The 141,575-nt window shown below is 49.6% G+C and overlaps 2 protein-coding genes across 5 annotated transcripts; one reads left to right on the forward strand and one right to left on the reverse strand.

Annotated features, from left to right (window-relative positions):
* The first annotated feature begins 10,566 nt into the window (after positions 1–10,566).
* Positions 10,567–64,359, forward strand: Adcy7 (adenylate cyclase 7). 3 transcript variants are annotated; one of them, XM_076839613.2, is made up of 26 exons: positions 10,567–10,603; positions 38,277–38,678; positions 40,763–40,966; positions 41,865–42,026; positions 42,672–42,821; positions 43,124–43,272; positions 44,193–44,304; positions 47,080–47,207; positions 48,481–48,639; positions 48,844–48,976; positions 51,669–51,860; positions 52,218–52,252; positions 52,723–52,806; positions 52,989–53,061; positions 54,101–54,198; positions 54,955–55,039; positions 55,306–55,431; positions 56,189–56,290; positions 57,389–57,582; positions 58,362–58,452; positions 58,705–58,860; positions 59,526–59,672; positions 60,475–60,579; positions 60,828–60,942; positions 61,499–61,623; positions 61,843–64,359. In XM_076839613.2, exons 2-26 carry the CDS (start codon positions 38,508–38,510, stop codon positions 61,987–61,989), a joined length of 3,243 nt encoding a protein of 1,080 aa, XP_076695728.2. In that variant the 5' UTR covers positions 10,567–10,603; positions 38,277–38,507; the 3' UTR covers positions 61,990–64,359. The 3 variants fall into 3 exon arrangements, with proteins under 3 accessions (XP_076695728.2, XP_076695727.2, XP_076695726.2); XM_076839612.2 differs by lacking the exon at positions 10,567–10,603 and adding an exon at positions 24,453–24,540; XM_076839611.2 differs by lacking the exon at positions 10,567–10,603 and adding an exon at positions 29,277–29,439.
* On the reverse strand, positions 64,277–103,323 carry Brd7 (bromodomain containing 7). 2 transcript variants are annotated; one of them, XM_076839614.1, is made up of 17 exons: positions 103,056–103,323; positions 102,434–102,642; positions 89,728–89,857; positions 89,374–89,431; positions 85,457–85,601; positions 82,155–82,265; positions 77,179–77,363; positions 76,069–76,192; positions 75,368–75,443; positions 73,218–73,325; positions 72,547–72,682; positions 70,627–70,738; positions 69,180–69,236; positions 66,895–67,009; positions 66,452–66,595; positions 66,093–66,236; positions 64,277–65,712 (listed from the first exon to the last, which is right to left on the reverse strand). In XM_076839614.1, exons 1-17 carry the CDS (start codon positions 103,102–103,104, stop codon positions 65,651–65,653), a joined length of 1,965 nt encoding a protein of 654 aa, XP_076695729.1. In that variant the 5' UTR covers positions 103,105–103,323; the 3' UTR covers positions 64,277–65,650. The 2 variants fall into 2 exon arrangements, with proteins under 2 accessions (XP_076695729.1, XP_076695730.1); XM_076839615.1 differs by having other exon boundaries at positions 66,895–67,006; positions 103,056–103,322.
* Between the last annotated feature and the right edge of the window lie 38,252 nt (positions 103,324–141,575).

Genomic DNA, 141,575 nt, shown 5'->3' on the forward strand with positions numbered 1-141,575 from the left:
TTGTGTATGCAGTTCCTTGGAAGTTTTCATCTTGCCTTTTCTAAACCATGAGACTAGCTGCCTGCTATTTTGTCAAAACATTTATGGGTGGATTAAATGGTAAAGAGCACATTTAATATGCTCCTTGATCCTTCGCATAGTTCAGAAAAAAGCCAGATTTCACTGTGGAATTTTTTCGTCTGGCTTGAGAACTTGACATACCCCAACGCTTTTTTTCTTGACCCTCTCATGGGCTGTCTTGACCCCTCACATTAAGCAACTTGGTTTTTTGTTTAGCGTGGATCAAAAATAATTGAGCTAAATATATGTACAAATTGTTGACAAAATTATTAGCCAGAAAAATTGCTTTAGAAGCCTGCTGAGCTATAGTATTCGGGATTAAATATTTAAGGACAGTCTTGTTAACAAATAGTAGTTAACACTGTTTTACTGTATCTTGGGGGTGAGGGGATTGCTGTTGTATTTAAATGTGTGCTTGGTCTTGACATTTTCTACTTAGTGTTTAACCTAACCCATGGTCTGCCAGCCTGAGAGATAACACTTAGCAGACAGATGGAGGTAGTGCATCCGCTTTAGTTATTTTAAGTTGGAGACGTCTCCTGGGTTTCCTGAGCAGACATGTTGACCTTATCAGTAAGGACAGGCGATAACATGGACATCAGATATTCACTCAGCTGGGTGTCTTGGTGGAAGTTTGTATTCGTATTTGCACATCATGTTTATTTTTACATTTTAGCTTGAACCTTTGGAGTTTGGGGACCCTTACCTGCCTTTCCCTGCCTAGACTTCTGTGAAGTTTGATAACGGGGACGGTCTCTGCTAAGGACACAGTCTGGAGGATTTTTTTTTTTTTCTTAGCGACTTTGTTTTATCTTAAAGATGGTATGGAAACAAAACACAAATAGTACCACTGAGAGGTGATGGAGTAAACCAAACTGGTCTTGACCTGAGCGTTGGGACCGGCGGGTGAGGTCCAAGAGGACTTGAGGAAGCAGTCTCTCAAGCCAGTACTGGTGAAGGGTACTTGCCTCCCAGGGTTTAGTCACCCATCTCCTTGAAGGAGAGCGGGATGATGGCTTGTCAGCCACATTCTTTGAGTTTAAATTCATCTTCACCTTTCAATTTGGGATCCGTCCTATTCATAGTTGTTCCATAGGTCATTTCATTGGTACCTTTTATGTGTAATTATAGTTTATCATAATATTGTCTATCCCTAAACTTAATTTTGAGATCCTGATTTTTATATATTGAAATTTGCAGAAGCTAATTTTTCTTTTAAAGCCCTGCTGTTGTACAGATGTTCATACCTTACGGACTAGCAAACAGCACTGTCTTAAACCTATGCATTAAAGGTGAAAAGGGAGGTAGCTGCTGTAGTTTCTGGACATAAAGTGAGAAGGGCTATCGGCATAAACATTTTTTTAGTGGTACATACAATAGATAAGTGTATATAGAAAGTTTGGTGAAGTCAGTGTTTTTAATAACCTTTTATTTATTTCCTTCCTTGATTAGCATTGCCTTCTGTGTTAAGAAATTCGGATTCCTGTGAGGTGCTGGAGGTTTGAATCATCTCGAAACCTTTCCAGTCTTGTCCAGTTACCGCTGCAGAGGCACTAAGGAGTTTACCAGAGAGAGATTTGATACAAATGATTTATGAAATCTCGACATTTCCTGAGGTCATATCACTGGGCACCAGTTCTGAAAACTATGAATGAATTGCACACCTGGAAGCTTTTCTGTATAAGCTAACTACAGTGTCTTCAAAGATGTCAATTGTTTGCCTTGAAATTTTTATAAATTGCATTTCTATGCACATCTGACCCCCACCCCCATGCTTACCATTGGGTTTATTATTCATAATCTGCAATTTAATAAAGGCTTTGTGCTTTCATTTTTCTTCAGAACCTCTCGTATGAGCCTTTATATAAAACCCAAATGGCTTTTTTCTTTTTTCTTTTTTTTTTTTGTAATTCAGCCCTTTCAGAAGTAGAGGTTTTCTTGAGTATATAGTATTTCTGTGGGTCCCCTAATGATCTCAAGCCTGGTTTTCATCCTCAGGAAGTGAAGAGCTACTTCAGAATGCTGTTTTCCTGCTGCCTTGTCCTAGACTGAAACCAGTTTGGTCTCCTCACAGCCATAGATGCTGACCCCACAGAATTTGGTTATTTGCAAATGCCAACCCATATATATATATGTTGTCGATGGACCTTTATTATTTATATGCGGTGCTGAGGATCGAACCCAGTGCCTCACACACGCTAGGCAAGCCCTCAGCCACTGAGCCACGACCCAGCCCAGCAGCCCAGTTTATCCTTGCTTTCATGCAAGGCTCTGTGCCTGCTGCATCAGGAAACTGATCCCTTTAACCTGGGGTGATGGAGCAACAAGCTGCCCAGACTGCATAGCATAATAAAGACGGTTCTTTGCCACAAGAGAAGCGGGGTCAAGAACAAGGGTAGGCCACTGAAAGCATGTTTTCAGAATACCAAAGGGAGAAGAATCAGTAGTCCTCTGCCTGGGACTGTGGTGCCCTGCCTGGGACTCCTCAGAGTGGTGGAATACTGAATGGTTAGCCTCCAGGTTGTCCATTTAGGAGGAAGTAGCTCAGTAGCACACAGAACTGCCCACTCCAGGTCTGGTTTTCCTCTCTCTCGAACATCAAACTGGAAGTGCTCCCAGAATCCCTGAAGTCATGCGCTCCTTTTCAGTAGCATCCCAGAAGTTCCTTGCATAGTAGGTGACAGGGACAGTTTTGTCCATCTGGTTAGATTTAGTGGATGTATGTTCCACTGAGAAGAAACGTAAATAATAGGTAAATGTCTAAAAAGAATTCAGTTGCCTTAAACTTCCCCATTCTACTTAAGGCCCCAGAGTCGGGCATTTGTATATTTTGCAATGTATCCTAACCTTTTTTTGTGCACATATAAGTTTTTGGGGTAGGGGTGCATTTTCTCCTCTGTCATGCAGTAGTAATCTGCAAATCCCAGACCACAGAGTCTTTGGATGTTAGTACACCACCCATCTGTTTCCTTTCTGTTACGATGACTTTTGTTTCCAGGTTGCTTTGGGAAATTTATATGTCAGATCCCCAAGATGAATAAACTAATGAACTTCTATGAAATGGCCAGTAGTTGTCGGTATACCTTAGAGTGGGATTTTATAAAACATGGCCATAGGATGGAATTTTCTTCTGAATCAAGTTTACTAAGAAAAAAATTCCCCCTAGTTTTACATTCTTTTAGGTGAATATCATGAGTTGCTTTGAGAAGTGTTTCCTCTTTTAATTTTATTTGGTAGAAGTTCAGTGTTGCAATGTGCTCATCTGAGACAGTGCCCTGTTTTTCTATATTTCCACTTTTTAGAAAACTTTGCCCTTGGCAAAACTGATGAAAAAATATCCATTACTTTGACCGCTTTCCAGCACCCACCCATTAAAAACTCAATCTTTTTTATTTTAAGACCCTCCGGTAACTGCAGCAGCAACCTTTAAAACTCCTAAAACTAAGTTATCTGTCTTTAAGTGGAAGGGACCACATGGTGAGTAGAGAGAGCTGGGGCCGTGAGGGGAAGGTCAGTTGCTTAGGGTAGAGAAGGCAGAAAAGGGCCTCCGGTTTTGTTGGGGAAATCTGATGGAAAAAGTTGTTAAGAGGATGAAAGCTGGCTGTGGGGAATCCAGACAGCCATCTCTCCAAGCCTTAGCACAGCAGTGTTTTTTAAAGATGTTTTTCTTGGAATAACTTTGTTAGGTTCTCGTGTGATTATAGAATTTCTGCTGTAATTGGCATTTAGAAGTCTATTATGAAATGTTCTAGAGTTACCACTTTAGCTTAGGAATGCAACTTCTTTGACTTTTTTTTCTTTTCTTTTTTGCAATATTGGGAATGGAACTCAGGGGTTCCGTACCACTGAGCTACATCCCCAGCCCTTTTTATTTTGAGACAGGGTCTTGCTACATTGCCGGGGCTGACCTTGCACTTGTGATCCTCCTGCCCCAGTCTCCCAAGTAACGGGGATTACAGGCATGGCCACTGTGCCAGGCTTCTTTGACTTGAAGTTGGGAACATTTCACCTTTTTACATAAAACACTTAATATTTCTTTCTTGTCTAGGAAGACCATTTGAAGTCTAAATAAACTAGCAATCTGAAATAATCCATTTGGGATGAAGCAAAAGTGGGCGGGGGGGTTGGAAGTTTGATTCAAAATATTTTTATTGTAAGTTGACTAATTGTATGTGTGTGGCTTTTTGTTTGTTTGTTTTGTGGCACCGGGGATTGAAGTGGGGCCTGCACAGGTGAGGCGAGCATTCTACCCCTGAGCTACACCCTCAGCTCCTTTTAGTTTTCATTTTATGTATTATTTATTGTTCTGGGGACTGAACCCAGGGCTTGCACTCGCGTGCTCTGCTACTGAGCTGCCTCCCCAGGCCACTGCTGCCTTTCATTCACCTTCCAATTTTTGAAGCAGGGCCCTGTCAGATTGCTGAGGCTGACCTCTAACTTGCAATCCCCCTGTGCTGGGTCCCTGGGATTACAAGCACATGCCCCTGCATCTTGCTTGTGTGTGTGTGTGTGTGTGTGTGTGTGTGTGTGTGTGTGTTTAAGGCAAGTAACCAACTCCTGTTTTTGAAAATGTGGAATTAAAATTTTTCTCAATAGGATCCATCCAAAGCATACATACATGAATAGAGAGAAAGCTGTTCATGTTTAAAGTCAACACTGAAACGAAGGGAGAGGCTTATTGAAAGTATAAATTGGACTGTTTACATGTCAGTTTTTTTAAAGAGTTATCGCTCAATTTAGGTTGCAAACCATTTTGCACTTACATCACTCAGTGAGTAGCTTCATGCATATGGCTTTGCATGAGCATACTCAAAACAGTCTTAAGGTGCATAATATCATGAGACCTTATTTTTCAAAACTTAATTCAAGCCTGGCATGGTGACTCACACCTGTAATCCCAAAGACTCAGGAGGCAGAGGCAGGAGAATCACCAGTTTGAAGACAGCCTTAGTAATTTAGCAAGACCCTGTCTCCAAAGATTAAAAAAAAAAAAAAAGGGAAGGGGATACAATTCAGTGGTAAAGCCCTCCTGGGGTTCAATGCCCAGTACCACCAGAATGGTGGCAAACACCTGTAATCCCAGCTACTTGGGACACTGAGGCTCCCGAGGGTTGCAAGTTAGAGGCCAGCCTCAACAATTTAGCAAGACCCCGTCTCAGAAAGGTCTGGGAATGTGGTTTAGAGTGCCCTTGGTTCAATCCTCAGTACTACAAAAAGAAGGAAAAAAAAATTTTTTTCCCAAGAAAAATGTGCTGTCACAGACCAAGTTTACATACTCAAGCTATCTCCCCCCCGGAGGTGGGCAGAGATGAAAGGTGACATGGGACAAAGCCCGCCAGCCACAGCGGGTGTGTTGCAGACACAAGCAGGTAGAGGTGGGCCTGGAGTTGGGCTGGGCCCAGCCAAGAGAGTGAAAAGCAGGGTGAGTTTTCAGTTTTGTCCTAATTTAAAGCCAAATGGTTCTAAAAGCTTCCCCCCAAACCCCAGGCCCTTTCCGCACACTCTCCTCTTGAGACAGCCACTTTGATCTTTTGGTGGGATTTTTGTTTGGACGGTGTGTGTGTGTGGAGGGGGGGAGTGTTTACCTCCATGTTTCTAAATAACATACCTTTATTGCACCTTTTGATTTTTAGTTCTGGAAATTACATGTTGACTTCCCATCACCTCTGAACTCCTCCTTATCCCAGCCTCCCAACAGTTATTCTGAATTTTGTTTAGTACAAAATCCAGTGTTGACATTGTCATGGCTGTGTGAATATCATTTTTGTCAAATAAACTGTATGATAAAATTATTTTCTTTATTTTTGGCAGTGGTGAGTGAACCTGAGGCTTGATGCTTACAAAGCACATGATTTACCACTGTGCCACACCCCCAGCCTGATTTTTTTTTTTTTTCTGAACAGGTTTTTTTGTTTTTCTTGGAGTTTGTGTTTGTTTTTGTTTTTCATGCAGTTTACTAATTCATCCCAAACTTTGCCAGTGTTTTAAGCCCTGCAAGTTCTCATCTGCCTCAGGTATTTGAGCACATTCATCTTGCCAGAGGTGTCTGTCCTATAGCTTCTGACCAGCTGTGCTTGGTGTGCCAGCATCATCCTGACCCCTCTCCACCTTCGCCAGGGGGCCTCCTTCATCCATCCATGTTGTGGCTCTTCTTCTCTGTGTCCTGTGTTTCCCTCTTTCTTGATAAACTCTCTCCTCTCACTGGTGCATGTCCCCTAGTAGCTTCTTGGAGAAGCCCAGGCTATAAACATCTGAAAATGTGTTCTTCATTTGGGCTCAAGGATAGTTTAGCTGGATATAGAATTCTGGGTTGGAAAACATTTTTCCTTCAGAATTTTAAAGTATGGCTTCATCCCTCCCAGGGCTGTTGGCAGAAGTCTAAAGCTGTCTTGACCTTTCTTCCCTCTCTTAAACCTTTTATGATCTTCTCTTTGTTCCCAGTGTTCTGAAATGTTGTGGAAATCAGGTTTTCATTTATTATACTGGGTACTTGATGATATGGGTGCATTTGATCCTGTGACACATTCTTCAGTAACTGAGACACCTTGAACTCCTATTTACTTCTCTCCCTTCTGTTTTCTAAGGAACTCCACAGTTATTCAGACATTGGGTCTCTTGGACAGAATCTCTAGTTTTCTTATCTTTCCTATTTTTCACCTCTGACTTTCCGTTCAACTTTCCAACCCTCCTGTGAATTTTGCAGTTCTGCTATTTTGTTCTTCCTTTCCAAGTTTTCCACCCCCAGATGTCCCTCGTTTAAAAAAAAAAAAAAAAAATCCAGTGGCTTGTGCCTGTAATCCTAGCAACGTGGGAGGCTGAGGCAGGAGGATCACAAATCTGAGGCCAACCTCAGCAACTCAGTGAGACCCTGTCTCAAAAAATAAAAAGGGTTGGAGATGTAGTTCAGTGGTGAAACACCTCTAGGTTCAATTCCAGGAACCAAAAACCAAAAATATGGTTTCAGTATATTTTTGGAGTCTCTGAGGATGTGAATGATACCATTTTGTTATCAGAAGTCTTGTCTGCCTGCTGTCAGCTCTTTCATTGTTTTGAACTCTTTGGGGTTAGAGGCTTTCCTTGGATTTCTGGTTGCCTTTATTAAGAACCAGGGCAAGCTTTGTGAGGCAATGTGGCCCTTCATAGGGGTGAGCAGGTTGTGGGGGTCCCCTGAGAATCTGTCCAGCCTGGGGGGCTTGGCTGCCAACATCCTGGGAGAAGGACTGCATTGGAGATGGGGTCTCAGGTTTCCATACAGAACTAGCTTTCCAGTGTCCCTGTTCTCAGTTGGGTAGCCCTGCCTGAAGCTAGGCTTGGTTTTCCTCCATTCAGAGATTCTTTATTTTACCTTTTCCCAGAGAAAACCTCTCCAGCCTTCTGCCAGGCGTGGGAGACACTGGTGCCCCTGCGTTTTAGATGTCCCCCGTGACCATCGTTCCAGCTCCTCCCTACCCCCACTCCCCCCCCCCCCACCGCCTGCCAGCTCCTGGTTCTGAGGATTTGGAGCTTGCCCAGGACAACCCAGTTGGATTCTTGTCCCAGCCACCAGCGTGGGTAGGACTGTTTGCTGAGGCACTGAGTCAGTAGCCCCAAACCACCTGCCTCCCCTTCCAAAGCTGTGCCTTCCTCTGATCTCTCCATTCTTTGGGCCTTGAAAAAAAAACCCTCTTATTGCCATCTGACTGGGTTTGGGGGGCAGCAAGAATAGATCAGGGCTCAGTCTGCCATCTTCCTGGCCAGTTTCCCAACTAAGTATGGATTGGCCGGAGAGAAGAGTGGGACCGAGCATCTCCCAACCTTTAGAATCAGCGTCTCGGGGAGCGGCACAAAGGAGGGGTGGGCGGACTGTTTGCTTTCTACGGCGGAGCACAGAACCCCCTTCTGGTTGACCACGTGAGCCGTATCGCCTGTGCTCAGGTCCCCGTGAGCCTCGATGATCACCAGGCGAGCATCCTGGGGGGGGGGGGAAGAGGAGACCCCTTCCTCCTCACAGGTGGGCAGCAAGGGCCACTTGGCTGGGAAGGCCATCCCCAGGCCCCCCGAGTGACAAGAGACCAAGTGGAAGGATCCGACAGGACGCCAGGCTGTGGTGTTCACGTGCTGTCCACCTGGTTGTGATTTCCGTTGCCTGGTAAAGGGTAGGATCGAGTTGACTGAAATAAGTGGTTTGCAGCTCCCACTGTGATTGGGTGGTGGATGCATGGGCTTAAAACCCTCTCCCCGCACTGTGAGGCCAGGCCCCCAAACTGCTGCAAACCCCAGACACTGACCTGAGCATTCTGAGGTCTCTCTCCAAGCAAATGTGTCCAGGAGTTCTTCGACATAGCGATGATTAGAATCAGCAGTGTGGCCCTCTGGAGAAGCCCCCACCTGGGCAGAGCCAGCCGGCTCTAACCTGGAGCCCCTCAGCGAGGATCCAACGTTCTCCTCCACTCCAAATTTACCAAATTATTTTCTTGGTTTTGTTTTCAAACACAAAGATCTTTAACTTTTTTTTCCCCTTCTTTTTAAAGCATGGGTATGAGGTGGTATCCGACAGTTTTTCCTCAGATGGTGGCCAACTCTCAACAGAAACCAGCCCTGGTTTGTCCTTCCGGGTTGAAGTACCATCCCTAACTGAACTCACCTGGGTTTTTGAAATAATGCATATTCCCTGGGAGCAGACTCTGGCAGTAGGATCCCAGCCCTGCGGGGAGACCGGAGCTTCAGAGCCTGGCTCCCCCATCTCTGAACCGAGGCCCCCAAGTGGCCTCATGGGGGCAGAAGGCTTGCTCTCCCATCCCACATCTGCTGAATCGGAAGTGGGGCCAGGCAGTGGGTTGCCATTAAACGTCTGGGAGATGCTGGTGGCCAGTTGGAGCTGCTGATAGAGGACTGAGTGTCCCACCAGGCAACTGTCACTGGGGAGTCCCAGCAGAGGCAGGAGGGGGATGTCTTACAGCCGACCGGGGGCTACCTCACTTTCTCCAGCTCTTTTTAACTAACTGTCTGCTGTCAGAGGAGTTGGTCATGGGTTTGTGGGAAGATGACACAGAGGGCAGGGACGGAAGTCACAGCACTGCTCCTGGACAAGGGCCAGGAGCACCTTGAGCTCTGCTTGGAAAGCCCAAGGACAAAGGCACTTGCTGTTCTGGAGGCCTTGGGCCAAACAGGTGGGCTCCCTGCTGCCTGGGTGCTGTTGGAGAGGGCTGTGGGTGCAGGACGGGCTGGTCAGAAGCTGCCCTGGTGAGGGTCACCATCTGCCTGCTGCCAGGATTCCCTCTCCTGGGAGGCCTAGCTGCTCAGGAGAGTTCTTGGGAATGTTCTGGTGGCCTGGCCAGGGCTGTCGGTGGTGGGGTTGACAGTGGGGCGGCTTGAGCCCAGACAGCCAAATGTCTTACCTTGCCTGGCGCTCAGTGGAGGCCAGAGGAGGTGCCGTGGGGGAGCTGGGAGGATCTGCTAAGGACGGGGGTGTAAACCTCAGGTAGGACATCTGGAGTGGGGGCTAGATCTTCGCTTTCCTGCACTCCACCATCTGATTCCCCAGGGTGGTTTCAAAGTGAGTGTCGCTGGGCTGGGTTCCAGGCCCCCTGTGATAACTTAGGGTGTTTGGCCTGTAGGGAGAGCGCGGTGCCTGGTCCCAGTGTTCCACCAGAGAGTTCCAAGTAGTCCAGGCTTCCTTCAACCTGGGTGTCACCAGATGGTCTGGCACTAGTTAGGCTCTCCTGAGCAGCTAGGCCTCCAATTCCAAGGAATGCCCTGGGATCCACCCGCAGTGAGGTCCTCACTCAGGAATCGGGAGCTCTGGACAAGTTGGGCGGGAGGGACCTGGGGAGTCTCCGGTTAAACCCACCCCTTAGGTCGATTCCCCTTCCTTCATCTCCGCCCTCCCAGCCTGACTCAGGGGTGCCCTCCCGCCTGGGTGCCTCGGAGGAAACCCAACAGATTTTTTTTTTCTTTTCTGCCATTCCTGGGCCCCACCCTGGGTTACAGGGCTGGGTTACAGGGGTCACTGGGCGGTTGCACACCACTTTCTCAGGCAGCCTTTGTCCTCCTGGGATCTGCGAAGGCCAGGTCTATAAAGCCGGTCCTCACAGGGCGGCCAGCGGGCGGCTCCCACCCCTGGACCTTCCCGGGAGGTCAGGGCCTGAGTCAGTTTGGGCCAAAGCTTCCTCACCTTGGCCGGAGCGCACCCCCCGGAGCGGCTTCCAGAACGCGGCCCCACTGGAGGGCGGCCAGACCCGGAGCGAGGGCTCCTGGGGACCGGGCAGGGGACGGGCGGGGGCGCCAGGAGCCCTGGGCCAGAGCGCGAGTTACTCGGAGAAACGGTTCCGAGGCCGCAGTCCTGGGGGCCAGCGCGGGTGGGCGGCGGCGCGGAGCGGGATGGCGGGCGCCCTCCACCTTTCCCGGGACGCGGAGCGGGGCAGGGCGGCCAGCGGGGGGCGCCCGCGGCCTCTCCGCCCCCGCCCGGAGCGCCGGGCCCGCCCGCGGCCACTCGGGCGGCCACTCGGGCGGCCACTCGGGCGGCCACTCGGGCGGAGGCGGCGGCGCGGAGCCGCGGCTGCAGGTGAGCGCGGGCGCGGAGCGAGGTGGCCGCGGGCGGGGGCTCGGGCCAGGCCCCGTGGGAGCGGCGGGACCCGGGGACGCCCGAGTCGCGGTGGGAGGAGGCCCGGCGGGCCGCTCCCGGGTGTCCTTCCCCAGCCTTGGGGTGCCCGGCCACGGAGGCTTGGGGCCCTCAGGTGGCTCAGGGCGTCTCTGTCACCCCCTCCCTCTCCGACGGTGCCCAGCGGCAGGGACTGGGGACGCTCCACCTGAGGATGACGAGACAGAGACCTGAGGGACAGCCGGGACTGCGCTCGGACCGTCCCTCAGACAGAGAGTGGAGGACCTTGGGTGGCACCCAGGGGCCGGAGACAGGGGCTCGGATGCAAGAGCTGCTGTCGGATGTGGGCCGGTGGCCCACGGGGACGAGCTTGTCCACCTTGGACCTTGGCTGAGCTGGGGTGTGGGGTCGGATCCCGGGTCCGTGAGAAGGTCCCGCAGGAGACGGGCGGAGCGTGGGGAATCGGCCCCATGTAGCCTCTAGCCCTAAAAGGTGTGCGGCCACCCTCAGGCAGTAGATCCACGCCTGGACATTTGAGGGTGGGCGCCCCTGGGCCTGTCATGGAGGACCTGAGCGGTGGGACCTGCTTGCAGATTTTGCGCATCCTTTGATCATAAGTTAGGAAGCGGGTGGGGGTGAGATCCTGGGCTCAGTCCCCAGTACTGGACAGAGAAAAAATGTCGGGACTGGAAGCCCTGTTTATGGGCGGAAACCGGTCTCATAGCAAGTTAGTCCCTCGTGCAGTTTGACTCGAGTACTCACTAGTGAGCCCAGCTCGCAGACCTGAAGGCTGAGTCCCAGATGGGCCTGTTAATTACCCACCAAGGGGAGACGTGCATTGCTTCTGCCGGTCCACCTCTCCCTTCTTCCTGTTCCTACCCATGACCTGGTGGCAGTTCGGACCTTTGCTTCAGATCCCCACCTCTTGGATCCTCTTCCTCTGCAGCTGAGCAGACAGAACTGCTGATCCTTACGTCAGACCCTGGCTGAATGCAGCCGGGGGTCTCAAGTGGGCTGCGCCAGGTGGGGCCTGCCCTCCCAAGGCCACTGGCCTGTGGGGAAGACAGAGTGGGTGACCTTGACCACCCACAGCTGCAGGCCAGTCTGTCTACTGTGAACCAGAGGAGAACAGGGAAGGGTTTGTACAGGGGTATCATTGGGGGGGTTGTTGACAGATCTTCTTATTCATGCTTTTTGTATTTTCACCACATCAACAATAAGGAAGAAAAGCAATTATTCCTCTTGTGTTTGTTTTAGTAAGTTCTCAAAAGCCTCCTGTAGTGGCTACTTGGACTTGGGTTTGCAGGTGAGGTCTGGGGGCTGACGCCAGCTTCTGGTGGATTCCCAAGGCTGTGAGGTGTTTCCTTACAAATTATCCTGAAACCTAGCAGAGGGGCCTGGGACTCGGCAGCCCCCGTTGGTCAGTTGCAGAGCTTCTCATTGCAGGGTCACCTCCTCTCCTCCGCTGTGTGTCTGCTGTTAGGGCTGGAGAGCTTTTTGATGGACACGGCCTGGAGACTGGCTAGATGGGGAGCGAGCGATGGCAGGCCCTCTCCTGGGGGGCACCAGGCCAGGGGCAGTGACACTGAGGTCATTGACAGCTCCAAGATCTGGGAGCCAGTGCTGCCCAGCCTGGAATTGTGGGGTGGGAGCGCTGGTCCCCAGGGGATGGACGATTTCACCTCCCGTGGCCTGGGCTTGGGTCAAGGACCTGTGCTGAGGAGGCTGATCCACCTGCAGGCCTCTCCCCAGGTGCTGCGGCTGTGTGTGACCCGTCCTCTCGCCCCTCCCTCCAGCGCAACCCTTTCTCGTGCCATGGCGGACCTCAGTGGGCCCTGTCAGCCTGGGTGGTCTGTGGTGAGGGGCAGGACCTGGGGACTCTTAGGGCTCAGGGCTTCAAGCTCCGGGGCGTTTACCACCTCTGCCTTTGGGACATTTGGACCCGGACTGTGACTTTAAGAGAGAAACAGGGCGGCTCTGCCCTTCCCTCTCTGTCCCCCAGTTTGCTAGAGGCAGGTGGCTCCTCCGCACCTGAGCACACTATTTGGGAATGGTTAAATGGGGCCCACGGGGTCGAGCGGTGGCATCCAGCCAGGGCCAGGTGCAGGGAGCCAGCAGCGGGAGGCCCTGTCATTGTGTGCGGGAGGGCCCTCTTTCAACAGTGACCACCTGTTGCATGAGGTGGCTTCCACGTGTCCTCCGTGAGCAGAAGGGGCCCCTGTTTTCGGTTATGAACACAAAGGCTGCTATCTGCCAGCTCCGGGGCCTGGGGATGAGAGCGCAGGCTGGGGAGGGAGTCCCCAGGCTCCACACTTCCTAGCTGTGTGACATCGGGCAAGCGCTTCCACCTCTTTGTAAAATGGGAATGCTGAGGACGCCTCTCACAAAGGCCTAGGATCAGTTCCAGATGAAAGGAGGCCAGAAGTCATGGCAGTGAGGTGCAGAATGTGAACTGCAGCTGAAGAAGACCCTAGAAAGCTCTTGTCGACACTGACGTTGAGAGGCCTGCACGTGGACCACAAAGCACGGACGTCAGTGCTCTCATCACTGTTCATGCGAATCCATGTTCTTAGGAAATATGTGCAAACATATTTAGGGGTAAATGGACACAGCCCAAGTCATCTATGCTCAAATGTTAAAAAGAAGCCCGTAAGTAGCCATAAAATAAAGAAAATGAGGCAAAATAACATGAAGAGACAAATCTGGGTAGAATTCAGGAGCGTTCTTTGTACTTAACTTTTCTGAAGTTTTTAAAATATTTCGAATTCAGGGCTGGGCTGGTGGCTCAGTGGTAGAGTGCTGGCCTAGCATATGTGAGACACTGGGTTGGATTCTCACCGCCGCATAAAAACAAATGAATAAAGATCCATCAACAGCTAAACCAGGGCTGGGGATCTAGCTCAGTTGGTAGTGTGCTGGCCTCCCTGGGTTCAATTCCCAGCACCACAAAAAGAAAAACAACAACAACAACAAAAAAAAACCCTACTATTGTGTATGATTGTGTATAATATTTCAAGTTCAAAGTTGTGATCCCAGCAACTCAAGAGGCTGAGGCAGGAGGATCATAAGTTCCAACCTCAGAACAGGACTTAACAACAATTCTTGTTACTTAGAAAGGTGCTCAGCCCTCTGTGAAAGTCAACTTGTTATTGTTGCTTTGTTACCATTAGCCTTGGCAGTTTGACTTGTCTCATTGTCACAATAAACCAGAGGCAGGTTTTGGTTTTCCCCCTTACAGATCACACTACTGAAATCCAGAGAGGTTAAGTGGTTTGCTCAGGGCCACACAGCACTAACAGAAGTTCAGGCACTAACAGAAGGACTGCAGAAGTACAGTGTATTTTGGATAAATGGCCAACATGTGAAAACCACAAGATTTTGCATGAAAACCCAGATTTCTAGTTTCCTTTGCCAAACTCAGAAGGCCAGCACCTCCAACCACGTGGCTGTGTGGCAGTTGCTGGCTGATGCTCAGTGACTTCTCCTCCTCACACAGGACCTGGGACTTTAGTTTGCTCCGGTCCTTACCTGGCCTGGGCATCCTTGGGCCTTCCTGGAGGGTGGCAGGGTCCTCTCTGCGTGTGAGGCTGGGATGGTGGCTTCCCTCAGTGCTGGGCTCCGACACAGCGACTCCCACCAGCGCGGGTGAGGGTGAGCAAAGGCTGGACGTGGGCACCCCTGGGCGTGGGGTGGGCAGCGGCTGGGTGGCGTTGTCGGGGTGCCCTTGCAGATGTGCCCTGCGGTCCCCATCTCACAGAGGCATCTCAGGCTCAGTGCAGGTGGCAGGAGGAGTGCAGTTTGGTGACAGGTGGGGACACTGAGGTCAGAGGCCACGTGACCCTCACAGCTCTCCCAGCCAGGCAGCCTGGTGCTGGGGCGGAAGCTGAGCTCTGCCCCTGGCCATGGCTCTGAGCGCCCCTGTTGGGAGGAGGAGAAACGGTTCGTTTCTTATTTCTAGATGACTTTAGTATATTTACAGAAATAATTCACATTTGGTTCTTGAAAAATCAGAAAATACAGCAGGTGGGGGGAACCTTAGAATCTTGGCTGTTTGAAATAACCCATTACATATTGACATATGTCCCCGCAAATGACTTTTTTTCTCAAACATATGATAAGAAAAAAAATGTTGAGCCTCACAACCCGCCTTATAGTCCTCTGAGGAGGGTTTTGTGGGGGTTGGGCTGGAGAAACAAGGTTCTCAGACAGACTTCAGGGTCAGCTCAGCACTCCACCCGGGAGGAGCCCCAGATGATTTCCTCTGTCCCCTATTGCTGGACATGTAGGTTGTTTCCAGTGTTTGTGCAGCGAGCCTGATGCACGCGGCAGCCGGTAACTACAGTCTCCGTCCACTGGGGATTCTTAGGGTGAATAAAAGCAGGTCCATTTCCCAACTGTGGCGCCTGCAGACTGGATGCAGGTTGGCGGTAGGCCGTGTCTGGCGGCCTGTCTGTCCCAGGCGTTGAGCGGGGAGCTTCCAGCTCCTGGGTAAGCTCTTCTGTGGTCAGAGGGTGAGCTGGGGAGGGGCTCCCAGGAGACAGCGCCACCAGGAGAGGTTTACGATGCCGCCCAGGCAGCTGCTCTGCCTCTAAGCCCCTGTGCGTGAGGTGGGAGGCCCTGGGGAGAGGAAGGTGGCTGGCAGGTGGCCCGGAGGCTTCCAGGAGGCAGTGGGGAGGGCCTGTGTCTGTGTGTCTGTCTCTCTCTCCCCGACTTCTTCCTCCCTCCAGCTGGGGGCAGGGCTGAGGGGGTTCTGTGCTGCTGGCTTGGAGTCCCAGGGTGAGTCACTTCCCTCCCAGGACCACACATTCCCCATCTGTAGAAAGGGGCCAGAAATGACCTCTTCCCTGTCTGCCACTCGGATGAGACAACAGACGGGAGAGCTCTGGTGCTGGAGGGTTCCCACATTTCCTGATGGGAAAATTAGACCTACAGAGAGGGAGGGGGCAATGTGCTGACCCCACAGACCCCCCCGGCCTCAGGGTCTCCAACTGCTGACTCTGGCCAGCCAAGAGGCATCTCCGTGCTCAGACTTCCCCTCCAGTATCACTGCATCTGTGAAAATTGGCCCAACGTTATGAACAGATAAGGACGCTTAAAAGAAATACAAAACTTGTGACCACCAAAAAACTGTTAGAACTGATAAACGAATACAGTAAAGTTGCGTGATACACAATCAGCACACAAAATTCAGTAGAGTTTCAATACACTGAAAATAAAATATCCCAAAGAGGAAAATGAAAAGACCCTATTTATAGTAGCGTCAAAACCTATAAAAGTCGGGGGGGGGAGGCTGAGGCAGGAGGATCACGAGTTCAAAGCTGGCCTCAGCAATTTAGCAGGGCTCCAAGCAACTCAGCAAGACCCTGTCTCTAAATAAAATATTTTAAAAAAAGGCGGGATGGGGGTGGCTGGGGTGGTGGCTCAGTGGCAGAGCGCTTGCCCAGCATGTGTGAGGCACTGGGTTCGATCCTCAGCACCCCATAGAAGTAAATAAAATAAAGGTCCATTGGCAACTAAAAATATATTAAAAAAAAAAAAAAAAAGGCTGGGGATGTAATCCCAAAGACTCAGGAGGCCGAGGAAGGCGGATTACAAGTTCAAGCTCAACCCAGGCAATTTATCAAGACCCTGTTTCAAAATAAAAAGGGCTGGGGATGTAACTCAGTGGTGGAGCCCCGGGGTTCACTCCCCAGCATGGGGAAGCGGGTGGGGAGGAAGCCAACAGACTCGTGACAAACGCTGAGCATCGCTGTTCATCAGGGAAATGCACATTAAAAGCACGAGGGGACGTCACCTCACAACTGTCAGAATGCTGTTAACAAAAAATGAAAGACACAGCTGGCGAGGATGTGGAGAGAAGGAGACCCTCGCGGGCTGCTGCAAGGTGCCGGTGGGAATGTGAGTTGGCCTGGCCATTACCAACCAGCGGAGGGGCAGGGGCGGGCGCGTTTCCACTGAGTGGTCGCCTGACCCTGGCCTTGATCTCTAGCACTGCAAAAAAGAAAAAAAAGTATGAATTACTCAAAAAATAAAAAATAGAACAACTATGTGATCCAGCTGTACCCTCTCTGGAGACCTCCCCAAATGATTTGAAATCAGTATGTTGAGACGTGGGTGCTTCCGCGCTCACACTAGCCAAGCCGTAGAATCAACCCAGTGTCCGTCTAATAAAAGGTGGTGTGTGTTCACGGTGGAATACTATTTAGCCTTTAAAAAGAGAGAGACTCTGTGATTCACACCAATGTGGATGAACCTGAAGGGCATTTTGCTAAGTGACATGAGGTGAGCCCAGAAGGACAAATGCAGCATGAGCTCCCGTACATGTCCTCTGAAAAGATCAAGCCCAGAAGCAGAGGTATGATGTAGTGACCAGAGGCAGGCAGAAGCCAGAGGGGTGCTTGTGACAGAATGCAGTTTCAGTTGGACAAGGAGGAATTAGGTTCAAGAGCACCATGGCAGCTGGGCGCAGGGGCTCACGCCCATAATCCCAGTGGCTCGGGAGGTTGAGGCAGGAGGATCATGAGTTCAAATCTAGCCTCAGCAACAGCCAAGCCCTAAGCAATTCAGTGAGACCCTGTCTCTAAATAAAATACAAAATAGGGCTGGGGATGGGGCTCAGTGGCTGAGCACCCCTGGGTTCAATTCCTGGTACCATTAAAAAAAAAAAAAAAGTGTCAGAGCACAGCCCACAATGTATACTTCCAAATCTTAAATGTCCTCACCACAAAAATATGGTCAACATCTGAAGTGAGGGATATGTTAATTAGCTTGATTTAGTCATTCCACATTGTATAGAGAGAACTTTGTATTCCATAAACACAGTCAATTTGCAATAAAAATGTAACATTGCATCCAAAAATTAGCAATAGTTTATAAGATCATAATGAGTCAGGGTTCCAATTGTTTCATGAATCTCAAAAAATGTACTTTTTTAGTTTTTTTTTTTTTTAAATAAAATCAGGATCCAAATCCTAATGCGCCTAATGAGGTGGTTCTCCATTCTGTCGTTGGTGGAGTTGGTACTCATCTGTCCCCTGTCTCCGTGGAGGTTTGGTGGAACCAGGTGCCTTTACTGCAGCAGAGCTTCCTCTCTGCATGGTCCTGCCTCCTGCATCCTGTAACGGGTTGTGGCCACAGCTCCGTCTAACTTGCAGATGGCATTACACACTTCTGGAAGGTGGGCTTGTCTTGTGGAAGTTTGTGCCACTTGTGCCACTGATATTTGATGGCTTTAACATAATCTATTTATTTATTTTGGTTAAAAAAAAAAAATAACCTCCAGATTTTGCCTGACCTTGGAGGGATGCTGAGCTTGGTGCTGGCTGGGGGACTCCTGATCTCGGTGCATTCTTTTCCCTTATTCCTGCTCTTTCTTCCTTGTCGTTGCTTTCCTCCTGTTATCTTTTAACTGGTTGGTGTAGTTTTATTAGAGAAAAATTTAAAAACAGACAAGCAAAGAGTGATGTGAGCCGGGCACGGTGGTGCACACCTGTAATCCCTGTGGCTCAGGAGGCTGAGGCAGGAGGATGGAGAGTTTAGAGCCAGCCTCAGCAGCCAGCCTCAGCAGCGGCGAGGCTCTAGGGAACTCAGTGAGACCCCATCTCTAATCTCTAAATAAAATACAAGATAGAGCCAGGGATGTGGCTCAGAGGTCGACAGCTCCTGAGTTCAATGCTTGGTACCAAAAAAAAAAAAAAAAAAAAAGATGGAATTTAAACAAAAACCCTTCTAAATTCTATCATTTAGTAATAATTCCCAAGATTTGGAATATGTTTTTTTTGGGGGGTGGGGGCGTGGGGCCCGTGCCCTGGCCCCGAGCTGCACCCCTAGCCCTATGTGCCGGGCCTGAGCCACTTTCTTCCCTTGGCAGCATCTGTCACCCCTTTCCCAGGACCTTCTGGGAGGACGCCACCTTCCTCCTGCTCTTCTGAGGGTCACACGGGGCTGGTGCAGGGAAGGACAGGCGTCTGCCCAGCTGCAAAGTTTTCAAAGGACATGGGCCTCCTGGTTGGCAGAGCGTCGCTCTCACATCTGTTCTTTGCGGATTCTCTGTTACTCAACCCGCCGTGACCCCGGCTGCCCTGGCCCTTCACAGTCCTGTCTCCCACGCCTGGCAGACCCCGGGGCCCTGGGCTGTGGGGCCAGCCCCCGCTCCCCCTGGCCGCACCACCCACAGGGTGTGGGCTGCATCTTCCTTCTCCTGCTGGGCCGGAGCCAGGCCGTGGCCATTCAGAATCCCACCTGGAGGGAGGCTTCCAGGAGCTCATTCTGATAGCAAAGGTGCGGGGCTCCCCAAGGACGGGGCCCCTGCTCATCCCTGAGCCCTCGTGGGAAGGGACAGACGAGGACAGCGGTCCCAGAGGACGTGGGCGGATGCCCTGGAATGCCACCCAACCCCCGGGTGCAAAATCGATCTGAAAGGACACTGAGTGACCGCGAGGCTGGGCCTGTCCAGCGAGGTGCCTCTGCCCTTCCTGGCCTGAGTGTGGCGGAGCTGGGGACCCGAGGCCAGGACTGAGCCTGCTCTGTCCTCGGGGACCTCTTGCTCCTGGCCGCAGAGCGGGCTCCGTGTTCTCACTGGAGAACCTGGGTACACAGGGCAGTCTGGCAGGAAGGTCCCCAGGGCTTCCTGAGCTCCGGGTGCTGGGGAGCTGTCCTCACCCTCTGCACGCGGGTCAGGTGGGAGGAGAGAGCGGGATGAGTCCAGTTTCTTTGAGCGGGAAGAGCCAAAACCCTCCTCTGGCCCAAGGGCAGTGGGGGCAGGGGTGAAAGGGGCCCTCGTGGCCGCTGGAAGCGCAGGTCTTGGGGAGCTGGTGTAAGTGACCTGGGGCTCCCCCTCTCTGTGCTTCACTTTAAGGTGCCCATTGTCCACTGCTGCGTGACATTCCGCAGTTATCCACAACCTCCGTGGGTCAGGAACAAGGCTCAGCTGGGTGGACGCCGTGGCTTGGGTCCCTGCTGAGGTTGGCATCTGAAGGCTTGGCATGGGGCTTCCCGGGGGCTCAGTCTTGGGGGGCAGAGGCCTTGGCTCCTCCAGCACCACTCTTGCCACAGGCCTGCTGAGCAGCCTCCTGCCCTGGCGCCTGGCTTCCTCTAGAGGGGACCATCTAAGACTAAGGTGCAAGCCATGGTGACGCCTTTCAGGACCTCAGAAGCCACACGTGGGACGGGTCACAGGTAATGTGGGGACTAAGACAGGAGGCTGCCCGCCAAGAGGGGCCCGGGGCTCCCAGCTTCCATCCCAGCCGCCCGGTGAAAGGGGAGTGGCTTCTGCATGGAGTTCCGTCAAGATTAGGCCGCCGTGGCCACCCTGAGTCCCACACCCGTCCCTCGGGTACCCTGGTCAGGAGCCCACCCTGGAGGGCTGAGAGCTACTTCCTGTAGGAATAGGAGCTGCTGACAGGAGTCAAAATGGCCACTACAGAAAGGGCGACCATGAGTGTCCTCCACAGGGGGCCCCGGGGGAGCTCTGTGGGACTGTGACCCGGTGATGGTGACAACAGGACCTTGGGGGACGCTTCCTGGAAGAGGTGACATTCCTGCCTGTCCTGGCAGGGTAGATGGCCTTGACCCTTTCAGGAGGTAGAAAGGCCTGAGAAAGGCCCAAGGAGAGTCGGGCGGCTGGACAGTGGGTCACGGGACACTGGGTGGCAAGGCGAGTTGGGCTGGGTCTGGGGGCCTGAGGGGCCAGGACCTGACTCAGGAGGCATGGGCAGGCCGTGGAGACAGGCAGGAAGTGGAGCCAGAGTCTAGAGAAGAGGTTTTGGCGGGCCTCCGTGGCCTGCTGCTGTTAACTGAGCACTTACTCTGTCCCCCACCATGTGCTTCTCACTTGGCCCTTGAGCCCCCCTGGAGCTGGACTGTGAGGTCCTGACTTCACAGATGGGCTCCTGGGGTCCTGTGCCTTAGCGGAGGTCACCCACGGAGGCTCCGACTCCAGGGTGCTCTTCACCGCCCCTGGGCCAGGGGCCGGGGTGGTGGCCAGTGGCCAGCCTGATTGCTCAGACCCCTGCCAGGGCTCTGCTGGGGTGTGGGGAACCTGCTCCCCGCCTGGTGGCGGGAGAGAGGTGACTGGTGGGGACCCTTGTTTCCCTCCCACACCCCTGCCCTGCAGAAGCGTGCCCAGAGTGTGCAAGGCGCTGGGGGGCGATGGGCTTCCTCCCGCGGGGGAGGGGCTGGACATCTGGGTTTGTGGAAGGCGCCAAGCTGTTTGCTCAACGCTCAGCCTCATTTGTCCCTTGGCCGACTGACAACTCTGTCCGCCTTGTTTTTGCTGCAGTTTTATTCCTCCTGCCCACTATTTCGCGGCCTGGTCTTGGGCCCCCCCAGACCTCCCCCTGGCGGCTGAGACCTCTCTCCTGTGTGTCGGACCCCATCACTTGCCTTCAGAGCTGCCTCTCTGCCCTCTCCGGGCCGTGCCTTGGTGAGACCCTCCTCTCAGGCTGGGAACTTGCATGACAGGGTCTGTGCCCAAGTCACTTCTGTGTCCCTAGCACCAGGAGCAGGGCAGGGGGCGAGGAGAGGGCTGGGCTGTGCCGTAGGCTCTGGCCCCTTGAGCACACAGAACCTGACGCTTCCTGATGCTGTAAGGGCCGGAAGCATTCCTCCTTGGGGGAGCTGGAGGAGAGGGGGGCTGCTCTGTAGGCTTGGGGTCACCGCCTGTCAGGGCTTGGTGACCTTGTTGGAGGCACTTAGTCCCCAAGGAAGCCTTTCCTTTCTCCTGGGAGGGTCAGCGATGAGAGTCTGAGAGCTCAGGCTGTGGAGGGGATGGGGTGAGACTGAGTCCCGACTGGGCTTCTCTCTGGGCACTTTGGCAAGTGGCCCCTCTGAGCCAGGAGCAGGAGCGATGGTAGCAGGTCCCTCTTCGTGGGGTTGATGAGGGATTATGTGGGCCCATGTGTGTGAAGTCTTGGCGTGCCGCTGCTGACCAAGGGGCCCTGGCCTCTGCACACAGGAGGACCTCATGGTGGACACAAGGTGTGGTCTGTCAGGTGCAATCGGGGTCACTTGCTCCCCACCTGGCCATTCCCTGGAGAATCCCCAGCCCCCAGGACTTTGCCTGCCTTGGAGAGGGACAGCTCACCCCTGCTGACCCCCAGCCTCCCTGCTCGCTGCTGCCCCTGGACAGCTTCCACACACCCTGCCCCCCACCCCCAGCCTCTGGGCACGAGTCTCACCCTGGCTCTGGCTCTGCACCTGGCTCTGGCCAGACTCGAGTCAGGCCCGTGTTCCCGCAGCCTACAGCGAGCCCCACAGCCTCCAAAATAAACAAAGGGACCAGGGATCAGTCAATGCTGTTAAAGAGTGTGATTTACACGCAGTCAGGAGTGCACACTGAGCGGCCGGAGCCGTGACTTTTCCTTCTCACACACCCACGTTCCCAGCACCAGCTTGAGACTGAGAACATCGTCAGCCCCCAGAAGGTCCCCTGAGTCCCTTCCCAGTCAGCATCCTCCTGGGGTGAGCCTGTCCTGCTCTGTCACATAGATGTTAGTGGAAACAGGTAGGAATGAGCCGGGTCCTCTGGCTCTGCTCGCTGCGGTGCCACTCGCCCATGGCGTTGGGGGTGACAACCTGCTCCTATCTGTGGCTGAGTGATTTTCCACTGTATACATCTGTGAAACGTGTTTCTCCGTTACCCGTCTCAGGGCATTGGATTGTTTCCAGTTTACTATTATGATGGAGCTGAACCTTGGGGGGCAGGTCTTTTGTGGGCACATGTACCCACTTCTTTCAGGTAAATATCTGAGCTGGATTGCTGAGTCACTAGGGAAGCCTACGGTTAGCTGAGTCCACACTGCAGGAGGATTTTCCAGTGTGAAGGCACCGTTCTGCATTCTTACCAGCGGTACGTGGGATTTGGAGTTGCTCCACATTCTTGTCTACAATTGTCTACAATTCTTGTCTAAAATTTCCTTTTAATTTTAGTTATTCTAGTGGTGTAATGCATCCTTAGGCAGGGTCCCCCTGCCCTGGTCCTGGGAATCAAACCCAGGGACACTCTACCACCGAGCTACATCATTCCCAGCTCTTTTTATTTCATTTTTAAAGATTTTGAGGCAGGATCTTGCTAAGTTGCTGAGGCTGGCCTTCAATTTGCAATCCTCCTGCTTCAGCCTCCCAAATCATTGGGATTACAGGTGTGTGCTACCATGCCCGGCATGGTGCCTCCTCCTCTTCCTCTTCCTCCTCCTCTTCCTTCTTCTTCTTCTTTTTTAAATATTTTTTTTAGTTGTAGATGGTCACGATAACTTTATTTTATTTGTTTATTTTTTTATGTGTTGCCAGGGATCAAACCCAGGGCCTCCCACATGCTAGGCAAGCGCTCTACCCCTGAGCCACAACCCCAGCCCTCTTCTTCTTTTTTTAAAATATTTTTTTCGTTGTAGATGGACACAATATCTTTTATTTATTTACTTTTATGGGGTGTGAGGATCGAGCCCAGTGCCTCATGCATGCTAGGCAAGCGCTCTACCACTGAGCCACGTCCCCAGCCCTCAACCTTTTTCTTGATTTGTGGATGATCTTTATATATTCTGGAGAGGAATCTTTGGTCAGACATATCGACTGTGAATCCCTTCTCCGGGTCCATGGCTGGTCTTTCCCCTCTAGTGATGTCCATTCCTTTTCTGTTTTGGAATGTCCAGGCCTGGGAGATGGGTGTTAAAAGAAGGGAAAGCAATGGCCAGGCTCCCTGTGAGGTCCTTCACCCCCTCCTTTGGCTTCTAGAATAATCCAGAGCCCTGTGCGGATCCAGTGCCTGTCAAGGTGACAGACCCTTAGGTCACCTGCTATCCCTCAACCCAGGGTCTGGCACTGAAAGAGCCTGGAGTGTGCAGTCCCACTCTGTGTCCGACTAGCGCTGGGTGCTGGGGACAGAGGTGCTGGTGGTATAGCCACCTTCTGGGGGACAGAGCAACAGAGACGCTGTGGTGGGAGCAGGCGGGGGCGGAGGCCCAGGAGTGTCTGACAGCAGAGGTGGGATGTGGGGAGACCCAGGCACATCTCAGCAGGGGTCCCTGAGGACCAGCCGGAGCCCCCCAGCCCCTCTGTCTCGGAGGTCCCTGGTCCCTGCTCTCTGGTCCTTCCTGGTGTCTCACCACTGGGCTCCCCCGTGACCCCAGCGGGGAAGCGGGAGCCCAGCAGGATGGAAGGGGAGCCTCATGGTGCCCGTCTGCGGGGTTCCCTGGGCTCCACTGTTGGGAATGGAAACTCCAAGGCTGAGCTTGGCCTTCCCCACCCTGGACGCTGCAGCCAGGCCGATGTGAAGAGGGGGGGCAGCAGGCTGTCCTGGAAGACTGTGACCTCGCAGGCCATCTCCTGAGCACCCACTGTGGGTGGGAAACTGAGCCCAGGAAACGGAGGGCGAGAGCGGCCAGAGGCCAGGCGCAGGCCCAGCCCAGCTGTCTGCCTCGGCCGAGGAGGGTCCGCTTCCTGCTTAGAGCAGGCGTCCTGGGGCTCCTAAGGGAGGTCTTGGTCCTTTTGGTCCCTGTGGTGCCGGGGATTGAACCCGGCCTCGCTCACCAGGCAGGCGCCTACCCGGGCTGCAGCTCCAGCCTCTTGGTTTTTGTTTTATTATTATTATTTTTTTTTTTCAAAATTGTTCCAGCTTCGAGCTTCAAATTTCCGTGAAGTCACTGGAGCCTGGCCTGGGCTGGCAGCTGCCCCGCTCCCGTCGAGGGCTGGCTGGCCAGGCGGGGAGAGGGGCCCACACACCCCACAGCGCAGGGCGCAGAGCAGCCTTCCTGGGGCGCCGCCAGAGCAGGAAGTGGCGGGTCGATGTGACTCACTCCCATTAGGTAGCGGTGGAGGGCCTCCACATGGTGACCCGGGAGCCCTCTGAGGACGTCCCTGCAGGCACAGAGCCGGGCCTGACCCCTGAGGGGCACCCGGAGAACCAGGTAAAGCCGGGCGCGGGTGTGGGGACAGCGCGCCGTCTGCCCTGCGGTCTGGCCAGGGGGATGGGCGGGACAGGCCCTGTGCCCTGGCGGGTGGCAGGAGCTGAGCGCAGTGGGCCTGGCTTGGATGGCTGGCGGGGGAGGGGGCTTCCCCGGGCTGGCCGGTGGCTCCTTGTCAACAGAGGACCAGGGACAGCCATCAGGCTCTGACCGCGGTGCTGCGCCTTGGGCCCCCGCCTCCCGGGTGCTGGGAACCTGGGTGCCCAGATGTTTGTTTTCAGGATGGAGATTCCACGTTTTTGAGCACACTTCACTCTTTTCAAAGAAAGTCAAACCTGGCAAAGGAACCGACTCAATAAAACAAAGCAAAAAAACCCTCGGAGAGTGGAGGCGGGGTGTAGCTTGCTAGCCCTCGGGGACCGGTTCCATCTCCAACTCGGCAAATAAGAGAAGGAAACAGCTTTTAAACCCTGAGCGTGGCACACACCCAAGACAGAGGCGGCTGCAGCTGCCTCGGGAAAGAGGACAGCTCTCCTCTGTCCCTCCCAGCCCAGGCCCCTGGAACTGAGGTAGACGTCAGGACCAAAAGGGGTCCGTCTTCCAGACCTTTCCATGCACTCATCAAAGCACACGATGTGGACACACGGGGAGCAGGTACCCCCTCTCCTGTCGTCTCACTGGGCTTAGGGGTCAGCACAGCTTGGCTAGGGTCTGCTCCCTGGCCAACCCTTGGGGCAGCAAAGAGCCTGAGGTGGGGAGGGTCCCTGCTCCAGGGCCTGGACTGGAGGCCAGAGTGGGCTGGCTGCTCGGAAGGACTGTCACTCAGCTCTCGGGCAGAGGTGGCCAGGCGGACGGTGCCGGGGCGGGGGTCTTTGCTGTGTGTGGACGGCACATTGAAAGCTTCAGGGTTTGCATTGGTGCTTGTTAGGGGGAAAGGTCTGTGAAGAGGACACGGGTCTGCGACATGGTGAAAGTGCTCCTGTCTTGGACCAAGCTAAAGGGGCACTGAACGGCAAGCCGCGGGCTGAAGAGGAGGCGCGGGCGCCTGAACCTCTCGCTCTGCTGGGGGGTGTCCTTCCGTCTCCGAGAACCTGGGTGTTCTGGAGCTTTGTGTGGGAACAGGGGTGAGTGTGGACAGGTGCGATGGGGCAGGAGTGATGGACCACAGGAAGACCAAGGTCCACCGTGGTGTCGCCTGAGGGGCGGGCACCACCCTTTGCCATCTGTAGCTGTTAGTCTGGCCCATTCCCCACCTCCTGCCCGCGTGGTGGGTACCAGTCACCCTGCCCCAGGCACAGAGGTGGACGCAGAGACTCGGGGTACCGTCCTCTCTCGGATCACCCCGTGAGCTGGTCTCTGACAGGCTCCCCGTGTTCGAGGTCTGGAGTGGGGTCAGGATGCCACCCCTCGTCTTTGGCGAAGCTGGGACAGGGGCTCTGGTGGGTGCTGAGGAGTTAGTGGAGGGGTGGTCTCCCCGGCCAGGTGAGAAATCAGCTTCCTCTAAGAGAGTCCCCTGGGGCTGGCCCAGCGTCACTTCAGGGCAACTGGGATCACACAGGGCCTCTCAGGTGGCTGGGCCAAGTGAGGGCCCTCATGCCCCCGCTGGGCACTGCCTTCCTGGACATGAGGCCAGCTCCCACACATCAGGGAGGGGGTGATGCGGACCTGGGGTTGTCTGTCCCTGCTGGTCCACCTCTGCTCAGGGTCATCCCGAGTGGCGGGTGGCCTGACCCTTGTGCTGCCTTCCTCTTCCACATTCCCTGAGGAAGAGGAGGTGGGGCCCACTCACACTGAGGTGGTGGCCACCTACCCTCTCCTCTTGCCCAGGCAGAGGGCTGTCCCTAACCTGGCTTGAGAAAGTTCCAGGGCCTCCAAGGGAGCAGGCAGAGGGGTCAGTGTCTCCAGCCCCTCCTTCCCGTGGCCCACACTTAAACAGAGCCGCGGAGCCAAGAGCTGGGGTCAGTCTGGACCAGTGAGTGGGGCGGTGCATGACCACCAGCCGGAGAGCCAGGGGTCTTGTGGAGGCCACCAGCCCAGCCCCCACCTCCCGAGACAGCCAGACGCACCCTGATCTGATTCAAGTGCCACTCTGCCCACGGCCAGCAGCGTGTGACGGAGCTTGTCTCGCATCTGTGACATGGGGCTGCTGGTGGTCCCCAAGGCCTCAGAGGGCCGAGGGATTCAATGGGGTTTGTGTACTGCCCTGGCAAGAAAGAACTGGCACCTCGTGGAAGAGCTGTCACTCATTGTCATGGGGCTGTCCTCTGCCTTGGCTGGAGACTGGGGGACTCTGGGGGACCTAGGAGGTGGGGAGGGGGGGCAGGACCTCCCCGAGAGCCTGGATTTCTTGGGTCAATCGCTGTGTCTCTCTGTTCCTCGTTCATCTGTAAAATGGGACTGATGTAGCGTCCAGGTGGGTTCATGGAGAGTCAGATGCAGGAAAAACGCTTCCCCGTCCCCGAGAGGGGCCAGAGCCCCCGGAGCCTGGGTGTGGGGAGTTCCACCAGCCTCCTCCGTCCAGTGGCCCTGGCTCCACTACGGAGGGTGGCACAGCACCCTGGCTAGCCATAGGCATCTGGCCCGACCTGCCACTGCCTACGGCTGTCACCTCCCTGACCTGGCCCACCTCTCTCTCAGCTCTGTCCCTGTCCCTTCTCATCCACTCTGGGCCAGTCCCCCCTCAACTTGCTCCTCAGACCACCTGGCTGTCCCCTGGCCTCCCTACCCTGGAACGTGTCCCCTTTCGGGGGGCTTGAGCAGGGGAGAAGGGACACCCCCACGCCCGCAGCCGCCCCTGGCCGTGACTGGTGCCGGGTGCTGGGGGGCCTCCTCTCCGCTCCTCCCTGTGCCTCTGTCCCTCTGTCCCCTCTGCCATGCTGATGGTCGGAAGGGACTCCCCCTGAGGGAAAGGGGCGCAGTGACATCCTCAGCTCTCAGCTTCCCCTGAGGCCCACCTCCGCCCCTGGGCGTGGCACCTGGTGGTGAGGACAGGTCAGGAGTGGCCACAGTCTTTGGATGGGGTTTGGGGACCGTGAGGTCCCTGGTAGACTCTTGTGGGTAGTGTCACTGCTTGCCTCCGAGGGCCCAGAGCCCCCATGGTCCCGGGGACCCACCGTGACCTGCTTGGGATCTTTTTGTTTTTCGGGGTCCAGGCCCCTCTGGCCCCCCTCTGGTTCTGTCCTGCCCCAGGTCTGGCCAGCCGGCCCTGCGGTGGGCTCTGGGGCTCAGCCTCGGCCTCAGCGGTGCTGACTGGCCGTGGAGGAGAGCAGACAGGAAAGGGAGGACCAGGCGCTCCTCAGGCGCCAGCCCAGGGTGAGTCCTGCTGGCTGGAGCTGAGTTGGGGGCGCTGGGCCCTCGGCCCCCTGCCCGGTTCCCCCCCGGGTCTCGCTCAGGAGGAGGTGAACTTGTGGCTGGTCACCTGGGCTCCTCCTGCCCTGCTCCATCCCCCGGAGCCATCGCTCCTCAGTGTCCACCTCTGCAGTGGGCAGGCTGGTTCTGCATCCTGGGAATCTCCTGACAGTGTGGGCGGGGGCTGGCCACTGGGACGAGCTCTGCCTGCTGTTGGCCCAGCCCTGCCGCCTCCCACACCTGTCTCCCATGGCCCTGGCCCTCGGCTGGAGGAGGAGCCCTTTGAAGTCACGGAGGCTGCTCTGATAGGGGCCTGGGCAGTGGGAGGTGGCCTCCTTTGAAACACCCAGACTCCCTGGAGCCACCACTCTGTCCCTGAGGAGGGGGTGCGGTGGTGCCAGGCAGGGCCTGGGCCAGGGCCAGCACTTGAGCAGGCCCAGTCCCTGAGGGAAGAGAAGAGTTACTTGGGGGGGCTGCCTGGAAGTGGAAGGGAGACCCCTGGGACTTGAAGTGTGTTCATGGTGCCTGTTTCCCAGGCCGCCAATCCCTGGTGTCTGGAGCCGGCTGACATAATGCCGTGTGTTGGCACTCACTGTGTACCTTCCCCTGGGAGCTAGGAGCCATTACCCGTGCATTCTTTTGGTGAGAAAGCTCAGGACCAGAGAGGTTAATGAACATGTCCAGAGCCACACAGCTCCTCCCAGGTGGATCCTCTGTTCCCACCCACTAGACTCTGCGGACCCGGGCTTCATCCCTGCCCCCCTGGGCATTTGCCTTTCCTCACTCAGCTCATCTGTGGTGTGCCTCCCGCCCCCAGCGTGGATGGCACAGGGACCATATCTGTCTGTCTTATCGTGGCTTCAGCTGCTCCCCTGTGCCCCGTGAGCCCTTGGTGGGCGGGGCCTGGAGGCCCTAGGCGACTCCCTGTGGCGGGTGGGCCCCTTCCCCTGTGCGGTGTTTCTGGATTTATGAGGAGGTTTACAGCCAGGAGGGGATTTCACTGCCAGAACAGGGCGTGGCGGGAGGGCAGGGTTCGTCTCCATCACTCAGGCGCGAGCTTGGGTCCTCAGAGTTAAGCGACCTGCCAGAGCTCAGGCAGACAGGACGGGGCCCGGGGTTGGAGCCTGGCCCTGAGCCGTGTGTGGCCGCGGGGTCTGATTGTCCACCTGGTACCGTGGGAGGCTCGGAGCTGGGTTGGGTGCCAGACTGGGGAGGGGCCGGCCGCCTTCCTGGAGGAGGTGGCCGCGGGGGCTGGCTGTGACAGGCAGCAGGAGTCCTCCCAGCCGGGGAGGTGGGAGGCGGCAGGAGGAGACCGAAGGGTGGGGCTTATTTGGGGAAGCGAAATCAGTCAAATCACACACCCACCCAGGAGGCCTGGGAGGCTCTGGAGGAGTCCTGTGGCCAGGGGCTGAGCAGGCACTGGGTGGTTGTTCCTGGGGCTCTGGACGGGTGTGGGGAGCCCTGGTGGGCCGCCTCCTGGGTCGGGTACCCGGGCTGCTGTGGCCTGAGGCTCCATCAGTGCCCTGCCTGCCCGGCCTGGAGGCCACCCTGGAGGTAAGAACCTGAGGGAAAGATGGCATCAGGAGCAGGGCTAGGCCCCGACTCTGTGGTGGGGCCTCCCAAGCCCCCCTGTGGCTGCAGGTCCGGAAGCCGGGGCTGTGGTTTGGTGGGGAGGCCGGGTGGGGCTCCTTCCCCTGCACAAGGCTCTTCCGGCCCTCAGCCTGGCCTCCCAGGGCAGCCCCTGTCCCCCACATGGCTGTCGTGAGGGAGGTCTCAGGAAGCCCCGGCAAGTGGGCTGGGAGCTTGGGCAGGTGGTGGCTTCAGGTCTCTGTGGGGACGGGGAGCCCGGCCAGGCAGTGACGTCTCAGTGGGCTCGGGTGGGCTGCGTGCTGGGGGGCGGGTGCCTCTGCCACCCACGGGCTGGCTTCTCTGCTGTCTGAGAGGGAAGGGCCTTAGAGGGCGGAGGAGCAGCCTGGACAGGGTGAGCAGCTGCCCAGGTCACACAGCTTGGGGAGGCAGAGCGGGGACAGGACCTCGGGTCTCCTGGTGTTCAGCCCAGGGCTCTGTCCCCTGCACCGTCCTGCATGGGGCCCACGGGGAAACCGAGGCAGGTGGCCATCTCCCTGCGTGGCACGGCAAGTCAGGAAATGTGACAGGAGCGCTTAACTGGTTGGCATTTAGAGTCCTTTTCCGGCCGGCTGTCCCCAGGGGCAGGTCACTTCCCACCTGAAGACTGCCTGAGGGGCCTGAGGGGGAGGCCTGGGAGGGAGGCCTGGGAGGGAGGCCTGAGAGGGAGGCCTGGGAGGGAGGCCTGGGAGGGAGGCCTGGGAGGGAGGCCGAGCCCACTTGAGCTGGAGAGCCCTGGAGTGCTTCCCAGGCCCTCTTCCCCAGTGCCCCCTCGCCCTCACCCAGGGAGGCCACAGTCAGGACTGGTCCCCTGGCCCACAAGCAGGCGCATGGGCCTGTCCCCCTCCCTACCACGCAGCCTTCTAGCACAGCCCAGGGTCAGGTGGAGGTGGGATAACGGGCCCCAGCCTGAGGGAGCTCCCCAGCCTGTCAGAAAGGGAGAGGATAGTGGCCGAGTCACCACGGGAGCTCCAAGTGAGCATGTCCCCAAAGGAAGTCCACTAGATATTCATTGCAAGAAATGAGTCCCGCGAACAGGGGGATTGAACAGGTGATTGATTCAGGGGGGTTCTTTCCTGCAGGACTTGTCAGAGCCTTCGATTTGCTAATGTGTGCAGGGGATTCCCCCACCCCCCCAGTGCTGGGGGGTCAACCCGAGGGCACTGTGCCAAGGGCCATATGCTCCACCCTTGATTACTTTTTTATTTTGAGACAGGGTCTCCCTCAGTTGCTGAGCCAGGCTGGCCTCAGACTGGTGACCCTCCTGCCTCGGCCTCCCAGGTGCGCACCACTGCGCTGGCGGCACGGGGACCTTTAAATGGGAGAGAGGAAGGAGTGCGCCCAGCACTTCCTGTGACTGGGGACTGCCTGGAGGTGTGTGCTCAGTGGTGTCACTTTCCCTGCTGTGGGGCAGAGGGTGGCACAGGACCCGGTGGAGAGTCAGAGGCCCTGAGCCTGGACTTGGAGCAGGGCAGGCCTGGGTGCCTGTCCCAGCAGGAGGCTGTGTAGCTGGCAGGTCTGGACCAGCGGGTTGGGTGGGGGAGATGGGGGAGAGCCCTGGGGCCTGGCCCCGCCCACTGCCCACTCGGGGAGGTGAAGAGGGCCAGCTGGGGGTTCTGCTGTCCAGTTTCTCCCCCTGCAGGGCACGCCTCGAGGGCCCGTGTTGTGGCTCCTGTCTTGCTGTGGCCTGGAGCTTGGGGAAGGCTCTGTGTCCCCTGGGATGCCACCGGGGCGCCCCCTGGCTGGGGCCAGCATCCTCACCTCCCCCGCCCTGGGTGGGCTTCAGGGCTGCTCCCTGGCCCAGCTAGTGTCACCAACCGGTGGGGCCACTCATGGCACCAAAGGCCATCCCAGATGGTGACCCCTGCTCTCTCCCTGGGGCAGAGGGGAGCTGGGCCTGTCCCACCCCTGCAGTGCCACAGGGCAGAGCAGGCTGCCGGTGACGGGGGGGGGGGGGGGGGGGGGGGGGGGAGGGGGGGGAGGGCTGCGTCTGGACCACTCCCTTCCACGGCCCTTTCTGCCACCCGACAACAGGTGCCACCCAGACGTGGGCATTCTGTGGCAGATGCAGGCTCAGCACCCTCCCTGCAGGACCCCACGGAATCCTCTCAGGCCCTGTGTGTTCAGACTGGTATTCTCTCCCCGGTATTTCAAAAGTGGAAACTGAGGCACAGGGTCACGCAGCTTAGAAAGGATAGACCTGGGATTCTTTTTAAAAAATATATATTAAGAATTTTTTTTTTTCTACACTTGCACAAGCAACACAACAATAGGAATGGAAACTGAAAATGAGAAGTGCAATCTGGCCTCTCTGCCAAAGCAAGTTTTGGTTTTCTGTGTTCCTTCCTCTGTTCCTTCCTCTGCGTCTGCTCCGTGCTTTGACTAGGAGAGGTTTCCACAGGATCTCAAGCTGCATAGTATTCCACTGTAGGGATGTAGAGTACCATGATTCATGTCGCCAGTTCCTGACAGGTAGACACCTTGTCTCAACCATTCACTGTTATGAAGAATGCCATCATGAGTCACCTTGCACGTATGTCATTCACACAGGTGACAGTGTCTGTAGGATGAATTACTTGAAGTAGATTTGCTACGTCAAAAGGTATGTGCATACAGTGGTGCCTTTGTTAGGAATCCCCAACCTGCCTTCCCAGGGTTGCGCTGACTCAGTCGTGCCCAGGAGGGGATGTAAGTAACCTGTTTCAAACACACATTTACGGCCGGGCACGGTGGCGCATGCCTGTAATCCCAGCGGCTTGGGAGGTGAAGGCAGGAGGATCACAAGTTCAAAGCCAGTCTCAGGAATGGCGAGGCCCTGTGCAACTCAGTGAGACCCTGTCTCCAAATAAAATACAAAATAGGGCTGGGGGTGTGGCTGAGTGGTTGAATGTCTTTGAGTTTAATCCTTGGTACCAAAAAAAAAAAAGAAAACAAAAACAAAAACCCCATTTAAGAAATGCAGTCATCTTTGCCAATTGACGGTTTTTCATGGTAGTTTTGTGTTTATTAATATGGGGGAAAGTCATGTCTTTTCCAAATGTTTAAAAGCCATTTTAATCGCCTTTTCTGTGAGCTTCCTGATCATATGTTCTCCTACTGGGTTATGGTCTTTATTTAATTGCAGGAGCTCTTTATATATGAGGGAGATTAGCTTCTTGTGTATGAGTCACAAATTTGCTTCCCTTATCTGTCCCCTGTCTTGATTATGCTTTTGTCAGTGTTTTTTTTAACCATGTAGTAAATTGTTTACTTAAACAACTGGATTTATCTGTCTTTTCTCTAGAGATTTTGGGTTTTGTATCAGGTTAGAAACAGCTTACAGACAACAGCATTATAGGAGTCTTCTCGAGGTCTCTTTGGAATTCCTCCTGTTTAGGTTGTTCCGCTGTCTGTCTGTCTGTCTCCTGGACTGTCATTTTCCAACAGGCTGCTTCAGTAGGAGTTGAGACTCAAATGTGCGTCCTTCCTGCCCTCCAGGCCCCTGGTGCCTGTCTTTCCCCACGTCCCAGCCCCCTTCATGCCTCCTGGCTGCGTCCTGGGCAGGCTGGGGCCCGTGAGCTCCTGAGAGGCCCTCTGGACTTCCCCTTCTGTTCTTCCTTATCAAAGGAAGAGGGGTCAGGGATCTGCTCACTGTGGCTGAGAAGGTGTTTGCAGTCTACAGAAGTGAACCCTCAGTGGTGGAGTTGGGCTGGGGGTGGGGTAAATGCAGCAGGGGAGCCTGCTCAATGGGCCGGTGGCTGAGGAGCGCTGTTGCCCGGGCACCCGCCACCCACAGTGTGCGGAGTCCTGGCTGATGGGGTGGCAGCAGGGGCCAGGTCTCTGCCTTCGGGAGCTGGTGCCTGCACAGCTAGATGGCTGCCTGGGGGTCCCTGGCCTGGCGCCCAGCACATAGTAGGTGCTCATGCACATCTGCTGAAGGAAAATGAAGAGGGGAGAATGGATGGCCGACCGCTGCCTGAGCAGGCTTTGTTCACGGGAACTGGCAGAGAGGGCTGAGCTGGACTCATCATGTTTGCATTTTAAAGGAGAGAGGACTTCAGGTCCTGCTTAACCCAGGGAACGACCCCAGGGAGCATCAGCTATAAACAACAGCTCCCCGCCCCTCTACCCATAGAATTTGTCCTCCTTCTTCGGTCCACTCCCGTCCAGTACCTGGTTCTCCACGGAGCCAGTCGGCCTCCCCCAGCCCAGTCTGACCCAAGTGCCCCTTAGCAGGAAGGTGAATGGAGGCCAGGTCGGGCCAGGGGCTTGCTGGGGACCACAGAGCAGGTTGGTGATGGTCCTCAGGTCCAGAGCCTGGGGGCTGAGGCGGAGCCCGCTGGGGGTCCTGCAGGGTCTGGAGGAAGCAGTGCTGGCCCGGCTCACTCACAGCTTTGTCCCTGCAGCCTGGGCCGGACACGTGCAGACCACTGGGTCATCCGTATGGAGGGAGCAGGGCCCAGGTCAGTGGCGGCAGAGCCGGGCCGGGGTCTGGGCTCCTCCCTCGGGTGCTGGCCTCCCTGGGAGAGGTCGCCGGCAGGTGCTCCCGTTCCTCTGCCCCCGGCCCGCCCTCCCCGCGCCCGGCTCGCCCACCCACGGCCGCTCCTTCCCCCCTCTGCCTCCTGGCCCTCACTCTGCTGGCTCACCCCCAGCAAGGGCCAGGGATGTGCAGCCCCTCCTGGGGGCAGCTGTGGGGGTGTGTGGAGGAAGGGCAGGGGGCAGAGGTGCAGAGGCCTGAGGCCAGGGCTCTGGGGACAGGGAGTGCGGACACGGAGCGAGGAATCCCTCCGTCCCTGTCGAGGTTTCCAGCTGCCCCTTGCTAGGCCTGGTGCTGGGCAAAGCCGCTTCACGGAGTTCAAGGTCTCTGAGGCGGGTGACTCCCTCTTGCGACCAGAAATCTGCCCTTAGTCCCCAAGGGGGCCAAGGGCCCAGCCAGCCTGGAGGCCAGGCTGCTGTGGTTTGGTCACTGGTGTGATTGCTGGCGGGATGTGGGCCCCAGGGCCTGAGCAGAGCCTCCCGCTGCAGGCCCGCCTGCCCTCACGCCTCCAGGCCCCCACTTCCCTTTCCTGAGGCCCCCAGGGCCCCAGGCCCTGCGCAGCCCGGGGCCTACTGAGCGTGGCCAGGGGAAGCAGCGGGGTTCCTGCCGGCACGTTGGGGTGAGGAAGTGAGGCCGGTCTGCATCTGGGACAGCTGGGGTGACAGAGCACAGCACCCACAGCGGTGGGCTGAGGGAGCTGCCAGATCAGCCAGGTCCTCTGCAGAAGGGCTCGGGAGCACCGGGGGACCCAGCCCAGGGTGTCCCAGCCTCCTGTTTCCAGTCCTTCTTCCAACTGGGAAAACTGGCCGTCAGTCAGCATTTGACGGATCCCGTGTCCCCGCTGCAGGTAAGGGAGGAGCGAGGGGTACTCGGGCTTCCTGGAGCGGGAGGCCTTCCGGGATCTCACTGCCCACCTCGCTCCTGCAAGGCAGAAGGGACGGTCTGGTGTCTGCTTAGCTCCCCCCCAACACCCTTTGGCCATAGTTCTATCATCTTCAGATGTTGCGGCTTTGTGGGTATCAGCCCCAGAGGGGGACCCGCAGGTCAAGGGGTGGACCTTGGGTGGCCGGTGTTCAAGTCCTACCTCTTTTACCGTCTGGGTGAACACGGGCAGCAACTGAACCTGCCTCAGTTCCCTGTCTGTGAAATGGGAGCAGGCGTCATGCCTACGGGGCGGGGTGCAAGTTGACGGGTAGAAAGAGATGTCGGTATCCAACAGGAAGACGCTGTTCAGGACCTGGGCTGCAGGGGGCTGAGGGCCACCAAGGTGGCCTGGCAGTATTCCTTTAGGCCTAAGTTCTCCCCGGGAAAAGCCTCTCTGGAGGCCCCTGGAGAGGACCGGAGAGCTCCTGCCTGCCCCGGCCTCCCGCAGCCCTGGGTCTCCTGCTTGTCTGCTGCCTCAGGTCTTCTGTAGCCTGGCTGAGCCGAGACTGTGGAGCGTGGGGGCATGGTGACAGGGCCTGAGCTGGGGCTGTGGGGGTGGCCTGGGGCATGGTGACAGGGCCTGAGCTGGGGCTGTGGGGGAGGCCCAGCTCCCTTCCAGAGCAGGACTAAGCCAGAGTGGGCTGCTTCTGCAGGTCACTCCCACTGTGTGCTAAGTGGTCCCTTGGTTCTGGACACGGAAGGGCCGCAAGTGCTTCTGGGACAGAATAGACCGGGTCAGGGAGCCGGACGTGAGGCCTGGGGCTTAGTTGCAGTGACGGAAACTCACACTGGCTCAAGCTGAAAGGGACCTCGATTGCCAGTGTTGGAGGGGCCCTCTGGGGCTTGACCTTCAGGCCCTGGGGGGTCAGGCCCCTGGATCCCCAGTTCTCCGTTTGGTGTCATTTCCAAGGGGACTTTCTCCTCGTGGGGGCTTGGGGACCTGCTAGCAGCTTCATCCCTGGGGTAGCAAATGTCCCGAAGAGGATTCTCACTGGAATGGCCTCGGTGACTGGGGCTTGGGCGGGCCTGTGCTGATGGGCCACACCTCATCAGGTGATGCTGGAAGCAGGGGTCCAGGGGCTGCCGGCCGGAGCAAGAAACAGAAACGCCACGGCAGCGTCCCCTCCTCCATCAGGTGGGGCCACTCTGCCCATAGGGTGGTCAGGAGGTATGATGGCAGTAGGGGTCTCTGGGACCATCGGCCCTCCAGGTGAAGGGGCCCCAGCTCAGCAGGTGGCTTTGGAGTTTGGACAGGACCGTGGGGTGGGGGTGGGGAGCAGCAGGGAGACAGGGCTTGGCTCCGCCTGAGGTTGGGCGGCTGCCTGTCAGGAGTGCGCAGGCCGAGGCTGCAGGGCCGCTGGTGGCAGATGGTAAGTCGGGGACTGGTAGGAGAGCTGCTGATGCACAGCGGGCTGGAGACCCTCCCTGGCGGGGGCCTCTGGGTCTGGCGTTGGGGGCAGTGCGTAGAGGAGCTGGCTGTGGAGACGCCCTCGGGGGTGGCCCGGGTCTTCTCTCCTGGACGGCCCCCTGCCTGCTCCTCCCAGCCCCCAGCCCTGCGCGCACTGCCCGGCTTGTGGGGGAGCTGGATGAGGTCCCTGGATGGGCTGATCCTGTGCCCAGGGCTGCCCATTGTCCACCTCCTTCCCACCCACCGTTGTCCAGGAAGTGGCCTAGTTAGAGCCCGAGAGGAGGGCTGGCTGGCCTGGGTTCCCACGGCCCTGGGGACCTTGCTGCTGTCTCTGTGCCCGGCTCTGTGGGCCTGGAAGGGCAGGTCAGTGTCTGGACACTAGGTGACCCAGGGTGAGGGGAAGAGCAGGTGGGCGGGGATGTGCACGTGTGCTCTCTCACGTCTGCGTGCACACACCCTCGCACCCTCGGCCACGGCTCTGTCTGGGAACTCTCTGGAGGATGGGCAGCCGTAGAGGGTCCCAGCCCCCTGGCGTCTGGCTTTCTCAGCCTGGTGACCCCAGTGCGGTGGTGTTGGGAGCCAGGCCCCCAGGGCAGGCAGTGTTGCTGTTCATGTTTTGTGGCATCTGGTTTGGTCCCCTGGGATGTTGGTGGGGAAGCTTGGGCGGAGGATCTGTGACGGGGAGCTGGTAGACCTGGGTCTGACTCACAGCCCCTCCCCCAACCAGCGCCCGCGGTGTGTCCTGAGCAAGCCCCTGGGCCTCTCTGGGCTCAGTTCTGCATCTGTAAATCGGCTGGCCTCCGCAGGTTATAAAGATGAGCGTGTGGGCAGGGGCCTGGTGTGACAGGGCTGCTGCCGTGGTTACTGCAAAGAGCTGTTTTAGGGGAGCCTTGGATTGGGAGGGGCCACATCTCATTTGGCGAGCCCCACAGGACGTATGGCCGGGGTGTCTGGTAAAAGCTCCGGAGACGCCTCCCGTGGAATAAAGACTGATTACATTTAGAGGTGCATTTTGGGGGTTGACGTTTTTTTCCCTTTGGACCCTGGGAGTCCTGGAGAGAGTCCACCAGCCACATACGACCCATCAATCAGAGGTGTCATTAAAAGCCTTTTGGGAACGAATGGATGCTCTGATGAGTGGACGGTGCTGGGTCTACTCTGCTTCCTTTGACTGGGGCTTGCAAACCATTTAAATTTATCCGTGGGTTCTTTTAAGAGAAGCGGACTCCAGACTTCCTGTGAAAGCTTAATGTCTCTCAGATGCAGGGTGATTCCCTGGGTGAAGCAAGTGTGGGGTCTGAGCCCCTGCCCCTCAGCCTCCCAGTCCCCTCTGGGCCCTGAGTCAGTCCCCAAATCCCAGGGCTGCCAGGATCACGGTTGGGACCCCCTGGACCTAGAGACCCTAGACTCACTAAAAAGCCCCAGGACCCCAGGGAGTGTGGTGCTTGCACAAGGACCCAGGGGGCAGGACAGAGCCTGGACACAGCCCCGGCCCGTGCTCCTGATTTATGTCAGAGGTAGCTCTGCCGAAATTCAGTGACCAAGGATTTGCACCTGACCCCGTGTACAGAATTCATCGAGGTGGGTCACAGTCCGACATGGGGACAGTAGCAGACCTCCGGAGCAGCAGCGGGCTGCCTGCCTGCCGGGTCCCCTCCGCGGTAGGAGGGCTGTGTCCACGCCACCAGCTGCAGGGGCTGCCAGCCGCGTGTGGCTTGGCTGTGGGACCTTTGAAAAGTGGCTTGTGCAACCAGAATTTTAGTTTTATTTTTAATTACTTTAAATTCATTTTCAAATAGCCACACGAGGCCAGCGGCTATTGCACGGGACAGTGCTGTCCTAGAAAGGCCTAGCCTGAGCCCCAGGCTCCCCTGATGCCAGCCCGCATCCAACCCCGGGTCTGCTTTGTCTCCGCAGAGCTGAGGACGTGGGGTGTGCCTCCAGCCCGTCCTGGACACCGGGGAGGAGGCTGGAGCATTGCAGGCCTGCGTCACCCATGGAGCTGCAGGCTCAGGGGACCTCTGGCCGGCCCGGATCGCCAGCTGGGGAGAGGCCCTGGGCCTAGACCTGTGAGGAGGCCACTGCAGATGCCCACGGGCTGCGGGGGCTCCCGAGTGGGCGGCAGGACCACGGCTCCAGAGGAGGACGATGCCGGCCAAGGGGCGCTACTTCCTCAACGAGGGCGAGGAGGGCCCCGACCAGGCTGCGCTCTACGAGAAGTACCGCCTCACCAGCCAGCACGGGCCGCTGCTGCTCATGCTTCTCGCCGTGGCCGGGGCCGCCTGCGTGGCGCTGGTGGCCATCACTTTCAGCCACGGGGTGAGTCCAGGGGTGGCACGGTCTCTGGGCTTCAGATCTGAGCTGGGACGCGACTCGTGAGGCCTGGGGCCAGTTGTCATCTTCTGGAAGCCTCGGTCCTGCTCTGTGAAGTGCTGACCGTGGCGGTCAGGCTGCTGGGAGACGGGCTAAGCAGGATTGCATCTGGAAGCCTGAGTTGGTTTTAGATACCACATTAACGGGGCCAAAAAACTGCCCTCGCTTTTCTCCACCGTGACACTGGGTTCTGCTGGGGACCTGATCGGGGACGGCCTCTGAACCACGTCCCCAGCCACGGCAGGCGGCTCCCGCCATCCCCCGGCCGGGCTCTGGTCTCGCTGTTCTCTGCCTCCTCCTTTTTGTCCTTTGGTACTTGGGACGGAACCAGGAGCAGTCTACCTCTGGGCCACCTCCCCAGCCCTCCTGTTGTCCATTCTGAGACAGGGTCTTGCTGCCTTGTCGAGGCTGGCCTTGGACTGGGTGACCGCTCTGCCTCAGCCTCCGCGGTAGCTGGGAACTAACTCAGAGAGCCTGGCTCAGGGTCCTCCGCAGCGCGGCTCCCCGGGCACACAGCACCGACGCCCTCTCTGAGCCGTGTGTGGCTGGTGAGCCCCTGCAACGTGGCTCGGGGGACTCAGGAGCTGCAGCTTTCATTTTCTTTTTAATGAATAAGATTTAATTAGAAATTTCTAGAAGAAAGCATCAGAGACTACAGGGTGTCGATCTGTGCAAGGTGGCTGGAACCCTTCAGGCCTTCTGTTAGCCTGGCCCTCTGTGTCTCTGACTGCAGGGCACTTGCTTCCTGTCACTCCCCAGACAGCTAGCTTTTTTTTTTTTTTTTTTTTTAAGAGAGAGAGAGAGAGAGAGAGAGAGAGAGAGAGAGAGAGAGAGAGAGAATTTTAATATTTTATTTTTTAGTTTTCGGCAGACACAACATCTTTGTTTGTGTGTGGTGCTGAGGATCGAACCCAGGCCGCACGCGTGCCAGGCGAGCGTGTTACCGCTTGAGCCACATCCCCAGCCCCCAGACAGCTAGTTTTTGAGGGCTGACTGCATGGCAGTAGGCCTCTGCCCTCATGGACCTTAGGATCTGTTCGGGGACCTCTTGGTATAGTGCCAGCTATGCAACTTTCTTCCCAGGACCCTCCTGTTACCCTCTGCCTTTGCTCCAGCACCTTCCCTATGCAGGATGCCTGCTTTCCTCACCCAGAAACCACTGTGCACTAAGTCAGGCTCCATTTCCCTTCTTCCAGGCGCTTTCCAAGTGTGTTAGTCAGGTTTCCATGGCTATGACAAAATACCTGAGAAAAACAACTTAGAGGAGGAAAGATTTATGTTGCTCGTGGTTTCAGTCCAAGATTGGCTGGCTCCATTGCCTTGGCCTGGGGTGGAGCAGAGCATCATAGTAGAAGAGTGTGGTGGAGCGGAGCTGTCACCTCCTAGTGGCTGGGAAGCAGAGACAAGGACCAAGAAGGGGGCTGGAGACAGGATGCACTCTTTCGGGGCGCGCCCCCATAATCTTCCAACCAGACCCTAATTCCTACAGTCTCTGCTGCCTCCCAAAAATGCCGTCCCTTTATTAATGCGTCAGTGGGTCAACCTGCTAATGAGGTCGGAGCCTCCTGATCCAGTCACTTCCCGGAGCCCCACCTCTGAACCCTGCTCATTGGGAACTAGTCCTTCAAACATGAGCCTTTGGGGGACAATCTAAATCCAAACCATGACACCAAGGCTTTGCCTGGGGAAGAGCCCTGCCCTGGGCTCCTGGGCTCCCACCTGTCTTCCTCAGGTACGCACAGGGTGCCATGGAACTGGAGGACGTAGAGGCTGCCTCGTGGGGAGGTTGGGTGGAGAGTCCTCACGGGGCCTGGGAAAGGAGGGCGCTTAGGACCCCAAGGTAACGGGAAAGGAAGTCCTAGTGGAGGTGACGACTCAAATACAGGCCTGAGGGGTAGGAAGAACCAGGTGTCAGGGCACTGCCATCCCCGACATGGGGCCCTCAGAAGTGAGGCTGGGTGGGCTTCCTGGAGGAGGTGGCCCTCCGCTGGAGAGAGCCAAAGCACTTACACGCCTCTTGCTCTGTCCAGGACCCCTCCAGACACCAGGCTGTCCTGGGCACGGCCTCCTTGACCTTCGCTGTGTCTGTGGCTCTCTATGTGCTGGTGTATATTGAGTGCCTCGTCCGGAGGTGGCTCAGGGCCCTGGCGCTGCTCGCCTGGGCCTGCCTGGTGACGCTGGGCTACGTGCTGGTTTTGGACTCTTGGAGGAAGGCAGCCTGTGCGTGGGAGCAGGTAACAGGGCAGGGACCGTGTCTCTGGGGTTGATGCTCCCTGCCACCTGTGCGCCCTGCAGCCCTCACCCGGCAGCGGGTCCCTTCTGGAGAACGCGCCTGCGTGGACATTTCCCTTTCACGGGCTGTGACTCGGAGACCTGGGGTGGGCCCAGCCCCCTGCAGAGGGAGGGGGCTGAGGTGTGAGGCGTGTCCACCTGATGTCCGGCTCTGGCAGTGCAGGTGGCCCCTGTGTGGTCAGAGATAACCGCCCTCCAGCTCAAGAGGCAGGGGGCACCCCGGCTCTCAGGTCAGGAAGGGCTGGGTCAGGCCTGGGCCCAGCAGGATGGCCCGACCTGACTGTCTCCACTCAGATGGCCGCAGCAGCCCCCGGGCTGCTCACCCATCCATGGGCCACCCCAGCTCAAAGAGCCCTTTCTCCGCTGGCTCGCGTCCCAGACTTGGGTCTGGGCCTGGCCTGGGTGGCCTCTGTTGCCAAGGGGTGGCACGCTGTGACCAGTGCAGCCAGACCGGGACCCCTCCTGTGGCTGCGGGGTGAGGCCCAGGGAGACCATAAAGACTGAAGGCTCCTGGGGGGGGGGGCGCTCTACTCCCAGCAGGGGTCAGGGCGGGGCTGGAGGGAGGGCCAGCGTCTTCACTGCCCTTCCTGGGGGAGGGTCCGTGGCAGGGGAGCCAGGCCGGGGGTCCCAGGTCATAGGGGTGAGGAGCCTCCCTCCTGGGGGGGTCAGCAGGCGGGAGGCCAGCAGGCGGGAGGCCAGCAGGGCAGGCCACACCTTGCTCCGCTGTCTGTGGCTGAGTCACCATGGAGAGCCGCGGGGCCATCAGAGGACCCAGGGATGAGGCTGCAGCCCCCCCCCCCCAGCCGTGCCCAGGCCTAGCCCCCCGCTGCTTGTCCCCAGGTGCCCTTCTTCCTGTTCGTGGTCTTCGTGGTGTACACGCTGCTGCCCTTCAGCACGCGGGGGGCCGTCGCCGTGGGGGTGGTGTCCACCGTCTCTCACCTGCTGGTGTGTGCTGCTCTGATGGGGGCCTTCACCACCCCCAGCGTCTGGATGGGGCTGCAGGTGAGGGGCGGGGGGGCGGGGGAGGGGAGGGTGGGGGGAGGGGGGGAGGGTGGCAGCCAAGGCCCCGTGGGGATGAGCTGCACCCCAAGGCCTTGGGGCCATGGCGACGGATGGGCTCTGTCCTGCTGGCCTTACTCTGCTGGCCTAGAGTGTCCCTGTGGCCTCAGGCTGACCTGCTGGGTTAGGCGCTGCTTGAGTGACATCTTGCTCTATGATCATTGGGGACCTGGAGATGTGGTCTCCTCCTTCCTGGCCTGGGCGTCCGCCCGGGGTAGAGGCCAGAGCCCCCGGAGAGCCAGCAGGGTGCTCTGCTCCTGCCTTCTGCCACCGCCTTGGGGCTGCCCTCGGGCCTGGGCTCTGTGAGCCGTGAGCCCGCTGCCTCCGTCGCTCGGGCACCCAGGCACTAGGCAGAGCAGGGCCCGGACCCCGGTCCCGCGATCCCAGCTACTCGTTAGGAAAGTCCCGGCCTCCCTGTCCCGGCCTCCTGTCCCGGCCTCCCTGTCCCGGCCTGCCCAGGGAAGAGTGCTCCTCTGACTGCATTGGGGGTCAGGGATGTGAAAGGGGGTCATCATCACCTGCCCAGGGGCCTGGGCAGGGTGAGGTGGACAAGCCAGCCAATACCGAGCCCTGCCCTGGCCCTCCCAGCTGCTGGCCAACGCCACCATCTTCCTGTGTGGGAACTTCGCGGGCGCCTTCCACAAGCACCAGATGCAGGACGCGTCCCGGGACCTCTTCACCTACACCGTCAAGTGCATCCAGATCCGCCGGAAGCTACGCATTGAAAAGCGCCAGCAAGTGAGGACCCCTGTCCTCTGTAGCTGACCCCTGACTTCTCCCGGCTGCCCCCCAACCCCAGAACACCCCAGTTCTCCTGCTTTCTCTGTTGGGCTGCGGACACTTGGGCGGCTGTGCTCCTGGGGTGCACACCAGACCCACTCAGGTGTCACACAGGGAGCTGCTGGGGACGTGGGAGGGCAGGTGCCTGGCTGGGTTGGTGCTGGACGTCAGTCTGCCAAGAATGAGGGAGGGGCGGGTGGGCCAGGCCTGGCGCCTGATGCCACCCTGCCTGTCCCCACTGTCCCCCCCACCGTGCCTAGGAGAACCTGCTGCTGTCGGTGCTGCCCGCCCACATCTCCATGGGCATGAAGCTGGCCATCATCGAGCGGCTCAAGGAGCACGGGGACCGCCGCTACATGCCCGACAACAACTTCCACAGCCTCTACGTCAAGCGGCACCAGAACGTCAGGTGGGCCGCGGGCCAGGGCTGCATTCCGAGCGGGGGCTTCCTGCCCTGCCAGGACACTCGGAGCCCAGCCCACCCGGGGATGGGAGGGGGCCTCCCCCTGGGTCTCACTCTTCCCTTGTCTCCCCAGGAGTAGGATCAGGTCGGGGTTCTTGAACAGGAGGCTGGGCTGGTGCTGGGGGAGACACTCGAAGCCCCGAGTGAGCAAATGTGGCCTTGGGAGGGAAGGGTCCTTCCAGGTGGCTTTCCCCAGGACACAGCCCCAAAGGAGGTGAAGCCCCCAGGGCTCAGTGACCAGGAGCCCCCCAGTCCCAGCGCCTGTGCTTGGCTGATTCTAAGGGGCCACAGAATCTTCCCGGGAGTTGGGAGTCGGTGTGGCGCCTGCCCAGGGCTCAGCGCTGGGTGCCAGCACCCACCCCACTGCCGTCCGTCTGGGCTGAGGGTCGGTCAGGAGATCACAGAGTTTGGCACAGGGACATGAGGGGGAAAGCACAGCTGTCCCTCCTGAGCCTCAGTTTGCTGATCTGTGGGATGGGAACCCCGCGAGGGCTGGGTGAGGACGAGGTCTGGTGAGGAGCTGGGCGTGGAGGTGGCTGGGCCAGCGGGAGCTGCATCCAACCAGGGTGTGTGTCAGGGGGTGTGCCAGGGGGTGTGTTCCTGCCGTCTTGCTCAGGGCCGATCCAGATTCAGGGAGGGGGCGTGCCCTTGGCATTGCAGGGGTCCTGCAGCTGTGGCTTCTGCTCCGTTTTGCTGTAATCCGGAGCCTCTGGAGTCTTCGGGGTCTGTGGCTGGGAGGGTCTCCTGTCCCTGAGAGAATGAGGAGTGGCAGAGGCACACGGTGGGCTCCTGGAGACCCCGATGCGTCCTGTTTGTCTGCTGCCTGCCTCGCGGGGCTGAGCCCTCACGCCCTGCCTGTCCCCCAGCATCCTGTACGCGGACATCGTGGGCTTCACGCGGCTGGCCAGCGACTGCTCCCCCAAGGAGCTGGTGGTGGTGCTGAATGAGCTCTTCGGCAAGTTTGACCAGATCGCCAAGGTGAGCCTGCCCGGCTGCCCCACTGCCTTGGCAGGGAGCCGTGCACTCAGCGCTGTGCTGGGCACAGGGGCAGGGGGACCTGCTGAAGTCGAGCATCCTCTGGTAGTGGTGGGGTCCAGTGGTGGCCGCAGCAGCCAGAATCCTGTGGCCCCAGAGTGCGAGGCCGTGGGGAGGCCAGCAGTGTGTCCCTGGGGATGGGTGGGGCTCAGGAGCTCAGGTGGGACTCCGGGCGGCTGCCTGGAGGAGACGGCTTCATCCTTCTGCACATAGCCACAGCTTCAGCCTCACCTGGGAGGCCGGGAGGACTGCGGAATGCCTGGCCTCCCCTGGGTCTGCTTTGACAAGATCCCTGGTGAGTCGCCTACATGTGAAAGTTCAGAAACCTAAAAAAGAGACCTGAGAAAGAAAGGGAGCAGAGTCCCAGGCAGGGGGACAGCTGGGGGAGAAGCCTGGAGGGAGTGACCGCTCTTTGTGCCCATGGAATGAATGTGGCCGTGTGCATGGAACAGGGGACAGTCACCAGGATGCAAGGACCTAATGGCTGAGTGAGGAGTGTGACCTGTTCCCAGGATGCTAAGGAGCATGACCAGTGCCCGGGGAGAACCCGGCCCAGCCTCAGGTGGTCAGGGCCAGGTTCCTGGAAGTGGTGGCTGCTGAGTAGAGAGGGAAGGGGACATGTAAGGGGGTGGCTGTCTGTCCTGGCTGCACATTGGAACCGCCTGGAAAATCAAACCTGCCAGTGCCCACGTCCTTCAGGGCTTTGAAGAGCCTCTTAGATCAGTGTTAGGGCGTGATCCAGATACGGGGAGGGAGCGTGCCCTTGGCATTGCAGGGTGGCCCCACAGTCTTTTGTAGCCAGATGCTCAGTCCTGGGAGCTGCCTGCCTGGGCTCCCCAGTGCAGGGGGCAAGCTCCCCACTGCAGACGGTAACCAGCTGCTGGGGGCCTGCGCTGGCCAGGGGAGCTCTGGTGGCTGTCGCATTATAGACTGAGGACTCCGAGGGTCTGTGTGACCTGGGGCCTTCCTGCAGGAGCTGACCAGCTCTGAACCAGCAGGTGGGGCACCTGGGTGGCACCACACGTGAGGTTGCACCCCAGGGGCCAGGGTCTGGGGCACAGCTGCCTTCCCCTGACAAGCCCAAGGACCTGCCTGTCCCCTTTGACACAGCCTTCCCTTTCCTAGCGGGCCCCAAGCTGCCCTCATTCATATGGGACGGAGGCCCTGGCAGGTGCAGGCCTCCCAGCCGAGTGTCCAGTGTCTACGCAGACACAGGCAGGGTGGCCCCAGCCTCTCCTCCTGTGAGTGAGCAGAGTCCAGAACTGTTCCCTCCTCCCAAGAGCCGGGCCCTTGGGACCCTGCCCCCAGCTTCCTAGTGTCAGCCACATGCAGGAGCAGCTGGGGACCTGTGGCGTCTCCTGAATCCTGACAGCGGGGGCTGGGTCCAGGGCAGTACCTGGCCCTGAGACTGTGCTCTCCCGACACCTGCCCTCTAGCAAAGCCACTGTCCTTGTGCTTCTCTGGCCACCCAGTCAGGGCCCCGCAGGAAGTGTGGGGCACACACTCCAGTAGGGTCACTGGAGGAGGCTTGGTAAAGGGCTGCTCTCAGGGCTGGACAGGTGCTGGGAAAGGTTGAGGGACGGCTGGGCCATACCTGGGCGCTAGGGTCAGTGACGCTGGGCAGTCACCCCCAGGTCTGATGGGTGGGGGAGGGAGGCTGGGCCCAGCGCAGGGGCCAGACCTGGCGACAGTGTGTTGCAGCAACAGGCTGGTGCTGGCCAGCCTGCGGGAGGGACTTGGGGTGTCCGTACACCAGACCCTCGGCTCCTCCCTACCTGAGCACCCAAGCAGGAGGGCAGAGGGCAGGGTGCAGGTGAGATTGCAAGTGAAGCTCGAGTCTGTCTGAGGCTTCTTCTCAGATCCCCCCAAACCCCACCCACAAGGCTGGGGTACCTGTGGCTGCTCTTGCTGAGGGCCTAGGGGGTCTGTGGCTGAAGCATGACCTCAGGTGGGCCCAAGACAGCTCTCCATGAGCATTTTCCTATGAGGACTCAGCCTCACTGTCTTCTGGCCTCCCTCCCAGCCTGCCTTTCCTCTCTGCTCTGGCCCCACTCCCCAGAGCCTGGCAGCAGGGCCATCTCTTGGCTTAACCCACTGACCCTTGACTTGAGGTCCCTGCAATCTCTTCTCCTTCCTGACTCCCTCTGCTTTAGCCACGCTGGCTGCCTGGTTGTGCCTCAGATAACTTCCTGGCCTCAGGGCCTTTGCATGTGCCGGCCTGGCTCACTCTATCCCTCCGGGTCTTTCTCATGTTCTCTTCTCAAGAAGTCTCTAGCTTCCTGGGCACTTCCTCTCCTTCCCGGGCCTCCCTTTCCCCATAGCTCTTGTCACCTTTGGGCATCCTACAGATGGATCTGTCTGTGTCCAGGGCTCTCAGATGCCACAGCTATAGGCATCTACTCTGTCTCCTTCACTGCTGTGTCCTATCATCTGACCCAGGGCCAAGTATACAGTGGATGCTCAAACATTGCATGGACAAATGAAACAAAGGCCGCCCCTCCCTAGAGGCCCTTACTAACATTTGCTTCCACTCCCCGGGCTGGGTTGGGGTTCCTCCTGGTGGGTTCCCATGTCCCCAGTCCTTTGGCTGCTTTGGAGGCAACCCCTGGTGGCTGGTACCCTGCGAGCAGCCCTGGGCAGAAAGGCCTCTGGCTCCCCCGGGAGGGAAGAGGGGGCTGCGCATGGCTCCCACCAACCAGGCCTCTCCTCGCCCCGCAGGCCAACGAGTGCATGCGGATCAAGATCCTGGGCGACTGCTACTACTGCGTGTCCGGCTTGCCCGTGTCCCTGCCCACCCACGCCCGGAACTGCGTGAAGATGGGGCTGGACATATGTGAGGCCATTAAGTAGGTGCAGGCCGGGCACTGATTCCGCCTCCCAGGGCAGGACCATGCTGTTTTACAGATGAGGAAACCGAGGCCCGGTGGGGGGTGGCTTCCTGGACAGGCCACAGCAGAGCGTTCAGTCCTGGTCCTCTGGCCTCTCTCCCCTTGGCCCCCTGGTGGCTCTGAGTCTCAGATCGCAGAAGCTCAGAGCCTGGTGATATGAGAAGGAGGCAGCTGGGCCCCGTCTCTCCAAGGACTGAGTCTTAGCAACAGCATGAAGGTCTAGGGAGACAGTGGAGGACCTTCCAGAGTTAGAGTTAGGACCCCAAGGCTCCATCTGCCTCCTGCCCCCTGGAGTTGGGGGACCCACCCTCAGGCTGTAGGGAGACTCGAGCCCCCCGGGCTCCTGCCTGCACCATGCAGCTCCCCATGAGGCTCTCTGGGAAGCACTTGCTCGGGGGTCAAGCAGTGGAGGCCAGGTGGAGGCCAGGTGGAGGCCAGGTGGGCTGGGTGAACTGCCCAGTGTCGGGTGGGGCCAGCTGCCTGTGGCTCCCAGGTGTCACACCAGTGGACTCACCTTCCTGAAATCCCACCCAGAATGACTGTTGCTACAAGGACAGTCGCTGGACAGAATCAGCCTGTTGCATCTGTACCTGGGGCTGTACCCCCACTGTGTGCCCTTGGGCAGGACCTGCCCGTACCATGTGCGGGTCCCCCATTGCTCCCTGTGCTTATGACCGTGGTGGGCTGGGCCCACCTCTAGTCCTGTGGTGGACACATGGTACCAGCTGTTCCCTGTCCCTCACCCACTTGTCAAAGGGCTGCAGAGGCCCTGCTCTTGTTTGGGGGTGTCACATGAGCTCGATGCTCCTTGTACCAAGTGGTTCCAGGGCTGCTATTTCCCGGATGCTGGGGGATAGGGCAGGCCCCTAAGGGCTGACCCCCCACGTCCTTTGTCTGTGCTGGGTGGTGGGTGGTACCTGGGCCCCCTCTGTCCACTCTGGCAGCCTTTTCAGACTCAGAAGGGCTGCAGGCAGGGGACACCCAGGGTGGAATGGATGGACACCCAGGCCCATCAGAATGAGCCATGGTGACCAGAACATTGGAGTTTCCACTCCTACCCTGCCCTCAGGGATGGCCATATCTGCTTGTGCCCTACCAGGGACGGGTGACAGCTGTGTCAGGCTGTCCTGTTCCTCCAGCCCTCCCTGTTCTAGGACCTCCAGCCTCTGAGGGCTCAGGATGCACCCTGCAACCCCTGCAAAGGTGGGGTAACTGGGCCACTCTGCCCCAGGCAGGTTCGGGAGGCCACCGGTGTGGACATCAGCATGCGTGTGGGCATACATTCTGGGAACGTGCTGTGCGGGGTCATCGGGCTACGCAAGTGGCAGTACGATGTGTGGTCCCATGACGTGTCCCTGGCCAACAGGATGGAGGCGGCTGGAGTCCCTGGGTGAGGCTCACTGGGGCAGGGACAGAGACCAGGGGCTGATTCTGGATTCTGGGCTGAGGGGGGTCAGGGTGGGGTCAGGTGTGGGGTAAGGGGGGAGTCAACGTCTTTGCAGTGGGGCAGCTGGTCTGGGGCCCTGTCCTGCCTGCTGTGCATCTCAGGTGGGGGCCAGCCCTCTCTGGGTCATCTGACTTGGGTCTCCCCCAGCCGGGTGCACATCACAGAGGCCACGTTGAATCACCTGGACAAGGCGTATGAGGTGGAGGATGGACAGGGGCAGCAGCGAGACCCTTACCTGAAAGAGATGAACATCCGCACCTACCTTGTCATCGACCCGCGGGTATGAGGGCCCTGGGCCTCAGGATGAGGAGCTGGGGGAGGCTGGGCTGGATGGTCCACGCTGGGGAGATGCCCACAGAGGGAGAGTTCTTTACAAGGCTGCGGCCAGATGGGAAAGGGACCAGCCTGGGCTGGGGGTGAGCTCCCTGTCCCCAGGCCTCAGTGCTCTTTGCTGTGAAATGGGAATAATGCCAAGGCCTCCCTCCCTAGGGGAGGGGCTAAGCCAAGGGAGGCCTTCCCCGCTGTCATGGCACATCCTGAACCTTTGTACGTAGTACTGCCCGTAGCTCATTTTCCTGAGGTTACATGCTCCTCAGTTTCCAAAAGACACCTTTTCAAAAGCGTGCTTTGGCCAAGACTCGGGAAAGCAGACACCCTGAGGGTCCTGGGCTCTCAGCTGTGCCTGGCCCTGTGCTGGCCACCCTTCTCCTGGGGCCCAGCCTGCCCCAGGCTGCTGTCCATGGTGGGGCAGTAGGGTCAGCAGATGGGCCTCCTTGGCCTGTTAGCTGCCTGCCCCCAACCCAGGTCCTGCTTTTCTGCTGGAGGGAGGATGAATCATCCCTGGGGCCTGCTCAGGAATGCCAGCCATCGTGGGCTCTTACTCTCTGCTCTTGGCTTTGCCTGGGGACAGCCCAGGGGGCACCCAGCATCTGCCGCCTGACTTGGCTGCTCCCAGGGTCCCCTCTGGCTTCACCCTGCTGAAGTGCCCTGGCCCCTGCCACATCCCATTCACGTGGAGTTAGCCTCTCAGATCCCTCCTGGTCCTCCTCACTCCTCTGCCCCGGAGGCTCCTGGAAGGAAGCTGTCCTTCCCCATGTGTCCTCCTCTTGAGTGCCTATGGGCAGGTCCCCTCTCCAGCCCTGCAGCCCTGCACCCAGACAGTGCTCAGCACAGAGCAGGGGCTTACGTGGCTTCAGAATGAACAAAGCCTCGCCCCCACCCCAAGGGCAGCTGTGGCCAAAGCTCCAAAACCGCCCCCTGCAGGGCTGCCACATTGAGCAAGTAAAACCGTGGGCCGCCTGCTCAGACCCGGCTTCAGGTGAACAGTGATGGCGTTTAGTGTGTCTTGTGCAGTGCGTCTGCGTGATCGGCCACCCCACCTTCTTCCCATCTTTAATTCTATTCATTCACATAGTTGAAAATTTAAAAGGCATCCCTGGAATCCCAAGGACTTCAGAGGCTGAGGCAGGAGGATCACAGATTTGAGGCCTGGACAATGAGTAAAACCCTGTCTCAAAATAAATGGAAAGGGCCGGGGTGTGGCTCATGGTAGAGCGCTTTCCCAACAGGCATGAGGCCCTGGGTCAGTTCCCAGCACCCACACTATGCTCCATCCCTTGTCCGGATGCAGCTCCCCCGGGTGGACAGAGGCTGTTTGCCAGATCTGGCATCTGAGGCCTCGGGGGTGTGGTGGTCCAGTGGTGGCCTTGCTGGGCCGCCCACAGGTGCCTTCTGTGGGTCTTGAACAATTCCCACAGGGTTCTGAACAGACACTTTTTGACTTGGGTCTTTAGTATACACTTACTTTTTAAATTCTTACGCTGTCAGTGACCTTGAACTTGAACTTGAGTGGCTGGGTGCTGTGTAGGCAGAGTTGCCAACAGTGGAGGGGGTGACAGAAATGTCCCCACCCTAGACCAGTGCGTTCCTGCTTACTGTAGGGCTTGGTGCCTCCTCAGACCCTGGAACCCTCGCTGAGGTCCACCTTGCACCTGTTCCTTGAGGGCGGGCAGACAGCTGGCCAAAGGGCTTGAGTGTTTCATCCCTAAAGGAGGCTAGAAGTTTCCAGGAAAGTTGCCACTTGTGGCTTAGCAAGTGTTTGTGGCTGTAGGTGCTCCTTCCTGTGGGTATTGGCAGGGGCCCAGGGCACAGGGCTCCTAGAGGGCGAGACAATGTTAGGAATGTTGGGGTGGGGTGAGGGGACTCTCAGAAGGCCTTAAGGTGGCCGGTTGGCTCCAGTGACCTTGGGGGATCTCTCTCTTTCTCGCTTTCCTCATTTCCAGCCCCACCTGGCCACCTGATTGGAGGAGGTCCCAGTGGGTTGTTTTTATAGGGGGAGGGGCTGGCCCAGTGGCACCAGAGGAGAGGCAGCACTGGCCCCTCATTCAGGGCCTGGCTCAGCACTGGGTCCCTGGCATGGTGCCAGCCCTAGCAGGCACGTGGCAGGTGATGGCCCCATGCTGTGGCCGGGGGCCGTGCCAGGGGACTCCCTTGGAAGGCTGCACTGAGGAGGCTGGCACCTCGGTTGGCCGAGTCTCCGGGTGCTGGCTCTTGCTCCTGCTGCGCCCCTCAGGAAGGAAGGAACTCGCGCTGAGCACACAGGGTGGGCATGGCAGGAGGCCCGCTGCCTGCTGCTCCTCCCCGGGTCCTCCCTGGAAGGGGCTCTGGGAGTTCAGGCCCAAGAGTGGCACGTGGCCTTAGGATGAGGACCTTAGCCCTTTCTTTCCCTGCGGCGGGGAGCAGGGGCTGGGCACGGGGTGTGTGAACACCAGCCTTTTCCTGGCCTGGGACAGGAGTGGAGCCGGGGTCCCCACAGCCTGGCCTGACTCTCAGGGCAGCGCCAGGGGAGGGACTGTTTGGTCACTTCCCCTTTTGACAGATCAGCCAGTGCTCCAAGCAGGGTCACACTCTGGAGAGCTGGAGGGTGGGCTGGGGGAGCAGGTGGGACAGGCCTCCTCTGTGTCTGCCTGCAGAGCCAGCAGCCGCCCCCTCCCAGCCCACACTTGCCCAAGCCCCGGGGGGACGCGGCCTTGAAGATGCGGGCTTCCGTGCGCATGACCCGCTACCTGGAGTCCTGGGGGGCTGCGCGGCCCTTTGCACATCTCAGCCACCGCGAGAGTGTGAGCAGCAGTGAGACCCCTGTCCCCAATGGGCGGAGACCTAAGGTAGGTCCCTCCTATCCAGAGAGCTGGGTTCAGGGCCCCGATAAGGGCCTGGGGGAGCAGAGGCAGACGGGCCCCTCTCTCCAAGCCTCACTTCTCCAGCCGTAAAATGGCTTTGGTCTCTGCCCTGCCTCCTCCTCCGGGTCTGCTGGGGAAGTGCTGGCGTTTACAGCCTACTGGGGGGGGCGGCAACGTGCCTGTCCTTCCGATTGCCCAGTCTGAATGCCTGCAGCTTGGACATCGCCCCCACCTCCACCCCTGTGACCCCTGTCCCTAGCTGGCAGTGGTGAACCCAGCCCGTGATGGACCGCAGGCCCAGGTGCTGGGAATAACTGTCCCCGCTTCTCCCTTCCCTTTCAGGCCATTCCTCTGCGGCGCCACCGGATCCCTGACAGGTACGGGGGCTGCCCCCACCTTGCCGCAGTCACCTCCTCCAGGCAGGTGGCCCTTACCAGGAAGGCAGCTCCTCAAAGCCCAGCCCAGGACCTCTGTGGAGGCCAAGTCAAAGTATTCTAGCGCTTCCGGGTCCCCGGCTCTTCTGAAGAGCCATGATCGAGCGCCTGTTGTGCGCCCACCCTGTGGTGGGTCAGTGTGAGGTGCCTGGGAGGGAAGGACGGACCCAGTGCTGGCCTGTGAGGAGCAGCCCTGGGGGCTCTCTCCTCCGCTTCTTGCTGGGTGGTGCTGGACCTTCACTTGCCCTCTGGGGCCTTAGTGGGACTCATCTGTCCCTTGGCCCTCCCACACGAAGCTGGGGACCCCTGTTGGACACCTGGTGATCCCGGGGTGCCTCAGCTCATCCACACTCCTGCCTCTGGGCCAGTGGGTGTGGCTCCCAGGGATGACGCAGTTGGGTGTCTGATTCCAGGAGCGCATCCCCCAAGCGGCGGTCAGAAGATGACTCCTATGACGATGAGATGCTCTCAGCCATCGAGGGGCTCAGCTCCACGAGGTGAAGCCCAAGACCTGTGCCTCCCCTTCCCCCTCTCCCATTGCATGGGGTCCCCCTGTGGGTAGGCCCACCTCATGCCCTGAGGTGGGTGGCCTAGCCCCAGCTCTGGGCCCCATAGCTCCTTCCCTGTCCTGGTAAGGCCTCCACTCATCCAGGCCTCCATTTCATGCTGCCACCCCCAGGCCCTGCTGCTCAAAGTCTGACGACTTCTACACCTTTGGGTCCATCTTCCTGGAGAAGAGCTTTGAGCATGAGGTGAGGGCCCTGGGCAGCCACCACTCCAGAGGAACAGGGTTGTCCAGGCCTGGGGTGGGAGCCCAAGCCATAGGGCAGCCAACAAGGTTATGGGGAGTGTCCACAGCTGGCTGCTGGGGGTTGGTGGGGGCCCAGGACAGCCCCAGCTTGGGGGCTGCCTCTCTTTCCTATCGGCCTCACTCCTTGACCTGGGATCCCCCACTAGGGATTTGCCTCAGGGTCTGGAAAACTTCTGCTCCACCCGAGGCCAGAACTTAGCTGCCAGAACTTAGCTGCCATGGGCCAGGGAGGCCTCAGGGATGGCATGGGCCTCCCCATGAGAGAAACCACCCCGGATTCAGCCTGGGGGGGACCTGCAGGGTCTGCGTTCTGTCCAGTGGTGACTGTGCTCCTGGGGTGCTCTGGTTCTGGCAGGTCCTGGGCACACGTGTCATTATGTAATTTAACTCTTGCCCACATGGGGGCCGCTCCCCATTTCATAGACAGTCTCAGAGGTTCCAGAGCCTGTCCTTAGCCTTGGGTGTGGCTGTAGGAGGGGGAGTCCCACCCTCGGGGACCTGGATTGAAAGGGAGGGCCCTACTCTTCCCTGGGGCTCCCCAAGGGAGGTTACCAGGAAAAGGGCCCTGAAGGTGGAGGCTGGCTAGGGACCCTGCCCTCTGAGCCTCGCTTTCCTTACCAGCCCCTGGTGGAGCTGTGACCATGCAGTGGTACCTGTATAGAGGGCTAGCACTGGGGTCCGTCACCTGCCAGCTCAGGGACTCAGGCCCAGCCCGCTCCTTTGGTGTAGGGTAACTTACTGACCAGGTTTCTGTCCGCGGGGACATGAGTTCTAAGTCAGAGGCCTGGGTGGGTGGGGGAGGGAGGCAGGGCTCCCCTCTCCACCTACAAAGAAACTGAAATGCCAATGGGCAAAAGTCATCAAATGTCACGTCCCTTGGAGCTCAAGGAGGGGTGTGAGGTAGTTCTTAAGGTGTCAGCCTGGACTGGGAGGCACTGGGCCCCACAGGCCGCCGCCCCTCACAGTCCTGTCACTCTCAGTACCGCCTGGCCCCCATCCCCCGGGCCCGCCATGACTTTGCCTGCGCCAGCCTCGTCTTCGTCTGCATCTTGCTGGTCCACGTCCTAGTGATGCCCAGGTCAGTCTGAGTGGGGGCAGATGGCCAAGCCCACTGGGGTCCTGCTGGAGGGTGGTGATCTGGGCAGGACCCAGCAGGGACCCTCCAGGAGCCTCAGGATGGGGCTGGAAGCACCTGCTGTTCAGAACCCACAGACCCTGGAGTCCCCACAGCTGAGCCCAGGGATGTGGCCCTGCTCTGGCATTGCTTTCTAGTCCCCTGTCATCTGTGAAACCTGAAGGCATTTTAGGGTTTGGAGTCCTTGAGGGGCGGATTTGGAAAACATAGGTAATGCCACCTCCCTCTCAGAGGTGGGAGGGGGCCTAGAGGGTTCATGACATCCAGCCAGGAGCAGGAGTCCTGAGACTCTGGCTGCTAGCTCTGGGCCCTGCTGGTGGGGGACAAGAATGAGGGGACAAGCCACTGGTGGTTTCTAAAAGGGCAGTTAGGCCAAAGGATGGACTGAAATTGAGGTTTGGGATGCATAAAGACAAAACGGGGAATGCTTTTCTATAATCTTTGTGGGCCAGGGTCCCCAGTGTCACTCGTTTCTTGCATACTTGGCCCAAAAGGCACGTGACGTTGACCTGGATGTCGTGACTCGGCCAGGCCTTGAGTTTTATTAGCGGGGCAGTCGGACACAGGTTTCAGAGCTCCCCTTGCTGGGTGTGCAGTGGCAGTTGGGGAGGAGCAGGTGACTGTGGGCTGGAGGATTGGGGCCCTGGGACAGGTCCTGGGCACATGACCCCCTGGCACAGGTTTTTTCCTCCCATCTAGGATGGCAGCTCTGGGTGTGTCCTTCGGGCTGGTGGCCTGCCTGCTGGGGCTGGTGCTGGGCCTGTGCTTTGCCTCTGAGTTCCTGGTGAGTGGCCGAGGCCCCTGTGCTGCGGTCTGTGATCACTGGGTCCCCGTGGCCCTTCCTTCCCTCCCTGCCTGGGACCCTCCCAGAAGCCCACCCTGGTGAGCTTGTTGTCTGGGCCCCTTGCTGTGTCCAGGGGCTGGGGGGCTGCTTCTGCCTCAAGGACAACCTCCCCCGCCTGCTAGTGACTCTCCATGGCTCCCCTCAGGTGGCCTGTCCCTCCTGTCCCGGCTGCTAGCTCTGGATGACTTGACCCCTTGTGTCCACAGAGGTGCTGCCCAGCCCGGGGGACGCTCCAGGCCATCTCTGAGCGGGTGGAGACCCAGCCCCTGCTGAGGCTGTCCCTGGCTGTGCTGACCATTGGCAGCCTGCTCACCGTCGCCATCGTCAACTTGGTCAGCTTGGGGTGGGGGAGGGAGGCCCTGGCAGGGACCTGGGGGAGGCTTCCTGGGTGGAGGAGCCGTCTTTGACCCTGGGACCTGTGGATTCTCGAGTCCTCTGGCAGGTTGCCTTAATGGTGCATCTGTTTAGCTCCTCAGGAGCTCAGTGGGGGCCCTGTGAGGTCCTGGACTCAGCGCTCCTCATCTGGTCCAACAAGGACTCGGGACACCCGGGGTACTTTTGTGGCTGGCTACACAAGGACATGGGGCCTGAGCCACAACAGTGTCTGATGTTCCTTCCTCCTCCTGTCAGAGGACAGCCTGCCTCACTGTCTCTGGGACTTGGTGTCCTGGGCTCTGCAGGCTGCTGCGGGGATTATGGCCAGCTCCCTCCTCAGAGCCCAGGCCCCTCCGCCCTGTGCCTGACCCTCTAGAGCGTGGTGTGAGGAGTGTGCTCCGTGGTCTCCCTCAGGGTCCCTGCAGAAGGGAGCTCCTGGGAAGTGCTGACTCTCCTCTCTGCCTCTGATGCACCAATGATTTTTTCCGATGCCCTTCTCTCCCCAGCCCTCTCTGTACCGTGACGGGGTGGGGGTTGCTGTGGAGGGCGGGGGAGCCGCTCACAGGAGCTTAGAGCTGAGTCTGTCACACAGCTTCAGGCTGCCTGGGGTGCCCGTGGTGCCTGTGGTTGTCTTGGGCCGGCTTCTCTTGGCTCTGGCAGGTCCCAAGGTCCATCCTTTAGATGTCCCCTAATGAGGACCTGTCTCCTCTGTAGCCACTGATGCCTTTCCCAGCTCCGGTGCTGCCTGGTGGCAATGAGACGAGCCTGTGGGCCACAAGCAGCAGCAGAAACAGAACCGTGTGTGAGCTCCTGCCGGTGAGTGTCATCCTGGCTCCAAGTGGAGCCCAGACCCCAGGCCAGCCCTTTGGGCACTGTATCCTCCCTGGGATGCTCCTGGCAAGGGATGCAGTCTTGGCATTAAGAGCGCTGGTTCTGAGTCCACATGATCATGGGGTATGGAGGAGGGGGTCCAGTGTCTCCTCAGAGAGGCGGAGGAGACGGCTCAAGCAGGTGGTGCTGGGCTAGGCCTGGCGACAGGGAGGGTCTGGGTCCTGGCTGCTTGCTCTTAGCTGTGAGGGCTGGGCAGGGAGGGAGGGGTGAGCGTCAGCTGTGCTGGTGGGTGTATCCCAGGTCCCTTCCCTGCCCAGGCCATTTTATCAGAGGTCGAAGGATGAGGTGCACAGGGCCCAGGCAGGTCACTACCACACCAAGGTCTGTGTGGCAGGGCTAAGACCACCTGAGTGAGACCGTGGGACTGAGGTGTGGGAGTGCCATGAGTTTTGAGCAGGTCTCCAAAAGGCAGACAGATTCTTGATGGGAGAAGGGAGGGGACAATGTGAGAACTGGGTGCCTTGGTAGGGTTTCAGGGGATTTGTACCCTGGGTGGGGAGAGTTGGAAGACACAGCTGGAGGGGTAGGTTTGGTCTAGGTTGGCGGGGGGCAGGAATGCCAGGGAGAAGAGCGTGGTCTTTCTTCTGGGGCCAGTGGGGAGCCACAGCGTGATCTTGAGCAGGAGAGTCCTGTGGACAGAGACGCCCTTGGGACAGGTGAGCTCCAGCAGGACTTGACAGGGAAGCTGACCAGGTGTGCACACCCTGCCCCTACCCTGGTCTGGAGTTTTACTTACCAGTTTTTCTCCTTAAGACAAGCTCACTTGCCACAGTGGCAAAACCACAGAGCAGTGTCCTGCCACAGACTCTCCGATGTGCGGCCGCTTTTTGTTGAGAGGTGGTCAGGATGAGTCATGCTGCAGACACCTGGCTCTGTGAGCCCACAGGTGGAAGGGACCGGGCAGCTGGGGTGTGTGTTGTTATCCTTTTTCCATTTGGTGACTGCTCTGGAGGTGAGCTTCCTGGTGATGGGACATGGTGGGGTGACTTCTGCCACCCTGAGTAATGCCTCCCATCTCCCCAGTATTACACCTGCAGCTGTATCCTGGGTTTTATTTCCTGCTCTGTCTTCTTGCGCATGAACCTGGAGCTGAAGGTCGTGTTATTGACAGTGGCGCTGGTGGCCTACCTGGTGCTGTTCAATCTCTCCCTCTGTTGGAAGGGTGACTGCTGTGGCCACGGTCTGGGCAACCTCACCAAGACCAACAGCACCTTCAGGTAGGGCCAGATGCAGCCTGCTATAAGGCATGGGGTACTGCTGCCTGTGTCCCCCGTGGCCCGTTGTGGCACACTGGGTTGACTTGGTGCGTGGTCAAGCTGGGGCATGTCTGCATTCATGGTCCATTTGGGCTGGACATTTTTGAGAGATGGCAGGGTTTCTGTTTTATTGAAGGGACAGTCATGGCACAGGCCACAGGTCTCCTGTACTCAGAACTGAGAATGTGACTCACTGGGGGATTCTCTGGGGGAAGTGCTAGTCCAGCAGAAGCCACAGGGGCCATCTATTCTGGGCCAGCTTAGGGGTGAGGGGAGGCTTGAGCCAGGTCGCCCGTCTTTGATGCATGTCCTGGATTACCTGTTTCAGCAAGAACAGATGCTTTTGGTCCCTTCTTGGACAGGTGCTGATGGGGAAGCTGGGGAAAGCTGCGGTGGGGGCTCCCTTGCACTAAGAGGCCGGGAGCTTGGAGACACAGAGAGAGATCTATCTGCCCTGGCCCTGCTGGGTCCTTATACCAATCTGCAGGTTCCTGCCCTGACTGTCCCCTCCCTCCCACAAGAGAACTCTTGGCTGCCTTCATATCCCCACCACAGCTGCCTCTGGTCCTTCAGGGACGAGCTTCAATGTCCCCTGAGGGCCCCACCCCTTCCCCCATTCCCTGTGCGGCTGCAGCTACCTGCTCACCTCTGCCTGCCCCCCACTTGGCATGTGCAGGGCCACGCACACTCATACTTGGGGCCAAGGCCGATGCTGACTCCTACCCTCCTGCACCCAACAGTACCACTGGCTGTTCTCTGAGTGACCTGAAGACCATGATCAACTTCTACCTGGTCCTGTTCTACGCCACCTTCGTCATGCTCTCCAGACAGGTGCGCATGGGCCCTAGCCTCCTGTAATGGGCAGGCAGACAAGGCCTTTGGGGGAGGGGCCTCAAGCATGAAGACAGCAGAATCCTGTCGTAGAAGCTCTGGTCCCCAGTCCTGGCCTCCCCAGGTCACAGTGGGATGGGCTGAGCTGGGTTCAGGCTGGGCAGCACTGTGGGCTGGGTAAGGTCAGAGCTGTGCCCACCAGCTCCTTAGGTGGATGTTGTCCTATGGATGAACACTGTTTCCCATTTGCAGATTGACTATTATTGTCGCCTGGACTGTTTGTGGAAGAAAAAGTTCAAGAAGGAACATGAAGAATTTGAAACTATGGAGAACGTGAACCGCCTTCTCCTGGAGAATGTGCTGCCGGCCCATGTGGCTGCCCACTTCATCGGCGACAAGCTGAATGAGGTGCAGTGGGAGGAAGGGGCTCAGCATGTGGTTAGGAGACAGAAGGTGCAGACACAGAGCCTGGGTGCAGGTGCAGAGCTGCTGAGTGCTGATTTGCATTCCTGGGTCTTGGCCTCCGCCCCCCGTGCCCAGGAGCCAGCCTGTGCTGGCAGTTACAAAAGCACGGGCTCCGAGTCAGGGGCCAGACGCCTTACTTCCCTGGGTCTTCGTGTGAAAAGTGGGCTGACTGTCCTGGATTGCTGTGAAGTCCAATATGTGTTCCAGTGTTAGTGATCCGCATGTTCCATACTGATGAAAACATCTGTACTCCCTCTAGCTCTGTGTGCAGAATTTTCTAGATAAGGAAACTGAGGTCCCATGACTTGCTCAGTATAAACCCATCTCGTAATCTAGGGGCCTCAGCCCCAGCTGTACATAAACACCCAGGGTGCTCACAAGGGCATCACATCAGCTTGATCCTCCTGCTCCTCAACCGACCAGTTCAGAATCACCCCGGGTTCTAACAATCCTGGCAATCCTGGCATACTACCTGCGCGACCAGGGCCGGGAACCATGCTCCGTCTCCCTTTCTGGAAGCCCAGGGGCAGTTTAGTATTGTCTGCATCGCTGTCCCCTTCAGATGCCATGTAGCCATCAGGGCCTGTTTCTTCCCTACCCTGTGCCAGGACTGGTACCATCAGTCCTACGACTGTGTGTGTGTCATGTTTGCATCTGTGCCGGATTTCAAAGTGTTCTACACAGAGTGCGATGTCAATAAAGAAGGGCTGGAGTGTCTGCGCCTGTTAAATGAGATCATCGCTGACTTTGATGAGGTACGCGTTCGGCCTAGTCCTGGGGCTCTGGGCCTTCCTGCCTGCACGAAGAGCAGGGTTGAGGCTCAGGCATTCTGAACTCAATTTAAACATGTGATGTCACAGGCTCCAGGCATAGCTCTGTTGGCAATGTGTACCTAGCATGCATGAGGCCCTGGGTTCCATCCCAGCACCAAACAACACAACATGAGGCGGCTTCCCTGGGGAGGGGAAACAAAGGAACACATTTTCCGGGTAGATGGCAAATGCCTGTAATCCCAATGACAGGAGGCTGAGGCCTCTGGAAGATCACAAGTTGGAGGCCAGCCTGGGCAACTCAGTGATGCCCTGTCTCAAAATAAAAAGGGCTGAGGATGTAGCTCTGTGGTAGGATGCCACTAGATTCAGAACTCAGTAATGCGAACACATTTGTCTTTCTTGTTTTACTTGGCAAATGCTTTGCCAAGATATTAATCTCTGCGACAGGCAGCTTGCTAAGATTAGATTCAGGTTCTTACTGAACAGGCTGATTTCTAGTTGTGCCCAATGCTATCGGCTGTTTCAGAGGACTGTTTGGGTCCAACTCTGCTGGAGACAACTAATCCACCTTCCTAAAGCAGCTGTGTGTTCGATGCTTTAAAGGGTTGAAGAGAGCTGACGGGAACGGAAGGGGTGAGGGAGGCAAGGGGAGGCCATGTATAAGACTACACTTAGTTCAGAGCCTCAGAGACATGGCCACCTAAGTGGGGAGGGAGGAGGGTCACATGTTCTTTCTTAGCACCTGGGTGCCTGGGGCTGCAGTGTGCCTCCCCTTTGTCTGCAGCTGCTGTTAAAGCCCAAGTTCAGTGGTGTGGAGAAGATCAAGACCATTGGCAGCACCTACATGGCAGCTGCGGGGCTCAGCGTCCCCTCAGGGCATGAAAACCAGGTACTCAAGCCCCAGGAGGGAATGCCATCTTACTACTTAAAGGAGATGCCTTCCTAACACTCCTGTTCTGTGAGGGATGGGCAAAGGAACTTCCATGGCTCAGCATGGAGATCTTGACTGTGGGACGACCCTCTGCCCATAGTGGCCACTGTTGGAATTCACACTGATGCCGGGTACACAAGCCTGATGGTCGAGGGATTTGTGGAAGGAATGGTGGGGAAGGACTTTGCATGCTCTGTGCCCTGCAGGACCTGGAGCGACAGCATACCCACATAGGTGTCATGGTAGAATTCAGCACTGCCCTGATGAGCAAGCTGGATGGCATCAACAGGCACTCCTTCAATTCCTTCCGCCTCCGAGTTGGTGAGCGTCCGGGTGGGCTGGCAGGCTGGCCGGCCGGGATTGGGAGGAAGATGGTGTAGCTCCTGCTTAACAAGCCCTCTCTTAGTCTGCATGGCCAAGCTGCACTGGCCATCACATTATTAAGTTCCTGAAATCCCTCTGATCTGATGAGCCTGGCAGTTGCATTATTATCCTGACCTTTGCATATTGCATGTATAGTTACCTCTGGAAGTTTTCACAGCTGTAAAGAGGTGGCCTTAAAATATACTAAGAACAAAGCAAAGTTATTAAAGCTAACTGGTGACTGCTAGCTCAGGATTGGCCTATTTACTTGTTGTTAAAAGGGAGACCGGCAGGTACTAGAAAAGTGTTAGCAACAAACCCAGACTTCCTGTCTTGGAGAATCTGAACAAGAACAGGCCAGGGCTTGCCTTTCTTACATTCCAAGGGCCATATCACATTGCAGACTGTTTTGTTAACCCTTTCTGTGGTTGGGGGACAACTCTGTGGCTTCCCCTAAGGGCAGAGGCCTGAAGCTTTGCCTCTGTGATCAGCCAATTGTAAACATTACTGGCAGGCATAAACCATGGGCCTGTGATTGCTGGAGTAATTGGGGCACGAAAACCTCAATATGACATCTGGGGAAACACGGTCAACGTTGCCAGCCGCATGGAGAGCACCGGAGAGCTTGGGAAAATCCAGGTAAGAACCCACTGGGGAGCAGATGACAGAGGGGGAAGACTCTCCCCAGAGCTGAGGTGTCCTGAGCCTAAAGCCTAAGTCTACCACCACTTAACTGTGACTCTTAGCCATCATCTTCTTGAGAGAAAGCAGACATGCATGCTGCTTGGTGGTCAACTTCTATTTGTCCCCATCACCATCTCCCTATTTCTGAGGACCGGGCTTTCTTTTCCTTTTCAGGTTACTGAAGAGACATGCACCATCCTCAAGGGACTAGGTTACTCTTGTGAGTGCCGGGGACTGATCAATGTCAAAGGCAAAGGCGAGCTGCGGACTTACTTTGTGTGTACAGACACTGCCAAGTTCCAAGGGCTGGGGCTGAACTGAGGGCTTCTGGTGCAGCCAGAACGCACTGGGAAGCCAGTTTCCTGCCCTGAGTCAGCCAAGGAGAGACTTGGCCCCATGCCAGTGGCAAAGGCACTCAAACAAGTTGTAGCCGTTGCCACCTCCTGGCCGATGGCTTTGTGTGGCTTCTCTGGGCTTGCACTAAAGGGTCACTTAGACATACACCAGATCCTGCCTGAGTGACTGCTGGGCTGTGACCTGGGGCAGCAGGTGGGGCCTCTGTGCTGTCAGTCTGTAACAGTGTCTAGGTAGATGGAAGAGGATCACTGGGAGGTTGTGCTTGTGACTTTGAGAACTTTGTTCCCAGGGTGCTATGGAGGTGCTCAGAGGATGACTAAGGCAGATATCCACTTTGGTGACCTGTAAGCATGTGCAAGGAAACTCACTTTTTCTAGGTACTTAGCCAAGCCGCCTGGCATGGGCTGGAGCCGCCCTTCTCCCTAGCAGGGCTGGCTCTGGGCTTGTTTTTCACATAAGCATTCTGGTAAATGGAGTTGACATGTGTGAAATCGTTATGCTGACATGAAACAAACGGTAGAGAAAACCTGTAAATGACACTTGCTACTTCTTGTCATCTTTGGCATGTGTTTGCTTTAAATGGATACATTATTGGGGTTTCATCCTTACTAATGACTTCTCAGACCCTAGACAAAACTCTCCTCCTTCTAGTGAATTTTTTAGTCAATGACTCATGTATGCAAGACTACTGTCCAGTGTCAGTGTGTGGATAAGCTTGGCTATAGGGACAGAGTTCCAAGGAAAGCAGCTCACAGAAAGCAGCAGTGGCACAGGCTTGTCTCTGAACCAGGCAACCTTGCTGCAAGCCTACTGATCAGGTTCAGTAAGCTGAAAGCCTAGAACGGGGGTACAGTCACGTGCTCCTCCCTGACCACTCATGCATTTTTACCTCTGCCCTGCAGTCTTCACCCGTATCTTGCTTTTCTTAGTATAGAGAGAACCTGGACAACCTGCAGCTCGTGTCTCCCTTTCTTTAGTCTGCATAGCTAACTATGAAGAGCTTTAAAACCAGAGGATCTACTTTTCATGAGATGTGTCGAGGTTCCTATTCCTGGAAGCTGGCCCCTTATAAATGCTGAGATGTTCTTGCTCTAAACCAAATGAGTCTTGACGCCAGCTTTGTGAAATGGCATCTTATGGTGCTTCAACTCCACAGGGAGCCAAAGAAGTCTACCTGTTTCAAGGTGAGAAATAACCAAACTGCCTGCTCCTGCTCGGAAATGACTTCACTGCTACCTTACAGCCAGAGCCTCCCTAGGATCCAACACCACTGAGTTTCACTACATTGTAAGAGATCCGTAACTAAAAGTCATCCACAACCCCCCGCCCCCGAAGTTATTCATAAAATCTTACTGGAGCCTTCAAAAGATTATACAGGGTTGCAGCAGTGACTAACCAGCTAGGTTTACCCGTGACTGGAGATCCTGGATGCTGCTGCCACCCTTATTGCAGAGCAGTGTATAGCCAAGTGGTGTTGGAGGGGATCAAAATGTAACCTGTCTGCTGTGTTATCTTGTGGGGGTTTATCTGCCTGAGGAAGGTGGGGGGCTGATCTAATTTGTAAAAGGTGCTGGGGTGGGCTTGTGGCAGTCTGATGTATTGCTTACAATCGGAATCAGTATGCATTTGTTATAAGAATTTGCTTTCTGAAGGAATTTTTTGACAAAAATGATGGTAAGGGAAAAAAGCCTTATTTGACCTTGACATTTCAAGTAACAGCTGATTTCAGGTGAATACTATACTGAAATCTGTGTTCTCAAAACCTAGCAGTGTCTAGAGCTCCCCTGAAGAATTCACAAGGTTTATATTGCTGATGAAAGGTAGACATGTCAGCACATTGGCCTCAAATTTCTACTTTCAATATTCAAGTTACTTTTTTTCCTTCAGTAACAGAATCCCCAGATAGGAGTTTTCAATTAAAGTGTTGTGCTCAGATAAGAATACTTTAATGTTCAGGTTGTGACCATAAAAATCACTTGCAGTTTTTTTTTTAAAATCTCATAGGAATAAATATCTCTTCTATGGGTCGAGCACTTGCTTAAAAATTTCTACTAAGGCAGCGTCACTGCTACCGAAAATTAACACTGACATCTTCTGATTTACTTACTAAGGAAATTTCCCAACAAAACAGATGATCATTACCCACTGTATACTTTGTGTATATAATAGGTCATTGTACAGAAATTTGCTCACAGTGAATGCAAATAACAAGGATTTGTTCTGTATATTGAATATTTGTAGATCTATAATATTTGCTTTAAATCTTTTATTTTTGTAAACTGCCAGTGATAGGCTGCTTTTCATACATTAAATTAGCAATGTGGAAAACTTGAATGTCTCAAGGTGTTCTGATTTAAAATATCCTTTTGATCTTTAGGAACTTACTTAAGCCAAGTAGATCTAAGTTAAGGATGGTCCAAAATTATATTTTAGAAATAAAACACCTGATTAAAAAAAAAAAAGTTCAAATAGGTTTTTTTTTAACTTTAACATAAACTAGGTCATGTTTTAACTTCCTCAAGAGAATCAATTTTCCTTTACAAAATGGATTTTCTGAGTTTTTACAGAACTCTGTATTGAACTTTATGCTATGTTTCTTTTTTTTTTTATTTCATTTTTACAGTGCTGGGGATCAAACCAAGGGCCTTGACCATGCCAGGCAAATGCTCTCCCATTGAACTCCACCCCAGCCCTAATTGCCTTTTAGTTTAGACAGGTTACATTCAGAAAAATCACCATTCATCTCAGCCTAGTGGCTGGTGATAGAGGGGTGTGTTTCATGGTCTCTGCTTGGTATGTGACCTTTGTATTTTTGATAAAAATGATTATTAGTTTAGGGGCACTGCTGAGGCACAGGTGATCTTTGAGAAACAGGAAATAAATTTCCTTTTAAGTTTGGTAATTCCCTGATCTATTCTGGGATGATTTAGTATCTTATTTGGTTTATCCTTTAGCAATTCCCAATTACTGAAAAATGAAAAACAAGAAAATCAGTGTTATAAATCTCATCTGCTTATTCTAAGGGGTGTGGGGTACCTAATTACCACACAAGTCCATCATTCCCATCAGGTATGCAGGGAGCACAGCACATCCTAAAATTATTTTAAGGATTTGTTTTCATGGTATAATGATGGAAAATCTTCACTGGATGGGGCTACTGAAAAAAGTATCAGCACTATTTTGAAAGAATGCTGCCTAGGTATGCAATAGCCCAAAGCCATATTGCTTCTTCTGAAGGCCACTTTAATCGAGATGGAATCTGATAGGTTAGGAACTATTGGTCTTGATTTCTTTAGTTGGGAATTAATTATGGAAAATGTGAAACATGAGGGATTTCGATTATTTTGAGGACTTTCTTTTTAAGGGATGACCATGAAAAAGGCTATGTTCCAAGGTTTCCTATCACATCCTCAGATATACTCTGGGAAAAGGCCAAGAGGTAACTTAGCTGATATGCACAGTATTCTTCTCAGGTTCAGCTTTATTACCTAATAGAAGTTCAATCCCTGGAACATTAAAATTAATTGTTCCAAAGTTTAATTAAAAACACAATTTACAAATAGTTAATATCTTCTCAAATGCATTTTCAAGTTCAGAATGAAAAAAATATATACATAATATATAATCAAATACCAGTGGCTTCAGGTCCACACTCAGCAACATCAGTCTTTTTAGGTTCTTCAAAATCTGAAAGACAATACCACATCACTAAGTTTTTTTCCTTTTAATTAGAAGTGGGAAGTGAAGACGAAGCTAGCATTGAGTAGACTGTTGATAGCCCTCTGTACCATACTCAAGGTTAGAGAATAAGTGGCATTATTAGGTCATCATTGTAAAGTAAAAGTAGATTTATACATTAAAATCAGACAGACAAGGTACTAGTTTAACTTAGTATAGGGTACTTGCCTAGCATGTGTGAGGCCCTGGGTTCTATCTTTAACGACAAAAACCCTCGACATATTCAAAAAAAATCCCAGAGAAACCTTTCCAATGCTATCTCAAGGGAATGGACTGAGATGTTCCTTTTACTTGCACCTCCCACACTCACAGGGAAACAGGGTACGTACCTTCTGTTAAATCTACGAAGTTGTTCTCTATGATGGGGGAAGGAATGGAAATCCCCATTGCTTTTCGAACTCCATACATGCTTACAATGTCACCTGGAGTTACTTGTTGGGCAAGTTCTTTAAGATTATTGGTCACCTGTTCAGCTAGAAATAAAAATAAAAATAGTTTCAGGCATTGAAAAGCAATTTTTTCAGATAATTAAAAAAATAAATAAATACAACAGAACATGAATGCATTAATGCAAAAAACACACTTTCCATGGTATTCATTCCAGAGTCACTTTATAGTGATGTCATTACTTGGAAGTATTTTCCTTTAAGCAACCCCCAACTCTCCTCTTACTGGAGGTGCTACATACCGAGGTGCATTTCTCTGTATGATGGACCCAAAAGACAGATCATATTGGGAGGGGGTCTGGTGCTCAGCCGCTCATTCTGAGCTTCCTGAAGCTCCCTGAGCAATCTCGTGGTATCATCGAGTTTCCTCTGGAATACTTCAGCCTCTGTGAGGTAAGAACACAACACACTCAGGAAAACCTAGGCATACTTGTGTTTGATCTTATGTGATAAAATGAGTCCAGTGCTTCAAGGCTTAGCTATTTATTGGTTAGACTTCTCTCCTCAAAGAAGTAATGTCCCTCCAATGAAACCAGTACCACAGCCATGTTTTACTCTTTGTTTAACTTGGCTGTGCAAAATCTTGCTGTGGCGAGTGGCTTGGTTAATTTGTACCAATGTGGCATTGGTCTTGACTGCCTGTGGTGCACAGTATTTCCAGCAACCTATGGTCTGCGACCCTCACCTTCAGAGTCAAAGACTTCAATTGGAGCGCCAAAGTTTGTTACTGCTTTGAGTGCTGTGAGCCTGTCGTGAGTGCCAGAGTCCAATCGCCCCGTGGGCTCTACTTCTGTAATCTGCTTCAAAAGAAAAAAGGAAGTTATTTGAACTTGCTAAGCCATGAGAGTGCTAAGTAAAAATTAGTAAGATGGCTATGTTTATAGGCAGTTATTTTACTTCGTTATGTCGGAGTTATCATTTTGATGACTACTAAAAATGTCTCCCCAGCATACCATTTTAAAATGCTATTCCCAAATTTCGGCAAAATAAGAGTCCACAAATCCACGCTTTTCTGTAATGTAATGAGATTTCATATGGTTTGCAGCATTTGCTTCATATGGCAACCATTCCACAGATAAAGTAATGAGAAATTACCTAAATTATGAAGTACTTTTATCTGATGTTTCTGAGACTCAAAGTCCAATATTTCGGCCCACCCAGTCCATACATTTGCATCTCTATAGTACATCTTTAATATAAGATGCTTCCTGGGTCTTGTCCAGGATCCAAAGCTAGGCTATTGGGATTGCATGGAAAAAACAAAATCTTATGCAGGGTGGAGTTTTATTTTTGGATCCTAAGACTCAGAGTTTCCATAACCTCAACACTACTTTTGAGGAGTACATCAATCCAGATAATAAGTAACCAAAAGCTGGTGATTCCATTTATGTTTGGTATTGTAGTCCAAATGCAATTTAAAAACCTGACTTCTCTACCTTCATATATACGGGCAGAAAGTGTACAGTGGAGAAAAACTCTAACTACAACCTGGCATTGGTATTATGGTTTGCCATTTCAGCTGGATAATCTTTTTTATTTCTTAACCAACTTCCTTTCCCAGTCTTCAAAGATTTTTCACTCTTGTTCCCTAAGCACACGATCTTTCTTGGCTCCTTCCCTGAAAACAACATGGCTGTGTAAATAACAGCTTTATCTCTATTATTCTCTCAGAGAACTCAAGTCTGTACAATTTTTTTTTTTTTTTTTGGTGGTGCTGGGGATTGAACCCAGGGCCTTGTGAATGTGAAGCAAGCACTCTACCAACTGAGCTATATCCCCAGCCCCTGCACAATCTTAAATCTCCATTTAACCCAATTTTCTTCCACTTACTTAATTCACCAAAGTCTACTTTTGGCCTCTACCATTGTACTGAGATTGCTCTGATCAAGATTACAAATACACTTGTGGGCCTCCTGTTCTTGGGTTTCCATGGCATTTGATATTGCAAACTCTCTCCCTGCTTAGCATTCTTCCATGGTTTTCCTTCCTGACTCAACTACTGGTCTTCTCTAAGGTTCTGTCCTTCAACCTTTTTCCACGTCCTCCCTGTAGTCTCTAATGACTGAAATAAATTCCACCTTTACACCAACAACTTCCAGATCCAAACAACAGCCCAGATTTTCAAGTGCCAGGCCCAGACCTCTGGCAATGTCCTCATCACACTTGTCACATCTGAAACCAAATATGATTTCTTTCCCTGTCAAAGTTGTGCTCCTTTTCCTGCACGTCCTATGATTTAATAATACTATCACCAATATCAGGAACTAGGTAATTTTAATTTTCATCCCACTGCATTTCCCAAATCTTATTCTTTATTTTTTTAAAAATATTTTTTAGTTGTCAATGGAGCTTTATTTATTTGTATGTGGTGCTCAGAATCGAACCCAGTGCCTCACACATGCTAGGCAAGTGCTCTACCACTGCCACAACCACCCCCCTCCTTATTCTGTTCCTTTATATTGGTATGCTAGTCTAAGTCACTATATGCCATTTCTAGGATAAGATTTCAGCTTCTCAGCACATAGAGAAGACTTCACATGGGGTCCTCACCTACACAGGCTTACTACCTGTCCTCCCCAGGGACTGCTGGTCATATTTTCTGAGCTTGCTGTGCACATGCCCTCCTCTCTCAGATTCATCTGTCACATTCACTGTCAGATACCTGCTCCAGATATCTGACCCCACTGCTGGGAGACACCTTTGCATCCTGCTAGCCCTGTTCAGAGCTACCTGACTAGTGAGCTCCTCCACCCTGGGTGTCCACACCCCATGCACTCACTCCATGTAAACTGATTTTGATTCCATTGTTTACATGCCCGAATACCTTACAAGTACTGCTAAGCTCTACAGGCCAAGATAAGCTTTTCTACCATAGGTAATACTGAATATTTTTACTTTAAAATACATCACTTAGGTCTTTTAGTTTATTCTTCATTTAAACATTTCTTGAAAAGAATAAAACATAATCACCTCCATTTCTTTTGCTGTGTCAAGTGTCCTAGCCTGGCCTTCATCTTCAGGCAATGACTGTAAGAATAAAGAAAAACAACATTTTAAGAAAAAAAGTATGGATTGACAAATAGAGAAATGAGAAAACAAAGTTTTGTGGCAAGAGAAAAGAAATTAGAGTGTCTATTATTAGAATATAACTTTTTAAATAAAAACGAATTAAATGTAATTAGCATTTTGAGAGTACTCTGTGAGTTGTTGTACTTTTATTGGTGATGCTGAGCTCCATGCCTGATCAAAAACCTATCCATATATTTAAGAAGGTGTTTGGTAAATAGCTTATAACTAAATAAATGGAATCTGTTTTTAACAATAGGTTAAGTCTCTTACAAGAAAGGAACTCTAGGGACTACTGGGTAGCAATCAAGCAATATTTTCAGACAGTAGAAAATTATTTAAAATATGCAAATGTTAACAGAGAATATAGTTAATTCTATATTAACTATATTAATCTTAACAAGTAGGATTATAGATCCTACTTGTTAAGAGATTATGCACACGTAAACCATGGAAGTATGCATCATGGACATCAATTAAAAATTTACCTTTCTTTGAAAGGTTGTATTGTGATATAACTAATTTCCAATTTCTAAAAATCATAAACAATGTATCCTCATATAAATCTCTTATTTTCTAGGATAAATTATGAAAAGAGGAACAGCTGGATCAAAGGGCAGAAAAATTACATTTTGAAATATATTGCCAAAATCATCAAAGGAAAGTTCAAGGATCACAAGTGCCAGGCCCTAAGCAATTTAGTGAGACCCTGTCTTAAAATAAAAAGGACTAGGGAGGTAGTGTGTGTGTGTAAAGCACTCCTGGATTCAATCCCCAGTACTTAAAAAAAAAAAAAAAAAAAAAAAAGAGAGAGAGAGCAATGATTTCCAAGACGTGTAGGGTCCTCTAATTATAATGACAAGAACATTCTGAAAATACACTCTCCTATACATCAGTAGGGACATCTTCTGGTTCTAATTTTTGAGCTAAGATTGAATTACTCCATTATGAACTGAGACAGATTATAAGTGTTAACAAGCTATTAACTGTATAGTAAGGAAAAGGGCATTTCCTATTGTTTTAGTGAACCTAGTTTCAAGCCAGTGAGAAGACTTTCCCCTTTTTGTTAGGGTACACAGTACCCACTGACTTCTGAGATGTAAACCCCAGTTTTGAATCCCACATTCCCAAGATCAGGAGATATTAGCATGTTCTGCCCTTCCCAGGTCCTGGTAGCTGGTGACTCCTTTCCGCTCATTGTCTTCCACCATGGCCTCCACCCAGGCTGGGTTGTCTGGGAGGGCCATGGAGTTCAGCTGTCATACTAGCTAATCCTTGGTTTCATAACACTGAATGACTAATGTTTCTGAGCCAGTAATAAATTGCCCTGTTTCTTTAGCAGCGTTCTTACCGTCTCCAACTCCTGTAGGGTCCTGGAATGCCCTCCTTTTGTTAAAACATCCAGTAAACTATCTGCCATAACATATGGATAATCTTGGCATGTGGCCAAAAACTCATGGATGCTGAAAAAGAGAGAGTTGAGAAAGTCACTCCCGCATAAATCATCTCCATTGTTAATCCTTCTGTCATAACCAACTGTTTCCATTAGATGTCCTTGGTTTATACATCATGATATAAAACTTTCTCTCTAGAAGCAAGACTATACTTACATATTTACCAGTAATAAATTCATTGTCACCAGAGAACTAAACAATATCAAGATCACAGTGAAAATGAAATTATTCTGAAGGCTCTCCAAGGAAAAATAAGACCTCAGAGATAGCTCAGTCCTTGGGGCTTCGTGTACTTCCCTTTCACACCCTGTCCCCTTACAGATATCGTGCACCTCAGAATTTTCATGTGTACTAAACTGTCCAAGTCACACCTGGGTTTGAATGTCTCACCAGCATCTCAAGCTCATGCACTGAAAGCCGAAATGCTGAAACCCAAGCAGTGCTCTAAGGCCTTCCCCTTCTCAGCATGTTTCTTCAGTGAATGGCAACTACATCTTTTAAACTAAGTCTGAAAATGCTGGACTCATGCTGTCCTCTCTCTCTCATACCCCACTTCAACCAGCTGAGAAATCCTACTAATTACTGATCCTTTCTTAACACCTCAATGGCTACTTCCCTGGCCCATTTCTCATCTGGTTTATGACAGCAGTCTCCCAACTTGTGCCTAGTGGGTGGAATCTATTCTACACAGAAGCCAGAGGAACCCTTTTAGAATTATAAGCTCACAATCTACCAGTGGACTCTCATCTTATTTAAAACTCCAAGTCCTTGTGACAATCTATTCTCACCTATTACCTCTCTGACCGCTTTCCCCTTCACCCTAGCATTCTATCTTCCTTTTTCTTTCTCCAAAGCAATGTCACCATCTGACAGGAGGGCACAGGACTCTGACACTATTCTTTCCCCGTGGAATTCCCAGCATCTAGAAGAATGCTCACCACATAGTGGGCATGCACTGCCTATTTGTAGAATGTACAGATGAATAATAAAAAAAAAAATCTGTTTAAGCTGCTGAAGTCTAAGTATATAGATGGCTTGATCTGAAACAGCCAATCTCTAACTTAGGGACCTACCTATAAAAACAGCAAAACCACACATTTCTGTACAAGTAAACAAACTTTCCCTTTGTCAGAAAACCAGGGAACTGGTTAATCTTTAGTGTCAAGTTCTTTTACATAATAACAGTTTACAAGGTACCAGTGCACTAAGCCACAGTCCTGGTAAATCAGCATCGTATCTCATTATGTTAATGGGATATAAAGCGTTCAGTATCCTAAACAGGATCACAGAAGTTACTGTCCCACAGAAAAATGCTACAAGGGATGGATGAATGTAACTGCAATGGTCTGTCTGGTAGACCACTGGTAGGTGCATGGTAGGCAAACAAGCTTGTATTGGGTTGCCTTAGGAATCAAGTCATCGTGTCCTATGCCTCAGAGCTTGGGGAAAACGTGCCTTGGGTTTCCAAACTGATCAACTGTGGAACATAACTCACTGACACACAAAATGTCACAGCAGAGCAACATGAAACACATCAACATTCTGAGGTAACAAGCTCCTAAACTTTTGTTATTAATCAAGGTACACAGCATCTGATTTCTGTAAGAAACACATAAGAAGGACATATGTTCTCTTTAAAATATTTTGTTTCCATCAAAGAAAGGCAATTATGGGTCTATTATTGTCAACTTAAAAAAACTACTGAGTACATTTTCTACCTTTTGGATAACTTTTTAAGTCTATCCACAAATCACATATTGTATATTAATATTTTAGAGAAATGTTGTGTTCTGAACATTGATTAACTAGTGACTCACCTGAAATCACTTGGAAGGTCAGAGTCTTCTCCATAGGTTGAGTAGATTAAATCAGAATCATCCTTGCTGATATTTGCAAATGTGGAGTCATAATGTGGGGCATAAGAACTGTAGGGTCCATAATTCAAGTATAACACTGTTGAAAAAATTAAACACATTATTATAATACTATTTTTTAGTTTATATGACAATCTAATTTCTTACTTTAATAAAAGTTTATTCTCTTCTAACTTTTACTACTTCACTGACTTGTATACAAATCTAAGATACAGATGGTAAAATGGTTGTTATATATTATTATATTATTTAGAGATAATAAGAAAAAAGGCTCACAGCACAGACATAATTTTTTTTCTGAATATTTTTGATCTGTATTTGGTTGAATCCATGGATATGGCATCCACAAACACAGAGGGATGACCCTACCTGTGAAGTTGCAATTCAAGTGAATTATTTTCCACAAAGGGAGAGGAAAAATTGAAAGAACAAAACTTATTTTGAATACTAATACCTAGTTTTCTAGTTTCTTTTGAAGTTAATGAAATATCTAATTCATATTGCAAAAATACCACCAAGAGAGCTGGTGAATAAAGCAATGAATAGTGAATAAAGCAATGAACTCCCTGAAGCAAGAGTAGAGAAAAAACTTGGTAACTATGTAGAAGCCTCACCTGGGGTTACTTTGTTCCTTTTATCCTCTTTGAACCCCTGCAAGGTATTCACTCCAGACTGAAGTCTTCCAGTTGTCATTCCCAGTCTTACAGGGCAGTAGCCTGGTTCTGAGACATAAAACCAAGTACAATGAAGGAGGCATACATGGGAAAAATCCATAGGGTATTCTGCTGAGTGCTTTCATGTACTTCATCTTGTCTACACGACTGTGAAGGAGCTGGGTAGCTCTTACTATATTCACTTTTAAGACAAGTAAATTTCAATTCAGAAAGGCAGGATTGTGGACCTGGAACCAAAAATCCGGACCTTTTCATCATACTCCACTGCTTCCAAGAATTCTTTACAATTTTGTTATACTTCATCTTTAAAGATAAGATTTTGCTGGGGAGGGGGAGGGTAATGGGGACTGAACCCAGGTGCACTTTACCACCCAGCTAAATCCCCCCTTTGTGTATATGCGTGTGAATACATATTACATATATATGTATGTGTGTGTGTGTGTGTGTGTGTGTATATATATATATATTTTTTTTTAATTTTGAGATAGGTTCTCACTAAGTTCTGGCCTCAAACTTCCAATCTTCCTGCTTCAGTCTCGCAAGTCGCTAATTATAGGCATGCAGATTTAACAGATTTAAAAGCTGGGTCTTTTAATGTTAAGAAGATGGAGGGAAAAGAATAGGAAGGTTAGAAAAGTCTAAGTAAAGGGAAAATACCTGGATTAAAAATAAGAGCTCATAATGCATTAAGGATAAATTAATGTCTATAACAGGTATACTTTTACTGTAATGACACATAGCCTTTAAAAAATGTGATCTTGGTAAATCAGGAATGAATTCCTGTACTGGAACTGGGAATATATGATATAAGCAGAGATCATGAGGAGGGCACCTAGCAGGATGATTTCAGGAGAAAAGTGGTCCCCAATAATTTCCAATAGAAAGAGTGATTTCTCTCCTAAAGCTGGTTTGAGGTTATTGCCACAAGTGATCAGTGGGATGAACGCACCTGTAAAAAACTTCAAACACTGACATCAGAACCCTATCTTCTTGGTGAATCATATGTAATATGTCTTCCTAATATGTACTGGCACCTCCACCGGGAGGGTAAAGCTAAGATAATGAGCAGGGCTGTCTTCCACCTTAAACCAGCCAAGTGGCCTCTTGAGAGAGTGGTTGGCTGTGTGTGTGACTCAAGTTAGCTTTGGCTACATCTGATTATGCCCACAGGAGCAGAAAACCAGACTGAGAGCAAAGACCAGACAAAGAAACGGGTACATCTCAGGGAGTCACTTAAATCCAGTTAGCTGCATTTTCCCTTACCAGATTTTCACCACAGCTACACTACAAAGAGCAATGTTTTCAATGCTGTGGTATCTTTTGTGGCCAAAACCCATAAAACTCTACTATGAAAAGTTCACATGAAAGGAAAACATGAGTCTTGTTAAGAAAATGCATTCTGGCTCCTTTTCTTCTAGTGATGTTTAGGGAGCATTAATATTAACAGACTTGCCCACTTAGTCTTCAGCTGCATTAAGCTCTTCCCTGCTTCACCTGTGGTTCTGATAGTCCCTTACCTGTTCCTTTGTCCCTTACTTGCTTAAATATCATCTCCTAAGTAAGTCCTCCGGGACCCCCAAACACTTGGGAGGAACTTTCTCTTATATACAATCATGGCTGATCTATTACTCTCCAGTACTTTGTTCATGACAGACAAGTGTGTAGTATTTACTACAGACATCTCCTTATATAATTAGTTTGCATACTCTCCTTCCCCCACCCACAGAATCTAAGGGGAAGGGACCCGTCTCTTCTGTTTTGCTCCCCACTACACTCCCAGCTCCACCTATAGTTCCTAAGACAGTGCTTTGCCACAGTAAAGACTATTAGAGACTATTTCCTAAAGTGTAGGAATTGTGTCATTATCAATTTCTGTATTCCCTATTATCTTTCTTATAACATTATAAAAATGGGTATTTGCTATATAAATTAACACTAAGTGAAGGCAAGCCATTATCATGAAATGCATGATGTCTAATTCTTTGTAGATAACGATATGGTTAAATTTAGGTTTGCAACTTTAAGATGTTAACCCAGATTACTTTTGCCAAATAGCATAAAGTTCATGTGCAGTCTTGCTGTGATCCTACCTCCTACAATGGGATCCACAGGATGGAGAAGTCCTAATGTTGTTGTTCCATCTGGTTTTCTTCTTTCAAATTCGCACTGCAATGACCCAAAATATTCAAATGGAATAAAGTTTTATCTATTTCCCACATAAAAGAAGCACACTAGAAAGTCTTGCTTTAATCAAAGTAACATTATAGGTGTCTATTAAACTCAAATATTGACTTTCACACCTGTCTTCCATGTATATAGGTGTTAACAGGCTTGACAGTTCGAAGGTAAGGACATCTCAGAATTTTAAAGGACTGTGTAGATTATAGAAGGCCACCTCCTGGTTCTCCCCAACTCTCAACAAAGGAGAATACTGTAGACTGGAGAAGGGGAGTGACTTGCTCACTCAGGTCTGAGTCCACTTGGTGCTTGACAATGTGCTCAACAGTATGATTTTAAAGGGCCAGGATAAAAATGTTTTCTTGTAAGTTTAAAGTATGTGCTTCACTTTCTAATTTTGGAGCACATGAAATTCACTGGAAAACACAAACAATAAAACAACATCCTAGCAAAAGAGGACACAGTAATCATAAACTTTACAAACATATTCTTTTTCTTCTGAGTGTTCCAGTGATGAAGAACTCTATGGCAGCATGAATTAAAAACACAGAAGAAATTTAAAAGCTAACAGTTTTAGAGGCTCCAAGTTGGTGGGGGAAGAAGAGTCCCTTACCTGACTGTTGGCTGGCCGCCGGGTCAGCTTCCCACCAGACTCCTGGACAGCCCGGTCAATCTGCTCCTGTTCCCTTTCCAAGTTGCTGCTTCTCCACTTATCTTCAAACACATCTTTGTCTTTCCTAAAACACACATTAAGTTAAAAAATATAAGTAAGACAAAACATCAAAATGAATTCCAAATATGAATATAGTAAGTGGAGACATCTGCACCACTGTCACTATTTAAGCTTTGCTCTCTAATGACGTGATAAGTTCCTTAATGATGCACAAACAGAAAGACAGACCTAATATAGTGATTACTTCCCTCCACAATTTTTGTCCAGTGTTACTTGTCTGAAATGTTTTTCTGGGTACATTAACAAAAATGAATTGTACTTCAGATATTACTTTGAAAGAGAGGGAATATACAGTTGTTTAAATTCAATTTTTAAAAATTTAAATAGAAAACAAGACATTTGAAATGGGTAAACCTTAGAAACAACAAAGAAACTTGTCACATATTTACTTTCTTTTTATTCTGATAGGAGAAATCCCAAAGTGCTAATGTGGGCCCTCCCTGAAGTTCACAGTGCGGTGCTGGGCAGTCAGGGCTGTAAGCAGGTGGATATGCCTGCTGTTCAGCCATGCTGGACAGTGCCAGGAGGACCAGAGGCTTTACTGCTCCCACTAGCTGACGTTTAGTGGAAAACATGCACACATCTCAGTGACAGACCATCTGTCTAGGAAGGCACTCTAAGTGTGCTTATGCTGAACTCCTTTCTCATTAGGAATGAGGTTATTAATACACATTTTTTTTCCCTGAAATAAATAGTTCTATTTAAATAAATTCCCTGACAGTATGAGTTCCTAAAGATTATTTATTGGCTTTAAAAATAATTTAGTAAGAATGTATATTCAGAACTGTTTACTGAACTGTCTGGACAAGTCCATACAGTGCTCTCTATGAGAAGGAGGTAACATCAGATGATCCAAATGGCATTCATACAAAGCAACAGCCACCGATAGACTGGGATTATTTTCCCAAGTTAGGCTCGAATCAGTATTCCCTCCCCCCTTTCACTAGCTTGAAAATGACTGTTTAACCTTAATATTCCAAAATTCTTTACTTTTTATTGTCTTTATTGGGGCTTTTAAAGGCTTGTGTTTCAGCATCTCCAGAGTCTTCCCGCTCTCGTAACCAGCAGCCGCTGTCTTCCCCACTCTGAGAGGCCTCTGTTCTATCTTTCTGCTTTCGACTTTTCTGCAAGTCTGCCATGAAGTCTATGCTCTGTTTCAGGCTCTGGATTCTTTCCTAAAAATATTCAAAAATACTTATTGTATGGCTGTCACTGACTTTAAAAGTAATACATTGTTTTTCCCAAAGAGTTTGCACTCATCCTATCATTAAATAGGGAAGAAAAATAATTAAATGTAATTACACCATAAGAGTATTCTATTTAGGAACCAGGACAATGAAGTCTATTCCTTTAATTCAGATCAACTTTACTGTACCATTAGAAAGTTAACAGAAGAGTATGAATTAAGACTAAATGTTCTTTGTATTAATGAAATTAAAAAGTAAATTTTAGCTTAATAGTATATTAAAAAGAGGAAAGTAAAAAAGTATATTTAAAGTTTATATTTAATAGAATGGCCTGTCTTTTGAAACTTAAGAATGATTAAGTATTTAAAACATGGAGCATGTGAAGGAGTTTTATAATCTGGTATCCTATAGGGATCACTGATGACTTTGCCATTTTGCTTTGGGTGAAAATGACATGCCTCCGGGAGAACAAATGGTTGCTAGCATAATTCCTTTCTTAGAGTGCATAATGTTCTTACCTATCAACAAACCTTGTTTCTACTCTGTGAAACATGCTTAATTTTCCACTGCAATAATGTGCTGTGAAATTTTCATTGTGGTTAAGGAGTTGAGGTTTCTGGGTAAACTTTAAAGAGGCAAACTTGTTCCTATTGACTGTTCTGCCTTTTAACTCTGAGAGTTGTCACTGGATAAACTGCAACAGTAGAGAAAACTTTCAGAGAATAATGAAAACTGGAAAGAACTAGAGGTCAAACAAGAAATGCAGCACCGAAGCTCTAAATGATTCACCAAAGGTTACAGAACCAGTGACTAGCATCACACCTCTTGTCACTCATGGGGGCCTCTTCTCATCATGCTATGCTCTACCAGTAACGCAGATGGTGAAGTTCCCCCAAGAACATGCATCCTGACATTTTTACCGGACTCTTAAAATAATCTTAAAACTATTGAAAAAAAACATATTTTACATAGACAAGTAACGATATGAGTAGAGAAAATAAAACCTTGTTAACTGATCATCTACAAGGAACAGTGTAACAGGTCTGTCATCCCAATACTATTCTAAGCTATGATAAATTTTTAGCAAATTAGAATTATACTAAATATCTGGAAAAAATATTTGTTTTAGTTAATAAGTTACAATCAGTTCCCCATAATATCTCATTAAATATTTTAAAAAATGTTTTTTAATAGCTATAAAGTATTTAGTCCTATGTAACTATAATGATTTAATAAACCCTATAACTGGACATTAAGATATCCAAATTTCCACTACAAGTAAAAGTCCCATAAATATTATAAATAAATCTCTATAGGAATTTTTTTCTCTTTGGGATAAGTTCCTAAAAGCAGAGGTCAAAGGGAATGAGTATTTTTAAGACTTTTGATACTTACTGCCTTCCAGAAAAGTTTTATCAGTTTATACTAGTTATAAAGTTTCTTGGATTCCTTGCCAAATTGAATAGTATCATTTAAAAAACTCTGAAAGACCTCAAAAATCCCCTACCCAATTTTACTACATGTCTAATTTTACTACACACTTAAAAAAAATACCTAGTACCTAAAATAGGCTGGCGTCAGGTATGGTGGCACACACCTATAATCTAAGCAACTCAGGAAGCTAAGGCAGGATCATGAGTTCACAGCCATCCTTAGCAACTTAGCAAGGCCCTATGCAATTGAGCAAGATCCTGTCTCAAAATAAGGGCTGGGGATATGCTCAGTGGTAAAGCACCTCTGCATTAAATCCCCAGTACCAAAAGAGCAAAAATGGATTGGCACATAGTAGCTACTAATAAATCATTAAACAACTAAGCTCAGATCACAAAGTTCTAAATAACCTTTTTATTTCCACTTTATATTTTATGAAGCAAAAACTACAGTAAGAATATTTCTGCTGGGAGCCATCAGCCAAGTAGGTATGACAATCTCCTTGCCAGCTTACTCCCATGCTGTCTAGTGGAAGGACTTCTGAAAGGTGACCTTGCTCAAGGACCAGGGCAGTTTAGCATAATAGGAGATTAGGGTGTTCCCCCTTTAGAATAGGGCAGTTTAGCATAATAGGAGATTAGGGTGTTCCCCCTTTAGAATAGGGCGTATCCTGCTGCTGAGTTCCTCTTGAGTTCTTAGGGTCAGATAGTATATTTTGGGAGACAGAAGCCCATGTGGAGTGGATTTGGGCAGAGTGTGGATTTGGGCAGAGAACGTGGATTCCCCCAGAACGTGTTTGTAGACGGCCGGTGTGAGTTCAGGAATAAAGAATTGCTGTTTGAATCTACAAGCTGTGTGGAGACTCGTGATTTGTGCCCAGCCAGAGACTGCGGCATATTTCTGAACTTTAAAAAACACAACATACACAAAATAAATTCAATTAGAGAAAATTTTCTAAATTTACAAACAAGTCATAGGGAAAAGTACAATAATTTTACTTTGCAAGCATGTCTTTTTCTCCAAATTAGGCATACTGTTTTTTTTTAAACACAGAAGAGTTTATTTGTCAGAGCTGACAAATAAAGGCTATCTCACAGAGAAAGGCCAAGCATATTGTTTTGATCCCCAATTTCACAATATTAAATGAAGGAGTCTTTGTCATGAATATAGCTTTTATTGAGTGCTTCTCCCAGACATAATTCTATGAGGTAAGTGATATTACTTCCTTAGAGGAAAAAGGCCTAAGGCATACCACTTGTAAATGGTGAGGCTGGGACTTGAACTTTGACCTGTCTGATTCCAAAGTCACTATGTTAAGAATAGTACTGTTTGTACTATCATTTAGAACTCTACTCAAGTTATTTATTCAGGAAATCAAAAGAATTATTCATCTGTACATTCTTTATAAAAATAACACAACTACTAATAGTCACTATCTGGGTGTAACTGAAAAAAGAAAAAGACAATGACTCTGCTACAATCTTTTCAATGGACATTCAAAAAACGTTCTCTCTGATAAGACCATTCACAGAAGGATGTGATGGGCTCTCTTGGGCTACTTTTATTAGTATAGTTAACTCTAACAGTTAAGTCTAAATTTAAACATTTTAAAATCACTGCTGTAAGGATCCCTCCCATTTAGGGTGGAGAGAAGAGTCAACAGGAAACTATAACACAGGATGGGTAGGGCTCCTGCACAGGAAGACATCTGGAAAAAAGGGAAGACAACTAAAGGGGGAGAGGGGGGTGGAGAAGAAATGGGGGAGAGAAAGAAAAGGAGGAGAAGGAGGTGGGAGGGAGAAAGGGAAGAAGTTTACTTTCTGTGCTTCCTACCATCTCAACCCTAGTCAAGTTCAAGAGATATCAGAATCTTTTGCAGGTTATATTAACTTCATTAAAGAAAAAAAAATGGTAAATCAGAGTTGTTAACAAAAAAATTAGACTTTCCCACCAAAATTCAATATTCGTAATTTAGAAGGAATAACTGGCTGAATGCACTTTTTTACTTTGAATACAATGACAACAAGCAAGCACTGTCAGGGTTTGAAACTTGGAATGTGACTAAGATTCTGAGCATCTTCCTGTAAAAAGTGGAACAAACATTTTATAGTATTCTTTTCTGTGCAAATTTTGTCAAAGATGTATCACTGGCTCACATCACAGTTTCCCAAGTCTTTAGGAAAGGGAGGGAAATGATGTTTAAATATTAGGAGTGCAAATATAATCATCAATCCAAATGTTTTTCTTTCCTTAGTTTAAGCAGATCCAAGAATCTCTCAGAGAAGCACACAGACACTCAGACATCAGCACACCAAGGCATATTTTTAAAATATAAAACTGTTATACCAGCACCATAAAAATCAGAAAACCATATGCAAAACACATGGTTCATTTTTGCCATTCCTTAATTCTCCAGGGCCTGCGCTCAAGCTTTTAATTCAGATTCCTTTCTCCCGTATTGTACCTTGCCCACTCACTTCTTTGCAATATCCTTCCTGTAGCTGGCTGTTATCTTTCAGTCTTCCCCTATTCTAGTTCTCACCTGGAATAAGAACATTTATGCTAAGCATCATCTTGGAAATCACAATTAAAACTTTCTTTATGTATGGTGCCAGGGTGGACCCTCAATTTCCTTGAAGTAGCTTCTAAATAGTAGGTTCATCCTACTCAGAGCTGTGAGAAAACCTCAAAGATGAGACTTATCTTGTGAGCTTTTCTCTTCTCCTAGCAGATGCAAAGTGATCAACTTGGCTTATTTGCCAAGGGCTTTCACGTAACTTTTTGTTATTATCTGAAGTATCTTATATTTAAGCTCTCTTATGTAGCTTGACAGTGATGGGTCTGTGCTTTTGCAAACCTTCCTCCCACGGTTCTATGCACTAATTTGTGTCCTTCGAGGTATGCAGAAGCACAGACAATTCAAGTTGTGTGGCTGTGAGACAATTCTGAATTACTTCTCATTTGTTTATTTTGTTTCTTTCCACTAGAAGGGAATTAGAAACAGGACTGAACGCAACATTAGATTCCATCACTATAAAGGGAAACAGCTTTCCTCTGGAAAGGTCTCACACTTTATCCAATCTTATCCTGGAATCCAGTTTGATGTTTCTCCCACAGCAAATAAATCTGTCTGAAGAGTAATAATTCAGGAACCTCTTAATTATAAGTGAATGATAATATTTATGTATATCAACTCCAAATGAGAACCTTACTACTTTAAATTTCTTTATTGAAATTTTGTTTCAATTTTTCCTACTTTAACATGATCTGTCAACAAGACAAATCTGTATCCTCATAAAACAAAGGGATATAGACTAATAATTATTTATGACAAAAAGTTTCCTTTACCTGGCTAAGAATTTTCATTCCTGAGTGCAAAAGCTTCTTTGCAGCTTTATAGTAAATGGTCTCTGGCTTGTTATAAATCATGGCATTAGTACACATTAGTTTGAAGTTATCCTACAGAGAGAATATTAAGAGGGAAAACACATTAGAACAAAACAATTCCTGGTCTGAAATTACCCAGACCCTGCAAGAATTTTAAAAACAACATTCTTTTCTGTCAGTGTTTCTTAAAAATATACTCATAGCAAGTTATTAAGTTTTAAGACTCTCCAACAAAGCAAATACTGCTAAATTTGTTTCCAAATCTTAAGCATTTTATAGTACCTCTGTATAAACTTTAGATACGGATGAAAAGTTTAAATAGGTTTTCAGTATAATCTAATGTACACAAAAAGAATGTGAAGAAAACACTTCTATCTCATATTTAATAATATTAGCTGAATAGTTTCACATAGTTAAAAATGTTACTATTAATTTTAAAACATATATTTTAAGTTTCCATTTGGGTATTAAGTATTTTATTTCAAATTTTGACTGAAAACTGGGAAGGGTTCTAAATTGCCACAATATTTCCTGTCAAATTCAAGTCATCTGGGCAGAAATGTCAAACATACTATTTTTCTTTTAAGTGTTTGGATGCCATCATAAATATAATTTGCAAAATATTCTAAAATGCCAATATGAAATAAACTATACAACCTCAAGGAGTTTAAACAGTTGACTAGAGTAGCCAAATTATCAAAACTGTATTTTTGGCTTAAATTGCAAAGTGTGGGTGTATACGCACAAATACACATACTTATGCTGAAGCACTTGATTCCACTATTTTTTCATGTTTAAGAAAATTATAGGGCTGGGGATGTGGCGCAAGTGGTAGCGCGCTCGCCTGGCATGCGTGCGGCCCGGGTTCGATTCTCAGCACCACGTACAAGCAAAGATGTTGTGTCCGCCGATAACTAAAAAATAAATATCAAAAAATTCTCTCTCTCTCTCCTCTCTCTTAAAAAAAAAAAAAAAAATTATATATCTATAAGGAGATTGATCATGCCAAGGCCCTACTAAGTCAAAATGATAAGAACCCAACAAAGAATTGCTCCTATAAACTCCTCCAAATTTAAAACAAAACATTCAAATTTCACTATTTAATAGCTAATGATGATAGCTTAGATATCACACTTAAATGGAATGAGACTAGGTAGACTGAATTGTATGTAAATGATAAGACTGGTTCAAGGGTCAAAATATATTTGCTATTACATTTAAAATAGATGAAGAATATATGGCCAAGTCTCTAATAACTCAGGATTTTGCTAGATCCTGGACTTCTAAGAATTTGATGAAAGATACAGAGGTAGGTACTCCTCAAGTGTTACATATGTATGTATCTGTATATACACACACACGTACACAAGAAAGAATTTTCATGTAATTTTAGCAGGCTCCTGGTTCCTCCAAACACTTAGCCACGGCTACTCAGAGGACCCCAGAAAAAACTGTGGCTATACATTTTCTAAAAAGCTTCCATTCCATCAAGAATTATTAAATATATGTAATATATATAATAATTTTGGGTCAGGCAAATGAGCAGACACCAGACGACTATGACCTTGGCTAAAACTGGCAAGAAAATAAATAAGCCTATGAAATAGCAAGAAAGTACTGGATCATACTAATGATAACAGGTCTGATCTGTTAAGGTGACTTTATTGATTGATTTGTTTTGTGTCTCTGGAGCAGACCCAGGAACTCACTGAGCTACAATACCCAGCCCAAGGCAACTTTTAGATTCCTTTTTTAGTGCCAGGGACTGAACACAGGGGTTCAACCACTGAACTATACCCCCAGCCCTTTAATTTTTGTTTTGTTTTTTGAGATAGAGTCTTGTTAATTTGGTGAGGCTGGTTTTGAATTTATGCTCCTCCTGCCTCAGCCTCCGGAGTTGTTGGGATTACAGGTGTGTGCCTCAGCCTCTGCATTACGACATTCTGTTGCTCAAAAAGATGAATCTTCCTACACACTTTTCTTAATGTGGAAAACTTCAATCTTAAAAATGCCTTATTTCAGTTATAAAAATACTGAATCTGCTTAAAAACACTCAGGGGACAAACTTCTACTCCTTCCTGTTATATAGGCAAAAGATCAGAGGAAAACCGTTAATAAATACAAAAAAAATCCCAGACTGTGAAATTCTTTTCTATTAAACAACAATAACATCTGAAATATGCTGACATACACATTTTTAACCTAATTTTCACCAGATGAAACACTGAGAAAAGTTTCCATTTCTCCAAATAAGAGATAATGGATTTCAGGCTTTTCAGAATTAAGCGGAACCTTACCTACACATTCATATTCGTATTACTGTAAAAAAAATTAAATGTTGTTGTTTTCCATAATTTCAGTTGATCAACATGTAAATGAAAAAGAAAAAAGGAAACCAAGTGAGGACAATGTTTACCATTTTCCTCCTGTAAATGATCTGGATCTAACCTTTACATCAAGTGAACAATACCATGTTTATGGGGAAAATAAAGGTAAAATAGTTATTATCTAAACCATTGAAGTTTGTTGTGGTTCTGTGCAGATTTTAAACACATATGGTTTCTTTTTTTCTGTATAATTAAAACAAAAAGTGTAACCCTGAAGTAAACAAGTACCAAAATGACTTAAATATAAAAAAAACTTCCACTACAACATTGGACATATATACATTAATTTTTGGTTGTATTTCAGTTCTTTTAAGTATTTTATTTTCCTCTTAAAGCTGAAAAAAACAATGTGCTCAGCAAATGCAGCAGAATTGAACACAGGGAGAAATTCACTTTCATCAACCTAGAAAATGTAATTAAACTTAGTGTTTTTATATAAGCCAATTTATTCTTTTATTAGAAGACATGCACACCTTCTATGTTTAGAAATAGAAAAACTCAACTTTTGTTAAAATATTAATTTACTTATATTGATTTCAAGTTAAAAATCTAACATCTTTTCATTATAAATGTTGGGGAAATATACCACAGAACACATTAAAGTCTTCACTAACATAAAAATAATAAATAAAAGATAACAGAAGGCTTATTTTCATCTGGTTTTCTATCACCAAGGTCATTAATTCTTCTAAAGTAGAAAAATACAAGATTTTGAATATTAAAATAAACTTTGCTTTCTGGAAAATAAAAGGTCAATAAAAATTCTTAATATCAGATATGCAAATTTCTAATGATCTCAATTTAATAAAGATGCACATGATTTTGTATCATAGCTTGGTCTATTTCAACAATTAAAACACACATAATTACAATTACCTTTAGTTCTTCTATGGACTGGTAGTCATTGTTCTTGATCTTTTCTTTCATGGTACTAAAATCCATGGGGTGTTTAATGATCATGGAATAACCAGGAGCAATAAAATCAGTCACAGGAAATGAAAAGAAAGCACTTGGGTCTTTTCTGTGAAGATATGTAAAAGGCAATGCTATTTTTTACTTCTACTACAAACAAATCTATTGGTCAATGAGAAATCAGGAGAAAACTTTTTTAGATATAAGCTGGGCATGGTGGCGCACACCTGTAATTCCAACTCAGGAGGCTGAGGCAGAAGGTTTGCAAGCTCAAGGCCAGCATAAGCAACTTAGCAAGACCCTGCTCAAAATAATAAACAAAAAGGGCTGGGATGAAGCTCAGTGGTAGAGCACCCCTGGGTCAATCCCCAATACTGCAAAAAAAGAAAGAATTTACAGTATACACTAGTTGTACCCTTAAGACAGAATCTTTCTCTTTATTTAAATACGTAGCCTAAATCAAAGCACCTTCTACATAGAGAAAAAATGAAGCACAATAAATTTCCTACTAGACTAACTGACCCAATGTCTCAGGCTGTGGGAGGTTAGTGCTGCATATCTTTTATGAAACTATGGGAAAAGGCAGAAGTAATAATTATAAATGTACATCTGCAATTCTTCATGTTAGTTTTTAAACTAATACGCTTGCACCAGGAAGGCCCACATGTACATATTTTGTAATCAATGGATATGACTCCTATTCTGCGTAGAAAACTGACATTGTTTTAAGATCCTCTTAATACCCTCAAATTTTAAAAACCAGTGTTTTCTTTTCTTTTCTTTTGGTACTGGATATTGAACTCGGGGCCTTGACATGTTTGGTAAGTGTTTTATTAGTGAACTACATATGTAGCCCCGAAAACCAGTTTTCTATCACAGGTTTGTTTGTTTTTGGTACCGGGGATTGAACTCAGGGGGCACTCAACCACTGAGCCACATCTCCAGCCCTATTTTGCATTTTATTTAGAGACAGGGTCTCAATGAGTTGCTTCACCTGGCTTTTGCTGAGGCTAGCTTTGAACTTGAGGATTCTCTTGCCTTAGCCTTTTAAGCCCTGGGATTATAGGCATGCACCACCACACCTAGCTATCACAGGTTCTTAACTCTGGCTGTACATTAGAATCAGAGCAGCTCTAAACAAATTCCAACAGGGGTGGGATGGTGAAGACTTATCCTAGATCTATTAAATCAGAATCTCTTAAGGAAGGTCCAAGCATTGGTATGTTCAAGGCTGAATTCTGGTATTGATATTTGCATATTAGGAATTGGTATTTCTAGTGTTACCAGGGTTGACAATCAGTATCTTCATAATTAAGTCATTAGGTTGACTTTTTTTTTTATCCCTTTGGACTTTGGCAGATCAGTTTTTCTTTTTTCTTTTCACTCCAAATAATAACAGCAAAAGTGGCTTAAAAAGTCATAACAGCAAGAATTTTTAAAACATGTTTACCCTGTTGCCAGGTCTGCATGATGTATTTTATATCTGATCTTCACAAAAATCACCAAAGTAATGGTACCTTCACTGATAGATGAGGATACTGAGCCTCAGAATAGTAAAATCATTGGTTCTAATCTAAAAAGGATAGAGTTAGAATCTGAAATCAGGTCTATGTATATCTGCCTCTATTTTCCAAAGGATGCTTACACTTAAAAAATACCAGACTAAAAAAATGATAACAAAAGGCTGGGCTGGGGATGTGGCTCAAGCGGTAGCGTGCTCGCCTGGCATGCGTGCGGCCCGGGTTTGATCCTCAGCACCACATACAAACAAAGATGTTGTGTCTGCTGAAAACTAAAAAATAAATATTAAAAAATTCTCTCTCTCTCTCTTTTTAAAAAAAATGATAACAAAAGGCAAAAAAAAAATGAAGTCTGGAACTTACACATCAAAATCTGAGCTTTCCATAGTATTTACTATTTATAAACCAGTCTTCATCTACGGATAAACTCTTACAACTACCTTTCAGAGCAAATGATCTATACTCCCTAAAATTAGACATTTTAATATACAGCCCCACATAGTTTTGACTAAAAATAGCATTACCAATTTCTTTCTTTCTTTCTTTTCTTTTTTTTTTAAACCAGGCTTAGCTCTGAGTCTCAAGAATGAAGTCATCCAGTCACTAAGGCTTAATAAAAGAATGTGGCTCTGGGTTCTAATTCTCAAAATGTTCTGAGCAATGGTAACATGTTTAGACAGACTCTTAAGTAGATTTATTTAGGGTAACATTATTAATCTATGTTCTGGCCTTATGTTACACAAATAAAACTAAAAGGCAAACAACTATTTTGTAGCCACAACTTCTAATTGGGATAAAATGAATACCCAATACTTAACCGGTTCAGTCTTTTGGGATAATAAATGAATGATTTATTCAAAAGTAAAGACTGTTAACAATAAAAATGAGGAAAGGCCAGTAACTTCTGATCTTGATTTTAAAGCTAAACAGGTACTGAGAATATAGACCACACTAGAGGTTTTATCTTCTAAAAGTATTTATGATATATTCTGCATTGACTTATAAGGACAACACAGTGAGATGAAAGGGCAATACAGTAATAAGAAAGTAAACTATTAGAATTCAAGGCCTATAACTATGAATCTTCTGTCAATAATGTAAATAACTTTGAGATAAAAATTCAAATTCTGAGTAAAGAAGAATATTAAAATAAATGTTCTAATAGTGAGTTCTTATTTGTCTTTCAAGAAACATTTGCCAGGTGTGGTGGCATACACCTATAATCACAGCTACTTGGGAGACTCATGAGTTGGAGACCAGCCTGGGCAACTCAAGACACTTGTCTCTAATAGCTAGTTCAGTGAAACAGCACTTGCCTCAAATATATGAGAGCCTGGGTTCAATCTCTAGTATCAAAACCCCAAAACAAGCAAACAAAAATATAAAATGAAAAATTTTAACACTGGTTTAATTTACCTGCAGAAAAAATTAAAAAAAAATATTTCTCTTTAATTTGGTTGGACACAATACCTTTATTTTAATTATTTTTATGTGGTGCCAAGGATCGAACCCAGGGCCTTGTATGTACTAGACAAGCGCTCTACTGCTGAACCACAACCCCAGCCCTACCTGCTGAAGTTTTTAGAAGGAATTTCTGTATTTAAGAAAGAGGCATCCTATTTATGGTATTTTGTTTTTTCTCTTGCACTTAACAGCTGCTGAACACTCATGGCATAGATGCTCTACAAATATACAAAAGGTACTTCCATCTAATAGCGAAGTGGAAATATCTGAATTATTCCTGGATTTAAAGTTTTAAAAAAATTTTTACTTTGAGCCAAGCACAGTGGCACATGCCTGCAATCCCAACAACTTGGGAAGCTAAGGCAGGAGGATTTAAAGTTCAAGGCCAGCCTCAGCAACTTAGTGAGATCCTGTCTCAAAATAAAAAATTAAAAGAGTTGGGGATGTAGCTCAGTGGTAAAAGCCCCCTGGGTTCAATCTCCAGTACCCTCAATTTTTTATTTTGAAATAGGTATTACTATGTTGCCAGCAATCCTCTTGCCTCGGCCTCCCAAGTAGCTGAGACTACAGGCAAGCACTACCAACTCTGGCTTGAAAGTTTTTTAACATCAAAAATTACTTTGGAAAAAGAGAAATTTGTCATTAATGGTATTATGTAACCCTTGCAAGCTGCCAGTTAAAACAACCAAATAAGAACATCTAAAAGTTCTTATGTAGTATTTCTATTGCCAGGCAAAATATTTACCAACCACTTTAAAAGCAGGTACATTTGGATTTAGGTCACAAAATGTGGCTTTAGAGAATAATAAAAAAAAAAAAAATATGAAGAAGTGATTTGGAACCTCTCTGTTTACCATTTTGATTTCTACTGTATAAAAATGTTGGAAAAACATTTACCTTTGTAATTGTCTCATCAGTTGATTCAAAGCTTCTTGAAGGGGTGTCTGTTCTACTTCTGAAGCAAAGAAGACAGGAAAGGGTATTTTAAAAAGGAAAATTCTAGAGAGTACTATTTCATTTCTATGACTTTATCTACATTCATAAATAATATCTTGTACAGAAATTCCATTTATCTTAATATGCTGAAGATTTAGAATATCAACGCAAAAACCAAAGCTAATTTAAAGCTCTTATGCAGCAAAAGAAAAATAAGAAAACTTTAGAGAAAATTTCATCAATGAAGCCCACTTTCCCTAGTTGTAACAATATCAGGCTTTTTATTCAGAACAAATAATTCAGAGTTATTCCTACCTTCTTGTTTGGCTAAAGAGCTTGTGAGAGGCTTCTCAGGGGGCAAGTCTAATCTTACAGGGGTATGACCCTGGAGGTCTTTCTCTGCTTCGTTCTCCACACGGTCTCGATCTCGCTTCTTTTTATCCTCCTAAATGGGACAAAGGTGGATAATTTAGAAATATATCAGAATTAGTACCTTCAAATATATAAGTTGTTTTAATTTCAGTGAGAAAAAAAGGAAAATACTCTTGTTAAGGAAATAATGTATTTTACTGCCATCTACTGGAAAAGGAGAGAATAACACTCAAATACAAGGATAAAAAAATGCTTCTCTAGGCCAGAAATAACCAATTAGAAAAATAACAGTATTCAAAAAGCAATACAACATACTGAATAAAAAGTATACTAAAAGATGCCCACAAGCTTTTGGGACATACTATTAAACATTATTGAGAGTCATAGTAGAAGAGCTGAATAAAGGAGATATACCATGTTCATGAATTCTCTCCAGAGTAACCCATAAATTCAAGATAATACCAATGTAAAATAGAAATTTTCATGGAATTTAACAAGATGAATATATAATTTACCTTAAAGAGTAAGAGAACAGTTAAATTAGTTTTGGAAAAGGTCATAATAATGTATCTTGAAAAAAAGACAATGTGGGTTGGACATAAGCATAGGCAAATAGACCAACAGAACAGAGAGCCAGAAACAGACCCATGCAGATAGGAAAATGTTGATATATCAGAGAGATGACATTATAAGCCAATAAGGTAGTGGTAGGACAATTGGTCATCTACATGGAAAGAGAAAATAAAATTAGATTATTTATGCAATACTCCAAAGTAAATTCCAGATAAAGACATGTATAACACAAAGCTTTAGAACTTCAGATAAAAGAGTCTTTAAGACCTAAAAGTAGGAAAAGATTTTCTCATATAAGACACAAAAAATAATAAATCTCTAAGGAAAAACTTGAAAATCTGACATTAAAGTTTGGTGCTGCATTAAAACCCATAAACCAAGCCAAAAATCTAGCCATAGACTGAGATAAAGTACTTGAAACACAAATACTCATAAAAGTACAAACTTTTTATTAAAGCATTTCTTTTAAAAATCCATGTAAAAAAGGCAAAAGAAAATGAATAAAGGGTATCAGGGGTAATATACAGAAGTAACTTGAAATGTCAAGAAACATAAAAACTAATCCAAGCTCCCCCAAACTAAATTAATAATAAACTGAAAAACTAGAAGGCATTTTAAGTCTCTCTGATTGGCAAAAATTAAAATACATGAAAACGACAAGTTTTAATAAAAATGTAGAGAAATGGGACTTTCATACCTTGCAAATGGGTAAGTAAACAGGGATAATCATTCAGAAAGCAATTAGCACTATCTAGCAAAGATTGCAAAAGCTTTTACCCTATTTCTCAGCTATTCCTTTCCAAAGCATATACTCCAGAGAAATTTCTTTTTGTAACACATTAAATATAAGTACAAGAATATTACTGAGTAGTTTAAATAATAAAATAAGTGGCAACTACCCAATGACACTAAAAGGAAAACAGATTAGTAAATTATGGCATATTTAAATAGCCAGTAAATAATAAACTAAAATACTATATCATCATGGGGTATATTCTGAAAATTTCTGGAGGAAAAAAACAAAGTTACGGAATCATGTTATAAGATCAGTTATTTAAAGTTTAAAAATGTCTAAGCATATATTCCGATGGGGTTTTTTTCTTTCTTTTTCTTTTCTGGTGGTACTGGGGATTGAACCCTGGGGCACTCTACCACTGAGTTACATCTCCAGTACTTTTTATTTATGAGAAAGGGTCTTGCCAAGTTGCCAAGAGCAGCTTTGAACTTACAATTCCACCTCAGTCTCTTGAGTCACTAGGATTACAGGCATGTGTCACTGCATCTGCTCCTATAAGCATTTATTCTTTAAAGATGTAGGCAGAGCTAGTAAAATTATTCTTAAAAAGGCATGTGATGCACACTAAATTCAAGACAGTGGTTTTCTCTAGAGAGAGAGAAGAATGGGATTCTGGAAGGCTACACAGGAGAATTTCTTCACCAATGTCTGTACTCTCATTTCTTTAAAAAAAAAAAAAAAGCAAAATAAAAAAATAACAGAAGGCAAAATGCTGAACTCTATCAGTAATTTTGAAGGTAAATGCTAAAGCTGAATGGTTGGTATGCAGGTGTCAGTTTTGGTTATTCTCTCTACACTGCATTTTTGTTTTGGAGATGGGATCTTACTATGTTGTCCAGGCTAGTCTCAAACTGCTGTGCTTCAGAGATCCTCCTACCTCAGCTTCCTGCATAGCTAAGACTACAGGCATGCACTATTACACACAGCTATTGTACTTTCCATTTTTTACAACTAATTTTTTAAAATACTTTTTTAGTTGTACATGGACACAACAGCTTCACTTTATTTTTATGTAGTGCTGGGGATTGAACCCAGTCAGTGCCTTCACATGCAAGATGAGCACTCTTCCACTGAGCTACAACCCCAGCCCTAAAACGAAATTTTGAAGTAAAATTGTCCTAAATACCCATTTTGTGCTCAAGAGTTCTGAATAGGATCTTATTAACTCAAAAAACAAAAACAAATAAACAAAACACCCAAAACACCCCACCAAAGAAAATAAAACCCAACAAACTCAATTCATCACCACCATCTAAAGGTCTTGATAAAAAAACAGAAGGCTAGGCCTTGTTCCCAGAATTACTGGTCCAACAGGTATAGGGAAGAGCCTGAGGGCATGTGGGTATTGCTAGTGCTGAGAATTACTAACAGAGTTTTGCACTCCATTTTCAGGCTCCAAAGCATCTACTATAGAATATGTAATCAGTTTATATTATACAATACTTCCTATTGTTTATTCTGTACCTAAAAAGAGATATTTTATGTCCCTAGACATTTTTTCAAACTGAATTCATCATGCATTTGATCCTGCTATTAATGTAGGTTGGCTGGCATCTGTTTCTTACAGCCTTACACATATTCTGTAGCAGTGATTTTTGTTTTGTAAAGTATGTTTCTTTTGCCTAGAAAAACTAGCATAAATCTTTTGTACGTTGGCAGGTTTATAACATCTAGTCTGTAGAAAAAGACCCCCAGAGACACAAGTTCTTTCCTATTAAATGTGAAATGTGAAGAAAGGACAACTTAAAAGCACTCTCCCAGGGATACAGAACTAGGATCAGGTGCCAGTGCAGAGTCAGCAAACTTTTTTGTAAACATCCAGTTAACATTTAGGCTTTACAGTTCATAAGGTCTTACAACCACTAAACTCTGTTGTTGTAGCAATGTAAGCAGCCATTGACTGCTTTTATAAATAAATGGGTGTGGCTCTTTCAATAAAAATGTATTTAAAAAACCAGATAGTGTTGCCAGTTTGTTGATCCAAGGTCTAAGAAGTCCAGCTTCATTCTTAAAAATACCCTATGACCTTAAGCAAAGTCATTTACTCTTATTTTTTGTAACTGTAGATGAATGGCATCCCTTTTTTTGTTTATTTTTATGAGGTGCTAAAGCTTGAATCCAGTGCCTCACACATTCAAGGCAAGTGCTCTGCCACTAAGCTACAGCCCCAGCCCAATGTCATTTACTCTTAACAGATCTCTTTACCACCCAAGATGGAAATTTCATTGTTGATTATTACTAACCCCCATGGCGGGGTAGTGGGGACTGAACCCAGGGGCACTTTAACATTGAGCTACATTCCCAAGCCTTTTTATTTTGAGACAGAATCTAACTACTAAGTTGCTGAGGCTGGCCTTGATCTTGCAACCTTCCTGCCTCAGTCTCCCAAATTGCTTGGATCACAGGCATGTACCACAGCACTCAGCTAAAATGGATATTGTAGCATGCTAGTACTGGTTGGGACCTGGGAGAACTAGCTTCTAATTTACCAACATGTGCCTCTGAACAACTTACCCTACTGTTTTAGTCTGTTTCTCATCTCTATAAGAGGCTTTGATCTCCACAGGTCTTCTATACCCCAAATTCTGATCCCATCCTTCCAATTTTCTTTTTTATGATTAAAAATATACTATAGAATCCTATTGTGACTGTTCTGTTGAAGTAATACATTCATGAAGTAGCCCACAGCACTTATGACTGTATCCATGTATTTTAAAACACAGAAGTGAATAATGTGGCCGGGCATGGTGGTGTACTCCTGTAATCCCAGCGGCTAGGGAGGCTGAGATAGGAAGATGGCAAGTTCAAAACCAGCCTCAGGGCTGGGGATGTGGCTCAAGCAGTAACGCACTCGCCTGGCATGTGCAGGGCGCTGGGTTCGATCCTCAGCACCACATAAAAAAACAAAAATAAATAAAGATGTTGTGTCCACTGAAAACTGAAAAATAAATATTAAAAAAAAACCCTCTTAAAAAACAAAAAACAAACAAACAAACAAACAAAAAAAAACCCAGCCTCAGCAGTGGTGAAGCACTAAGCAACTCAGTGAAACTCTGTCTCTAAATAAAATACAAAATAGGGCTGGGGATGTGGCTCAGTGGTTGAGTGACCCTGAGTTTAATCCCTGGTAGCTCCCTCCCCCCCCCCCCGAAAAAAATGTAGAATATGAATATCTAATGTGTAAATTTTTTAGTTGTAGTTGGACACAATATCTTTATTTTATTTATTTATTTTTATGTAGTACTGAGGATCAAACCCAGCTCCTTGCACATGGTAGGCGAGTGCTCTACCACTGAGCCCCAGCCCCTAATGTGTAAATTTAATGTGCAAAACAATTTCAGAATTCCCCTTTAAAAGCTGATTTTGGAATCCAATAAAAATTTAGTTCCACTGCTTTGTAGCTATGCCTCATTTTTGGCCTTAGGTTGAAAGCAGCAGTCACTACACAGGTGAGCTGTTGCCTCTATGATGATTTCCCCTAGCTTTCCAAGGCCGAACGAGAAACGTATCTCCTTGGACTTCTGGAACATTTTATTCAAACCTCTATTAGGATTAACAGGCTATAAAGTTTATTTAACCGTTGTAGTTGATTCCCCAGCCCAACTCTGAACTCCTATAGAATTCATTCACCCATTCTCCCTCCCTTTTCTATCATCTATCTTCATCATGTGAGCCTAGAACAGGCTGGCTAGAAAACAGGCATCTGAACCAATGAATAAGCACACTTCTGCCACAGAAGCAACACTACTCATCTGCCCTTAGTCTGAGTTCTTCCTTTTTTGGAAGATCTTCTGTGATTAAAAGGACGATCTCAGGAGAGATGCACATTAGAATAGCATTGAGAAAGACTGAGGATTTTCTGTCAATCTGGGAAAGCCATAATAGCTGAGATCCTGGGTGTGGCAGATGTGACACCAAATGAGTCAATGAATAGTGTTTTGATGGAATTCCCATCCTGTTTAGTACCATCAGTCGTCTGCTGTTCTTTTCCTCACTAGGGATAAGCTACCTTATATTCTGTGCCTCAGTTAACTAAGCAATTCAATGAACTACTACTAAAGTACCTACCTCATGGAGCTGCTTTTAAGAGTTAAAATAATAAAACTACATTAAGAACTTAGAATACTAACTGGCATATAGCAAACACTCAGATGTTAATTTTTATGAGTATATATCCCCTTGGGAATCTAGTATAGTGCTTTAATAAAACAGTACTTATTGGAATTTATTGTGTAGTAGTTTTAAATTTTCATTATAAATTTTACTCTCAGCCTTATAAATAAGAATATATTTGTCAATGCTTTCAATTTTTAAACAATTTTAAAATGACTACCCTTTCTTATTAATTTCCCTAGAACGAGACTAATTGAGTATCTTTAAAACATTTACACCTGCAAAGCCATTAAGACATCATTTGGGTCAGGACTATGCTTTTTAGAAGAGTAGGTGCGTTTCATAAAGGAATGCAGACCTTTCACCTGAGCTATTTCAATAAAATGTTTTCAAAGTACGTCTCCTTCCGCAGACTCTACTCTTTTCAACAGTATTACATACTGTTAACACATTAGTAAGTCTCAATTTTTATCACAATCACTCTTCCACTCAGGAAGTTTCTGACTCCCCACTTCCTTCATAATCAACTTCAAATTCCTTACTCTGTCATCTTTACTGTCTTTCAGATCATATTCTATACTCTCCTTCATGTATTCTATGTTTAAAAAGAGAGCTACTTTATGTCCCCTGTACATATCCTCACACTTGCCCATCTTTACATTATATGGACTTCATGAAGTAGCCCATAAAGTACAATACTTATGACTTTATCCCATCTGTGAAAATATAAAAGTGAATAATGTGAAAAGAACACTTCTACGATTAGGCCATTTTCCTCAGACCATACAGGTGACATCATGTTAACTGAATATGCAGAGGAATACAGTAAATTCTGATTTCTAAAGTACAATTTAAATGCTACTTCCTAAGTCCTCTTGATGATCCCTGTGACTTCTGGGGCTTCAGAACTAGAACTCTGTTTCTGTTAGGGCAGACTTTATTCTTCCTCGTATGTGGGGAGAGGTTGTTATTCAACTCTATTAAAAAGGCCTCTTTTTTTTGAAAGTGGTACTGAGGATTGAACCCAGCGCCTCACACATGCTAGGTGAGTGCTCTACCACTAAGCTCTATCCCCAGTCCTTTTTATTTTATTTTGAGAGAGGGTTTGCTAAGTTGCCTAGGCTGGCCTCAAACCTGTGATACTCCTGCCTCAACTAAAGATCTAAGAGGCAGTTCTTGTTCTGTTACTAACAGCATGACTCTGGGCAAGTTATTTAACCATGCTGAGTTTCATTTTTCTTATTTGTTAAAAAAAAAAAAAAAAAAAAAAAAGAAGAAGAAAATAACATGATCTAACAATTCTACTTCTGGGTATACATTCAAAAGAACCGAAAATGGAGTCTCCAAGAGATTTTTGCACAATTCATGTTCATAGCACCATTATTCATATACTAGCCAAAAGGTGGAAGCAAACTGAATGTCCACCAACTGATTAACAGATAAACAAATTATAGTATATCCTCACAATGGATTATCATTCAGCCTTAATAAGGAAGGAAGTTCTAAACATGCTTCAACACAGATGAATGTTGAGGACATTATGCTAAGTGAAATAAGCCAGTCACAATAAGATAAATATAATTCTATTATGTGAGGTATCTAAAATAATCAAACTCATAATAACAGAAAGTAGAATGGTGGTTTCCAGGGCTGAACAAAGGGAAAAAAATTAAAAGTTGTTTAATAAATTTGAAAAAGTTCTAGACATCAGCTGCACAACATAAACATACTTAACATTGAACTGTACATTTAAAAATGGTCAAGATGGTAAAATTCTATGTGAATAATACAATTAAAAATAAAGAAATTATGATATCAGGTCTCTCAAAATTATGCTAAGACAATATATATAAAGCACTCAGTATAGAACCTAGCAATGTAATATGTGCTAAATAAGTAGCAATCGTTATTTGTAAATTATACGTGTAATTTTTAATAGTCACAATGGAGCTACAGATGTGTGTACACATGTATATGTGTGTGTATATATTAATGGATTTTTAAAAATTTTTTTTTTAGTTGTAGTTTGACACGATGCCTTTATTTATTTATTTACTTATTTTTATGTGGTGCTGAGGATTCAACCCGGCACCTCGCATGTGCTAGGCAAGCGCTTTATGCTGAGCCACAATCTCAGACCTTAGGGATATTTCACTTGAAATAATTTTATAAACTCTTCTGTAATTTTTTTTCTTTTTTGGTACTGGAAATTGAACCCATGAACTTGCATGCACTAGACAAACATTCTATCAGTGAGCTATACAGTTCCAGCTCTTATTTGAGACAGAATCTTGAAAAAATGTTGTCCAGGTTGGCCTTGAATTTACAACCCTCCTGCTTCAGCCTCCTAAGTAGCCGGGATTAGAAGAATGTGCTATCATACCCCACAATTGTCATTTTATCAACCTACTAGCCTACACAAAAATTTTACGCATTGAACCTTAGTTTTACTTAACTATTCCCTTGTGCATATATTTCTCAATCAAATAATATGAACACCTTTTATTCACAAGTGATTATTTTACTTTTTTTTGGGGGGGGGTATACCAGGGATGGAACTCAGGGGTACTCAACCACTGAGCCACATCCCTAGTCCTATTTTGTATTTTATTTAGAGACAGGGTCTCACTGAGTTCATTAGGGCCTTGCTATACTGCTGAGGCTGGTTTTGAATTCACTATCTTCCTGTCTTCACCTCCTGAGCCACTGGGATTATATGTGCATGCCATTCCACCCACTTATTTTTACCTTTTATGAGAATATGTGACTTGAAATGTTAAGTATGAATTTCTACAAATGTTAATTTTTAGTAATGTTGTAAGAATTAATCCTGAGCAGGGGATGTAGTGTAATTGGTAGAACATGTGCTTAGCATGCTCAATAATGCCCTGGACTTGATTCCTCGTACCACAAAAAAACCACCACCAAGAATTAAATTATACAATTTTTTGGCAATTGCTCAGCATCCAAACACATAAGAAAAAAACAATAATTCAACCCACTTCTATAGGAATGGTATCTAGATTACGAACTGATTAAACCAAGGCATGCTGTACTCTTAATGCGCTGGTCAGAATTAAATTCTGCAGCTCTACAGAAAGAAATACTAGTGATCATATCTGTTGAGGCAGTTTAAACTTTAATGTTGTCAACAGAGCCTTCCTAATGAAAAGAAAATCACCACTTAACTAAGACAACTTTGAAAAGTTAGAGGGTTTTGTGTTGTACATTTGTGTGTTTCTGTGTGTCCCCTAAACGCTTATTTTTCTAAGTACCAGATTTCTGATTTTTCCCCCTGAGGTTTGGGGGACTGAACCCAGGGCCTCACACAGGCCAAGCAAGTGCTTACCACTGACTACATACCCAGCCATTTCTATTTTTTAATTTTGAGACAGGGTCTTGCTAAGTTGCTGAGGCCGGCTTCATTTGTGATCTAGGTAACACCAGCAAACAAACAAAAAAAACCCCCAAACATACCAGTCTCCCTATGACCAGTCTGGTCTAGAAAAAAGGGATGACCCAAAAAGCTTCTATAGAAACTATAATACCCCAAAATCTGAAAATGTCCTGTGGTTCCTAGTCTTGAGTCCTGAAAAAGTGGAAATTTGGGCAAATTTGCTTCACTCCTCATCCACCTACTTACACTACATTATTACAGCCAGATGAAACTGTGGATGCAAATACATCTTAGTTTGCAATGGCATCAAAATATAAGGTGGATAATGATAATCACACAGTTAAGAAAGGGCAGCCTGGGGGCTGGGGATGTGGCTCAAGCTGTAGCGCGCTCGCCTGGCATGCGCGGTGCGCTGGGTTCGATCCTCAGCACCACATACAAATAAAATAAAGATGTTGTGTCCACCGAAAACTAAAAAATAAAAAAAAAAAAAAAAAAAAAAGGACAGCCTGGTTAGAACACAGAGGGGGGGAGACTTCCAGGATCCTATCCTGAAGATATCCTTATAAAAGTGTACAAAAGTTTGTTAAATGAGGCTCAGCTCAATGCAGCACTTCTTACAACAAATAATAGTATTAAATAAAATAACATCTAGCACATCCATAAACTAAATTTTATGTAGTTAATAAAAATGAGAAAGTTGATAAAACAAGGCTACGAGTTTATTAATAGTGTTATGGCAGTAGCTGCCAGAACTAAAACCAAAAATAGATAAAATGGTCACTTCAACTTCTATTTAATCAAGATGACAGCAAGAATAGGGAACAAAAGAGGCAACAGTAGATGAAAGGTGTCAACTCACTTGAGAGATGGAAGGCAAATGGAGGAGTGCAGAACAGAGAGAACAAGAAACTGTCTATGTGCAAAGTGCTGGATGCCTATGACAATAGCCAAGATCCTAGAACCTGGAAAAGCTCTGAACTTGGAGACATGAAGAATCAGAGTCTCCAGACCTTGAGATGAGTCAAAAGTTGGGAGAGATGCTTGAGTGAAAGCAGAGAATTTTTTTTTTTAAATATTTATTTTATTTATTTATGTTTTTTTAGTTTTCAGCGGACACAACATCTTTGTTTATATGTGGTGCTGAGGATCGAACCTGGGCCGCACGCATGCCAGGCAAGCGCACTACCACTTGAGCCACATCCCCAGCCCCGAAAGCAGAGAATTTAATAGTAAGAGTAGTAAGAGCTTCAGCACTCTTTCCCCTGGTTGTGTTCAGAAATTCTGGCAGTCAGGTAAAATCGTACTCCCAGGAAGAGGGAACTTTTCTCTGGAGAAAGTGAGAAACTCAAAGAAAATATCTGTAAGATATAAACATCTGGGGGCTGGGGTTATGGCTCAGAGGTAGAGCGCTCATTTAGCACATGCGAGGTGCTGGGTTCGATCCTCAGCACCACATAAAAATAAATAAAATAAAGGCATTGTGTCCAACTACAACTTAAAAAAAAAAAAAAGATGTAAACATCTGAGGGATTTCCCCATCAAAATATCAGATCCCTATTTGGTCGCTCTATAGGGAAATCCAGCAACTGATAAACTGTGTCTAGCTAGGCACAAAGTATTTATCAGCTCGTTCTTCTATGCTATAGGTTTAAATATAAATAGATAATTACAGGACAGTTTTACCATAATAAAGACATAGCCTGAAGAACTTGGGTGATAAAGACAATATGATGGGACCAAAAGAAAACTAAAGGGGAAAAAAGGGAAAAAAAATACTTTAATATCTTCAGAGAAAAGAGACATAATGCATATAAAATAAAAAAGAAGATGATATTTAAAAAGGACAACAGGTTCTTAGAAATTCAAAATATAAGATTTGAAATAAAATACAATAAAAGAAGATAAACTTCAGAGGCTTTCCTTGAAGAACATAGAAATCCAAGAGAGGGATACATAAAAAAATTAAGAGGACTGATTCAGGAGTTCAATATCTAAATGACAAGGGTTCCAGAAAGAGAGGAAAGAGAAAATGAAAGGAAGGAAATTGTGATACTTCCAGGAAACATCTCTGATGGCATAAATAGCCACTGTGAACGTTAAAACACTGACGACAAAAGGAGGAGTATCCCAAAAGTCCCAAAGAAGCAAATATAGGTCATACACAAAGGACTAAGAATCAAAATGGCACCAGACTTTTTTTTTTTTTTTTTTGCAGAGGTGATTGTGGTGCTGCTACTGCTAGAACTTGACCTGTACATGCTTGGCAACAGCACTGTCACGAAGCTAACCCCCAGCCCTATCAACACAGCAAAACTGGGAAGCCAGAAGAAAATAGAGCAAAACCTCTAAAATTCTGAGAGAAAATAATTTTCAATCTAAAACTCCATACCAATTTAAACATTCAACCCATATGAAGAATCTCCAGGGAAAGATTAAAGATTTTCAAACATGTAAGAAGTTATAAAAAATGTAACTATGCATGCTTTCTTAGAAAGTTTCTAAACCAACACTCTACCAGAGCAGAAAAAGGGAAAAATGAAGAAAGAGGAAGACATAGGTTCTAGGCAAAAGGAGCCCCAGTGAGTAACTAAACCAGTTTTCATCTGAAAAACATGACACAGATGGGTTTTTCAAAGATATTTGAAAGATATTTCAAAGATATGTTTGGGAAGCATTAATAAGTGATAAACCAATGAAGCAAATTTAACTAGTCAGTCAAGACCAGCTCTGTATTTGTACACTGTACTTATCTCTAGAGAACAATAATTTAAAGTAATTACAAATATTTATTTAACCAATACTTGTGATTCACCAATATAGTGAGAATGGAGGTAGGTGATTGGGGGTGTGAAGCAGTACAAGAATGCAAATTTAAATTCTTCTGTAACATAAGTAAGATATAATAGAGAGGACTGCTTGTTGTTAAAAGCCTTGAATACTCTTGACTTTTTAAAACTACATTCATGAATAATTTAATTATTAATAAAAATTAATTTAAAAAACAGCTGCTTGCTTCTGGAAATGGAGATGATATAAGGCATTAGGGTGAAGAAAGGATATTTAAAATTATGTCACTTCTGTATTACGAAGTATGAAGATTATACGTACATATGATTTTTATAATTTAGAAAAGATAATGGAAACTTTAGATAGTACTGTATGTTGACACAGTATAGCTAAAGTCAATAAAAACTGGAGCAGAAATTAATAGATTTAAGAAATTCCAAAGAGAAAATCTCTAAGACTGGGTGACTTACCAGTGTGTTTAATCACATGCAATAAAACACTTTTTTTTTTTTGTATAAAATCAACCTATGCAAAGATTTACCTTCAAGATAGAGTAACTGACTTTACTAAGCCACTCAGTGGCAGGTTAAACTTGGGAAGTACCCGAATTCTGGGATAATTCCAGATACATACTTGTTTATCCTTGGAAGGAAAGTTAACTAGATTCCATTCACTTTGGAAAGGACTACTTTGGACAAACCTAGAACACAGAGGCTTTCTTGAGCATGACTTTTTACTTTTCCTAGATGTTTAAAACTGTTCTTGGAAGCAGTTGCTCCAAAGCCACTTAAACACCTGAAGCGTGAACACTGCCGAAACTCACTGATTCAATTTTCTACTCTGCCCCGCTCGACCTCAAAACACGCCAGATTTTACAGGCGCTTCAGTGTCGCACTGGACACAGAGATGAAGCTGGGTGGGCACTGGACAACTGAGCCAGCCGAGCCTTCAGCAAAGCTGAAACAATGCAGCCACTTTACCTTAACTCTTCTCCGTTTTCTCCCCTTTTCTTCCCCGGGAACCTGCTTTTCTCCTTTCTTCCTCTTTTTCCGCTTTCTGTCCTTATGTTTGTCATGGTCGTTTTTGTCTTCGAAGAGGCTGGAGTCGTGCCCCGAGCTGCCGGTGGAGAGCTCGGTGACTTCGTTCCCTCCCACTTTTAGGACCAGCTTCAAAGGCTTCTCTACATAATCTGAAACAAAAGCAGAGCGCCTCGGTTAAAAGGGGGCACTGGCCGTCCAGCGGGGCGCCGAGGCGCAGCCAGGCCGCGGAGCTCGCACGCGTGGGCACCCGAAGCACCTGTTGAATGACAGACCCTGGCCAGCCGGGGCTGCGCCTCCCGCCCGAACGCCCCCGGGCCTCTCGGGGCGACCTCCCAGCTGCCCGCCTGACGCCCGCCGCGGCAGGGGGCCCGGTTCGAATGCCGCCCGCCGGGGGTCCGCCTGGGGTCTGCGCCGCTTCGGGCGGGCCGCTCCCCCTCCACGGGTCGGGGCCTGCGGTGGGACGGGCAGCCCCCTCGGCCCACCTCGGGCGCCCGAGCCTATGCGATTTCGAGAGGACGACCACCGCGCAGGGTCGCCGCCCCGACGGCAGCCCACTCCTCACCCTCGTAGAGGTGTTTATCCGACTTGTGCTTCTTGTGCTTCTTGCCCATGTCCGACCGGGCCCCGGAGCCCGCCCCCCGCGCCAGGCCCAGGCCGTGCGACGCCGCTTCCGGTCCGGGCCAGGCGAGCGGAGGGCGGGAGCGGGGCCCGCGAGACCCCGCGCCGCGAGGCAGGGGGACGGCGCGCGCCCGGCGGCGCGAGGCCCCTCACGAGAAGACAGCCCGCGAGACGGGTCGGAGCCGGACAGCGACAGCGGAGCGGCGAGCGGCCGGCGCACGGGCGGGAGAGAGGGCCCGCCACGCGCTCAGGGTAAGGGCGGCTGTGCATGGCGTCCCCTGGCGGCTGGAGGTGGCTCTGCAGCTTGCAGACCGGGGGCGGGTCCGGGGCGGGTCCGGGGCGGGGCCTATCGTTCCGAATCTCCCTTTTCTCTGTCGCCCTCCCTCTTTTTCTCTTTGCAGTCTTTCTTTGCTGGCTCTCCTCCTTTTCTCCTCCTTTCCGCCTTTCTCTTTCCCTCCTTTTTTCTTTTCTTTTTTGCCCTCCCTCCTTCCCTAATTCCTCCCATCTTCCCACTTTCCCAGCTTCTGTTCTCCCCTCTAGCAGTACCCACCGAACTCCACCGTACCGAGGCCAGGTCCAGCGAGCCCCGCCCCCTGCTGACTGGAGGGTTCTTATTTACAAAACAAAGACTTACCTGAGGGCCTTAGGTGAAGGCCTCCAGGGTCTGAATTAAAAACAACCACCACCAGGTGTGGAGTTGTATTGTTTAGTAAGATCTGCTTGTGAAAATAAGTGTTGACATCTGTATTCAAAGGCTGTGGATGGACACTCGGGACTGCCCACAGTGTTGCTCTCAGGGGGCCAGCGCTGGAGGTGGAGCGAATTATTTTAGTTTTATACTTCTCTCTGTTAGAAATATTTCTAATGTATATGTCAATTTTTCAAAAAAGGAAAAGAAAAGATAACATGAAAAGCAAAGACAAGGTGAAAAGATAAAATTTAGAAGTTAAATTAGCTGGAATTAAATTAAGCTGAAGAAAAAATAATAATGAAGATTATCTGCTGGACTCACACCAAGCCAGGGTGCAGACTATTAGTTTGTATACAGATGTTCACTTTTCAATCCGGTTTTGAGTTCTTTTCACTCTTTCTTTTTTTCTTTCTCTCTTTTCATTCACTCTTGTCTTTAGATGCTGAGTCCTCCTGGAGAGATGGGATACTCAGGTTACTTGATTGACATTTACTCAAATATACTGTATTAAGATATGCTTACCATGGTACATGCAGGGGTGCTGGCTATAGGGAAATAAAATAATGTTAATATTTGTCTATATGACAACCTTGTAAGATGGATAAGGTAAGTAATAGTCTTTTCTCATTTTACTAATGAGGAAATGGGTGCCCAGAGAAGTAAGTTTCCAGTTAGTGGCAGATTAGGATTCAAATCCAGGTTTTTACAAGTCCTTTTCATTTGTGAACTTGGTAAGCTGTCTTGACTGGCTTGCACTTTTAGCCTTAGGGTTACCCTGCATATTAGCTCATAATCACTGCCTTGTCTCAAGAAAGGATCTAGTGTCAGTCATTTATACCTTAGTAAGTGTTATCGTTGGGATCTGGAATGTGCCCCAAAGCTCCTGTGTTGGAGGCTTGATCCCCAATGCATGAATATCCCAAAGTGTGGCTGTTAGGAAATAATTTGATCATGAGGGTGCTAACCTCATTAGTGGATTAATCCCTTTGATGGATTCATCATTTGAATGGACTAAGGGAGGTGGTGGAAACTGTAGGCAGGTGGAGCCTGGTTGGAAGAAGTAGGTCACTGGGGACATGCACTTGGGGACCATATCTTGTCCTTAGCCCTTTCCTTGTATGCTCTTGTTCTGTTTCTTGGCTACCTTGAGCCATCATGCCCTTCCGCCATGATGTTTTGCCTCACTTCAGTCCCAAAGCAATGGAGCAGCCTCCTATGGACTGAAACTTTTAAAACCATGAGTCAAAATGATCTTTTCTCTTTTAAGTTGCTTATGTCAGTTATTTTTTAACAGCAACGAAAAGCTAACACAGCAAGAATTTGTATTCCTGGATCACCTCTCCCAGAAAGATCTGTAGCTTCATCTTGATTTCCAGTGGAGAAGTGGTAGGTTTGTATTTTAGAACCCTATTGTTGGCAAGTGGTAGAAACCCAATTTCAATTACTTCAAGAAAGTAAAAAAGAGATTTATTGGTCTACAGGCCCCGCAGGGGCCGGAATGAAGCTTACCTGAGGGAAGATGGGAAGCAATTATTTGGAGCTATTGGTCCTCTCTTTCTTCGTCTTATCTCTGTGTATGTTGGCGTGATGGTCTGGATCTTAAAGAAAGAAACTCAGAGCTGGTTCTCTTTTCTCTGACCTCCCCCTGATGGAGGAAAAGGATCTGCTTATCCCACCTACACTGCAGAACTAGTAGCCTCCCTTCAGAGCAATCTTCCTATGTGGCAGAATGTTCACGAAAGTGGAAGGTAAGAGCACAAAGCGGAAAAACACCTCCCAGAAGAAGTTCCTGGACGGCAGGAAGCCCAGCTCATCCGTTGGAATTCCCAGCCCCAGTCCTCCACCTGGCACACAGAAGGCACCAGAAAACGCTAGTCGACTTGCACCATGCTCTACCAGGCAGACTCCAAGATGACCCCAGACTCCTGCCCCCTGGCATTCATGTCCTTCCATGGAGCGAGGACTTGCTTCTAACCAACAGCATTCAGCAAAGTCGATGGGCAGCCCCTTCTGTGATGAGGTTGATCCCACTGGGGTCCGTCCTGCTAGCCAGCTCTCTGCATTGCCTTCTCATTTGCACGTTCTGGTGAAAAGAGCTGCCGTGCTTGGAGAGGCTGAGGCGGCAAAGGCTTGAGGATCCAGCCTGTGTCCCCCAGGGCTCCTGGCCCAACAGCCTTTGGGGAATTGAATCCTCCCAACAATCACTGAGCTTCAAAGTGGCTCTTTCCTTTGTGGAGCCTTCAGACGGGCTGGGCCCAGGCCAACTTCCTGATTGCACCCTTGTGGGGGACCAGGAAGCAGAGGAACCCCCTCAGCTGTGCCCTGACTCCTGACTCTCAGAATCATGGATGTTAGGAGTGTCCATTTACTTAGAACATTAAGTTTTGGAGTAACTTTGTTCCAAAGTGGTGACAGCTTGGACAAGAGCCTTCCCTCAGAAAGAACTGTCTGTCCCTGCTGTGGATCTCAGCAAGAAGGACTGACGTGACATCCCGAGAGCTTCTGGTAAGGAAGCAGTTGCCTAGGGAGGGCACTTGGTGAGGTGTTGCCCGTTACTCGCTTCTCTCCTTACCCTGGCCTGTTATCCCCATTTCACAGATGAGGAAATCGAAGCCTGAGAAGCCAGGTGGTTGATCTAAGATCACGTGGCTTGCTTACCTGGACTTTGAATCCATGCCTGCCTACCTCCAAATCCCACCTTTTAACTGCTCTTCAAAAACAGGACCAGATCGGATCAGCTCCAACTTCCCTTCCTGCGAGTTTGGAACAGAGTTAAATCACAACCAAGTCCCGAAGAGGATGCGTATGTGTCTATACGGATGAGCATGCATTGAAAAAGATCAGAAGATAATCTGAACAATGACAGTCATTGTTAATTGATGTTTATGGATTGTTGTGGCTCCTGTGGAACTACAAGGAGCACTGGGCCAAGAGAAGATGGCTGCTTAACCTGGTGGAACAATTCTTTAATCAGGGAGCTTCAGGTTTTGTGAGACCTGGGGAGGGGACAGGCCAGCTCTGTACTTGGGCTCCTCCTCCCCGGCATCTGCATCCTCTCTCGCTTCCCTCGCAGCCTGGCTTGCTGCTGGGCTCTGTCGCGGAGGCAGAAGGGTTGCCTCCTGTTCTCAGGATGGGCTGACTGGCAGTTAGGTCCCAGGACACTGTCCCTAAGCTTTGGGATGAATAACTAATGCAATTCTGTCGAGTCCTTGCACTCCACCTGCTACCAGGTCAGTCCTGTGGTCAGTGTCCTCTCTGCAACTCCAGGAGGAGGATAAGTATGTCCATCTTGCAGAAGGTGGAGCTGGGGACAGTAGGGATAGTGACTTCCTAGAGCCACCGAGCTGGAACTGACTACAAGTCTTCTCTGCAGGGTTGAGAAGACCCTGCTGATGTGGTGACAAGTCACCATCTAACAGATGGGAGTCAGGACTGAGACCCCGGCCAGGGAATGCCTACCTCTCTGGAAATGGACAAACCTTGCTCAGGTCCTGGCTTCAGACTCAACAGCTCAGTAACCTTGACTCATCCTAAAAGGGCTTATTCCCCCACTCGGAACCTCTGTCTCCTCCTCAGCATAGGGGAGTTTAATCAGGTCTGCTTTGGCAATGAGGAGGTTGTAAGGATGAAAGAAGATAATGAGGTCAGAACACGGAGTGTAATACCTGGTGTATAGTAAGTGCTGAGTAACTGCCACTGCTCATGTTAATTTTTAATTTGTGATTATTTAAGAATGTAATTCATGTGATGTCATTTCCCCGTGCAATGCTCATGGCTCCCCATCGCACTCAAGAGTCAAAGCCACATTCGCACCTTGGCTTTCAGGTCTGGCCCCACTAACTTTCCAACCCCATGGCTGCAACTCAGCCACACTGGCTTCTCACTTGTTTTTGGCCACTTTCTGCCCCAGGACCTTGGTCTGTGTTTCTCTGTATACCTAGAACACTTTCCCCTTAGCTTCTGCCTCCATATCTTCCTGATCTCCACTGTGACACTTCAGAGATGCTTCTCTAAAGCCACAGCAGCCCTTTCCTGCCTCTGGGCTCACACTCCTTGGGTTCTCTTTGTGACACTCACATCCTCTGATGTCATGTTACCTGTCTATGCACCTGTTTCTTGTCTCTCTCCTCTGCAGGACTCTCAGCACCCTGAGAACAGGGATGGGGTCCGTCTCCTTCCTAGCTCTGTCACCTGCACTTACCACAAAGTTAGCTCAGCACAGTCCTCAAAAAATATCTGTTGAATGCACGAACGAACACCTTCCCTGTGTTGCCACAGTGCCCCCGCCTTTCTCCCTGGGTTCTTTCTGGCAGGGACAGAGGTGACCGTCTTAGTGGTCTGGGGAGAGCCTATGGAGGAGGGAGAGAGGCACCGTGGAAGGCTGGCCACTGGGGGGTGTGGCATTCCCAGGAAATCTCTGCCTGGCTGGGCTCGGAGTTGGCCCCTCTCCAGCCTCGCCTTTCGGCAGAGGAGTGGTGTCCAGGGGCCCAGGCCGGGGCGGCTCCGGGCCCTCGGGAGATCAGCTACTCTGATGTGTGCTGCGTTTCCCCTGCGGTGGGCCTCAGGCCTTGGTGCTCCTGTGGAGGGGTCACTCTGGGACACAGCTGATGTCCTGGCCCCCTGATCCTGGGGTGGAGAGTGACCTCCCACGGTGGGGGCAGGCGTGGGGCGTGCGGGCCCAGCTCAGTGGCCTGCTTTCTGGAGACCCCTTGGTGGCCCTTCACTTCATAGATGTCCCTCGAGAGCCAAGTGATAGAAGGGACTTCTGGAGCCAGCTCCCCATCCAGGTGGACCCAGAGTCCTGAACGTCACGGGCTTCTGAGCCTGTCGCCTCTGCTGGCCTCGCTCCTCAAGCCCCCCCGGGCAGCAGCAGAGGGGGGCGAGGGACTTCCAGGGCGGGCTGTCCTGGTTACTTCTGTCTTCCTGTCTGAACCCCAGTTTTGTCCTCTGAGGACGGGGGGACAGCAGTTGGCAGGGGGTGAGCAAAAGTGGCGAATGTGGGGGCTCCTGGCCGGGGAAGCCCTCCCCGAGGGTCAGGAAGCAGGACAGGCCGGGCAGGGACCCGCCTTCCTGGAGACTTGGGGCAGGGGAGCTCTGGCGAGGGGAGGGAGGTGGCAGCTGCCCCAGTTTGGCGGCAGGGGCCAGTCTGGGCCTTCATGGTGCCAGCTTGTCAGGGCTGCCGGGAGAGGCCCTGAGGGGCAGGGGCCAAGGCCCGTTCAGTGGGCAGCTCTTTGGGGATCAGTGGCCTGAGGTGATTCGCTGTGACAGGTTGTTGACAGTGCAGCTTCCAGGGTTGCTCACGGTCACTGGCAGAGCAACCCCGTCACCTGCTTTTGAGTGAGCAGAAGAAAGGCAGCAGATGGCAGCCGTCCACGTGGGGCCCCGCCAGGGCTGCCTGCACTGCGGGGTCCTGAGCCGCTGGCTGGTGGCAGGGGGCACGCCACGGGGCTCCTTGCTGTCAGCCCTGAAATCCACAGGGACCCAGACCCTGGCCGGGACAGGGATGAGCTTGGAGCTTTTGATCAAATCAGAAGGAGGCAACGTGAGCTTCTCCCTCCCTCCCCTCCTCCACCTGGTATCTGTTGTGTGCCTACTGTGTGCCAGGGGTGATGGGAGAAAGAGACCCGATCTGTCCTCCCAGAATCCACAGCCTCGTGAGGGAGACTCATGGCCAATTTGAGAAATAAATTGGAAAATATCTGGAATGACATATATCAAAATGTCACAGAGAGTGGTGCGGTTATAAGCAATTTAAAGTTTCTTTCTGGACCCATCTGTACTGTCAAGCGTGTCTGTAGTGAGCCCCTGTTGACCGCATGGGTAGTGACTGAGTTCTGTTGGGCTGTTCTGTAGGAAGGCCCAGGGCACTGTTGGGATTCGGCTCTGACCCCCCTGGATCTGGTGAGGAGTCTCAGGTCGGGTGCCCTAACTGGAGGCCTCGTAGTTGGGGCGGCAATCGGGGACAGCCGGATTTCAGGAGAGGAGCCCGCGAGGCCAGGGTGGAAGTGAGATCAGGGGCTCAGTTCAGTCTGATCCTGTGGCGGTGGCAGGCTGGGTGGGGCCGTGGGACACAAATTGCACCAGGAGTGGTCCCTCCGTGGGGGGAAGGGCTGACTTTTCATAGTCTGCACCTGCTGCTGGGGTCTGCTCTGGGGTCCTCAGCTGCAGAGGGGACTTGGTTTGTCCCAGGGCCATTCTCCAAAGCAGCTGATGGCTGGGGCCACTTAGCAGCCAACAGTCGCAGCTGCATACCTCTCTGAGGGGTGCCCCTCTGGGAAGGTGGGCTTCTTGGAACATCAACTATACCCACCAGACAGACAGAGGGATCCACAGGAGCCAAGCTGGGTGCATTCAGAGAGACGGCCACCCAGGCTTGGAGCAAGATGGGGAGAAGTGAGGCGGGCTGGGCAGGGCCTGGGGAGGCACAGCCCAGCATGGCTGGGTTCCCATTTTATGTGGAACCCCTCAGCTTCTGCACGGAGGAGGAACGGGAGGGGGTTTAGGAGACAAGTCAGAGACTGGCTGGAAAGTGTCATGGTCTCCAGGTGGGAGAGGGTGGTGGCTTGGACCAGCCTGGGGGCATGGCTGGTGCAGTGGACACTCTGAGAGTTTAGGAGGAAGACTTGGGGGGTTAGGGGTGCCTGTGAATGACCTGAGAGGCGGTGCCAAGGAGGAAGTTGAATGATGGGTATGGGGCTCAGAGGAGGGGGGAGGCCTGAAAATAGGCTTTGGCACTGAGACGTGTTTGGGACCTCTGGAGGAGGGCAGAGTGAGGAGATGGAGCCGGGGGACCTGTAGATGGGCTAGCTGGGTGGAGGACAAGATGGAAGCAGAGGAGACTGGAGGAGGGACCGGGGGCAGGCAGAGGATGCAGAGAGCAGGGCCAGCCGTGGAGGCTCTGTTCAGGGCTGGGGAAAGGGGGTTCCAGGGCACAGAGTCACGCATGCTGGCGCACTGAGGGGTGAGGAGCAGGAGAAGCAGAGGCGGGATCACCCAGGCCTCGAATGCCAGGAGACAGGTGGGGTGTAGACGCCGCTCGGTAAAGTAGGGGAAAACTGGATCCAGAGATGGAGGTGGCTGGGCGTCTTCTAGGAGCCCTGGGCTGGGACGCCTTTTGCTCCTTGGAGTTTGAATTCCCTCTGTAGCAAGTGGCTGTGTGCTTGGCCAACTCCTACCAGACTGTGACCCTGGGCCGCTCCAGGACACCAAAAGGACTTTGACAGTCGCATAAACTCAGGTACCCGTTAGTTTTACTCACCTAGCCCTGGCTCTGCCAAAACCCACTGTGAAAACTGAGCACGTCCCTTCCCTCTCTGGGCCTCACCATCTCCAGGGCTGCAGAAAGAGGGCTCGGCCGTTGCTTTTAAACTCCGTTGCCGTGGAGAAGCGCTTCTCCTCTGTCAGTGTCGGAAAAAAAGGTTTTAATTTAAAGATTTGTGTGCATCTTAGATTTTTCTTGATTCTGTTAAAACTTAGTTTTAAATTTATTTTCTGCCTAAGCAATTTGTGTTCCTCATAGATATATTTGAAAATACAGATGGGCCTGAAAAGACATTTTAAACTGCTCATAGCTCATCCCTTTCTGTGACATTTTGGTGTATGTCATTACAGACATTTTCCAATTTGTTCCTCAAATTAGGGTTTGGAAGTGATTCTCATTTCCTTGACTCAAGGGTATATTCAGGATGCTCCTCTGTGGTGTATCCTAGAACCTGGCTACTCAAAGTGTGGTCTGTGGACCAGCTGTATCTGCAGCACATGGGAACTCTGTAGCAATGCAGAACTTCAGGCCCTAACTCAGAACTGTGGAATTGGAATCCACATTTTTAACAAGATCCCCGGGTGATTCATATGTATGTATTAAAGTTTGAGAAGCACCATTTTAGAACATTAGATCATGCCTTCACTTGATATTCTTGGACAAGAAAAATAGAACCTCTCTATAAAGTTAGAACAGGACACCCAAAGATCTTTGACAGTTACACAAACTCAGGCTCCCATTATTTTTATTCACAAGCCCAAAGAAAAAAGGAGAAGAGCTAAGAAACTTAAAAAAAAAACTTATTTAAAATACCTTTAACTATTAAAAATAATAATTAGGGGTTGGGGTTGTGGCTCAGTGGTGGAGCGCTCGCCTAGCAGGTGCAAGGCCCTGGGTTCGATCCTCAGCACCACGTATAGGTAAATAGATAGATAAAATAAAGGTATTGGGTCCAAGTAGAACTAAAAAATAAAAATTAAAAAAAATAATGATTAAAGTATGTTGACACCCATACTTTAATCATTATTTTAATAGTTAAAAGTATTTTAAATAAGATTTTTTATGTGTAATAAGAATTGTAATGCAAAAAAAGTACATGTATAAAGGCATGAATTGGCCTGAACATATTTTATGTACAGAGATATGAAGAATTGTGCTCTGTATGTGTAATAAGAGTTGTAGTGCATTTCGCTGTCACGTATTTAAAAAAATAAAATCAATATAAAAAGCTTCCTTCAGCCATGAGTTATAGTGCTGTCTGCCATGAGTTCAGAGTTAATGAGTCAACAATACAAGGTGTTTTTACAAAGAAACACACATAAAATAGGTTACATATTGATCAGTTCACAAATATGTTCTAAGAAGAGGATCACAGGAACTTAACCCAGTATATTTCCTAGGAGCAATGGTTTGGTATTGGCTAATTCAGTTTTGGGGGTGACTTTATATAATTACTGAGAATAACCAGGTTCAACTATATATTTTTTTTTAAAAAATAATGATTAAAAGAGCCCCACACATTCAAAAGTATTATATTATCAAATTCTATACCTTGAAAACAAAACAAATTTGAGTCTTCATTGATTATAAAAGTAGAAATTAAAACTTTTAACTTCAAAGATAAAATGCACTTGAACTAAAAAGATACCATTTTTATTTCTTATACAAAGGAGCTCTGCTTAAGATTTCATTTGAGACAAGGAGTTGCTAAAAATCTTTGAAAACCACTCAATGATAAGATCTCCAAGGACCCTTCCATGGCTCTGTGATTCAATTAGATAAAACACTATTGTGATCAAATGTTTTTATTTTTGAAATACCCATATTTCAGCGGACTATAAAGCCACACTGTAGATTAGAGGAGATGTGTGTGGCTGGATACAGTCACCTGGAACATGATGCAGGTGAGAGTACTAAACTGGAAATCCAGATGCCTGGTTCTTTCCCTTGTATTGCTTAGCCTCTGTGTGACAGTCAGAAATTCATCCCTAATAAAGTAAGCTTAAGGCAGGGCTATATCCAGGAGCTCAAATGATGTCACAAGATTCAGGCATGCTTTGTCTCTTGGCTCTTTGTCTCTACTGTTTTCACTGATCCACTTGCCAACTAAGCTCTAATGGTGTCCAGGCTGTCATCCTTGTAGATCACAATCCAGAATGAATGTTACTTTGTCTAGTGGGGCATCAAAAGTCATGGCTTTATCTCATTGGACTGATTTAGATCATGTGCCTACCTGGAACCAATCATCATCAGGGGGCAAGGGTGAGGGTGGAGAGGGTGTGAATGGTGGTGGTGGGATTCAGGGACAATTCAAACCTAGATCACAAGTCTTCTACCCCTTGGAGCTTGGGTGTGAGGCTATTGGCAACTAAACCAATAAGTTGGTTTAAGTTGGGATCCCTAAGAAAAATTAGGGTGCTGTTCCCACAAGGTTGGAGAATGGAAGCTGAACAGGTGATACAACCAAGCAGAAACGAAACCAAAGCAATTTCTAAACATAGTCTATCAGTGGGCCAGAGGGGACTCTCTTTGGGAGAGTCCAAGGAGAAAGGATGTACACAACAAGGACCTTTATCTACTCAGAGATGAGTGGAGCCCAGAGGCACCTCACCAACACGGCACAAACTAGGGCTGACTGACAGGCAGATTCCTTGCTGGGCAGAGCCGTGCTATATTTAATAAACATAAAGTGCTTCACGAAATGCTAACACCCCCTTGTGAGACTGGTCACCAACAAAGAGCTGGCAGGAAAGCTCTTTGCTATGAATTAGATTCTGATTGGCTGGGTTGACACTTGCCCTGGTCACCAAAGAGGCAAATGTGCTCATTTGCTTAGGGAGCTGCAACCAGGGAGGCATTTTCTACCCTCGATTCCGTGCGATCTTGCCTTTTGGAGGCCTGTGAGGATCAGACATGAGGCTGCTGACCTTGTCAGCCCTGAGCCAATTATGCCAATTTTTGCAGCATCGTTGAGTTATCTGCATTCGGAACTGCTCTTGGTTTGTCGTTGCTGGTGTTTAACCGCATGCACAAGCATTTTGGAAGACACAGATGAATGGGCATTTCTTTTTTTTTAATATTCATTTTTTTAGTTGTAACTGGACACAATATATTTATTTTATTTATTTATTTTTATGTGGTGCTGAGGATCGAACCCGGGGCCTTGCACTTGCTAGGCGAGCGCTCTACTGCTGAACCACAATCCCAGCCCCTGGGCATTTCTTTACATGGGACAGAAGAAGGAAAAAGGGGTCCTTCCTGTATTCAGAAGGGAAATGCTCAGAGTGGGATGCGAAGCCTTCTCCTTCCTGTCCAGCTTCCACCTGGGGTAAATTTCCTTCCTCAAAGTCTTCCCAGATGTTCCCATTAGGAAGAAACAGCCCCCACATCCATGCACCCTTGGTGGTGACTTAGCAAGAGCCATGCCATTGACAAACAGAAGCTTCCACTCTGTCCCGTCGTCAATCTGCTCTTCCCACCACAGCCAGAGTGACCGTTTATTTTAATTTTCTGAGATGGGATTTTGGTAAGTTGCTCAGGCTGGCCTTGAACTGCAAGCCTCCTGCCTCAACCTCCTGAGTAACTGGTTTTACAGGCATGCACCACCGTCCCCAGCCAGAGTGACCTTTGGAAACATACATTGGATTAGAATACATGGTTGCCTTGGTCACCACCCTTTGGTGGCTTCCCATGCCACTCAGATTAAACCCAGTCTTTCTTCCTTGGCCCACAAGGATCCCTGTGACCTGGTCCTATGCCCTCCCTTCTGACACCGTCTTCTGCCACTGTCCCCTTTAGTCATTTCCCTTTAGAGATGCTCTGCCAAGTCCAGTCTTCCAGAGTCACAAGATGCAGAGCCTTCAGACCTGCTCTTCCCTCCTTCTAGAATGCTGTTCCCCATCTCTTCATAAAACTGGCTCCTTCTCATCTTTTACCACCTGAGAAAATTTCCCTTTAGGGATTTATAAGATCTTGCATAAACCAGTCCTCTTTCAGTTTCTCTCATGGAACCCTCTGTTCTTTTCCCATTTCCTTTTAAGGACATCCCGCTTGCAATCCCAGACTTAATTGCTTATTATCTGTTTCCCCCTTTGATGGAGAACTGGGCTGTGTCTGTCTTTCTCTTCCCCTTTTCTGTAGCCCCTACAGCTATTATTGGGTGTTTTTTCTCATCGAGCACCAGGTTTTCTCTTTCTCTGAGAACAGCATCCTGACTCCCACCCTGAGAGCCTCCTCCCCGCAGAAGGCAGGGAGAGCATCGTGTGATTGGTCCAGGTGTGGGCAAGTGATGGGCATCCAGCCAATGAGAACATCCCAGCCTCTGGCTTAGCGATTGGTGCAGAAGTGGGCATGTGACCGAGGCTTGTCTCTGGTGGGAACTTTGCACGAATCACCTTCTCCTGAGGGTGCTAAGCTAGTGGTATGTCAGCCTGGGGGCTCTTGGGCCCTCCGAGGGATGCTGCCTGAGAATAGGCAGTATAGAGAAAGCAGAGCCAAGAGCCAGTGCCCTGGTGACAGTGCCCTGGTGACAGTGCCCTTTGTTCCTCCATCCATCTGAGCCTGAAGTTCATCAAGCTTTCACACTTTTCAATCCAGTGAGTGAGTCCATGAATTCCTCCTTTGAGTTTCATCTTCTTTGAACTGGATTTCTGTCACTTGCATATGAAAGAACGTAGATGGATGTGTGTGTGTGTGTGTGTGTGTGTGTGTGTGTGTGTGTGTGCGCGCCTGCACGTGGGTGTCCTGCGCAGGTCCTTCATTCACCCCTTTATCTGATGCTCACTGAGTACATCCTCTATTCAGGGACCTGGGCACCGCTGCTTTCCAGAGCATACAGAGGGCACCAGGACCTTCAGAAGTGCTAGGAATAGAGCAAGAAAATCACCTCCTTGCTCAGATGACTTTAGGAGCAGTGACATACATGGTTCTTCGCAGGGTCAGCTACCTAATTTGCAGGGTCCAGTGAAAAACGAAAATGCCAGGTCCTTGGTTCAGACTCATTAAGCAGGTAAAGGTGGCAACGGCAGAGCACTGAACCAAGCGTGAGGCCTGTCCCTGCACGTGGGGCTCACTCATCCACCAGCCCTGGTTCTCAGCGTGGGGCCACGGAGGCATGTCCATGAGGAGGTTGTCAATGTACACCACCATCCAGCATCTCTAATCAAGGGCTCCGAGGGGCAAGGGCCTGGCTCCTTATAAACAGAGTCTCTGGCAGAGGCCCAGGTTTGAGAAGTGCTCCCTACAGCCAGAGCCTGGAGGGGAGCTGGGGGGTGGGCGTGAGTGGCTGTACCATCCATCTGTGGCCATGAAGACGGGTTTGCCTGGAAAGGAAGAGTGCTCCCGGAACAGAACTGTCTCAAGCCTGCGCCTCTGGTGGGTGGGGCAGAGGGAGGGGGTGCTGGGTAAGGCAAGCGGAGCTGCGAGGAGTATGGATTTGGTTAGAAGGATTAAGAGAAAAAGAAGTTTGCCAGAGATACTTGTCAATGTCCTGGTTCTGAAAACAGATCTGGGGTTGAGTACCACTCTGGTCATTTAGTAGTTTCGTGACCTTGAGCAAGTCCCTTGACCTCTTTGAGTGCTATTGCATGCAATGCAATATAAATAGCAGTGACGTCACCTCTAGTATGTTTACGGTGAGCACTGAATGGTATAATGTTCATGAAAAATTCTTTATACTCTATAAAATATGAGCATAATCCATCTATTCTAAGGTGCAGGCTTTTTTTTTTTTTACATTTTATAGCTTTGAAATTAGGATAAATCTTATAATCCATGATGTGACATAATTTAATTGGCAGGTTTTTTTGGGTGACTCAAAAAAAAAATAGTTGTGTTGCAACCTGTGGTGTCTCATTAACAGACTGGATGAAACGGGAGTTGAAAGAGGGGTCATTATCATTTCCATCCTCGCTGCCACCCTCGCTCTCAGAAAACAGAAATGACACCACCTTTTCATCTGTGCCCCCTCAGAGCCTGGCATAACTCCTGGCCCAGGTCAGTGCTCGGCGAATGCTTTAAACTTTGATAAGGACAAGTGACAGCAAGAAGGTTTGGCTGGAAGGGCTTTTCACAAGCCAAACCCAACCTCCTCCCCTTCCAATTAACTTGGCAGCCTGACATTTGTGTGTGGTTTTTCTGCTGCCCAAGGTCCATCACCTTATTTCTGAGAGCTGCTGCCATTTATATCATCCAGTTTGATAAGGTGCTGAGGGAACACACCCTGTCATCTTCTCCTTCCCCCCATCGTCCTACCTTTCACCTCCCGCTCTATGAATAATTCAATTAGCATATCACCGCCCTCTGCCCTCTGCGATCCATCCAGGGATGAAGACCTTACCCATGCCCCTGCGCGCAGCCCCTTGGCGTTTGCCTTTCTGGTGCACACTGGCAGAACTTCCAAATGCCAGTCTTTGGGTCTCTGCCTGAGGGTGCTCTCAGGCTCCTGGAGCCAGCTCTGTCTTTGTGTGTGGCAGGTCAGAGTGTCAGGGAGTTAGTGCCACCAAGGAGGAGCCACCGTAGCTAGGAAGGCAGATGGGGGCAAAATTTAAGAAGCTCTAGTCTGAGCTCTGGAGCCGCCCTGGGCCACAGCGAGGGGAGCTGGTAGATTAATACTCCAATTCCCTCTGAGGCGCAGGCTCTTCCCTGCGTCTCACAGTTCCCTGGTGGGGTCCAGCTCTGGGTGCCCGCAGAGGTAAGTGGCTGGATAAATTCCCTCACAGACCCCAGTAGCTTCCCTGGCTGACTTCCCCTTTATCCGACCTGGGACCATTCCCCAGGGAAACCACTTGTACTCCAACTCAGGGCACACTTCTGGGGAACCCAGACCATGGCACCGAATCCCTCCTGCTGCCTGTGTGCTTTATGGGACAATGTAGCTCTAGGTACGGGCAGCTGAGTTCCCAGAGGTGTGCCGCAGAACCTCAGGAATGGAGCCACACTCAGGGAGAGCAGAGCCCAGGGATGGCAGGGTCTGTGAATTCGGTGACATTTTGCTCTAAAGATCATTCACTTCAGTTCAGATACTTAACAGAACCCTCCACTGGATCTCTCTGGGAACCTACGTGTATTTTCCTCCTGCAGCCGCTGCGTCTTCTCCACTTTCCACCCTCTCCAAAAATTCTGCTGTCCAGAATTGGTCCACTCATTCTCTCAGTTCCCGAGTCTCGCGCCACAGAATCAGTCTCCTTTGGTATTCACCATTCTGGAAGTTGTTCAGATGTAGGTGGGGGCTTGTTAGGAAAGTAAAGAGGATGAATGTGCGTGGGGGGGAGGGGGATACGCGTATGTGCGTTTGTGCTTTGGGGCAGAAGTCATCTCCTAGGTACAGCCACGTTTTCTGGAAACTCACAATACGGGACAGGAGCCCTCTCCTCTCCTCTGTCTCTCAGGAGACTGTATCTTCTTCTTACTTCTCTCTTTCCTCTCCTCTCTCACCCCCTCCCTGGCTTCTTCTTGCCCCAACACAAGTTTCTCTGACCCCAGATCACAGTCTCCACAAGAATCTGATAGGCTCTGCTCAACTGCCAATAGATGAGCTTCCCTTGGGCCACGCCTTGCCTCTTGTCCAATCAGCTGTGGTCTTGGGGATGGGGGCGTGGCTTTGGCTGGGATGGGGATGGGGGCAATGAAATAGCCTGGGTACCTCTACCCATTGCGAATGCCTGCTCCAAAAGCTTCTGGTAGTTTCAGGATGGGAAGGATAACGGTGATGATAATAAGAGGCAATAGCGACTGAGCACTTACTGTATCAGGGGTGGGACTCGTATCACCTCTTTTATAATGAAATGTGTTGAAGTTTAACAATGCACAGCTCAGTACAGGTTTACTTCTAGTCCTCAAAGCGAGGCTGCTCACAAGGTGCGATTATCAGCTCCAATATAGAGATTGGAAAACTGAGGCTGAGTAAAGTAATCCGCTCATCCAACAAATAGGTCTGGGATTTGAACTTAGGTAGTGCGACTCTAGAAGTGCATGCACTACTGCACGCTGCCCCCTGTCACCTAGTCACCTTTGGGACAGGCATGACCAAGTGTAGTCCCTGGCGATGATAGGGAGACAAGCCAGGTGACATTAATTTTCAAGTGCATGGGGTGCCAGGTGGAAGAATTTCTGCCCAACTGCCCCTCTTGGCCGTCCTTTTCTCATCCTGTCCCTGCCCCCACCTGCTGGCCGCTTGGTGCCTTCCTCTGCCTTTCCCGGGCAACCCAGCCGCAGCTGGAGGCAGCCCCTGGGAACCACCAAGTGGCTTTATGATGTGCAGATGGTGTTTCCGCCAAGCCCCTCGCTTTTTATGTCGGTGGCCTCTGGGAGCTGCGCCAGCCCAGATGTCCCTGATCGTGAGAAAACCTCCCCTGGCAAGGCTGGCATGCGATGCCAGGGACGGGGCTTCAGGCCAGCTCTGGCTCGATTCTCTGGTGAGAGGACTTGGCTGGAGGCTTGTGAGGCGGATGATTCTGTGTCATTTGTGTCCAGCCCTGTGGATTAGGATGGTGATCTTCAGAGCCAGGAATATCATTTCTGAGTTTACAAACACAGACACTGCACCACTAGCTTCTCAAAGGGACCCTAGATTGATCTTATTTCCTGCCTCCGTAGGTGCTGCTTCATCTGACTCTCAAGCTTCTGCCCTCAAGGGGGTGTCTCCTTGTGACAGGAACAGTCTCATCCCCACCAGTGATAGCTTGGGCCAGGGTTAGGAGCTGGGTGTCTCCTCCATCAGGGGAAACGGGACTCCGCTGACTGCTATCACACTGGGAAAATAGGACTTGCCAGGAAATAGGACTCCTCCATTAGATTGGGGGGTTTGCAGGTTGATAACTGTGTGTCTATCTCTTCCATTAGGCTAAGAACTCTCCGGGGATGAATTGAGCATTTCCTCCTTTAGACCAGGGGCTCCATAAGAGTCACTGTCCTCCCAGGGCTCAAACAAGACACTGCCCTTAGAGGAGGGCTTGTGTGTTGAGAGCCACGGCTGAAGGGGCCCCAGCAAACTTTCAGACTGCCAGCTGATGATTGGCTCACAGCAGCCCCAGCAACTTCTAGCTGATTGGCTCCTCTGCGGTGATGCTCATTGGGCTGTTTCCCCGCCCTTTCAGACTAAGGAGCTGCTCATTGGGGGACATTTTTTGGCTCCGCCCACACGACCCAGCCAATCAGCCTCAAGAGCAGGAGGAGTGGGGGAGGTTGAGAGGCTTGTGGGAAGCCAGTGGTGGCAGTTGGGTTCTGAAGGTTTTCCTGAGGAGCTGTGTGGTTTGGCATGTGTGGTTCTAAAAATAAAGTTCATTTCTTTTGACAAGTGGCTCCTGAATTGTGCCCAGCCAGACTGCGGCACTTGTGCAGGAGAGGGTCCCCTCGATGGTTGACAGTGGGTGGGCAACTTTCAACCTGGATTCTGAAGGCCTGCCCTATGACCAAGCCACCTGGGAAGGGTAGGGACAGTGCCAGCCCAAAGAGGTGATGGAGTTGCATGGGCGGAGAGGACCAACTGTGAGATGGATGCGCCAGTGAGAGAGTCTGCACCGTGACCTGCTGTGCAGCCCTGCAGCTGGCTCAGGGCTCAGTTCTCTGTGGGAGTTCTGTGATCCGGGCTGAGTGAGTGAACAGAGACGGGTCCTGTCCTCAAGAAGCTCACACCTACTACAGAAGAAATGAACTCACGTCTCTTGGGGCTTCTAGGTGTTGGATATAATTTTAGGCTCTGTCGCATACGTTACCCTATTTAATTTGAATTTAAATTTGCAAAACAACCCTAGAAGATAAATTTTCTCTTCTTTACAGATGAGGAAACTAAGGATCAATGAGGCAAAGTGACCTGTCCAAGTTCTCAAAGCTGATGAAGAAGGGAGCTGACATCTGATCTGAGATCCTTTGACTTCCAGACAGGTGCCCTCTTCCTGGGGGAAAAAGTTGTCACTTAATTTCTGAGATCCCTGAGACAGATGTGGATGAAGTGCCACGTGAACGGAGGGAGAAAGCTCAGAAACGTTCCTCAGATTGCAGGACACTGGAGATCGGTTTTGAAGGATGAATAGGAGTTTGCCGTAGAGTGAAGGTTTTGGAACCACGGTTAGAAAAGAAGAGGAGAACTGGCTACTGGGAAGGTTCCCTTCAGGGCTGGATGGACAGACTGCTCTGCTTCTCCGGGGAGTTGGACTTAATCTTACATGGGCACGTCAAAGTGAAGATGCCAGGAAACCTGCTGTCATGGGCCAGGAAATCCTGCTGCCAGGGCCTGCTGTGTCCCTGGGAAGGAGGAGGACAGTGAGGGCCAGCTGTGAGGAGCCCTTTCCCCTGTGGGTCCTCTAATGGGGCAGGGGTGGAGGAAGAGCTCAGGTCCTGGTCCTGCATTTGGCCAGAGGAAGTAAGTAGACCACAAAAGCTGGAGGTGGGTGGGCTGTCTCCGAGGCCTGTGGGCAGAGGTCTCCTCTCCCTGGGTTAGGAAACAGGTGGTGGCTTGACATATCCCCCGTTATCTGGGCTTGGTGTCTGAGGACAGGCAGGTCTCACATTTTCCTAGTGTCAACATAATAGGTCTTTAATAGATTCTTGGTCGTTGATTGATGGCCAAACTTGGTGAATTCGTTATTTTGCTAAAACTGGAGAGAATGCAGTTTGGTTCTTATTGAGCTCATGGGGGTCTAGTTAGAATGGCAGGTTCTGAAGAGGTCAGAGGGAGGGTCAGAGGCCCTCAAGGCCTGCGGCTTTCAAGTCGTATGGATGTTTTGATCAGCAGAACCCTAAAATAAGCCTGGGGGTCATATTCTGAAGCCCAGTGTATGGAGCACATAAAAGCAGAGCAGCTGTTTGGAGCCAGAGGGAGAACCTGAGACCACCTGCTCTGCTCCCTCCGACTCCGTTGAGTCCTTCAGGAGCGTCCAGGGCACCTCAGTTCTCTGCAGCCCCTGGACGTCCGGTGCACTCCAACCACAGAATTTTACCACCAGAGCAACAGAGGCACCGGGAGGGGAGCACTTCATCTGGGGTCTCATCAGTATGGGTGTGTAGAGTGGTGTCCCCCAAACTCCTGGACGGAAGTTGAGTGCGGAGGGGCTGTTCAGCTGTAGCGCTAGCCATTACTCCCTCCAGATTTCCCACCCTGGCCAGCAGAGCACCCACGATCCAAGGCCTTGGGCTCCAGGCACTGCCTCCCAGCAGGGAACCAGAAACCCTGCCTATAAGGGCAAGCCCAGGTCCTTTTGGAAGGGAGGGCAAGCTAAGACCCAGAGAGGCAACATTCCTGGTGACCCGAGAATCAGGCAGCGTGTTAACGCAGAATCGGGTCAGAGTGCTTTGTTTCTGTGTCTTTAGGATCTTTGCTGGACCAGGGATCAGTCTGTCCAGAGAGACCCTCTCATGGGCCCTAGCAGTCGGCCATCTGCCCAGGTGGGAGCAATGAAAATCGGATTCTGATACTAAAAGCGGCCCAGATGTCACTTACACACTGTTGGTCGCCATCAGGGCAGTGGCCTTCCACCTCTGGCCACTCCCCTTCTGTTCAGGACAGCTCTGCATCAGCTTCCCAGCCTGACCCCGACCTGCCAGCCAGCCAGGCGCCCTCCTCAGGCAGGACAGCAGCAGGTGGAGCCGGGGTGAGCAGGCCTTCCTGCAACCAGGGCCAGGCCCTCTGAATCCGGTGGTTGAGTTTCACGGTCCCCCTCCAGTGGCGTTTGGTCTGTTCCTCAGCCCCTGCCAGGCGAGGCCCGGCCCCTCTCCAAGCCTCCTCCTGGAAGGCTGCATCCACTCCAGTCAGGCCTGCCCGAGATTACCTAGGTGTTCTGGTGACTTCTGAGGGCCTCGCATGAAAGATAACGCCCAAATCAACAAATCTGCCATTGTGGCTTTGAAGAGACTGTTTCAATCACTTTATTTTGTCTTTATGTCAGGTTTGCCAGATGGCTTGGGTCTTTCTGAGGTCCTGTACCGAGGGGGCGCAGAGAGAACTGGTGCAGCTTCAAAGCTCCTTTTTAATCTTTAGCAACATCACAGCGGCTGGGAAACTGCCTGGCTCCCTCAAGTCTCTCCCACAAAAGAGGCGCGGCCGAGGCTCTAATGAAAGCCAGATAAAGGGATGGCTGGAATCAGAAACAGAGAGAAAAGAGCAGTCGTTAGTCTTTCTTGTAGCTGTTTCAAAAGAAATTCTAAGACAAATTATGGCTTTGGGTGTTTTTCTAAAAGGGCTGAAGCAGGGAGAGGCGCTGGGGGAGGATGCTTTGACCCCTCAGCACCCTTCCCCTTGCATGAAAGCAGAGGAGACTGAAAAAAGGCCGAAATACAACAATAAACTTTCGGCGTGCGCGCGGCGGGGATGAAAGCTGCTGCGGCATAATTATGGGCGCGGGTGCCGGGGCGGGCGGGCGGCTTTACCTTGCCGCCAGCGCTATTAATGATGAAGCCCCCTCTTTCTCTTCTCCAGAAGGGGTGCCTTTGGTCCTCGGGAATGGGGTGGGGCACTGGGCGATGCGGCTGACACCGTGGCAGGCTGGGGCTGTGCGAAGAGGTGCTCTGTCACATAAAGGTCCAAGTGTGCCCACGGGCTGCCCTACCCTGTCACCCATGAGAAGGAGGCCGCTGTGCCCGAGGGTCATCCTCCCACCCACTGCCTTGAAGGTTTTAAGGACTGTGTCTTGACGCCCAGGGTCGGGTTGTTCAACCTGTCATCCCAGGCGCAGGCGTGTGCCCGCGCGCGCGCACACACACACACACACACTCACACACACTCTCACAGGGCGGGGAGTGCTACTCATCCGTCCTCCCTCTGGGACTCATGCTGTCTTAAAGCCTCGCCGCCAGCCAAAATGTCAGTGCTGCTGAAATCTTGGGATGGGCCAGGCCATTGTCTCCTCCTGTCCCACCTCTAATCCCACCCCAGGTCGTGTAAGTTCACACGGATGGTTGGTAGCTTCTAGGCAAGGCCTTGAGGGAATGGGACTCCTGAGGTTTGACAGGCAGACAGGCAGGTAGATAGGCAGAAACTGGACAGTGTGGCAGCAGAGACAGTGTGGGGGCCCTGGGGAGGGGCAGGTGGACTAGGTCGGGGTCCTGAGTAGTATCCCCTAGGCGGGCAGCACTGGCTTGAAGTTGGTGAGGACCAACGGAATCCTGGGAGCCAGGGGTGCCATCCCAGCAGGGCCATGCTGTAGACAGGCAGATAGGTCCCGGGAGGGCAAGGGAGGGTCACATGACTGGTTAGAGACAACAGAAGACATCCCCGTTCCCCTGGAGGAATGCAGTATGGAGGGGTCTTGCACGATTAGAATCGGGGACAGTCCAGAATCTGCGAGGAGAGATGGGGACGTCTGGTTCCCCTCCTCACCTCCCCTGCCATTTGTGTGGCCTTCGCCTGCTGCCTGGCTTCAGGGCCGTTTCAGGGCAGGAGACCTGGTCCAGATCAAAGGCCATACCAGGCAGAGAGGCAGAGTTCTCCTCTTCCTGCGGGTGCGGGGTGCGTGGATGCCGCAGCTCTTCCTGTGGAGAGCGCTGGGCAGCAGGGGGGCGGGGCCCAGCTCTGGGATCTGGCTCCTGGGGTTTGAATCTGGTTCCTCCACTTCTTAGCCAGGGGACCTTGGACAAACGATGTACCCCTTTTGGACCTCACCTTTCTCATCTGTAAAATGGGGTGAATTGTACTGACCTCCAAGAGTTGTCATGAGGAATCAATGAGTTAGTTCATGTAAAGTGCTTAGCACAGTGTCTGGCCCACGGGGTTCAGCAGATGTGGGCTGTCACCGGAGTGGTCGTTGTCCTCCCACCTGTCACTGCCATCCCTGTCAGCAGCGACCAGGTTGGTGATGCCCTGGGTGAATCAGTCATGTTTGGGGTTTCAAGGGCAGAGGGCCAAAGGACTATCTTTCTCTCTCTTTTCTTGTCTTCTAACCATAGACCCCTCTTGACATAGGCCTGGGCTATCATGAACCTTCCTCCTCAGGTCCAGTGGCTAGCTCAGGGAAGGTCCTGTGGCCCCGGCCCAGCTAGACTCCTCTCCAGAATTTTGGTGCAAGATTTGTTGGGGGAGATAGTCTTCCAGTTTGTGAAGGCTGGAGTCAGTAGAAGGCACCTTCTCCAGTGCGCCCAGGAGACTATCGACAGTGGAGGAAATGAGGCCATCATCCAGCAAAGCAAAAATGAGATGAGAGACAGATGGGTAGAGAGATATGAGCATCCAACCATGCCTGCGATTCTTGCTCTGGGTGTGACTGAGCCAATGACTTTTGCATTAAAAGAAGTTTCGGTTGAGTTTCTTGCAACTGAGAGAGTCCCAATCAACACAGAGGCTGGATTGATGTTCTGCTGCTCACATTATGGTCTTATGTGAACTAAACCATGACAGGAGTGCTGGGGACCAGGTGAAGGTTCTGCGCATCAGAGGTGGGACCAGTTGGATGAGAGAACTGGAGGTGCTGTGGACGCTGCAGACATGATTCTTCCTGGGATTGGTAACCACCAAGCTGGGCTTGATTTCAGAGACGGAAGAAATGAAAATGGGGGTCGGTGAGCATTCCAGGTGAAGGGCACAGAAGAGCAAACAGAAGGTGCACTGGAAGAATGGAGCTAGCCTTGTCTGGCTGAAATGCCAGGCACTCAGTGAGTGGAGGAAAGACGGTAATGAGGGTGAGTTATGTTAGGGTCAGAGCGTGAAAGTTTGGAATTCAGGTCTTGGACATTGGGTCTCATGGGCTAGACAATAGGGAGCCATCAGAGTACTTTTTTTTTTTTTAAGTTGAGAATATTCAGGGCTGTGTAGAGTTGGTTAAGATGATGGAGCTACTGGAAGCTGCACTCAGCATGATCTAGACTTCGAGGGTGGCCAAGAGTGAAGAGGGACGTCATATGGTGGTTGCTGTTTCCGTGCTCAGCATCTGCTCTCACTTCTTCTGGTAAGAACCTCCCAATTTTCCTTAGGGATATGATCTGGGTGGGACCCACCTACCTAGGACGTCTACCTAGGGCATGTCACGTGACCCTGGCCTAGGCTAACTGCCTATCCATCCTTTCAGTCTGGGCCAATGAGAATCAGCCCTGTTATTTTTTTTTAACATTTATTTTTTAGTAGCAGATGAACACAATACCTTTATTCTACTTTTACGCCGTGCTGAGGATCGAACCCAGTGCCTCACGCCCGCTAGGCAAGCGCTCTACCTCTGAGCCAGGACCCAGCCCCAGACCTGTTATTTTTGTCAGGTGAGTCAGGGAGAAGGACTTCTGTTTTCCGGGGGACTCATGGCTGACAGGAAGTGAATCTAGACCTCACAGACACCCACAAGGCAGAATGGAGTCCCACAGGTGAAAACTGAATGACAGATGAGAAGGGAGACCACGTCCTGAGGCCATCATTGGAACCCCCGAGTCAGACCTATCCCTGGACGTCTCGGGCACCTGGGGTGATGAGTTGGAGTTGAGCTTTCCATAACTTGCCAACAAGGGTCCTGAGACTCACGAAGTCACAGGGACAAGCTCAAGGGACTAAGTAGCTCTGTGCAGGCTCCTGTGTGCTCAGGGAAAAGCGAGGGGCAAAAGGGAAAGAAGGGGCTGGGTCTTGAGTAGCTGAGATGGTGACGATTCAGCTGGCAGGGGCAGGGCCTGGAGCAGAGGCAGCCATTTTTATGGGCAGGTGCAGACTCCCCCAGAATCCCACATACTCCCATGAAACAAAGTTGGCCCACGGTTTCTCCATCGTCAGGTGAAAGAAGCAAATTCCAACAGGTCATGTGCATCTTGAGGACATTCCTGGGCTAGAGTCATTTCCCTCCGTGGAGCCTAGACACAGACCCAGGCCAGACAACTGGCTTCGGGGCCCACAGTTCACTGACCACCCGTCATGCATTTCAGCAACATCCTGCAACATTTTTCTTCCTGTTTTTCTCAGGGTTCTCTGGGAAATTACTTGAACTCAAAGCTTCATGCCTACAAGGTGACATAGAAGGGTATTGATCAGGTTAAAGACCAGGGTTCACACTCCTGGCCCTTCTACCCTGGTGATCTTGGACAAAGACTTAGTTGTTCAAAAAATGGGACAGAAATCACCAGCAGGAGTTGTTTCCAAAGCCTTCTAGGCAGAAGGACTACCCGGTGGCTAGGTTGAGAGGCCCAGCAGGTGGTTGGTGAATCTGGGTTTTCCTTCTGGCTCAAATAGACGTCCCTGAACAAATAACCCAATCAATAAATGGGTGAAGGGACTTCACAGAAGTAATATGAATGGACAACGAATATAAGAAAGAAATGTTCAACTTCTATGTTCAAGCAATTAGAGAAATGCAAATTCAAACTACATTGAGATTCTATCTCGGGAGCTGGGGATATAGCTCAGTTGGTAAAGTGCTTGCCTCGCATGTACAAGGCCCTGGGTTCATCCTCAGCACCACAAAGAAAGAGAGAGAGAGAGAGAGAGAGAGAGAGAGAGAGAGGGAGGGAGGGAGGGAGGGAGGGAGAGAGAGACGGAGAGAGAGAGGGATTGATTGATTTTGATTCTACGTCACTACAGTCAGAATGGCAATTATCAGAAATACAAGTAAGAATAAATGTTAAATGTTGGCGAGGACATGGGGAAAAAGGTACATTCATCCATTGCTGGTGAGACTGCAAATTAGTGCAACCACTCTGCAAAGCAGTGTGGAGAGTCTTCAGAAAACTTGGAATGGAACCGCCATTTGACCCAGCTATCCACTCCTTTGTTTATATCCAAAGGACTTAAAATCAGCATACTACAGTGATGCAGCCACACCAATATTTATAGCAGCTCCATTCACAATAGCTAAGGTATGGGACAAATGTAGGTGCCCTTCAAAAGATGAACAGATAAAAAAATGTGAGATATATATATAAAACTTAGCCATAAAGAAGAATGAAATTATGGCATTTGCATGTAAATTGATGGAGCTGGAGACTATCATGCTAAGTAAAATAAGCCAGTCCCCCCAAAACAAAGGCCAAATGTTCTTTCTGATATGCAGATGCTAACATACATTGGGAATGGGGAGAATAGAAGTTCATTGGAATAGACAAAGGGGAATGAAGGGAAGGGAGGGGATGGCAATGGGAAAGACAGTAGGATGAATCAGACATAACTCTCCTGGGTTCCTATATGAATACACAACCAGTGAGACTCCTCCTCATGCACAACCACAAGATTGTGAAGTTTTGTTCCGTGCATGTATGATATGTCAAAATACACTCTATTGTTATGTATATCAAAAAAGAACAAATAAAGAAAGAAGAAAAAATCCCAAGTAGATGACTTCAAGGCAAGTCCTTCAGCCTCTGTGTGCCTCGTTTTGCTCGTCTGTGAAGTGCAGCCAGTGACATCTGTCTTGTTAGGCTGATATGAAGATGACTGGGATAAGTTTTCTATAAAGTTTTTTTTTAATGGTTTTAATCTTATTCTTCAAGGCACCAAAGCATGGAGGAGCATGAGGGTGTTTTAGTCAGTCTTCTTTCCATCCCCACATCAAAGAAACCCAAATCAAACTGGCTTTAGAAGAAACAAATGAAAGTTGGCTCACATATGTCTAGGGAATATTAATGGATTTCAGGGATGGCTAGATCTAGCTGCTCAAATTGTATTATCAGAATGTAGTCTATCTCTCTATCTTTGGCTCAGCTTTCCATGGCATAGGTTCCATTGCAAGGATGTGAAAGAGCCAATTGTAAAACATTCAGGAATTTGGGGCACCAGTTGTTCAATTATTGGTAGCATGAAATTGGCTAGTATATTTATATCATGAAAATTGGCAAATGCTGCAAAACAGGGCTCTCTTTTTCTGTTTTCTTGTGGGAGGAGAGCTAGTATACCAGCACATGGCTGCTCCACTTAGTACCAGGGGGAAGGGAGCATTTCTTTCCCAGGAATTCCAGGGGATGTGCCAGGGTGGTGTCTCTGGTCTAGCTTGGATCATGTGGCCATTGTAAAATAGGACCTGAGGTTGGAGTGCTGGGGTGTAGAGCTACTGGTTGGCGTATGTCTCCTCTAGAGCTATGAGGTGGGGTCAGCTCTGCCAGAGCCACAGGAGCACCTGGCCTGAGGGTGAGAGAGAATGGTCCCTTCACAGCCAGCACCTGGTGGCACACAACAGGAAGTGCTTAGTGCTCTCACATCGGCAGGTTGGCTGGACGCTCTGCTCCAGGGCTTTGTGGACCGGTAGCTGGGGCAGCTCTGTCCCTCTCTCTCTTGTTCTCCTCCTGGGACCAGCTAACCAGCCTGGAATGTCCACTTCAGGGTGACAGCAAAGTCACAAGACAGCAATCAGAAACAGTGAAACCCCCTCGGGAGGTCAGAGTGGACACACCATCACTGCTGCCGCCACGCTTGGCCAAAGCAAGTCACGACACTGAGCCCAGATTCCACTCTGCTTCAGAGTCTTCACAGTCAGATGGTGAAGGAACGGGTTTGGAGAAGGGAGAAAAAATTGGCAACACTGCAGTTGATTCCCTTCCCTAAGAAAAATCAGGGTGCTGTCAGTGCAGAGGGGACTGGACGTTGGGTGGGTGTAACAGATGTCCCTCGAGGGTCTCAGGGAGGGTGACGCACTCGGACCTGGGTGTGGCCTGGAAGTGTGTGTGAGAGGGAGGGGGTCAGAGGAGAGGCCAGCAGAAGCACAGGGTAAAGACCCGCCTGGGCTCCAGGACACCACCGTCAGGAGCTAGTGACTGCTGAGGGTCTCCAGACTCGGGGGAGCTGTCTCAATCTTCACTTCCCCGGGAGCTCATTGTGGGCAAGGATGTGAGTTCCAGTTAATTTATTTGGGAGGTAATGCCAGGGAATATCTATAAGGGAGGGGGAAATGAGCAGTAGAATAAACCGTCTCTGTAAAAACCTCCCCTCTTGTGCAGGGCTAGCCACAGCCAGAGCGTGGTGAAAACATGCTCCCCGTGGCCCATCTCAAGCTGGTAATGCGGTGAGTGGAGCCAGGAGGCGGGAAGGTGTCTGTGGCGTGTTACTCCATTTTCTGTCACTAGAACAGATGCCGGAGCTGGGGACTTCATAAACTTTGGGAGGTTGAACCCCCGGTGATCGGGTGGCCCCATCTGATTGGCTTCTGGTGAGGGCCTCGCGGTGGACGGCATCACATGGCGGAACCACGTTCAAGAGTGACCTGGTAAGAGGGGAAGCAGAGAAGCTCAGGGGCCAGGCTTGCTGTTTCAACTGGCATCTTGCCGCCATTAGAACTCCAGGGACAAGGGCTGATGCCTGTAGCGGGCTGAGTCCCTGGTACTCCCCATCCGGCCCCAACTGTTAAAGGTCCCACCACCTCCACTCGGCCACGCTGGGGGCCAACCTTCCAGCACAGTGGACAGGCCATTTCAAACCCTGCACGGGGAACTGGTTCCCGTGAGCTGGTCCTAGGTGGCTCCGGGAAGGCAGAGAGGCAGGAAGGAGGGGGTCAGCCAGAGAGGGTCGGCGTCAAGCCAGCCGCCCGGGATCGCTGAGGATGGCGTGGAGCGCAGGTCTGCAGGGCCCTGGCTACGGTCTCATGCCCGAATTCCCCTAGACGAGGGGTTGAGGTTCTTTCCAGGCACTTCTAGCCAGATCTCTGGTTGCCTGAGAGACAGGCTGGACGTTGCAAGTTGGGCCGGTGTGTGTGGAAGAGGCCAATTGGTACTGGGGCTTCTTGAGGTAACCAGAGAGCGCAGGCCTTCCTTCTCAGTCCCTCATGGCTGTCCCAACAGGTTGGCCTTCCGGGGCCCCTCGTCAGCTTCCAGGTCTCATTCCGTCCAGCACACTATTTCTCCTTTGAGAAAAACATCGTCTGCCTCCCTCAGAGAAGGAATGAATGCAGGAGCCAGGCACACGCCTGCAATCCCAGTGGCTAGGGAGGCTGAGGCAGGAGGATCTCGAGTTCAAAGTCAGCCTCAGCAAAAGTGAGGCACCAAGCCACTCAGTGAGACCCTGTCTCTAAGTAAAACACAAAATAGGCCTGGGGATGGGGCTCAGTGGTCATGTATCTCTGAGTTCCATCCCAGTACCCCCCAACCCCCCAAAAAAAGGACTGTGGGGAAGGAAGCCTCTTTAACATTTTGAGACCATTTTGATGTTTTTTGAATTTGGAAGTGTTTTCCTGGAATAATTTCAGGTTAGTCAACTCTCTGGTCTTCTATCCAGCCTGTATAAGGGTGGGAATGAAGGTCATTTTATGTTTACTTTATTTCCTGTCTTTTCTCGGGCCCTCTGAGGTATCTGTGTTGGAGCTGGGCTTTTGCAGAGACTCATTTCCATGGGGTCTGAAGAAAATGCTCTGTAGAAAAAAATCACCCCAATCCATCCATTAACTGAAAAAGCGCTAACTCGGGTGCTTTGCTGTATGGGATGGGTGCTCTTCCAGGATGTCTTTGCTGCCTTGTGGACCCCTCTAGCCTCTTACTGCAAAGAACTGCAACTCTCTGAGGTCATTCTTGGGATTCAGGGGGGTGATCAGCCGGCACAGGCAGGATCGGAGCGTCAGGGGGCAGGGACAGCTCTTTAGGATGATCGTGGGGGAGGGGTGGGCAAACCCCTCATCTCTGTGACCCTTGGGTGGGGTGCCCTTCAGGCATGTCCCCAGTTCCTGTTAGTGACCTGTACTGGTGCCTTCTCCCCTCGTGCCACTCCATCCCCCTCCCACGCTGTCTGGATCACTTCTCTGATAAGCTGTTGCCTTGGAATCTGTTCTGGGGAGCCCCCTCGGGTTTGAATGTGTTCCTTCAGATTCATGTGTTAGAGATTGACCTCTCAAATCTTCTATTCGTGGTGTTTGGAGGTGGGGCCTCTGGGAAGTGATTAGGATTAGATGAGGTTACGAGGGTGGGACCCAATTATTCTATTTTATTGAAAACTGTTTCTATTGGTGCGTCATAATTACACCTAATAATGGGAACCGTTGTTACATGTTTGTACCATTAGCGATCTGTAAGAAGACGGAGAGAGACCTGAGCTAGCTCACTTGCCCAGTTTTACCATGTGATACCCTACACCATGTTAGGACACGGTAGGAGGCCATCATCCAATGCTGGCACCACACTTTTGGACTTTCTAGCCTCCCAATTCAAGAGCCAAAAATCTCTATCCCCTATAAATGACCCAGCCTCCAATGTTTTATTATAGCAACAGAAAATGGACTAGGAAAGGAGTCAGCCTGGGACACAGTGTGTCAAGACTTGGCTTCTGAGCTAGATGACTCTGAAGGGGTGAAAGTCACATCTGGTGCTGCTTTTCACGTCCCCCCCAGGGTGTGGCATAGCATGAGGGGCGCATCAGCTTCCACAACTGGCTGAAGAGCCAAAGGACATGAGAATAAAATACCAGGAAGCTAGAGAACAAAGGGAGGGCCGGGTTGTGGCTCAGCGGCAGCACGCTCGCCCAGCACGTGCGAGGCCCTGGGTCCCATCCTCAGCACCACATAAAAACCAAATGAATAAAAAAAGGTATTGACAACTAAAAAATTTAAAAAATAAAAGAATAAAGGGAGACTGTGATGGTCAGGTCTGCAAGCTCTGCGTCCTTTCAGATCTGTGTCTCTGGCCCTTCCTTTCCTAAGCTCCTGACCTGGGCATCCAACCAGTGTGCCCTCCTGCTCCCAAGTTCAAAATATAACTTAGCATCTGTCCCCTCCCCCGACTCCACACCCAACCTGCCACCCACCCCTCTCCTGGACGGCTGGTCCAGGCAGGGTCTTGCTTTATACTGTGCATCTTTCTTGAAGCTCCTCACTTGTCTCCAGCTCCCCTCACTCCTCTCTAGCCCCTGCTACTATCATCTCTCACCTCCAGCTTTGCCTCCCTGTGGTGGGTCCTGTGGGCCCCAGTGAGCCACCTTGACCACATGGCTCCCTGCGGCAAGGCCCTGGCTGTGGCTCCCTGTGGCTACACAGACGAAATCCAGACTCCTCATGGTGCCTTAGCAAGGTCCTGCAGGAACTGGTGCCTGCCAAACCCCCAGCCTCCAGGTGGGCACTCCGGAACCCCAGTCTAGGTTCCAGACCCTGAGTGCCTGCATGTGCCCGAATGACAAGATCAGTGATTTAGCACGTGTCCCTCCTGTGAACGATCAACTCCCTAGACGCAGGGCAGAGTCTGAGACTCGTGACTGTATCCCAGCCGAGTGGCCCTGGGCCCAAGCAACACGGTGACTGGTGAGTCCGCCGGTGCAGGGGTGCCTTTTCTGTAGCCCACCCCAGAGGAGTGAGTCTGGAGAACTTGGCTCCTAACTCTCTCCCCGACGAGGCGGAACTTTGGGTGCGGGTAGGCCTTGGTGTTCCCCAGGACACCTCACTCGGGTCCTTCACAGGAAGCGAGAGGAGGGAGAAGGGGCCAGGAGGAGGGAGGGAAGGAGAAGGAAGGAGGGCCTGCTCCATGGCCCAGAAGTTTCCCACATCTCTCATCTAAGTAGGTCACATGGAAGAACTTGGAGTCCCTGTCAAAGTTTCAGGCAAAAACAATAACTTGGTTTTGACCTTGCTCTCTTCAAAAAGCAAGTTGCTGCTGAGCTGCAACATCAAAAAGAATAAATAATTGTTTTTCTTTTTTGTTGTTATGATATGGATCATCTGAGCGGTTAGTGGTAAGCAAGCGGCTTTGATTCCACCCCGGCTCCCCAGCGCTCCAGCCTCTCTTTATGTCAGCAGGCTCCTGTTTCCACCCCAGGACAGCAGACTCCCTTGATTAAATTCATATTTGTTTTAATCTTTCCCTGTGTCTGATCTCAAGCTCAAAGATGGTCAGGGAAAAAAAAGCCGGCTGCCCCGCTGCGGCCACGGGAGGGCCCGTGTCAGGCCCCACGCTGTTTCTTCTGTCCGGTGCGATAAGGCAGCCAGCCCGCGGTGCCCAGCCGGCCCTCGGTGTCAGCCCCGGCCCTCGCACTGCTGGCTGCTGCTGGGATGCCCACGGGGCCGGGCTGTGCAGAGCGTGAGGAGGCCGCGCCCAGAGGCTGTTGGCAGCGCCAGCTTCAGCCTTGGGCCGGGCTCCCGAGCTGGACTTGGAGGGTCCAAATCCTCCTTAAGATTTTTAAAGTTAAAAAATTATGGATTTCAAGGGCACCGGAGGGGTTCATCACCTGCTCGGTTCAGAGCAGTCACCAACTTTTGTCTGTGTTTAATTTTTTTTTTTTTTTTTAGTTGTTGATGGACCTTTATTTAATTTATTTATATGCAGTGCTGAGAATCGAACCCAGTGCCTCACACATGCCAGGCAAGTGTGCTACCAGTGAGCCCCAGCCCAGTCCCTTGTCTACATTTTATTCCCCTGATCCTGCCGCCCCCCAACTCTTCCGGCACAGACGCAGCTTTCTGATGCGTTTGGTAAATGTTCTTAAATATATAATGATGCCTCTTATGTAGACGTGTGTTTCTTTTCTTTTTTGTTGTGGTGAAATACACTGTTAACAAACAACTTACCTTTTGAACAGGTGTATTATTAGACACTGAAAAGTATAGTCAGCCCTCCCTGAAGATGCCAACCACACAGATTAAAAAAAAAATCAAAAATTTTCTAGAAAATTCCAGAAAGCAAAATTTGAATTGCAGAGCACTGACCATTGCACTGGATCTAGGCAAATGAAGTGATGTGTAGGAGTGCCCTGAGGTGGCTTCCTGCCCTGTCACAGCCCCTTAGGCTCCCCCCATCACCAGCCCTCCTCGATGGAGCAACGTTCTCGTCCAGTCTCGTTGCTGTTCTGTGTGGTTAGGCTACGATGGTTGCATCCGAAAGGAACGGGTACAGACATTTTTGCTTTTTGTTTTTTTGGTACTAGGGATTGAACCCAGGGGCACTCGACCACTGAGCCACATCCCCAGCCCAATTTTGTATTTATTTAGAGATGGGGTCTCACTGAATTGCTTAGGGCCTCACTAAGTTGCTGAGGCTGGCTTTGAACTCGTGATCCTCCTGCTTCAGCTTCCCTAGCCACTGGGATTCCAGGAGTGTGCCACTGTGCCCAGCTCAGACTTTTATTTGTTTGCTTTGGTCATTATTCCCTACAGAATACATTAAAACAATTATTTACCTAGTACCGACATTGCTTTGTAAATAATCTGGAAATAATTTAAAGTAAAAGAGAGGATGTTTATAGGTTCTACAAAAATACTACACCATCTTATATGAGGGATTTGAGCATCTGCAAATCTGGGTACCTGCAGGAGATCCAGAACCCTTTGGCTGTATTGAGTTCTGCACAGCGTAGAGTCAAGACCACAAGCTGTGGTCCCAACAGAGTTCAAAACCCCAGCTCTGCCTTTTGCTTGTGGTTACTTATCCTTGTGCCTCTGCCGCTCTGTCTGTCAAACAGGATGCTAGTTGTTTCTGCTTCATGGAGTTGGCTAAATGAGACGACTAATGAGTTAGTACTCAAAAAGCACTCAGAGCACTGCCTGGACAAACTGAGTGCCCCGAAGTGTCAGCTTTGGCTGTATGTGGTGGGACCCCTCCCAGGGCCTCAGGAGGCTGAGGCAGGAGGATGGCAAGTTCAGAGTCAGCCTCAGCAACTTAGTGAGGCCCTAAGCAACTTAGTGAGACCCTGTTTCAAAATAAAAATAAAAATAAAAAGGGCTGGAGATGTCGCTCAATGGTTAAGCACCCCTGGGTTCAAACTTTGGTACCAAAGGGGGAAAATAAAAGTATTGGCTTTGTTCATTTTTCCACTTCTTGCTTTTTATTTTCTCTCTTACTCAGCCCAATGCTGTTGAGAACCACTTCTGCTGCTGTTCAAATATCTGGTTCCTTGCTTTGACCTGCATCCCATAGGGTACTGTGCCTCCGTTTTACCATCAAACCCCTAGAGATGGACACCTGGTTGGCAGTGCATCCGTGAGCATCCCATGCAGACTGGTGAGAGGATCTCTCCCCCACAGAATCAGCACCAAGAAGCTGGGTCTCCGGGTCAGGGTTTCTGTACACTTTCTGTACAGGGTGAAACGGTATATATATTATTGACTCCGCGGGCCTTTCACAGTTTCCTTTGCAGCTAACAAGCCATATGCCATACACAAATGAGTGTGTGGCTCCAATAAAATTTTATTTACACAGGAGCGTGGAGCCTGGAGGTCTGTGGCCCCTATACCAGGTCATAAGCACACCTGGGGTTGCTGAGCACTGTCTGTTGCTCTCAGATTGGTGGCAGTCTATTCTGCCAGCAGTGCCCGGGAGCTCCTGTCTCCCTGCATCCTCCAAAAAGCATCCTGTAAGTCACTGAGACGGAGGGTAAAGAGTAGCTCAAGGGCTCCTTTCTCTGCCCTCATTCTCTGATGGTCTTTCTCGCATCGTGAGCTTAGGCCATTTCAGATCTCTTTGTTGAGACATTGCCCTGTGAAATTCAAATTAATGTGTACCTGGGACCTTTGAACCATTGTCATTACTTTAATTTTGTGCTACTTTACATGTATTGGGACCCTGTTGGGCTCCCAGTAACACAGAGAAGTAGGTATGAATGAAATTTCCTCTTCCAGATGAGAAACCAAGTCTCAAACACAGGAGTGTCTCGCCCAACTTTACACAGTAGAGCCAGAACCTGAAACCACATGGGTTTAATGCCAAGTTGAATTCTCTGCCTAATTTCTCTGGGGGGCTCTGTGAGGAGGGCCGGGGTTGGCCAAGGAAGTTCTAGTGGGTGAAGGCAGAATTGGGGGGGCCATGTCAAGCTTGGCAGGAGCGTGCGTGGTGCAGACCGGCTGCCTCTTGCTAAGGAACTTTCTCAGCAGTTCCGACTCTCCAGTTTCTGGTGGAAAATCCCCTACAGAATCAGAACCAGGGGACCCAGGCCTGCAATGAGGGAAGCCCTTGGGCCAGAAAGGACATATGTGCCGAGTGTGGAGGGTTTATCTGAACCCAGCAGGAGAGGGGACTGTTTCGGGACCACCCTGGATCTCCCTCTGTATTTAGTACTGTACTTGGCATTTCATGGAGAAAAGGAAACAGTTTGCCTGAAAATGAATACATTAAAAGCAACACTTTCTGGTCATTAAAAATTGTAAATCAACATCAACGTCTAATGTATACATAGAAAGGCACAGGAATCATAAGAGTGAGATGCATCTTTACCCAGCAAATGCTGCACCCACATCAAGAAATGGAACTTCAACAGCACCCAGAAACGCCTCTCACGTTCCCTCCCAGAGAGCCCCCACCTCTCAACTACAACCACTCCCCTGCTTCTAATAGCATGATTTAGTTTTGCCTGGTTGTGAACTTGAACTTACATAGAAATGGAATCGTCAGCAGGTGTGCTTTCATGTTTGGCTTCAACATTGTGGGAGACTCATCCACGTTGTTGGTTAGGTGTAGTTTAGTGCTTAGTCTTTAGCTATGAAGAAGTAGTTCAGCACACACGCGCGTGCGCACACACACACACACAATCACATTACAATTTACCATTCTCCCTCTCGTTGGGCACTCAGGGTAGGTTTTTGGCTACCGTGCACACTGCTGCTATCTACTTTCTTGCATCTGTCGCACAGTGACCACACATGTGGTTTTCTGTTGGGTATGTACTCAGGAGTTGAATAGTCAGGTTCCTGAGGGGTGGCTGCTTAGCTCTAGTTAGATGCCGCCAGACATTTACATTCTCCTCACAATACCTGTGAGTTCTATTCGCTCTGAATCTGATTGCATTAGGACTTACAATCAGCCCCCCTCATCCCTCTTAAAGCCCTTGAGTTTTCAGATATTCTGAATGTTTTTGAGATTTACCAATTTACCAATTTGAGGGCCAAAAGTCCAGTGGGCTTTCTTTGACAGGACAGCCCTACCTTCTCCTGCTGCCTTCTGTAGAGCTATAGATAGCATTCATCAATCTCGAATAATGACACTTATTGAGTTTTTTATTCATCTGATTTTTATTGGTGCATTAATTTATTGAGTTCTTGCTGTGCACAATGTACAAATAATATGCAAGAATTAGTGGATCTAATTCCTACAATAGCCCTTTGAGGTAGGTGCACTCAATATAGCTCATGTTTCCGATGAGGGAATCGAGACTCAGGAGAAGTTACTTGTTCAGGGACACCCAGCTGGTGTTCCAGTTCGCCATTATGAAGGCTCACAGAGTGAGGCTTCAGAGCCTCCCTCCTGGACCCACGTCTCAGTCTGCTTTGAGCTTCCTTCTCTCGTGCCATAGCCTCTGGGCCACCACCTCTTTCTCCCTGGGCTCTTCAGGAAAGCCACGCTGTCATTGCCCTGCACAGGCTCCTGGTCTCTGAATCATCCACTTGCTGGCTGCTCTCTGGTGCTGGTCTGGACCACTGTCCCCTGGTGTCCCTTAGGCTACCATCAGGAGAGCCGTTGCTCCTTGTTCCACAGGAAGTGGTAAAGCCATGGGCTCAGTTACTGTGTCAGAAGGGGTTGCTGGGGTGGGGGGCAGGTGTCTCCGCTCCTGTTGCCATGGAGACCGGCATGGGTGGGGCTTGGATGAGAGCCAGCCATCCCTCTCCTACCCTCCAGCCTGGTTGCCAAGTTTGGCTCTTAACATCAGGCTTCTCTTTCCTTCCCGAGGATTTATATTTTAGGGCTCCCAGTTCAGTCTGGGCTCTGGTCTCATGTAGAAAGGGGTAATGGCAACCCTGAGCATAAGGGAGGGTGGATGAGCCGAGTGTGGGTGGCCCAGCAGCAGGCTGGGCTCCTATTCCTAAGGGAATCCCCAGGGCGACTCCTCCAGAGCAGGAAGGGGACCTGGATCCTGGGGTGTGGGAGGGAGAGACCCTTCCCACCTTAGGATTTGGCATCCGCTGCATCCCCCCTCATCCCTCTTAAACAGCCTGGATTTTCCTGATCCTGGATTCTAGCCCTGTTCTCATAGAATGAGAGATCCTGGCTCCGTGTCAATGAGCTGGGGCGGCTAGGAGCCCGGGGAAGGTTGTGGGCAGGCCTCCCCTCAGAGGAGCTTCAACAAGTCTGAGTCTTGAGTTACTTTTTCCCACAGTGGTGACTTTGCCATCTGAAACAAACAACAGCCACAGGAAGGGCGCAGCACTTTGTCTATGATGATGGGTCCACCCAAAGTCACAGCCCCCTGTGGCAGTGGGGGACACCCAGGATCACCGAGGATCACCCAGGATCACCGAGGATCACCAAGGATCACCCAGGATCACCGAGGATCACCCAGGATCACTGAAGATCACCCAGGATCACCCAGGATCACCGAGGATCACCGAGGCCGACTGCAGCGCTGCCTCCAATGGAGGGAATGCTGAACTTGAGACATGATGTGTGCGACTCTGTCTCACCTCTTTATTCCACATTCCAAACTTAGGGTAACATTTAAAATCTTGACGTTGTTTTCAGAAATCGCCAATAAAAGAAATTGGCCACGGTTTCCTCACTGTTGGAAGTTTTGTTTTTCTTTATGAAAACTCTTTAAATACAAAGTAAATATGTTGTAAAAAATGTGAGAAACAGCTAAATATATAAAGTAAGAAAGTCGGGTTTAAGTGGATTTATAATTTAAAAAGGCAAAAATGACTTTCATTGTGGATGGTGTCCTTTCAAGTTTCAGAAAGTTAAAAAAAATAAAAAATAAAAATAAAGATCACCCTTGGGGCAAACAAGTTCATCAGCGAAAATGTTCGTCTTGACCAAATTCATTTTGGGCATTTTGCTTAGTACCCGAGACGAATTTGAAGATTCATGACAGGTCGAGCCCGGTGGCACACTCCTGTAACCCTAGCTCCTTGGGAGGCTGAGGCAGGAGCATGTCAAGTGTTTGAGGCCAGCCTGGGCAGCTTTGCAAGGCCCTGTTTCAAAATGAACTTTTAAAAGGAATGGGGATCTAAGTCTGTGGTAGAGTGTTGTTTGCCTAGACTGTGTGAGGTCCTGGGTCCAATGCTCAGTACTGGAGGAAAAAAGTCATGACAACATTGTGACATCACTAGCGCAGACAAGCTTGCCTGCAAATAATTTTGAAATAAAAAATTTCTAAGATGTTGAGCTGGGGTTGTAGCTCAGTTGGTAGAGCGCTTGTCTAGCACGTGTGAGGCACTGGGTTCGATCCTCAGCACCACATAAAAATAAAATAATGGTATTGGGCCCATCTACTATAAAAAATATTTTTAAAAAATTTTTCAAAGATGAAAATGTAGGCCCAACGTTCAATTATGTCAGCTTAGGAACTGAATTCTTCAACAAGACTCCTACAGTGCAAGAAGTAAACCCAAAAATCAATAAATGGGATGGTGTCAAACTAAGAAGCTTCTTCTCAGCAAAGGAAATAATCAAGAATATGAAGAGAGAACCTACGAATGGGAGAAAATCTTTGCACCTCAGATAGAGCATTAATCTCCAGGATATAAAAGAATTCAAAAAACTTAACACCAGAAAACCTCCCAAATAGCCTATTCAATAAATGGGCAAAGGAACTAAACAGACACTTCACAGAGAAAAAATATGAATGGACAGCAAATATATGAAAGAATGTTCAACATGTCTAGCAATTAGAGAAATGAAAATTAAAACTACACTGAGATTCCATCTTACTCCAGTCAGAATGGCAATTATCAGGAATACAAGAAACAATAAGTGTTGATATGGATGTGGGGAAAAAAGTACACTCATCCATTGCTGGTGGGACTTTAAATTGGTGCATTTGCTCTGAAAAGCAGTATGGAGATTCCTCAGAAAACTTGGAATGGAACCACCATTTGACCTAGTTATCCTACTCCTTGGTATATACCCAAAGGACTTAAAATCAGCATACTACAGTGACACAGCCACTTCAACGTTTATAGCAGCTCAATTCACAATAGCTAAATTATGGAACTGACCTAGGCGCCCTTTAACAGATGAATGGAAAAAGAAAATGTGGTCTATATACACAATGGACTATTACTCAACCATAAAAAAGAATGGTTTTATGACTTTTCCTGATAAATGGATGGATCTGGAGACTATCATGCTAAGTGAAATAACCAATCCCCCAAACCAAAGGCTGAATGTTCTCTCTGATATGCGGATGCTCACATACATTAGGGGAGGGAAGAATAGAAGTTTATTGAATTAGACAAAGGGGAAAAAAGGGAAGTGGGGAGGGTGGGAATAGGAAAGACAGTGGAATGGATCAGAACTCACTTTCCTGTGTACATATATGAATACATGATCCGTGAAACTCTACATCATGTACCATCACAAGTATGGGGTCCTAATAGATTAAACTCCCTGTATGTATCTCAAAATACACTCTACTGTCAGCTATAAAAAGAATAAATTAAGAAAAGGGGAAAATTTTTCAAAAATGACTCAGTGGTGAGGGGGTGCTTGTGTATGTGTGTGTGTGTGTGTGTGTGTGTGTGTGTGTGAGGCCCTGAACCGAATTCCCAATATTTAAAGGGAAAAAAGAACAAAAAGATTGACACATGCATTCAAAGATGTTGTATGAAAACAGAGTTTGGAGAAACCCAAAGACCCCCAAATACTGAAAATTAGCTAAAAGCAGATGAATGGTGGCCAGACTACCTAGTTGTAAGGAGGGGGGAAAAGGAAGACCAGTGACTAATTCTGATCAGTTAGTCACTCTGACCCTCATTCCACCTGCCAATTTACTGGAAACTGTTGAACTTTATCAAACAGGT

The sequence above is a fragment of the Callospermophilus lateralis genome, chromosome 18, assembly GCF_048772815.1.
Source record: "Callospermophilus lateralis isolate mCalLat2 chromosome 18, mCalLat2.hap1, whole genome shotgun sequence".
Taxonomy (NCBI): Eukaryota; Metazoa; Chordata; class Mammalia; order Rodentia; family Sciuridae; genus Callospermophilus; species Callospermophilus lateralis.

Excerpts from the sequence above, each read along its gene's own strand:
- Adcy7 (XM_076839613.2), top strand. The coding sequence starts at position 38,508 with ATGCCGGCCAAGGGGCGCTACTTCCTCAACGAGGGCGAGGAGGGCCCC. Across the intron at positions 55,432-56,188 it reads CCGTCGCCATCGTCAACTTG|CCACTGATGCCTTTCCCAGC; the intron begins GTCAGCTTGGGG and ends TCTCCTCTGTAG. Across the intron at positions 60,943-61,498 it reads TTCCTTCCGCCTCCGAGTTG|GCATAAACCATGGGCCTGTG; the intron begins GTGAGCGTCCGG and ends CATTACTGGCAG.
- Brd7 (XM_076839614.1), bottom strand. The coding sequence starts at position 103,104 with ATGGGCAAGAAGCACAAGAAGCACAAGTCGGATAAACACCTCTACGAG. Across the intron at positions 85,602-89,373 it reads CTGATGAGACAATTACAAAG|AAAAGACCCAAGTGCTTTCT; the intron begins GTAAATGTTTTT and ends ATATCTTCACAG. Across the intron at positions 75,444-76,068 it reads GGCGGCCAGCCAACAGTCAG|TGCGAATTTGAAAGAAGAAA; the intron begins GTAAGGGACTCT and ends GGGTCATTGCAG.